This window comes from Callionymus lyra, chromosome 9 (assembly GCF_982586985.1).
Source record: "Callionymus lyra chromosome 9, fCalLyr1.hap1.1, whole genome shotgun sequence".
Lineage (NCBI taxonomy): Eukaryota > Metazoa > Chordata > Actinopteri > Syngnathiformes > Callionymidae > Callionymus > Callionymus lyra.
Window position 1 is genome coordinate 17,882,349 of NC_141826.1, and position 144,179 is coordinate 18,026,527.

The following is a 144,179-nucleotide window of genomic DNA, read 5'->3' on the forward strand; positions in this document are numbered from 1 at the left end:
ATCTCGTTCCCGTTCTATCTTGTTCTCGTTCTATCTCGTTCTCGTTCTATCTCGTTCTCGTTCTATCTCGTTCTCGTTCCCGTTCTATCTCGGTCTCATTCCCGGTCTCGTTCTATCTCGTTCCCGTTTTATCTCGTTCCCGTTCTCGCTCTATCTCGTTCCCGTTCTCGTTCTATCTCGTGCCGTTCCTGTTCTATCTCGTTCTCGTTCTATCTCGTTGTCGTTCTATCTCGTTCCCGTTCTATGTCGTTCCCGTTTTATCTCGTTCTCGTTCTATCTCGTTGTCGTTCTCGTTCTATCTCGTTCCCGTTCTATCTTGTTCTCGTTCTATCTCGTTCCCGTTCCCGTTCCCTTTCTATCTCGTTCTATCTCGGTCTCATTCCCGGTCTCGTTCTATCTCGTTCTCGTTCTATCTCGTTCCCATTTTATCTCGTTCCCGTTCTCGCTCTATCTCGTTCCCGTTTGCGTTCTATCTCGTGCCGTTCCTGTTCTATCTCGTTCTCGTTCTATCTCGTTCCCGTTTTATCTCGTTCTTGTTCTATCTCGATACTGTTCTATCTCGTTCTCGTTCTATCTCGGTATCGTTATCGTTCTATCTCGTTGTCGTTCTCGTTCTATCTCGTTCTATCTCTGTTGCGGCTTCCAAACACAAACTTTTCGCCGCTGAGAGTATGAGGTTGGGTCCTCAGGTACGTAGATTTATGACGCGCTTTGGTTTCCTTGTGATAACAGATACGCCGAGATCCAGATATGCTTTTGGTGCATTTATTGTTATCCAAACAGCACAGTGTAGCGTGTAGCGTGCAGCGTTTAGCGGTCAACAAAAATTACGGCTACTTCCAACCTTGACTCTCTCTCTCTCTCATCTGCGTCACCTGTGAGTGCCCACCTTTACACACACACCTCCGCACGCACACACGCCTACTCCCATGTGAACCGCCCCCTCTGCAACACACACACACTCAAACACACCGTGCAGCACATCTTCCGCCTGTATGTCTCTTACACACCAGCCCCTAATTATTAGGACTCACATAATAATTCACATTTCAAACACAATAGGAGAAATAATAAATCATATCAATTTCAACGAAAATGCAAAAAATGTCTAATAAATTGCTCAAGTCCATGAAAAATCATTATACCAAATATTCCTTCTTCTGGTCGTCATGACCAATTAGTGCAAAGTCCAGCACAAGTAATAAAGACAAAAACAAAAACAAAACACAAAGTCCATATAGAGGTCAGCAATGTCCTCATGCTGCCTCCTCCTTCTCCAGCAACAAACACACCTTGGATATGGGTCTGTCCAAACAATTTGTTCTCGTCTTAATCCGAATTTGACGCACAAATCCCTTGCAATCCGGAAAAGTTTGCAAGACACGTCCCATAATCCAAGAATTACGAGGTGCAGTACTGTCCATAAGCAAAATTAGATCTCCTGCGACAAGGTTTCTCTGGACTCCAGTCCATCTCTGTCGCTCCTGTAACAGAGGCAGGTACTCCTTTGTCCAGCGCTTCCAGAACAGATCTGATATGTACTGGACTTGTCTCCATCTTCTCTGTGCGTACAGGTCTGCTGCTTGGAACTTTCCAGGTGGTAATGAAGGCTGGTTTTTAAGCAGTAACAGATGGTTTGGCGTCAGTGCTTCCAGGTCGTTGGGATCTGTGGAGGCCTTGGTGATGGGCCTGCTGTTAATAATGGCTTCCACTTCGCAAAGAACTGTGTGGAGTCCCTCCTCATCCAAGCGTTGTACTTTGAGAGTGGAATTCAGGACTTTCCTCACCGATCTAATAAGCCTTTCCCACACTCCTCCATGATGTGATCCGGCAGGGGGGTTGAACGTCCACTTAATGCCCTTTTGGAGTAACACATCATGCACCTGTGCCTGGTTCCACTGCGCAATCGCTGTTTTTAACTCACGTTCTGCACCCACAAAATTTGTCCCATTATCAGAGCGCAGCTCGCGGACCTGTCCTCTTCTGGCTATAAAACGCCTTAGTGCATTTATGAAGGAGTCAGTGTCCAGAGAAGGTGCCACCTCGATGTGAATAGCTCTCAATACAAGACAGGTAAATAGGACACCATACCTCTTCACTATACTCCTCCTGCTCCTCACTTCGATGGGTCCAAAATAATCAACCCCTACACAAGTGAATGGAGGTTCATCAGGTTTGAGTCGGTCTGTGGGCAAGTCTGCCATCTGCTGGCAAACTGGAGTGGCATTAAATCTTCTGCAGATGGTGCACTTGGACAGAACTCTCCTAATGGCAGTACTTGCTCCTGTCATCCAGTATTTCTCCCTGAGCTTGGACAACATGTGGTTGCGGCCGCTGTGTCCTACCTCTTGATGTATATTTCTCAGCAGCAGGGTAGAAATATGAAGGTCTTTTGTCAGAATGACAGGATGCTTAGACTCCAAAGGCAGTGCTGCTTTGCTCAGCCGTCCTCCCACACGCAAGACTCCATCCTCCAGCCTTGGACACAACTTGTACAGGTGACTATTTTTCTTGACATTTTGTCCCTTTTCCAGACACGAGAGTTCCTCAAAAAACTTTCTCTTCTGGCAAAACTGAATTATGGCCAGCTCAGCCTTGTCCATGTCCTCCACTGTAGGAGCACACAGGACAGCTGCACCTTTAAATGTGCACCTTTCCTGCTCCATCATTCTCTGTTGCTGCATGCTCTCTTCACTCTGATTGGCTATTAGCCTTTTTCTCTTCCTGATACAGGACCACAACCATTCTTTGTATTTCAGCCACCACGCCACAGCTTTCTTTAATGGGATCCACGAGGAATAATGATGGATCAGGTAAGTAGTGGGATCCTCTTCAGCTTGTACGGCATTGACAACAGCAGTTTTCTTCACTTCTGGATCGTCCTGGGGGAGATGACTCACAGGCTCAGGGTTCACAGGCCATTCGGTTTCAGGTTGGCAAAGAAATGGCGGTCCTGTTAACCAGAGTCTGTCCTTCAGAAATGCCTCCACTTTGAGCCCTCTAGATGCTGCATCTGCTGGATTTGAGGCTGTATCCACGTACCTCCACTGAGCGGGGTGAGATGATTTCAGGATCGCCGAAACACGATTGGCAACAAACACCTTAAATCTGGAGCTTTCGTTGTTAATGTATTTCAGCACAGAAGCACTATCAGTCCAGAACACAGATTCCTGAAGACTCATGTGTAGTTCTTTCTTCCACAGGACATCCATGCGACTGGCCATTGTTGCAGCAATCAGTTCCATTCTTGGAATTGTAACTGTCTTCAGTGGGGCAACACGAGCCTTTCCCATAATGAAAGCACTGTGCATTTGGAGGTGCTCATTCTGTAACAGCAAGTAAGTGACTGTACCATAGCCTTCCTCGGAAGCGTCACAGAAATGGTGTAGTTGCGCAGTATTAACATCCCCAAACTTCAGAGGTTTTAGACATCTGGGCAGCTCAAAGTCGTCCAGTAGGTGGAGCCCTTGCATCCATTTAAGCCACTCTTTGGAGACAGTCTCTGGTATGGGATCATCCCAACCAACTCCCCTTCTGCACAAATCCCTCAAGAACCTTTTTGCTGTCAGAACAAGGGGACTTAACATGCCCAGAGGGTCATAAATGGAGCTTACAGTAGAAAGGATGCCTCTGCGGTTGAGTGGTCTGTCCTTCCATACAATTTTGAATTTAAAGGTGTCTGACTTGATACACCACTCTACACCAAGCACTCTTTCAATGGGTACAAACTCCCGGTCCAGGTCCAACTGCTCCATGCCTTTAGCTCTGCGGGGCTCTGGGATGGTCTTGAGCACTTCAGATCTGTTACTGTGCCACTTGGTCAAACAGAATCCCCCTTTAGCGCACAGAGACATGAGCTCATGACAGAGGGTCAGTGCTTCCTCCTCTGTTGCAACTGCCACCAAACAATCATCCACATAAAAGCAGTGCTGCAGCTTGTCCACTGTCTCCTCCTTATGCTCATGTCCAAAATCCTCTGCACATTTCTTGAGGGCAAAGTTGGCGCAGCTAGGGGAGGATGTAGCTCCGAAAAGATGTACCTTCATCCTGTATTCACATGGTGCTTGGTTCAAGTCTCCTTGTGACCACCAGAGGAATCGCAGTAGATCAGTATCATCTGGGGGCACTTGCACCTGGTGAAACATAGCTTCTATGTCAGCCATGATGACGACAGGTTCCCTCCTGAACCTGGTCACAACTCCAATCAGTGAGCTGGTTAGATCGGGCCCTTGCAACAGCTCTTCATTTAGAGATTGTCCTTTGTAACTGGCACCACAATCAAAAACAACTCTGAGTTTTCTTTTTGTCGGGTGGTAGACACCATGGTGCGGTATGTACCAGACCCTGCCATCACTTCTTTCCAGCTCTGCATCAGGAACCCTTTCAGCATAGCCTTTACCAAGCAGATCATTAATAAAGGTGTTATACTCCTTGTAAAACACTGGATCCCTCTGGAGCCTCCTCTTCAGATGGTTTTGACGCTGTTCCACCACTTTCCTGTTATTTGGCATGCAGACGTTTGAATTTTTCAAAGGCAGGGCAACCTGGTAATGCCCATTGACCCGTTTGGCTGACTTTGTGACCATGTCCATGAACCTCAGGTCTTCCCTGGACAGACCCACTTGTTCCTCCACAGCAGATTCTGGAAAGTCCATTTTAAATTGCTGTTGCCACAGTTCATCCAAATTTACAATGGACACACGGTTCACCGTTACTGGCTGGTCACAGTAATTGGCCTCTCCACCGTTTCCTGTCAGTGGTCCATTTACCGTCCAGCCCAGCACCGTCCTTATAGCGTAGGGTCCATTGTGCTCACTGCGGATGACTTCCAGCGGTTCCATGGCTCGTGGAACATTCGTTCCAATCAGCAACTCAATTCCAGCCTCAATCTGTGGTAAGGAGATGTGTCTTAAATATGGCCACCTTGTCAGATCCTTATTTGTAGGTATGTTTGCTTTGTGGACTGGCATTGACAACTGAGTGTACGCTTTTGGCAACTCAATGAAGCTGTCATCTTCAAGTGCTGCCACCTCCAGCTCTGGCACAATGTAGCTACTGACCACCTTCTCCTGCCCCATGGTCCTGAGAAGAATGTTGGCTCTCTTCCCAGACAAATTGAGCTTCTGCTTCAGACTCTCAGTACAGAACACTGCAGTACTTCCCGGGTCCAAAAAGGCGTATGTGAGAATGACTTTATTGCCCTTCTTCGCCTTCACTTGGATCGGCACGATAGGAAGCTTGCAATCTGTCTCACCAGCCCCTGTAAGCCCACTGGAAACCAAAGTGTCATCCACTGTAACCTGGATGCTTCTCTCAGCCGGTTCTGCTGTTGCCACACTATCCTTATGGAGCACAGTTGGATGTCTTAGGCCACACTTCGAGCAGGAAATCTTCCTTTGGCAATTTTTGCTTATGTGTCCTATACACAGGCAGCGAAAACAAGCACCATTTTCCTTCAGGAAGTCAATTTTCTCCTTGTGTGCCATTTTTTCCAACCGAGCACACACATCCAATGTGTGTCCTCCAGTGCAGCAGGGACAGATCTTCCTTGCTGGTGGTTTTATGTTTGTAGCTTTATTCACAGGTTGAGCTGTTCTCTCCACATGATTCACTGTGGTAGCGAAGCTGGTTCCTCTGATGCTGGTGCGAGGGGGTGGTTTGTGCTTCATTTGTTTAGTTGTCATAACAGTGTCCTGAATGTTTCCAAACACAGGGTCTGTCAAGATTTTTACTTGTTTTTCAACAAAATTGGTAATGTCCACAAACCTTGCTCTCCTATTGTACCTTTCCTGCAGGTCACATGCGTCGCACCTCCAGCGGTCTCGGAGTTTGTACGGCAGTTTTTTGATGATTTCCACCATGTTTGTGGGTGTGTCCAGATCATTTAAATACTGCACATCCTCCAAAGCGTTGCAGCATCCACGCAGAAAGAGGCCGTACTCCTGAAGGGCTTTCCCATCTTCTGTTTTAATAGTGGGCCATGACAAAGCTCTCTCCATGTATGCGGCTGCCACCTTTTGCTCATTGCCATAGTGTTCTTTCAATAGAGCCTTCGCCTTCACATATCCTCTGCTCGACTCCATGTGCTGACAGCTCCTCACTAGTCCCTTTGCATGCCCTTTGGTGTATTGTTCAAGGAAGTAGAGTCTGTCACAGTTGTTACTGGTGTTTTGCTCAACTCCATTTTTAAATGCTTTAATAAACGAATGGTATTTGAGTGGGTTACCATCGAAAATGGGAATTTCCCTTTTTGGGAGTGCTGAGAGGCATTGTTGTTGCATCAAGAGTGTTGAAATTTCATTTTGTTTTCTCATTATGTTCAGCACACTGTCGTTTTGTGATGCATCAGTTTGTGTGACATTAGTCACAGGATCTTCAGGAATTGTAAGATAACGTTGGAGCATGTAAGAAGGATCTGGGAGATGTTTTATGTCAGGTAAGTGAGTGACTTTAGGCGTCACAACTGTCTGTGTGGTTTCAATTGCATTGGGTTTTAGTTGTTGTTTTGAGCATGTCTTTTCATAGTATGAGTTCATCCCGTCTGAAACCTTTGACTTTGATTTACTGCCGACACTGCTTTGTGATTTTATAACACTTAGTTTTGCCATTTCCTCAGCGATTTCATTCTCCAGTAAAAGCTGTTCTCTTCTTTTGCGTAACTTTAACTCCTCTTCATCCAATGCATGTTTTTCCTTTAATGCCTTTTGTCTTGTTGCCAAAATTGCAAGATTTGTTTCCGTTTTAAAGCGAGCAGATGAGCGTGAAGCTAAAGATGAGGAATGATGTGAGCGCGATTTCTTGGTTGCATTTGAGATGCTGTCACAGGGCTGTAGTTCATCCTGAGGATCTTGTTCAGTGGTAACAGGTACTGGAGGGTCAGCAACAGACAAATTCTTGCTTTTTTCGACAGGAATTTGTACTGCATAATTTATTTCCTTTGTTGGTTGCTCAGAAGTATTTGTATGTAGTGGTAATTCATTTGAGTTTTCATGCGGATTTTCCTTTATCCATTTTTCCACACGTTCCTTGAATGCATCACTGTAATCCATAATGCTAGAAAACCACTCTTTTTGTTTTTTATGTTCATCATCGGGAAGAAGTTGCAATACTTCGTTGTGCAGGTCAGTGGCCTTTTTACACAGTGCATTCAAGTTATTCAGTTGTGATGGGATTTCAGTTACATTTTCTTTCGATTTCATGTGCGCTTTAATTTGCGGAATAAGCTCTTTGATTTTATTAACGGCACTTTTGCGCTCATTCTGCAACAGTTCGATTTTATTTTCCATAGCTTTGGCCGTCAGTTTAATTTCCCTCTTTTCACGTTCCATGTTTGAACATTCAGCATCGGCGTTTATTTGACTCATTTCCGTTGGATTGTATTTTTGTATGTAGCAAAACAATCATATTTCATTCAAGAGCGTATTCAAATCCATCCATAGCATTTCAATTCTTTGACAGAGCAGATTCGATCCAAGAATTTCAACATCAGCCGCCACATTCCACAAAGTCCCGACATCACAATCCAATAAAGCACAGAGAATATGCGCCACCATCAATGCGCCAATGCAACCAGCGTAACATCCATTTAATACATTGTCCTCACTTGACACAATGCATTCCAGTTGAAGCGGATTCCTTAATCCACAAACATTAACAGGTTCAGGCCTACCTGTTCCCAGGTGAATGGATGGCGTGGTGTGGCACTTATCTGTGGCAACTTTGTTCTCAGGCTAGTCGGTGCGTGACGACTTGGTTCTTTGATGCGGCTTGATGATTTTCATTCTACGCCTTTTTTGTTGACAAATGTTGCGGCTTCCAAACACAAACTTTTCGCCGCTGAGAGTATGAGGTTGGGTCCTCAGGTACGTAGATTTATGACGCGCTTTGGTTTCCTTGTGATAACAGATACGCCGAGATCCAGATATGCTTTTGGTGCATTTATTGTTATCCAAACAGCACAGTGTAGCGTGTAGCGTGCAGCGTTTAGCGGTCAACAAAAATTACGGCTACTTCCAACCTTGACTCTCTCTCTCTCTCATCTGCGTCACCTGTGAGTGCCCACCTTTACACACACACCTCCGCACGCACACACGCCTACTCCCATGTGAACCGCCCCCTCTGCAACACACACACACTCAAACACACCGTGCAGCACATCTTCCGCCTGTATGTCTCTTACAATCTCGTTCCCGTTCTATCTTGTTCTCGTTCTATCTCGTTCCCGTTCTCGTTCTATCTCGTTCTCGGTCTATCTCGGTCCCATTCTATCTCGTTCCCGTTCTATGTCGTTCTCGTTCTATCTCGTTCTCAGTCTATCTCGGTCTCGTTCTATCTCGTTCCCGTTCTATCTAGTTCTCGTTCTATCTCGTTCCCGTTCTCGTTCTATCTCGTTCTCGGTCTCGTTCTATCTCGTTCCCGTTCTATCTTGTTCTCGTTCTATCTCGTTCCCGTTCTCGTTCTATCTCGTTCTCGGTCTATCTCGGTCCCATTCTATCTCGTTCCCGTTCTATGTCGTTTTCATTCTATCTCGTTCTCGGCCTATCTCGGTCTCGTTCTATCTCGTTCCCGTTCTATCTCGTTCTCGGTCTATCTAGTTCTCGTTCTATCTCGTTCCCGTTCACGTTCTATCTCGTTCTCGGTCTCGTTCTATCTCGTTCCCGTTCTATCTTGTTCTCGTTCTATCTCGTTCCCGTTCTCGTTCTATCTCGTTCTCGGTCTATCTCGGTCCCATTCTATCTCGTTCCCGTTCTATGTCGTTTTCATTCTATCTCGTTCTCAGTCTATCTCGGTCTCGTTCTATCTCGTTCCCGTTCTATCTTGTTCTCGTTCTATCTCGTTCCCGTTCTCGTTCTATCTCGTTCTCGGTCTATCTCGGTCCCATTCTATCTCGTTCCCGTTCTATGTCGTTTTCATTCTATCTCGTTCTCAGTCTATCTCGGTCTCGTTCTATCTCGTTCCCGTTCTATCTCGTTCTCGGTCTATCTCGGTCTCGTTCTATCTCGTTCCCCTTCTATCTCGTTCTCGTTCTATCTCGTTCCCGTTCTTGTTCTATCTCGTTCTCGGTCTCGTTCTATCTCGTTCCCGTTCTATGTCGTTCTCGTTCTATCTCGTTCTATATCGTTCTGGTTATATCTCGTTCTCGCTCTATCTCGTTCTCGTTTTATCTCGTTCCCGTTCTATCTCGTTCCCATTCTCGTTCTATCTCGTTCTCGTTCTATCTCGTTTTATAACGTTGTATTAAATAAAAAATAATACAATCAGTTAATTCAATTATTTACATTTTTTTACTGTAAAGTAGATAAAAATCATTTTAATTTGATAGCTTAGGTCTGTGTGTGTGTACGTGCGTATGTGTGCGTGTGTGTCTAGATGTGTGCGTGTTTGTGTGTGCGCTGGTGGTATTGTATATACAGTAAAACATAATTTGTGTCTCAGTCCATGTTGTGTTTACAATTACAAGTCTGTGTAACCTTTGCAAATGTTTGTCGTGTGCGTCCAGACGTGCTGTCATCATTGTGTGTGTTTATAGTCTAGGTTGTCACAAGTGTGCGTGCAGCTCGCAATAGTTTGAGCAGTTTTATTGGCCAGTGTGTGCCTCTGTGTTGTCATCATTGTATTTGTGTAGTTGCGGGTCATTTTTGTGTGTCTGGCTGCAGATTTGCACAATTATAATTGTGTGTGTCACTAATCGTCAGATGTAAAGGGTGAGTCTTTTGACGTGTGGTTGTTGTTTGGTTGTGTGCTTGTGTATGTATGTTGTGTTGTCAAGTTGTGTTTGCCAGCAGGATCTTGTGTGAATGTGTGTTAGTCTGTGGACCCTCCAGAGTGAGTGTGTGGTTGTCAACTCCTCCCTTAATCTGACACACACTTGTGTTTTATTTCACGTTCAAGTCAACAACTCCCCCCTCTGAGGTGCTGATCTTCATCTTCACCACTGGGTGGCGACACTGAGAGAGAATGTTCTTGACAGTTCGGTTCCAGTGAAACATTTTTTCTCTATTTTCTCTTGATATGTTTTGAGGTCACAGAGTTTTCTATATTTTCTATTTTCACTTCAAACAAACAAAAAAAATACGATTTTGAGACTATATTTCAATAAAAAACAACCTCCAAACTATTTTCACAATCATAAAAAAAGACTCCAAACCTATTTTCACTTAAAAAAAACAACAAAAAAAACGACTAAGAAAAAACGATTTTCATTTCAAAGGTTTTTTGTTGGGACTTTTTTTTTATTGAAGCAACTTTTATTTTATTAAATACATTTTTAACAAAGAATTTGAACTATTTGGATCATGAAAGTCTGTTTAAGTCTCCTCTAAACGATTTATGTGAGAAGAAACACACACAGCAGAGGGATGAGTTCACTGAGAGGGAGTGAGACAAATAATTGGCGATAATGTAATGAAGTTTGGAACGAGTTGTCGATTGTTTTTGACCCAGAAAGTGAATATATTTAGAGTCTCGAAGGCTCTGAAAACACGCAGCTGCACACATGAGTTCACTGAGAGGGAGTGAGACAAAGAGAGGGCGATGTTAGAATGAAGTTTGGGACGAATTGGCGATCGTTTATTGAGGTAAATTAATTTGGAAGTGTAGGAGGCTACACACCTGAAGACACACACACATCTGCGGGGATGAGTTCAATGAGAGGGAGTGAGACAAATTATTGGCGATATTGGATAGAGTTTGGAGAAAGTTGCAGATATTTAACTGAGCCAGAAAGTTATTATATTTAGAGGTCTAGAGAGAAGCTACACACCTGAGCTACACAGGCAGCTGTGGAAATTAGTTCACTGAGAGGGAGTGAGAACAAGGCAATGTTGGAACACAGTTTGGAACAAGTTGAATTGTTGTTTTTTTTAGCTTGAAAGTGAAATGACGTATAAGTCAACACCTGAAGAAACACAAGCTACTAAAATCACACACAAATACTTTTAAATGTATACACAAAACTCACACATATAACACCAACACAACAGAAACCTGCTTCGACTCACAGAAATAAACACAGAAATCAAACAATTGAATTCAACTAAATATACTGCGTACAAAGAAACAGTGGATTTCCATCAGTCGCCGTCAGAGACTCGTACCGAAAACTCTTGTGAAAAGGTTCTCGGCTCCAGGAGCTTCTCTCCGGCCTCCCGTGCTCCAGGGCCACATGTGTTTCAGGTTGTGGACTCATCAGAGGAGGAATGTTGGTCCAAATAAACTCCCCGCCCGACACCACAGACCTTCATGTTGCCGCCAAGCTGAGCAAACACCCGCGTCGTGTTTGTTTGTCACACGGCGGCGGCGACGTCGGAAAGTTGTTACGCAACAGCGAGGAAACCTCCGTCTACACCTGAGCCGCGACTACACACTCGGCTACACAACTGAGGAATAATCGTCATAGACTCTGATCTAATGTTGTGTATATGTTTGTCATGATTGTTGTGACTGCTCTGATTGTGCGTATTGTCGTTCATTATTGTGTGTATTTGACTTATAAACATGTTGTTTGTGTGTTTCTTCAAGTGTGTAGCCGCTTTCTCACTCAATAAACACAAAAATCTCACTTCCTCTCAGAAAGTCTCACTTCCTCTCAGTGAACTCATCACTTTTCATCATCATCATCATTGTTTGTTTGTTTTTTAGCAGATTTTTGTACATGGTTGTGTCATTGAATGTGTGTTTGTTTGTGTGTCATGCCCAAACACAGATGATGCATATCCAACATTTGTGTTTAATTTATTCACTTTCCTGTGATGTTTTTACAAAACTTTATCGACAATTCTCATTTACATGACGCTCCTAGTTTAGTTTCCACAAGCCTCGGATGTTTCTCACCTCGTGGTCCATTTGCATCACTTATTCAAACGCTGGCCGACCTCAGTAACGATGACATCATCGCGGATGAGATTCACGGTCACGCTATATGGCTCGTGACCGTGAGCGACATCAAAGATGCGGATCAGCGCCTCCAAGTTGTCACAAGAGATGACGACTCAAGAGATGATACATCCAACTGAGACTCATGGCAGATCTTCTTAGTTTAAAAAGTGTTATTTCTGTGCAACAAACCAAGTCGACTCAGGAAATCGACGCATTAGTCGTCAACAAAATATGTGTAAGAATATCACTTAAAATACATAACTAAATTACACAAGTTTATTCAATGATAAATGAAAGAACAAACGTAATTTAACATAGTTTATTTAAAAACGTTGTAATTTATAGCATGATTATTAAATTATAACTAAAATTTATAATTTAGCCTTCAATTAAATTATAATTAATTGCAGGTTCAACTCTCTATATTTCGATCAAAACGGTTAAACTTAACGACATTATTTAGTCCAACATTTACATATGTTATCATTATTATTGTTACAAAGATAAATGTATTTTTTCCTTTTATAGCAATTATCATTTAAATATAAACGTAAAAAAGTAATAAACTTACGTTTACGTCAATAAACATATCAAGTACGTAAGAAGACTATGACGTCAGAGTGTGTAGGAAAACGCGTCCTCTAGTGGTGGACAGTGGTTACTGCAGCGGCGGATAATGGGCTGAACTCTCCTCCAGATGTGGGAGGTTCTGGTTGTGGGTCGAGCCTCTGTTGACAGTAGTAAACACACACACACACACACTATCACACACACACACTCCTGCTACTGTCAATTCTCTTCGCTCCATCCCCGCGGTTCTCTTCCTCTCGCGTCCCCGACCAACACGCGCTCCTCACCCGCAGCATCTGCCGCCAACACCCGCTGACGCTTGGAGATACTTTTCTCATCTTTTTTTTTTGGAAATCGTGGACTGAAAAAAAAAGTTCTGTCGGAAACATGAGTTCGAACGCGACGGAGCGCATGGGTCTCTCGGAGTACCAGACCAAAGTGTTGGAGAAGAACTTCAAGCCATCCGGGTGCATGGATGAGACGACCCTGATCCTCATCGCCGCGGAGTGCGGGCTCTCGGTGGAGGAGACGCAGGTCAGTCCTTTTTTCTTTTTCTTTTTTTTATCTTTATCACATTTGAATCATTTTAAATCTAATCTTGGTCTTTTTGTGTCATTTTTTTCTGAAATATTTTTAGGTTTTATTAAGCATCTGAAAAAAAAACAGAAAAAAAACTTTCTATTACAACTTAAATTGTCATATACTATCCAAAAATTAACCTTTTTCAAGAAACATCTTAAGACTTTTTTATTTGTTCAGGCTTTCCCTTGATTTTCTGGAACTCCGATCATTTTTATCTTGACCTTTAAAGTATATACTTTATTGAATATTGTTTTGATTGTTTAAGCGCTTTGTGACCCTGGTCTGGGAAAGCGCTATATAAATAAAAATAACTTACTTACTTTTAAAAAATATTTCTTGCTTACATTTAATCAATTTAAAAATAAATGTAAAAATTAATATTGTACTTTAGGGAGTCAGTTGCGTTAACTCACGATGCTAATATTTTCACTGCTACGTAAATGGTAGCACTTGCGCTAATGCTACAAACTTTATCGGAAATTTTCCATATGTTTGCACAAAGCAAAGAAAGACGTTTCCCAGTAACTTTTATGCATATCAACTTTAAAGCTGGATTTTGCTAGCTTTGGGGATGTAACCAAAATTGCTCAGATATATGTTTGCTATGCTGCTAATGGGTTAGCTAGATAGTAGCATCATGCTAATGGGTGTTCAGGAATTGCAACGATCAACATGACACCTCAGTAATAATGAGACATTTTTAAAAGTATCTGTTAAAGTTTCAGATATTGAAAAAAAGTTTTGTACTTTTGAATTGTGTTAGCGCTAGTTCTGTAAAGCTAATTGTGATGCATGAACTCTGATCATAATGTTTAGAGTAAAGCCTTTGCCCTTTTGGCTCAGCTCATTTCTCATCCTCCGACATGACTGGCAGATCTCAGCTCTCAAAGAACCCATGTGACCCTTCCTCGGAACCACTTCGAAACCCACAAACGCCTCAAACGTTAGCGAGAAATACGAGCAAACAAATGGTCATAATGGTTTGTTTGACTAGTGATTGATGTAACTTCATTCTTAGAAGAAAAAACTACCAAGAATCACATTAATTAGCATCTTTTATTTACAATTGGTTGATTAATTATTCAGTGCAGAACACACATATTCTCCGACGCGACCTTGCTAACACTCCTCCATGCTAACACTCCTCCACGCTAAGACTCCTCCACGCTAACACTCCTCCACGCTAACACTCCTCCATGCTAACACTCCCTCACTATCTCCGCCTTAAATGGAGCAGATGTGAAGCATCAGAGTCGCATTCCGTTCACCTTCAACTCCCGTGGAATTTCTTCAGAGCGCAGCTGAAGGAGAAACATACAAAAGACATTGAATAAACTTAAATCAAAATCACAGTTTTTTTTTGTTTTAAATCCAGGTATTCGCGACTGACCTGGCAACCTAAACAACAACAACCTAAACCACCTGAAGTGACTTTAGGTTTTCCTAAAAAAAACCGACATTTGTACTGTTCGGTTTTGAAACATGAATTTGAAGTTAGCTTCTGTTGTACGGTTAGCTTCGATTGGTAGCATCGTGAATTTTCAAAACCTTTTACTGAAGTATCCAAAAAATAATTCAAAAAAAGAAAAAATTTCACAGCAGCTAGCCTTACCGTAAAATCTGCCATATTCATCGTAAGCTAACTTTTTGTTCCTTGTTGTCACCATTTAAAAATAAAAATAAGAGCTACAATGTAAAAAGTTGAATACAGTGAAGTGAAACAAAGTTTTATAATTACAAAATGAGTGAATTTGTTGTAAAAATATTAGAATCAATAAATACAATTTGTATTTTTAAATTTCTTCTATGCAAATATCTGTAGATTTTACAATACATTTACTAGCATTAGCACTAATGCTACATTGGAAATATTAGCTTTATGCGCTAGCGCAAAACACAAACTAAATCTAAGATGATTAAAATCACGTTAAAACTGGAGCACATACACATTTGAGCGCGAAGAGTACGTTTTTTAGGGGGAAAATTCCAGATAAATTGATGTCCACCAAAAACAGACTATGCTAGCATTACGGATATGAATACCTATCTAGGTAAAAAACATACATCTTTCCTTTCAGCATCATTGTTTACCAACGTGACCAGAGACCGGTCCCGGTCCAGGGTGAGGTCCAGTCCTGGTCTTTCATCAACGCTTCATTTCCTCTCCAAAACAAAGATCTTGTTAGAGGAGGCGTCACTCCCTCCGCCAACAATATTTACTCAGGCGGCGTTCCTGAACTTTGTTTTCCACGCCAGGTTACGTAACATTCCGCCCGGGATTACACAGGAAGTGTTTTGTTCAGGAGGGGATTAATAATCTCGCCGCTTTTCTTTTTTTGTTGCACGACATTTGGGCTCGTCACTGTGGCGCTGTAGCCGTTACCATGGTTACCAGGCCAGAAATCCTACACTGGCTGAGGCCTGTTTAGGTTAAAGTCAATATTACTTATGTTTATTATTATTATTGACTGTATTGTAAGTAAGTAAGTAAGTAAGTAAGTAATATTTATTTATATAGCGCTTTTCGAGACCAGGGTCACAAAGCGCTTAAACAATCAAAACAAAACTCGAAAAAAGTACATACTTGTAGGTAAATATAGTTAAATTTACGAATATATGTTGGATTTTAACCATTACTTATAGTTTTCCACACATTATTTTAAGTATAATTATTAAATAGAGTAAAAAAAATGGTAATAATGATTTGCTTTATTGACATATAAGCAGACAGTATATATTTTTGTGGTTGTTTTGGAGTCTCATAAATAAAAAGTAACTCACATTAGTATCCGTTTAAACCAGTTTAACTTCTGATTTGTTGACTTTTAAGAATATTTTCTGGATCGTCCTCGACTTGTAACTGGACTTCATCCTCAATATTCCGCTCGACATCTGTTTTCAGTCCTAGCGTAGGAAGTCGGCCCAGAAAACGCGTCAAGCGAGTTTTTCTCGCCGCGCCAGGATTCTTCTGGACGCAGTCGCGCGATGATGTCACGGGTTATTCCGGTTCCTACGACGACCGGAGGGAAAAACACTGACGCTTGCAGGTCGAGGGCGAGTTATTGAGGGTGACGGGAGGAACCAGAACCCAAGGTCCAATCCCGGGCAAGAGTCCATCAAAGCCTCGAGAGAGTTGACTAGATGCGTGTCAAGTGATGACTAAAAGCAATGAGTTGGAACCAGCAGGTCCAGTTGAACCACTTAAATGTCTTTTGTGTTGTAAACTGTAGAAACGTAACACAAACGCCTATGAGATTATTATTGGTTCGCATTTTAAATCCACAAGAATATGAAAATAATTGGAAAAAACTATCAAGTTAAACCGAAATTTAGAAAGAAATATGCAAAGAAAACATTGAAGGAAGATGAGTTTAACAAAATCTCTTCAAATATTTTTGTAAAATGTCTGTGAAATCATTTTACTTAAGAAGTAAGCTTACTCTTCACACTTAAATTATAACATGCTATCCAAAATTAACCTTGTTTAATTTGCTTTAAATAGTTTCTTAATTTGTCCTAATATCATAAAAAGAAATCAAGTTTTTATTTAGTTTATTTGCTAATGCTAATGCTAATATTTGCAACGTAAACAGTAGCATTAGTGCTAATTCTGGAAAGCTAATTGAAGAATTTCCGGATATTTGCACAGATTAAATAAACATGTTAAAAATACAACATTTTATTTAGCGACCCTCATATTTTTACTGCAATGATTCATTCATTTTTTGTTATATTATTGTTATTATTTTTTATAATGTATTACAACTACTTTTTTTATTATATAAATTATATTGCATATTTATTATTAGACAGAAATTCAGGTTGGGGGGGATTAAATAATATAATTAAATTAAATTATACTTACAATAATATTAATAAATGGAATAATCAATTGCATTTTGTAATGTCTTCCTTCTTTCTGTTCTTTTTTTCTTTGTTTTGTCGACCAATTAATTTCAATGAATAAATCATTTTGGATTTCAAATAATAATGAAAAAATCTTTTAAATCTGTTTAAATGAACTATTCCAAGATGAAAGATTCAAAATTAAGACATTTTGACATATAGTTTTGTTATATTAAAGGAATATATTTAAGGTATTTCAAATATTAAAAACATGGATCTGCTGCTTCAGTAGAGAATGAAGCTCGGTCACCTGAGCTTGTTTACTCTTCCTTCCAACAAAACAACTTCCCTTCCCAGGAGGTTCTGATGTCGACCCGCTTGCTCTCCTGTTTCACATCTCGGTCTCACCCCGGGCCTGTCTCACCCTCTTCATTGTCTCCCCCCCGCAGAAGTGGTTCGCGCTCCGGATGGCGCAGTGGCGTCAGGACGAGGGACTTCCTGCTGAGCGACGCTCCGTGCTGGACTGAGACTTCCTGACCCGACCCTTCCTCCTCTCCGTCATCTCTTCTCGTGTCTATAAAGTTATTTTAAGGCCTGTAATGTGAAGCTGTTTATTTGTCGACATATCGCCTTGTTTACATAATAAAGTGAAGTAAGTCTGAATCTCCGTCTCATAGTGATGATGTCATCAGTCCACCTCCGGTCAGCAGGTGTCACATGACTCTCCAAATAGTAAGTAAGTAAGTAAGTAATATTTATTTATAGAGCGCTTTTCCATCTAAGACTCTACAAATAAATGTGGAGATTTTTCAATCTGGTCTGCATTAAGACAATTCTACTTTTTATATATTAAACAAAAATATTTTAAAAGGAAGGACGAGAGGAGCTACGGTTTTTCCAAACCTCAAAATTATGGAAGCAATACATTTTCCATACAACAATTAAAAAGTCAAATAAGTTAATTGTATTTACTTGTTTTATTTCTAAAATAATTTTAATATGTGTGTCAATAAGTTATATTTTTTCTCCTCATAATTGCTGACAAATACTTTTATTATATTTATTTATATAAATATATTTAAATATTTAAAAAAGGTGAAAATTATGATCAAATTATTCAGGAAATAAAGTGAATGGAGGTTAATTTAATTTTAATTATTGTTAGAATCGCAACTAAAGTTGAATATTCTTTTAATATGTATAATATGTTTTTTAGACGGAAATGTAAAATAAAAATACACATCCAAGATCAAAACTTTTCAAACAACAAATGCTTCAAGTGGGAGGAGGCCCAGGGTAGAGCCAGGAGGAGGAAGGATGTTTGTTCTACTTTTACATCTACATCTACATCTACATCTACATCTCGTGAACAAGTCGTCCAACCAGTCGTTCCACTGAGCGTCAAGTCTGATGTTTTTCTGCTGCTGCTGCTTTTATTGGCTTCTGTGAAGCTGCACAGACACACAAACACCTCCCGTGTGCCGGAGGGAAGTTTTTTCATCTCTTCTCTGACACAGACTCCACAGAACCAGACCTTTTTTTAACCGACTTACTGTATATTTTTGACTTCACAGGAAATGACATCATCAATTCATGTCATTCAGATTTCCCTTGAATTACAGTGAATCACATCCTAGCAGGTCACACACACATGCACATACAAACTCACACACACATACTTTACAGACACACACACATACATACTTTATAGACACACACACACACACACATACATACTTTATAGACACACACACACAAAGACAGACACACTACTTACTTACACATCTACAAGCACACACACCTACAGACACACCTAGAGACTTACACACACCTACAGGCACACACACAGACAAACACCTACAGACACACAAACACGCTTATAGGCACACACACACACACAAGTACAGACACACACAAGCCTACAGACACACACATTCTTACAGACTTTTTTATTTTAGGCAAAATGAACGACCAACTGTTGCCCAAAAATATTCCAAATCAAATCAAATATTGTATTTTTTATGGTAATAAATACTAAATACTTAACAAAAAACACCAACTCTGGAGTTTAGACAATTAAACTAGAGGAAAATGATTATGGAGAAACTAATATCAATTCAATAAGAAAATATTTTTTAACTTAAATCATTTTTTTTCCCAGGTGTATTAAAAAGAGATAAAAAATAAATATTAAAATAGTAGAATTTGTAATAAAATGAAAGAATAAAAACCACATTGATCAAAACTTAAATCTAAAATCTTAACTTAATCTGACAATATTTGACGACCATCACTGGAGTTTGTGTTGGTCGGGGTCAGAGGTCAGAAGACTTCCAGTCGTGTGTGTGTGTGTGTTTCTGGCTGACGAGTGTGTGTGGGCAGCATTTGAATGAAGTCTTGTTTTTGTGGGACGCCATGACGACCAGGCGAGGCAGCTAAGAATCCCGGGTTCTGTTTCCAGCGTGGACGCTGGTCATGTGACTTCCTCTGTCAACCGTTTTTTTCTCACACCGGACTGTTGGAAGGTTTCCGATGATGTCATGGTTCAGGTTGAGCAACATCATGAGTTACACAACAAGTCGACTATGGGCTGCGAGTGTGAGGTGGCCGGGGTGTGGACCGCGACATTCCGAGGAACACAAAGTATTTTCCCTTTAATTGTTTTTTAGTTTTGTTTCTGAATTGTGTTGTTGTTGTTGTTGTAGCACTTTTTGTCTGGACGGTTGCTGCGGAAGCTGCAGAGTGTGTAGCAGCAGTTTGAAACCACAGCAGCATCAGGTGACGACTTTGTGCTGCAGGGAAACGACGACAACGGGCGTCGACACACACTTGGTAGCCGGCGAGAAACGTGGTGTGGGAAGCACGTGTCGGACGTGCGAAGGAACATGTGAAGCAGTCAGCAGACGCACACACACACACATCAACACGATATAAATAGTCTTGTTGAAAATGTAGCTTGTTAGCTTCAATGTCATGCTAATGGCTACATTACAAGAAACTAATGGATATTTAATTTTGAAATGAGGAGAGAAATATTATATCATGTCCATAAATATAGACATGATAGAACTTAGGAGAGTGTATTGGCAAGAATATGACGATAAGTATCACGATACAGGGTCAACGATACGATATATTGTGATACTGTAGTAACGAGGATATAGTTGTAGTATTGTCGAGTACTTGACTCTGGTGTTGCAGAATTTACAGACCACATGACTCTTGACGAAGTCGTGACTGCTTTCATTTGTTTTGAAACCAAAATATGCCCCAAGACTGTATCCTCTCGTCCTCAGTCATCGCCCAGGATACCACAGAAATCCGTTGTTGCTTTAGCTACGGAGGACGTAATGACTGCTGCCATCTAGCGACCGTAAATGTAATAGCAACACAAAATGAACATCGTGAATATTTGCGTGTTAATTGTAGATAAAATTATTTTATTTTATTAAAAAAATATGATAAATATAGGTCATAAAAATCAAAAAGTAAATCAATACAGTCCTTTTAAATATTGATTTTGAATTAAAATGGTGCGATATTTAAGTGTATTGATATTTTCTTACACAACTAATAACTCGTGAACTCTTTAAGTTCTTTATTATATTACGTTTATCCAGAAGACCAGGGTTCACGCGTGAGACGCAAACCTTGTGACTACAGATGGAGTCGCTCAGGCATTTGACAAGGTTTAACCAAAGTAAGTTTAACTCTTTCAACTGCCATGTTTGGATGCTCTTATTTTGAAATATCAGCTGCAAAAACTCTAATATAGCTTGTGGCTACGTTGGTTTATCAATTTCCCCGCAAAAAAAGGATTGACTCACGAGCTCAGGGCCAGTCACGCCGGGTCCAGTCCGAGTGTCGAGGAGGGATGTAGTCTTTGCAGAGCTGCTTGGGCGTCGCCAGGAATCGTACCCGAGGACTCGCGTGCGCTCTCTTGGCCGAGTCGGAAACCTGTCGACGACACGTTCGGCGTCAGAAGGTGGATTTCCCAGGCTGCAGTGGTCAGTAGCTATGGCACCAAAAGTCTCCTCACTCTCCAGATGGGCTCCTCGGGTCGACCCAGCTCGCAGCAGATGTCGCTCTTCTTCAGTCGAGGCAGCGAGAGGCGAAGGAGTCGCTGAGACGCTTCGGCGCTTTTGGACGCAGAGGAAACAAACGATCGAGAACTCTGAAAGAAAAACAAAAGTTCAACTACAATTACGGATTAAATTATGTTATTAAAATGAAATGATTGTCTTTAATTTACTTTGTTGATTTCTTGACTATTATTGATCACATAATTCCAACGTTAAATACATTGATACGCAAAATCAACCATGTCTTTTTATGCTTATGTTTCTTTTTTTTCTATACGTTTAAAAGTGGTAGATTTTCCAAGTTTAGTAATTATAATTATATGACATCAGTTAAATTATGGGAATTGGTGGATTTCACGTGCACTTTTTTCACCAAAAAATTGTATGGTTTAGTTTTTTTTATTCTGATTAAAAATTATTAAATTAAACAATTTTTACTCAATAAATATGTTGTTTTTTTATCCGTAAGATTGTTATCTTTAACAATAACAATATAGCTTTATATATTATATTAATTTATAATGATTTAATTCAAAAAAATGTACCCAATAAACATGTTTTTTTAATCAATAAAATATAATATGTTATATATTTATGTGTATTTATTACCTTACAGGAATAACATTATACCCTCATAATTATTATTATTATTTTTTTATTATAATACTTTATTTTCCTATTTATGTACAGGTATTTATACTTTTATTCAATACATCATCATTTTTTTTTTGCATTATTTCTTGTTTCATCACAAGATACTATTTTATTTGTTTATTTTAAATTTGAATTCAAATAAATCTGAACACGTTTCTAAAACTATTGTTCAGGTTTTCCCGACCTGTCTGTTCGCCCGGAAGTCCGGGTGGTTCTGTTTGGGCCTGGAGAGCTGGACCAGTCTGGGGGAGACGGGGGCGCTCCTGGTTCTGGGGTCCACGTGCCAGATGGGACAGCGTGTCTCGCAGAGAGACGTGTGAAGAGACCTGAGCGACGACAAACACGGAAAGGCTGAAGATGTTTTTCTGTGCAGACGCACAAAGTTGTGTCTCGGAGGAAGCGTCGAGACAAAGAGCTCGACTGTCTGCGGCAGCAACAGACGGAGACGTTAGTGTTGGACTCCAGCCTTCGCATGCCGAGCAGTTTGATTTGTGTCTCACGCTTCGGACTCGCATCGAATTCCTTCACATATTTCTCGAGTCAAGACGCACGACGAGCTGCTGAAGCGACTCCAACTAAAAGCAACTTCTACTTCACATACACACCAGTTATTTAGAACACAATAAACTGAACCCTACATTATTTTAAGGCATTTAAGGTCAATTAATTAATTTTACAATTTGTTTATTAATTATTTTTTTTTCTTTGATCAAGTCACTTTGTTGTGTTAGAATTTAACGTCTTCTTTAGATTTTCTCTTTATTATCGTTTTTCCCGATTTATTTTGTATCATAATAATAGTTCCATGAATCTACGGATATTTTTTATTCAATGAATTATCCGTTTTTGCTTTAAGACATACATCTTAACTAGTTAAATATCCTGTATATATGTTTTATTTTAATTTTTATAACATTTTATCCCATAGGGTTTTTTCCCCCCTTATTTTCTTTTAAATATTATAATATTTCTTTTGTTGTTGTTTAACTACTGATATTTTTATTCGATTATCCCATTTTTTTTTTATAGTGAATACATTTGTCACATTATTTCTTGTTCCATCACGACATATTATTAATTTACATTTATTGATCCCAATTTGAATTTCCCGTTTATTTCTATAGTTTATAATTATCATCAATTTATTTAATTTTTTTTAAATATAAAAAAAAAAATAATACCTTTCGTTGTTGTTTTTTCTATTATAATAATTGTTTTATTTATATGTTATTTATCTACAGATATTCTTTATTCAAGTAATCATCACAAATTTGTTATAGCACGTACATCGTTCACGTTATTTCTTGTTCCATCACAACAAATGATTAATTTAGTATAAAAATAATACATTAAAAATAAATAAAAATTGTATTTTATAGCAGAACAATTTTGTTTTATTAGCCTCATTTTTTATATTTTAATACTCGTTTTAATTCCTGTTCATTTTAAAATTGTGTTATTATTTATGAATTTTGACTTTAACATTTCAAATGCATGTCAAATTATTTTAACATTTGCTTATTGTTATTTTTCCCCAACATTTATTTAAGAAGAAATATTCTGAAATATATTCACATCACTGGACACAAGACCAAGGCCTCTCTGACTGCAGTGGACACGGTGGAGGAGGCAAATGGACTGAACAACTTTTTCAACAGGGTTGAGCAGGTCACCTCACCCTCACTGCTGCCCGCCTCAGGACCTGCCCCACCTTCTTGTGCCCCCCCCCCAGCTCCACACAACCACTTCCCAGCTTCACCTCACTCCAGGTACAGGATGTACTTCGGAGGATTCGTCCAGGGAAGGCTGCTGGTCCTGATAAGGTGTCTGCCTGACTGCTAAAGACCTCCGCTGCTGAACTAGCTGAGCCACTCCAGCATGTCTTCAACCTCAGTCTACGGCTGGGGAAAGTACCAACTCTGTGGAAGACTTCCTGTATCGTTCCAGTCCCTAAAAAGATCAGACCGAGCGAGCTGAACGATTACAGACCGGTGGCACTGACTTCGCAGCTGATGAAGACACTGGAGCGGCTGGTCCTCAAACATCTCAGGCCACAAGTCCAGCACGCGCAAGACCCCCTGCAGTTTGCCTACCAGCCAGCAGTTGGTGTGGAAGATGCCATCCTTCACCTCCTGCATCGGACCTACTCCCACTTGGATAAAGGAAGCGGTTCAGTGAGAATCCTGTTCCTGGACTTTTCTAGTGCCTTCAACACTATCCAACCCACTCTGCTGCAGGACAAACTGACACGGATGCATGTGGACCCTGGTCTGGTCTCCTGGATTAAGGACTATCTTACTGATCGACCACAGTACGTCAGGCTGAAGGACATCAAGTCTGACACTGTGGTGTGCAGTACAGGAGCACCTCAGGGGACAGTACTGGCCCCTCTCCTCTTCACCATCTACACTTCAGACTTTTGCTACAACTCAGAGCCGAGTCTCGTCCAGAAGTATGCTGACGACACTGCTATGTTGGATGCATCAGGGACAACAGCGAAGACGAGTATAGGAGTCTGATGAGTGACTTTGTGGACTGGAGTGAGAGGAACCACTTGCAGCTGAACACCTCAAAGACCAAGGAGCTGGTCTTGGACTTCGGGAGGTCCAGGACAAAGCCACGTCCAGGGTCCATCAGAGGTGACGAGGTGGAGATAGTTGACAACTATAAGTACCTCGGTGTGTGGATGGACAGTAAACTGGACTGGTCCTGCAACACAGACCATGTATATAAGAACGTTCAGAGTAGACTGTACTTTCTGAGGAGGCTTCGATCATTTAACATCTGCAAGAAGCTCCTCTGCATGTTCTACCAGTCTGTGGTGGCCAGTGTCCTGTTCTATGCTGTGGTGTGTTGGGGTGGAAATGTGTCCAAGAGGAGTGTCAACAGGTTGGACAGGTTGATCAGGAGGGCTGGCTCTGTGGTTGGAATGAAGCTGGACTCACTGGTGACAGTTGCTGAGAGGAGATCATTGAACAAACTACTGTCCATCATGGATGATCAGTCATCAGTGAGCAGAGAAGCAGATGAAGCACGAATGCTCCTACCCAGGTGCAAAACAAATAGACTCAGGGACTCATTCATCCCTCGGGCTATTAAATTGTACAATTCTGAGTTCGGGGCAGGAGTGGAGTGAGAGTATCTGGATGTTCTGTTCTACGTTAGTCTTTGTATCCTTTGTCTTTGTTGTTTTTCTTTGACCTATGTTCTTTGTCTTTATCTTTATACTTAGATTGTGTCATCTTGTTCTTCTCTTTATGTTCTTCTTCTTATTTTATTTTTTATGTATTATTTTTTATTGTTTATGAAAATTGCTGGCTATTGGTAAAAAACAATTTCCCGAAGGAGACCTCCTGAGGGATCAATAAAGTTTTACCTTATATTTTTTATTTATACATTTGTGTTGTACTTATAGTTAAATGCATTAATACATACAAGTAAAACACAAAAGATGATAAATGATATCATAAAAATGTACATTTTAAATCCCTCAGGACACAGAACTGACTCTCAGTGTTTCAGGCTCTAAAAACTTCTACCTCACTTCCTTGGAGCTTCGGGTTCTTGCTGTCGACAAGCGAACAATGAGTTCATGTTGAGACGCAGCAGAGGAAGGATGCCGGCTCTTCCTGAAGAACCTCTCCTCGCCCTCCTCATCCTCCTCATCCTCCTCTTCCTCCCCCTCCTCGTCCTCCTCTCTGCAGGGAAGTGAGAACCATTAGCACGTCCGTTACAAGTGTGTGAGAAGAATGTCTGCAGGTGGACGAGAATAAACGAGTGAGTGAGAAGTTTTCAGAGTCAAACTCCTGCAACGGAAACTTCCAAACGAGGTCGAGAAACTCTGCCAAAAACGATTTAGTCTAATTTTTCGAACTTGAGTCACAAGTTTTCTTTTAATTGGTTTTTGTCCAGTGAGGGAGATTTTTTTTCTCAATCTAATCACAAATAAGGGGATTAAATACTTTTTGTACAAATTGAAATTTTGTTCTTTTTTTCCCTTAAAAATTCTCTTGATTCCCTGAAATTGTTATACGTTTTCTGAACGTCTAAACATTTTATTTGATCATTTTCACCAAACTATTGTTCTATTTTGCTTTGACATTTGAATTAACACTATTTATTTTATTTTCCCCAAAAAGCAATTATATTGCAATTTAAATAGTTTTTTTAGGGTTAACTTTTTTTAATGTTAATTTTATTTTCTCCAACTTTTCCTCAACTTTCTTTTTGTCTCTGGTTGAGTTTGATTTCCTTCCTCCAACATTTTTTTCATTTGTGTAATTTTTTTTATTTTTTCTCTATACAAACTAGAATTAATCTACTTTTTTCACCTTATTTTTCTAAATTATCTTAATTCAATTATCATTTTACAAAAACACATACATAGATATTTAAAGTTAATTTCTATTTACCAAGTTTAAGAAATTCCAATAAAAAAACAAACACATTTTTTTTATAAGTTTCAATGTAAATGTTCTTCTTCTCTCTCAGTTTTATCAAGTGTTACTTTTTTCTTTTAGTGAGTAAAAAAATGTGTCAGTTACTAATCATTTAATGTAAATAATTCACTTTTTTTTCCTGTTAAATAGATGTTTTTCTCCTTAAGGAAAATATTATTTTGATTGACTCTTATTTGGATGGCTTTAAATATTACTCTCCAACTTTTTCGTTTCACATTAAACTCTTCACTTAAGTCTGTCTTATCTCAAAGTGAGAAGTTTTGAAAAACAATGATTTTTGTGCTGAAGCTTCTTCTCTTGTTGTTGATGTTTTCCCCGTCAATAAACGAGTCTGACACATCAGTGTATTTGGCTTTAACGCTGACTGATGCTGACGTCTCCGATCACATCTAAAAAGCTCTTGGCTCTCGTCCTCGACTCCACTCTCGCTGCCTCCCAGACCTCATTAACTAACAGGACCAGGACTCACAGCCTCATCCATGATGCACGAGCCTCTCACCTGCGGCGCCCCCAGCGGTGGCGAGCCAGCTGCCGGGTCCGGGCGCTGGGCACGGCTCGGAGCGCGGCGCCGGACACGGGCCAGATCGGATCGCTGGCGGACAGAAGGAGAGGTTTTTTTTTTTCTTTAAAGCCAATCATCAGATGTTTAGAGCTCATGTTTCCAGCGCCTGAACTGTTCAACCTCCACATCTGGAGTTCATCATCGCAGAGCTGAAGGAAGGAAACAGTGAGCGCCGAGGATTTTGAGTTTGTTTTATTTAAACTTTTTGAGGTTATTGTTACCTCCCCTCGAGGAGATAATAATAATAAGTGAGATAGTAATAATAGCTACATTTATTTATATTTTAAACAGTATCAATTATTATATATTTATATTCAAATGTCATTGTTATTATAGTTGTTTCATGTTTGTATTTTATTTTAGTAAAGTGTGTGTCACATGAAATAGGTCTTTTTTGTGTCGCAACTAAAGTTCTGGCCGCTAGATGGCAGCAGTCATAACGTCCTCCGCAGCTAAGGGTACATTGAAATCCCGGCGATCGCTGAGGACGAGAGGATACAGTCGACTCCAGCAGCAGCATCTTAAAGCTTATGTTTGGACATATTTTGGTTTCAAAACAAATGAAAGCAGTTACAACTTCGTCAAGAGTCATGTGGTCTGTAAATTCTGCAAGTACTGGAAAATACTACACATATATACTTGTTACTACAGTATCACTATATATCATATGGTTGCATTGCAGATTCTTGCCAATTCCAACCCCTAATGAGTATTTTTACTTTATTATTTGTAGTTATTACGTGTTATTATCTTGCGTACATCACCGGGCCTCAGTAACGACTCACGTTCATTGAAAAGTGGAAGAAGATGGAGAGAAAATCTTTTATTCTGCATCATTTCCTGCAGCGTTGACTAAGAGCCAAAGAGCTCTGAGTGTTTCCGTGTGCAGCTCTTTTATTTTTTTTATATCGTATAAACTCTGGATCCAGTCCAGGCTTTCAGCTTCTTATTCTCTTTGCTTGAAATTATGTTTTAAAAAAAACCATTTACTGTATTTAACCATTTAAGAATTACAATTGAGTAAAGGTCACCTGCAAACATGAATAATCTATTTGACACATTTACAAGAACAAACTTTTAAAACATTAACTTGTTGACAAGTCTGTGTCCAGGAGTTTTTTAACTGAAACTAATCATTCTTTTTGGTGATTTTCAATGAGACAAAATAAGTTTATCCTACATTAACTCTTGTGTTGTCTGTGAGTCAAGGTGACCCGAAGTCACAGAGGACGTTCACCTTGACCCAGAGATAAAACAAGGGATACCACAAACACATTTGTTTTCGGGCCCTCGGGTCAGCTTGACCCAGAGACAACTCAAGGGACACCTCAAATACTTTGTTTTCAGGCCCTCAGGTCACCTTGACCATGAGATAACACAAGGGATACGAAAAAAGACATTTGTTTTCGGGCCCTCAGGTCACTTTGACCTTGAGATAACACAAGGGATACCTCGAACGCATTTGTTTTCGGGCCTTCGGGTCCACTTAACCCTGAGACAACACAAGGGATACCAAAAAAAAAAGTTTTTCTGGCCTCCGGGTCCCCTTGACCTTGAGATAACACAAGGGATACCTTGAACCCATTTGTTTTCGGGCCTTCGGGTCACCTTGACCCTGAGATAACACAAGGGATACCTCGAACACATTTATTTTCAGGCCCTCAGGTCACCTTGACCATGAGATAACACAAGGGATACTAAAAATATATTTGTTTTCAGGCCTCCGGGTCACCTTGACCATGAGATAACACAAGGGATACTAAAGATATATTTGTTTTCAGGCCTCCGGGTCACCTTGACCCAGAGAAAACTCAAGGGTTAAAGCACATAAATAAGTTGTCCAAAAGTTAAATGCTTTCACGTCAGTTTCTACTTTCCTTCAACGTATGTTTCAAACTAAGAAGCTACTGTTACTCAACAGTACAAAGACTTCTCAGAACCCTGAACCGAAGCCATCGGTGCCGACAGACACTCTCTCTACACAAGTGGACTTAAGTCCAAATCCAGCGCTTGTACTCGGGGCTGAGGAGGGATATTGAAGGAAAGCAGCAGTCGCTCACCAGGGAGTCGTGGCCCAGACCGCCTTTGAGGTTTTGTGCCGAGCCAGCTCCAGGATTCTGCCGGGAGAAGAAATAAAACACGCACGGATTAGATTCTAAAACCGCAAAATTAAAATGCATTAAAAAAAACAACGTCTTCCAGACTTTTCTTTTCCCTCCTCGTCTCACGGCTTCTAGAATCCAGGTCGCTCACGGAGCTGGTCTGGAGTCTGCGGTGACACCTGGAGCGCTTTCTATTCTAGAGCTTAGAACTCTGCGGAGCCGCTCACATCCAGAAGAATTGTCGTGTTTAAAATCAACTTTTACGTTTGTTTAAACAAGGAAATACTGCAAAACATACTTTTAAAAAAGTTATTTTAAAATCTCTTAATGTCACATTGAGTATTTAAGTCAATGAAGCTGTAACTTATTAAGTGAAAATAATACTTTCACCTCATTTTAAAACATTCTTTTTTACAAACAATGACGTCTCTTTAGTCTTTTAATAACAGATTACTAAGTAATAAAATATAGACTTAAGAACTATAAACCAATTTCAAATAATTTGACTTACATTAAATATAATACTGATATTAATATTACATTAAATACATACATTCTAATAATAATAAAAACCAAAAAATGTAATATTTCTCTTGATGACTCCCAGAATTCTTGTGCTATGTATCGCCCTCTTCTACTGCGATTGCTGCAGATGCACCACAGTGCCACCTGCAGGCCTGTCAAGTGTACTACAATTTCTTTTCCATGTTGATTTTTTATCAAACTTTTTCAGTCAATTTTGGAAGATTTGCGTCTTCAGTGGATTCATGGAATTAAAATGACTTCTGCTTTAAACACGAAACATGACTTTTTACTATTAATTTCAATTTCCACATCAAATTTAAAATCTTGCAGGCAGCAAACATGACTGTCACTGATGTATTGTTTTTATTTTATGTTGATATTGTTGATGGATCTGAATCACATTCACAAATTTCTTCTTTCCGTTGATTTAAATGTTTGTTTTTTTTAGTCAAATTAATTTTAAAGCTTAAAATAAGGTATTGATGTCATCAGATGACAGCAGCCAAGTGAGTGACTGGAGTTTGACAAATGTCATGAAAAACATCAGTTAATAATATTAACAAACATTAAGCTTTTAATTGTCTTTTCTTCAAATTCTAATAACATGTATTTAACCCTTTTAGGATTTAAATTCTGTAAAGGCAACCTGGATTCATTTTTACTGTAGAATGGTTAGAAATATTTAAAAAACAAATTGAGTTTCTACCAGTTATTTACTCCCCAACATGCGGTTAGGGGACCGGTCAAGGTCCGTAAGGTATTGGTGACCGGACAGAAAGAAAAACAATCTGCATTATTGATTATTACTGTCTGAAATGTGTGAAAGTTAGCTTGTGGCTCTTGACACTAAAATACATTTGCTTAAGTTACGTTTATTAAAAAACAACAACGTGTAAACTAGTGAAAATCTGTCAATAAAAACATTCTCTTTACGATGAACTTTTACTGTTTTTTATCATAATATGATGTGAAATGTCGGCAACAAAAGTCATAACATTAATGACTACAACAAAATAGAATCTATATGGGGAAAAAAAAAGAAATATATATATATATATATATATATATAGCTATATACAAATGCTTTTATTGTCATCAGAACAGACAGGACAGGAGTAATAATGAACAATAAAAGACAAGATCTGTCTTAATTAAGCTTTTAATTGTCTTTTCTTCAAATTCTAATAACATGTATTTAACCCTTTTAGGATTTAAATTCTGTAAAGGCAACCTGGATTCATTTTTACTGTAGAATGGTTAGAAATATTTAAAAAACAAATTGAGTTTCTACCAGTTATTTACTCCCCAACATGCGGTTAGGGGACCGGTCAAGGTCCGTAAGGTATTGGTTACCGGACAGAAAGAAAAACAATCTGCATTATTGATTATTACTGTCTGAAATGTGTGAAAGTTAGCTTGTGGCTCTTGACACTAAAATACATTTGCTTAAGTTACGTTTATTAAAAAACAACAACGTGTAAACTAGTGAAAATCTGTCAATAAAAACATTCTCTATACGATGAACTTTTACTGTTTTTTATCATAATATGATGTAAAATGTCGGCAACAAAAGTCATAACATTAATGACTACAACAAAATAGAATCTATATGGGGAAAAAAAAGAAATATATATATATATATATATATATATATATATATATAGCTATATATAAATGCTTTTATTGTCATCAGAACAGACAGGACAGGAGTAATAATGTACAATAAAAGACAAGATCTGTCTTAATGTCTGATTTGTTAAAAGAAAATGAATCGCAAACATTATCAAATGACGACATATATTAAATTTAACTCACCTCTTCGAAGGTTCAAATCTGGCCTGATCTCCTGTAACAGAACAAAGAAAAAATGTCAAGTGTAGAAAGACAATAAAAGCAGTGAAGGCTCAACTCACCGTGTCTCGATGACATCTCGCCCGACGGACCGTGACACCTGCATGTGTCGACCCGCTGACACGGACACCTGAAATCATCCCGTTGCCAAGGAGCTGAGAGTCCGTAGCAACCAACCCCCGAGGAGGCCCCGAAACCCTAGTCCTCTGGTCGGATTGAAGATTTCCGGATGTTGAGGGGAAAGCGATACTCACCAGGACCTGGTTTTGGGAACCGGACGCTGAATATTGATGAGCATTGATGGAGTGAGACCGGATTAAAGCCTGAATATGTGTCAACTGGAGTAAATACACACAAAAAAAGTATTTATCTTGACTTGAAAATAGATTGTGTCGCAAAAAAACATGATCGTATCAGACTACATGATGCAGTAAATATAACATTAATAGCACAAATCAAACAGATTATATCAGTAAACGAATATATACCATACTAATGAATTCATAATAATGAAATACAAATACACATTTACAGAAAAAACAATATAATTTAATTAGAATTAGGGCATTTTTAAAAGTTAACATGTAAATAACATTAACATAATGATTATTATTCGTCACGGAGGTCAAATGAAACTTTATTTAAGATTAATAAGCACAATTTAAGAACTTTACTAATGAACTGATCGCTTCTGTATCGACACCTCTTGCGAAACAGCGCTTCCTAGTGGACGAAAACGCGAATAGCATCCGTTTCCTTCCCGATGAAATGAAACTACCGTGAAGAACTGTCAAATAATTTAAAGAGGAAAAAATAAAATAAAAGGAAACATATTTAATATGTCAAATACAATCAGTTCAGATAGCTATTTGGAATAAATGTATTACATTTTTATTATTTTTAAATGTATTTCATCAAATGAAACCACAACATGAAGTTGGAACCGTCAGATCTTTTAACGCACACTTAATTTATATGAAGCTTCTTTTCGCAAACTCTGACATTTTTTATTTTTCTTTAACTCTTGCCAAAATTCAAGATTTTATGAGAACTGTCAACTTGAGGATAAATATTTGATCAAAATTCAACCAGTTTCGTTTAAACAAAAGACGAACGATGATAAAATTATTAGAAACGTTTATTTGTGTGAAAAATGTCCTGAAAAAAACAGTTTGTCGCTGCAAAACTTGATTTTTAGCTTAAAAGAAAGAACTATCTTCTATTACTCTTTGAATAACAACAGAAATGGACTCTTAATCACAAGGCTAACACAAAAAACATAACTTCCCTTTGGTAACAACAACATTCCTGAAGTAATTCGAGTACCAAGTGGTCGACGGACAAACAAAAGAAAAGTTAAAAACACTCGTTACAAAAATAGGTGGAGATTTTTCCAAACAATGAAGGGTTTTTGCTCAGTGTCAGGGGAACATACACGACCTGTAACCTGCCGCCCTCTAGTGGCAGACAGAGGCTATAAAATACTTTTTTAATTTTAATAAGTCGTTACTGTTTTCTTGGAAATATTAAAATAATATTTCTTTCAAAAATATATATTTACTTGACCACATGATAAGCTACATTTCAACATTATTGTGCTCTTAAAGCTCCAACACCTTTCAGGTAAAGTTCCAGGAACAGTTTCTGGTAAACATTTGAGCCTCACTCGGTGACTAGAAAAACATCTTTGGTAAAAATTTAGTATAAAAGTCCTGAAGGCATTTGGACCCGACGTTCCCCGAAGGAACACCTGACGGGGATGTTAAGACGTTAAGACTTTAGTGGGTCACTTCACTTTCTGTCACAGAACATCTCCATGATCAGCTCTCTGGCGTCCTGGACCCCCGAGCTGAGTTCTGCAGCACCTTTCTTCAGGTGAGTCCCGATGAGGAACAGTTTCCGCTCCCCGACCTCGGACAGGGACAGAGCCTCGTGAAGGTCTGTGATGCCGCAGGCGCCAGGGAGGTCCTGGAAGGTGAAAAACCAGGATAAGAAATATGTCTAACCACCCCAATATCAATGTAACAAGGGTGTGAATTGACAAGTATCTGTTGATACTTATCACAATACAGGTGCAACGATACGATATATTGTGAAACTGTAGTAACAAAGATATATGTGTAGTATTGTCGAGTACTTGACTCTGGTGTTGCAGAATTTACAGACCACATGACTCTTGACAAAGTCATAACTGTTTTTTTTTAAACCAAAAAACGTCCAAACAATCAGCTTTAAAAGCTGCTGGAGTCGACTGTATCCTCTCATCCTCAGTCATCTCACAGGATACATTGTTCCTTTAGCTGCGGAGGATGTAACATCTGCTGCCATCTAGCGGTGGGAAGTTTAAATGTATAAATATGAGCAAACGCTGTGAATATTTGCATGAATTGCGTAAAAAAAAATCAAAATAATAATATATTATTTTATTTCATACAAACCTAATAGAAATACAATGAATAGAAGAACTATAAAAACAATAAAATATGATTTGAAAGTAAAAATAAATAAATATATGGAATCAGTGATGTTGAACATCGACAAAGTATCTTGAAAAAAAGGCGATATTTAAGTGTATCAATATTTTTTTACAGTAATAAACTTGACTGCACAAGAAATCATTTTACCTTCTAGATGTTTGAAAACATTCCTAAATATCAACATTTTTTAACACAATATAATGACATTAAGGTTCTTTTAAACAGCCTGGAGTTCTAACTGTAGAGCGTCTGCTGAGACGCTGATTGGCTGCTTTCCCCGCCCCCTATTCTTCCTTCTATGTAAACAGTTTGGAAATATGTCAGTGCCAGACGCTGTCGACACAAGTGTGTCACCATGGACGCACAACTACGAGTCTGTTTCCTATTTGGAAGTCCCTGAAACACAGAGCCCACCCCGATACATTTTCACAATGGTGACATTTATTCCATCAATCTGGCCACTATTTCTTGACACTTAAACTTAAATAGAATTATGACTCGATGTATGGAAATATATCAGTGTCATCAGAATATCGAATTATTGAATTTAGACATATATAATTATTATATATTATTTTGAATAGTTTAATTTGTTTTTATTGAATAATTTAATTAAAAAATGTTCTGTATTAAATAGTTGAATTTTCTATTTGGAATAAATTAATTAAAAATTTGAAAATCATCAACATTAATCGATTTCTTTTTTATGCTATTATACCAACATTTTAAAATGAATTTTAAAGGCAAAATAATCGAAAGTATCGAATTTAGAAACAAATTACTAATATTATTATAAGTTATTTGTAAAGAAAATCCTTCGTGTCAGCACTATAACACAAACATTTTTATATTGAATTTAAGGGTAAGAAATTAAAAAATATTGAAAAAGGAAAAAAAATGTTTTATATTATTAGACTAGGAATCTACTGTATGTGTGAAAGAAAAATTCATGTTGGCACTATAATATCAAAATGATATTGGATTTAAAAGGCTACAAATTAAAAAGAACATTTAAATATAACATTTGTTGTTGAATTATTAGACTGGGAATATAAATGTATGTGTGAGAAAATCAATTCACGTTGATTACTATTGATTACGATTATAGGACTATTATAATGCTATAAATAAAAAATATTGAATTTAGAATTGATTGATTTTTTAATTGGAATTACAATCAAACAGATGAGTCCATTTTTAAATAATAACTAATTTGAAAATATTTGATTTGTAAAAAAAACCCCCAATTAAACCTTTCAATATGAAAATATTTCAAGTGTGTTGGAAAAAGTGTGTTGGACAGCATCAAGTGTGAGTCGTCACTCTCACCTGCTTGTTGGCGAGCACCATGAGAGGCAGACGAGCGTCGTTCGCCATCAGCTCGTGGAGGTGATGCTTGGCGACGGAGAAGCGCTGAGAGTCGGAGGAATCCACCACAAACACCAGCAACAAAGCGTTGCTCATGTAGCGAGGCCAGTACTGACGCAGCTCCTCGGCGCCCCCGACTGAGTGACAATGATTGACAGCGTCAGTCACTGAAGCCGATTCGTCCGTTTGACTTTCTTACTCACTCTCAAAGAACTGCATGCTCAGATCGTCTCTGTTGACGGACACGGCGTTGAATCCCTGGGTGGGCGTCACGTCCACCTCCAGACAGCCCGTGGACAGACACTGCAGCAGACTGGTCTTTCCCGATCCATCCAGACCCAGAACCAGAACCTGGGTCCCCTTAGACTCAGCAGGAGCAGACTTTTGGAAGAAATGTTTTTTTTTTTAATAAGCAAATAATCTGTAGTCATTAGAACTGTGGTGGACAATTAAAATATCCTTAGGCGCCATGGTTTCTACAGTGGCTGTTGGTAGGGGCCACTAAGAAAAAGTAAAGGAGCGAAAAGTATGAAATCAACCATAATATGCTTAAATTATTATGAAAACACACACACATATATATATATATATATTCACACATTTTAAATTTATGTTTTAAAGTCCCTACATTTATTTTTATATTCCCTTAAACATTTTTTAGGGTTAATAAATACTCTCAGAAATTAAAAAAAGAGGACAAAAGTCATAAAACAAAAACTCTTTAGTCCTATTAGGGACTAGGTATTCTGAAAATAGAAGAAAAATGTTTCGTTACAATCTTTGTATCACTATTTGCTTCTTATTACATACTGATAAGTATAAGAACGTATGCAGGCTAAAAGAAGGTATAAATAAAGAATTAAATATCAGGGGGACATTTAAATAAAATAAAATAAATTCTAAAAAAGGCTTCAGTCCTAATTTGATTTCATGATTTGATTGAATCCATGTTATTTAAAAAAAAAAAAAAAATTCAAATGTATATTTCACATATTTGAGAAAGAAAAAGTGTTATTACGGCATAAAATAAATGGTGTAATATTTAACTTTATATAGATGTCATTGTTAAAAATGTTAAGATCTTCAACCAGTTATATGAAGAGTTGAACAAGCACTCTACAAATATAAATTACTTACTTTCTTACTTACTAGTTATACAACTGTTGGATAACAATCAGAAACGTTTCTAAATGGTTAGTTTAATAGTATTATTTTTTACCTCATACGGGCCACATTTTGTTTAACATAAATGAAGAAAAAAACCCTATATAGTTTGGTATAAAAGTGTATCTAATTAATTTAATTAATTAATAAGAAAACTCATGTCACTGTTGTCAACACAACGCAATATTTTAAATGGCGAGCACAGAATCAAAATAATTAAATAAATATGACTAAAATAACATCAGATTAACCAAAATTAAATACGAGACAATGTTGGCATAATTAATTAATATTAATCATCAATAGTCTCAAACTAAATCGTGCAAGTTTGAGTCATTTTAATGGTTAGATTTCCAAACTCCTAAATCCACGACACACATGTACCAAGTGTCTGCCCGGCAGGTGAGTCGCTGGTGCCCGCAGATGAACACTCTTACCTGGGGAACTTTCAAGGGCGCCGCCGCGACAGTTGGAACCGCTTCCTCCGCCAGAAACACGGATTCGTCTTCCTCGTAGTCACTGTCATCATCGTCGTCTTCTACCAGAGGAGTTTCTTCTCTTCTCTCAGCGACAACATCTCCAACAACCTGCTGCTGCTCTGGAGGACTTCTTCCTCGTCCCTGGTCCTCCTCGGCGGAAGAAAAGTAGGTCCAGGCGGCGTAAGCGAGACCTCCTGCCACGGCGAGAGACGCGGTGACCGCAGCGGCTCCTTTCAGTCGAGACATGGTTCGGTGAGAAATAAAAACTCGCTTCTGTTTCTTTACAACATTTTAACTCGGCTCTCCTGGTGCTCGGCAACAAGTGGATCACGACACCGGACGTTCAAGGGGGAACTTCCGGTCCGGACGATTGTGGATGTAAGAACTCGGGATAACCAGTAGGTGGCGACAAATCATAAATAGGAAATGCTCATCACATTTTATTTACGTTACAGCTTGTGGTTAGTATAATTAAATACTTTTAAACACTATTTGGAATTTCAGGGATCATTTTGCATTTAATTTATTTTTTACATAAAATATAAAGGCTTTTTGTCCAATAAAAAAACATTTTTTTAGATCCCAGCGTACTGAATTTGAGAAATTCCCTGAACAAAATTAACTTTTTTTCATGCACGTTCCTTAGTAGCGCTTTCAGTCATAAAGTAAAACGTTGGACAAACAATACTCATTGAATTTACACTTTCCCATGTTACCCTAAGCAAACACTTATTTTCCCCCCAAGTTGCTTACCAGATATTTTGAGATTTTAAACAAACATAATATTTTACTATCGTGTGTTTACATTTTTAAGACTAAGAAAATAAATTCATGACGTTTATATGCCAATTATGGCCTTATTTTCATGAATTTAACGCCCAATAGTACTTTTTAAGGATCCGCAGGACACCTTTTTCTATATTATTAGATTAATAATTTAGCCCAGTTTGTTTCTGAGACCTGGCAATGACAGCAGCACATCAACAAGATTAAACACGATCTTTATCAAGCTAGTTCTATTTTCATATTTAATTAATTTAAAATTCCTTTTGTAAATAAAATTAATATATATAGTTTGTGTTTTGCTCTTCAATTGGTTTACAGATTTATTTATTTTTTTAGAGTAAACTTGACTGAAATGACGATCTTGTGTCAAGAGCCAATTTCTTTTTTTTAATTTCAGTGTAAATGGCTTTAAATCCGTTTTTCCGAAACAAAACATGTTTGAGACAGTAATAGTCAATAGAGAAGAAAATATATATTTTTAATTAACAAATGGACCTGTGCCATGACCGCTGTCCTACAGAAGGTCGTCTTGTCAAAACCAAACTACTTTGTCTGGATGAAACACTTTATTAGGTTTGCATTCACATAAAAGAAAGTATAACAAGGAAACTTCTGTTTTTCTTCATTTGTTCCAGGCTCTCCTCAGCCCTCTGCTCTTCTCTAGCTCTTCGTCCGGAGCACACAGGAGCCACTTATGTCTTGGATTCTTCTCCGGCTTGATGTCCAAAACCTGCTTGGTGCGGACTTGCAGCGACTGCGGTCTCGGCCTCCTCGGTTTGGATATAGGCTCGAAGCCCGAGTCGTGGTCCACCAACTCCACCTTGCGGTGTCTCCTGGATTTGGTGGTTTCTGATGAGTTGGTGTAGCTCTTCTGCTTGATGGAGGACAGGAGCTGGGCCCGGCTGCTGCAGGGCTCCTCCACCTCTTCACTTTTGACCTTTTTTGTGAAGGTCTTCAGCTGCCAGTTGACAAAATCCGACATGCGTCTTTGCAGCTCGTCGGCAAAGTTCGGATTTGTCACGGTAGCCTGCTGGTTCACCGCCGCGATGTTCTTCTTCATCTCTTCGTAGTGAGCCTGGACGTTGCCGATCTCCTCCATCCGCTCGGATGTCAGTAGCTCCTGGACCGCGGTGGTCCGACCAATCATCTCCTCACACATGGCCTTCTTGGGTTTTCTCGACTTGCAGAAGTTCAGCGGCTGAGGCATGGCCGTGAAACTTATGGCCTTCTCCGACAACAGCTTGTGAAAGATGTAGACCACGTCATGGTGCCCCGCGATCTCAGAGTCCTCGATGAACTTCTTCACCACAGCCATGTCCTTCAACGCCAGCCGGACGGGGACGGTAGAAATGGCCGGTTGCGTCTTGTAGAAGCCGTACATCAGGTACAAACCTCCCGCTCGGATCTGGAAGCTGTACGGCGGCAGGAAGTACCTCATGGCAGTAGCCATGGCCAGCACGGAGAACGTCTTAGACTCCAACATGTTGGTGAGTCCGATGAAGAGGTCAGAGAAGTTCATCTTCCTCCAGATGGCGGAGAAATCTCCAAACCGGACGGACTCGCTCTGCTGGAACTGCCCCAGAAATTCCTCCACGTCTTCAGTCAGAGAGTCTTCGAAGCAATCCGACGGAATGATATTCAGGGATTGCATCTTTTTAACGTCAAACCCTGATTTTATTATGGAAACAAAGGAAAGAATACACAATTATCCAAAGTTATTTCAAAATTGTGAGACACAAATATATATTTTTAAGATGGTCTTAAACTATTTAATATTTAAAGATAACTTTGATATTATCTCTTTATCTTAAGCTTCTGTGTAAAAATCAACAACATTGATGCTACCTTTAAATAGGTTCAACATTAAATCATAACAATCATTATTAGCTTAAAAGTGTTTTCACTCATGCTACACTTGAAACGAAATGCATATGACAAAAAACACAATTAAACACAATAAAAAAGAAGATTATAACTTCAATGGTGCTGCAAAAACATTAGTTTGGCTACACACGACATACATTTCTAAATATATACTTATTTAAAACTAAATATAAACATCAAATGTAAGAAGTGTGCGTACCTCAGTGGAACTTGTCAAGGTTTGGTTAGTTGTGTAATTTAAAGCATTTATTAAAGTGTATATCCCCGAGTTTTATTTATCCTTATTCTCTAGCACACTTTTACTTTTCTTGATAAAACACAACATAAATAAAACAAAGACATACCATTATATTAACATATACATTATGGAGAATCATTTAATTTACATTGTTTTGTACAGAGAAATAAATTAAAAAAAGGAACATTTGCTCAAGTTTATAAACAGACTAAACTAAAACTAGCATCCGGTCTTCTTGACACTAGCTAGACGTTTAGCATCGAGGCTAAAAGTAGCTTCGATGCTAACATTAATAAACTTTTGCAAAACATCAATTCAATTCAACTCACCTGGAGATTTGAAGCAGGTATTTTGAGTTCGTTGGATCCACCTTTTGTGTGTCAGTCGCCTGGCTTTGTTTGTAAGTTACTAAAAGTTAATTTCAAAATAGTTTCAGACGCAGGTGTGTTAATTGAAAACGCATTTTAAACGTCAAATTGTTCATTTAGTAGGTAGTAAATTGTATTTAAATACTGTTCGAACATTGTGAAAACATTTTAATTAAACTAAAACGGTTTAAGGAGATTTATTTTGACGAAAAACGAGGCATGTCTACTTACCTTTCAGGTGCGTCAGATACACGAGGGTGAGATGAACACGTGACCGAGTTTGTAAACCATTGTAAAGGCGGAATTCTTTTTTAAATAAAATGCAATTTCTGAACGTTAAACATCTTAGTAAAATTATGTAGTCCTAAAATCAGTAGACTAAAAATATTTAAAATTAAGTTTCGCAACAAGAATGTAAAATATTTGACCTGGATAAAATATTTAATACATTACAAAGCCTAAAGGAATTACTTTATTCAATCATGTATCAAGAATGCAGGAAAAAAAAGACACCAAAACTACAGATGAATTCTGTTGATTTTAATTCCAAATAAAACACAGGGAGTTGGAAATAAATACTGAAAATGTATTTGAAAAACAAAAAATATTTTTGCAAAAGCAATTGTGAGCTTAAAATTCAATTTAAAAACGTAACCCCAAAAAAAAAGGAAATTAGAAATGAAATGGGCATACTAAGACATGAATGGATATAAAAATCTGCGTTTAATTCATCAGAGACACATGATTGCTGAGGACAATAGTTCATTTAAAAAAAGAAATTGAGGACACAAGAGCTTTTGCAAAACAACTTGAGAGAATGGCTGACGAGGTCTTGACGTGTTGAATTAAGACACATGACGAGTCGTATCTTGAGTATTTTGGTAACGAACATAAGGTTTGGATCCCTGTGATCTTTATCTTTAGACTACCACCCTCCTTTCCCGCCCTTCTTCTTCTTCTGTGGTGCCTTCTTGCGAGTGGCCCCTGACGACGCCGGCTTCTGTTGTCGCGGCGGCGCCACGCTGCTGGACGAGGCGGACGCTGCACCGGTGGCCGAACCTGGTCTTGGGGAAGTCGGAGGACTTGTGGCCGTCTTGCTGGCGTCCCTGGAACAGAGAGGATCATGGTCATTTAGCTTTCATCGGCCAGAAAGTCTAGATAATAGAGAAAATCTAGATACACCGATATATATCGCGATATTATTCCCCACAATACAGTTTATATATTCAAAAGCACTGTTTCGATTTTCAACAAAGTGTGTATGAAGTTAAATATTTTTTATTTAAAATTCACATTAAATATTCACTAATTATATGTTGCATTAAACTTCCAGCCACTAGATGGCAGCGGTCATTATATCCTCCTCAGCTAAAGAAACAATGAAATCCCATGAGATCCTGGCGATGACTGGGGACAAGAGGATACAGTCGAGTCCAGCAGCTTTTAAAGACGACGTTTGGACATATTTTGGTTTAAATTAAAGCAGTTATGACTTTGTCAAAAGTAAGTAAGCAATATTTGTATAGTGCTTTTCTAGACCAGGGTCAAGTACTCGACAACATTTCAAATATATTCTTGTTACTACAGTATCACAATATATCGTGACACGTATAGTAACAGCAGATTCTTGCTAATACACACTTCTATAACTGCAAAAGGACACTAATGTTTTATGACTCACAGCTCGGCTGAAGCTCCGGCTGTCGCTCCCTGGGTTCCTTTTCCGATCTGGTCCTTCTTCTTCCCCTTCTTCTTGCCTCTGTAATACGTGCGCTCCTTCATGGGCCACCACCTCTCCGGGTCAGGGGTCGCTTTCGGGTCGCAGTTCTTCGGTAGTTTACCTGCAGAGGAATCAAAGAAAGGATCAGTGGCTGTTCAGTCGGAGTGATCCATCAAGACATCGAGTACCTTTCTTCTTCTTCCTCTTCTTCTTGATCTCAGCTTGTCTGTGGAAGGAAAGGTTTGTCAGTGAATCTGGAGGTTGAATTGTTGGAAGTGTCCACTTCCTTACCCAGATTCTTTGGGGAGGATTTCCCCGGGCAGCTTCGATGCCTTCTTCCTAACGTAGGTGGCGCCATGAGAGTTTTCTAGCTCGTCCACGTTGATGTTCAGAGACATGGCGTCGGGTGAGGGGAGGTGCTTGCTCAGGCTGGAGATGGGAGGTCAGGATTCATGTCGGATATGTCATTAACACAGCCCAACAAATAAGGCCACGTATAAAAAGAATCTTAATTAACCTTTTTTTTTAACCTACAGTGAGGAGCTAATATGACCATTTTTCTTTCCGTTTCTCTTTGAAATAACTCAAAAACGAACGCACAAACTTGCAATATCAAAGTAAAAAAGGGCATCTCGTGGGAAGCCTGTGGTTATATGTTATAAAAGTATATTTTCAGTTTTTACTTTTAATCCCACAACAAACTTTTTTGTCAAAACTTTACATTTACATTAAAAATCATTGTAATTTATATTTTCCAATGAAAAAATTGAATAGTATAAATATTTTTTATATGTAGGATTTTCTGTGGCCATGTCCCCCAATCGCGCACTTCTGCACTTATAATGTAGTGCGCAATGAGCACACTAATGGTGAGAAAATTGAGTGTGGATCGATGGATGCGTTAAAAAGTAATAGAAGAAGCAGTCGAGTCGTTTCCGGTAAGTGTGCAGCAGCAGTGTTTGATTTAAGACAGTAGTATCCGTCGAAAACTTACGCACTGGCCAAGTACGTGCACCCTCTTAATTGTTACTATACACCAGTGCACTTGGAGAAGTGAGCGATGCATCTTAAATTGTATTTCTTTTGCATTTTACTTTTACTCAGGTTTACTTTAGACCAAGTTTTTGTGTTGAAAGGATACGACTTTGCTTTATTCGTGTCGACCAGAGAGTATGCAGAGATGAGCTGTGCCAGCGTGTGGACGTCCTTCGGGTTCCGTCTGTTCAAACGGAAGAAAGGTTAGTACCGTCCTAGATTCAGATAAACTGATCCTTTTGTTTTTTAAATGCAATTTCTCTGATGCATTTGATAATCGTGTAAACGTTATAAATCATAAATGTTGTCGAAAAACTCACTTCCACAGTTGCTCCAGGTCAGTGATGGCCTCTTTCTTTCGGCCGTGGCGCAGCTTGAAGTTAGCAGCCTCTCGTACCAGAGAGAAGTGAGCAGCAGAGTTGGGCTGCGGAGGAGAAGAAGAAGAAGAGATTCTTACAAATCAATCAATATATCAAGTCTCATCATCAACCGAGAACAAACCTTTATGGACTGGCAGTGATCGATCGCTTGTTTGAAGACATCGATGGCGCCGTCGATGTCTTCTTCGTGAGAGTACATCGTTACTAGAGCCGAGATCTGTGAGAGGAAGAATGTGATGTTATCAGGCCCAAATTCATAGAAAAAAAATAGTTATTTCAGGTCTGGACTCACCATTCCAGACTTGTGCTTGAATTCCTCGATGGACCTCAGAACATCACAGGCTTTAGTCACATGACCTGAAAACACAATAAAAATTCACATCAAGAAGATTCTTCAGCACGTGATAGAAGACGCTCGTACCTTGGACCAAATACAGTTGTGCCATTGTCATTTTGATACCCGACGCACTCTCTGGATGTTTTTCTGCAAATTGCTGAGGAGGAAGAAGAAAACCCTCTGATTATAATGAGGATCATACGAGTACTACAAATTGACTTTCATGAGTGCCTGAAGATGTACCTGGAGCAGATCGATGGCCTTTCCGTGCTGCTTCTCCCTGCATAGCTGAGCCACCTGGATCAGAACAGGTCTTGGGTGACCGGGGTTCTGAGACTGAAGACTTGTTGAAAGTTTCCTGCACTGGTCGGCCTAGAAGAAGCATAAAAAAAAAAGTTATAAGTTCAAATATTTCAACAATTGTACTCGATTCTCCAGTAGTTGTACCTGGTTAGTGTACATGGCGAGCAGAGCTTTGTTGAAGTCCATCGCCTGGAGCTGCTTCTTTGTCAGTTTGTGCTCAACACCCTCTGCAGTTGTCAGCTTCACCTTCTTCTTAGAGTCAAAGACGTTTTGGTCCTGAAGGTTTCAAGAGGAGACGACTTAAGGGAACATATTTTACATGATTGGCAAAGACCTCCTTCACCACTTGATCGAAAACAATTAATTTGGAGAGACAAAGCCAAAATAAAAAGCATTATGCTAAATAACATTTAAACCATTGTTTTCAAGACAATGTTTTTGATCTCAGCTTTTTAAGAGAGTTAAGCCAAATCATGAACGTGTCCTGGGGCATCCTACCAGTCAAACACATCACATCAGGGCTTTCCAGTGAAACCTCACAAGACATCCCAGCTCTTATCAATGTGTAACAGTAGTGGTTCTTCTTAGAAGCTCTCATGGATGACATAGCTTTTCCACAAGATCTAATATTTTTGCATTTCAATCGTTGTTTCTGACAATAAAATTTTGCTTTTTTCTTCTCACAATTTGTACAGAATGTCTTAAAACTATATGGAACACGACTTTACATTTCTTCAGATCTCCTCGGCTCACCTTGTTGATTGTGATGATGTTATTCGCTGTCACTGCCAGCAGCCCAACATCTGATGGCCTGAAACAACATACAAATGGACAGGTTAGAGTAGAACTATATCAGGTAAACAGCACTTTAAGATAAGAAAATATCTATATTCTCTTAAATAGACGAATCATCTTACTTGAGCTTGATGACCTGGTTGTAAAGCTGCAGCGCCTCATCCGTGCGCCCCTGTAGCTGCATGACGTACGCCATCTGAGAGTGGATGACCGCCAACTCGGACTCGATGTCCTCGTCGGTGATGTCCTGTGAACAAACACCGGTGATGAGATGACGTTAATCCAAGAGTTCATTATTGCAATCACAAGATGATGGATAGAACGTATGAACACTTACTGTGTCCTCTGCAAGCGACGCTCTACAGAGATCTGAAAAAATTAAAATAAATCAATAGAGTAAACCGTGAAACCAGCCAAATAGTGAGGGCAGCAGGGGGGTGTACTGACCTTCTGCTTTTCTGAGCTTATCAAGAGCCTCCTTGAGTTTTCCTTGACCAATGAGAGAGCATGCAGCATTGTAACACAGCTCGTACGTCAAGTCAGGGATACCCAGATCTTCCTGCAGGAAAGCAACAAACATAAATCAGGGAAAACTGTTAAGACGGTAGACCTCCTGAATAGATAAAGAACCAAAAACATATTTGTTAAAGTTTTGTTGTATTAGACGAGACATTACCTGTGGTTTTTTATCCCATTGACTGATTGCAGCCACCACAGCAGCAAGGTTCGTCTTCCTCTCCTCTTCATACTCGTCCTGAGAGTTCCTGATGAGATCTGTGTAGACGTTCTTACACTCCTCATAGCGCTCCAGTCTGTAGAGCTGAGAGGACACACGCATGTCGTGAACAACTAATATTGAGAGATGATGACATTTTAATTAATAACATTCGTTCACGCAAGTCATCGATGAACATTGAAGCCACATTAGCCACGGAAGGGACGAAAATACAAATGCTATGTAAATAAGCTTCTTCTTACCACTTGAGCGTAGAGTTCCTTCAGTTTGTCCGTCTGCTCTCCTGCACCTTCGATGGTCTTCAGGGAACTTTCTACCCTGTTCAGCCGGTATTCGCAGTAGGCTTTCTCAAACACAACCTCACTGTTGAAGACGAATATTCACTTTAACAATTTGTTAATTCATTAAAATTGTGTATACATGTGAGAAAATGTAGAGTAGAGTGTGTCATGAAAGACTTGTTGTCAAATTGATGTTCAGATATAGAGCTGTAGAAGGTTTAAAGACCATCAGATCTACATTATACTACTATCCTTAATTCCAACTTATGATCTAAATAAGAAGTCTGCATTTATTCAATGTCACAGTGTGAACATTTACCTGCCGAGAACCTTTGAGTGCGTGTTCATGACATTCAAAGCCTCTTTGAAAGATCCATTCTGGAGAAGGCAAACTATTTTACATTGTAAGGCTGTCACATCGTCCTTGGTTTCATGCAAAACTGAAAAGAAAGAAGACAAATAAGAACAAATGTATCGCAATTGCACTTGTATCGCAACATATTAAACCGATTTTCTAACTAAACATTCAGGTATATACAATATTCTATTTGATCTTAGACGGCCATTTAAGCAGAATTATGTTTAATATCTTCATCAATGCATTGACTTTATTGATCTGAAGGTGGGAGATTGCAGAAGCATGTTATTAAACGGTTATATAACTTTGACCATTAGGAAAACAACATTGCAGTTTAATCAACGTACAATCTTGAATAGTCTGAGACAGAGCTGAACGTTTAATTGATCCTGGTTTTAAAAAAAAGCGAACCATTCGTCTAACATGATGATGGCAGCATAGATGAATGAAAGAACCTCCAGTGTTTTCAACATGTTGACATCGGTTTGTACAGTTGAATTGAGACGTGAGCTGCTGGTGTTTTTGTGTGTGTTGGCTACTCCAACGTCTATTAACTTGTACAATCACACAATCAAAACTGATAAATTAAAATATATGATTTTGTATCACTTAGAGATAAGAGTATTTACAGTGAATATATAATATTAGTATACAACTGTAATTAAAGTAACTAAATAAACCTTCTCCGTTTATTTCAATGTATGCTTAATTTATATTCATCTTAAAAAGTGTTTAAAAAGTTTATAACTTTATCGTAACAATAACAAAGAAAAACATTTCACTGTAAAGTATATTATTTATTGTACTAGAGAAAAATGCATGAAAAGGACGAAACCAATCGCAATATTGATAAAAAATAATCACAATTATTTGTCAATAATCAATCATTTTTCAGCCCTAGTCTGAGGGGGATTATTGAATTTTGCTTTTAACAATCATGCTCCAGTTTGAATAAAGCCTATACGTCAATTGCAGTATATAAGATTAGATGTACATCAATGAAACAAGCCATTCGTTTCGTCTGTTCATAATCCAAACATTCATTGTAGCCATCTTATTTAAGAGAAACCTTGTTGTTGCATCTATTTTGACAATAACGATGAATTAGTTAACAACATTGCACCTTATGGATTATAGTAAAGGTTAACATTTCTTCAATTTATCTTTTTATCAAAAGTGATTTAATTCATAAAAAAAACATTTTAATAAACTACACGAGGCGAATGTTTTGAAAGTAAAAAACAAACCATAACAATGATCTAATTTTAAAATACTATGGAGTGGAGTCTCTGCATATAAGGACACGTCACAAATCACAGTGGACAACATAGTCTTTCTTCTCGTCTTGTCCCGAACAAATATTATTCTAAATATAACGATACAAAACGAAGTAGGCGAGAATACTTTCTTTATAAGCTAGATATATTAAAAGGTAATCCACATTCTGCTTAGTAGTGCAGTTAACTTAGCCACATGCTAACAGCTGGTCATGCAGTTAGCCTCGCTTAGCAACGTTGATCGGCTAGAAAAAGCCATTTTTAGAAATTAAAAACACGAACTACTGGCTCGGTTGAACGTGCGACTGAAGGACACAGCTTCTTACTTTTCGACAGGGCTTTCAAGGCTCTGGTATAGTCGCCATTCTGTCCACACCGGTTCACTTCGGTCCACAGCGAAGCCACGGAGACTCCGCCGCTCGCCATCTTTACTGACTGAGTTGGCGAGCGGAAGCGGAAATTGAACAACTACCGGGTAAACATTAAATGCTTTAATAATAACGATAATAAAAACATATTATGATGATGGAAAACATAAAAATGAATGGTTAAACACTAGATTTGATGTTCTTTTAAAAAAATATTGTGTATAGTAGATTATATTTATTATCGTATTGAATTGAGACGCAGCCACGATGATGCGTTCATGAGCTGACAGCTCATAAGCTCTACTTTACTCTATTTTTTTTAATTCGTTGTTTTTTTTGAAAATGAAAACTCAAAATCGAAATTATCTCGTTTAATGTAGAAATGAATTTCATCCCAATTTATAGTGGACATTATTGAGGTCGTTTTCGTGACGTGTTTTACGAATTCCCACACTCGCGGCGGTAAGTGAACGCAGCAGATCAGGCAGTCGCAGTGGAAGCTCGCGCGCTGTTGTCATCCACCCGGGCTGCGTGTGTGTGTCGAGCTTCTTGTTTAGCAGAAATGGCCGGTATTAAGGGTGAGCAAAAATAATACTTTATGATATTAAACAATGTCTGTTTAGCCTGTATAACCTGCGAGCGACGAAGAAACACGTTTAGGCGGCGCTCAGTTATTTGTATAACGGTAAACGAGATGGTGAAAGTAGTCGACGGGCCAATGCAGCGTTAGCTAGTCTTAAAACGGCTCAAATTATTATTTTTTTCAAATAATCTCATTAAAATGTGAAGAAATGTGAAAATGTGGTGATCCACATCATATAAGCACATTTTAATAACAACGTAATAACGCGAAATAAAGCTAGTTACCTGCGTCCGAACACAATGTATAGGATGCTAAGCTACATTTGCCGGTTGAGATTTTAACAGCTAATGGTTTATAAAACTAATCTCTTCACATCTGAATGTTTTTTTTTTATCTGAGATCTCCACACGTGGAATCAGCTGATTCAGCACATGATACCTCGAGGACCACGGTCACGCTGTTGTAGATGGAGGTGTTTGAGACTCTGATCCTCATCATTTTGTGTCTTTTTTGCAGCTCTGATCAGTTTGTCCTTTGGTGGGGCCATCGGCCTCATGTTCCTCATGCTGGGATGTGCCCTGCCTGTCTATGAGTGAGTACCATCTGCCGGCAGGATGCTGGTCCCTGTCATAGCAACCGACTGATCAATCTCTGAGGTGAAACCTCCAGGAAATGACTGTTGTTGTGTTGGTCAGAAGAAAAAAAAAGGGTTCTGACTCTGGCTGTATGAGATGATGTGGATACAATAACACATAGTTTACGATGATTTGCGACAGAATTGAGTTACTAAGATCACCATTGTTTAACCTACACTGACTTTGAGATCAACATCATGAGTACTGGTGAAGAGCTGAGCCATAAGACTCTACTTCGACGGATGCATTTCAACTGGGGTCGCTACGAGAATCTGATGATACGATTCAGGGGCAGCAAAAAGATATAAATACATTGTGATACTATAGTAACAAGGATATATTGGAAGTATTTCAAGAGTACTTGACTGTTGCAGAATTTTACCACATGACTCTTGACGAAGTCTTAACTGTTTTCATTGGTTTGGAAACCAAAATAGGTCCAGATATCAACTTTTAAAAAGCAACCGGAGTCGACTGTATCCTCTTGTCCTCAGTCATTGCTGGGATCTTGCAGGATTTCATCGTTACTTTAGCTGCGGAGGACGTGATGACTGTCGCTATCTAGCGCACCAAAGTTTAATTGCAACACAAAAATTAATAAGCGTTGTGAATATTTGCATTTTGATTGTAAAATAAAAAAACAACTCATTTTATTTAATACACTCTTTATTGAATGATAAACGATAAAAAATGATAATACAAATAACGATACAGGGACAACGAAACATTATATTGCGATACTGTAGGAACAAGGATATATTGTGTTTAATTTAAATGATTTATTTTGCTGGAAAATGTGCTTAACATCAGATTAGTTAGTTCAAATAACATTATTTGTATTAGACAAGAGAATAAATACAAGCTAAATCAATTGATCATTATAGGTTAATTGATAATAAAAAAATCTCTACAATTTTGAGGAATATCGATTAAAATGTAATTGATCGATATTTTCTTACACCCCTACAAAATACTTCCCTTTAAATTGATACGTTTTTCTTTATCTCTCTTCAGCAAATACTGGCCTTTGTTCCTCCTCTTCTTCTACATCCTCTCTCCGATCCCGTACTGCATCTCTAAGCGAGTGGTGGACGACACCGACTCGGCCAGCAACGCCTGCAAAGAGCTGGCCATCTTCCTCACGACGGGCATCGTCATCTCAGCCTTCGGCCTGCCCATCGTCTTCGCCAGAGCAGAAGTCGTAAGTCTCGTCACCGACTATGGCTTCTTTAGCTTGACATTGAATATATTTTATCAAGTACAACAACTTAAACAAGAATTGTTGTATCTTGGTTCTTTATACTGTAGTTATTTGAGTAATAATTGTATAGAATAATAATTATTCATGAACTTTATATAATAGCATGGAAGTGATTAGGGCTTCACGATATATTGAAAAACTATCAATATCGTGATATTGGCACACGCGATATGCCTATTAAAAACATGTGCGATAATTTATATTTTTTTATTGTATAAATCAAGCATTTCTTAAATGTGTACTTCGACTAATCAGTGTCACGTTCTGTAAAGTTGTCAATTTGTACTTCTATGTCTCGTTGTTCTTTACGACTCGGTCTACATGTGAGCTCTGCGGCGCAGCTTGCTGGACTCGGTTGCTATGGCAACGCGTCTTGAAGGCGCGCGGCTGAGTATATACACGGAAGTAAGACTAACTTATGAGCGCTACTAACACGCTCTGATCTAGTCACTTAATCACTTTTAACCTCCTTTGCTAAAGCAACATATTGTAAGTACTTTTCATCTCGTCTCAGTTGTTTTCAGCGTTCTTATAAGATCAACTTCCGAACAAGTGTAAACCTGTATGTCGTAGGCGTATGCTAATGAGCTAAGTTGTTAGCGTCAGGTTATTTTTAGACTGTTATTTTCAAGGAGGTTGATTTACTATTGATTTGGTGATATCGCGACGTGCCGGCGGCTCCTTTCTGAGCAGTTTCGCGGGAAACTGATGCAGGTCCTGCGAAACTGAGCGTTATAAGTGAAATTTTTCTTCGATCATGTCGGCATAGAAGCGCAAAAATAAACTAAAGGGAAATATCGTATTGTTTTCCCTTATCTAAACCCCTGGACCTCCACTACAGTACTTGCGGCTGCGTGCGGCTACATTTTTAGGTGAAATAAAAAAACATCACATTAATATCGATATTGCAATACAAGACACCGATATTGGATATCGCACTTATTTCCAACATCGTGCAGCCATATTTCACATGTCATACATGGGTAAATAAGATGGAAAGTGACTCTAACACACAATATTAAAGTATGTCAGTTTGAAGAAGTAGTATTTTGTTTGTGAAACAACCAATGGACCCAAATGACATTTTATGACCTGATAAATTGTACAATTTCATGTTTATAATGAGTGCTGTAGCACTTGCAAGATGCCTCAACCTGCATTATTAATGTGTCGACAGATCGCCTGGGGGGCGTGCGCGCTCGTGCTCACGGGCAACATAGTCATCTTCGCGACCATCCTGGGCTTCTTCATGGTCTTCGGATCCAACGACGACTTCAGTTGGCAGCAGTGGTAAACCCGCAGGAGCAGGGGGGGAGCGGGAGGGGGGGGGGTGAGCGGTTTTTACGATGAGCGTTACTATGACTCTCGCTATAACTGTTTGGTTCTTGTTGTAGTAATTTATATGACGACCGTCCATCACACCGACCAGTGCAATACTTTTTGTTCTCTCTTTTTTTTTTTTAAAGCTGGAGACTGGATGGAAACGCTGACTTTTAGTTTGGTTTTATTTTGAGTTTCTCGATCGAGCTGGACGAAAACCAGCTCTTAGTTACAAGTCCGACCTCAAAAGTTACAAGTCAGATTTTCCTCCGCCGGAGTCTTTTAAATGGTTTCACAGCCGGACTATGGCACGGGTCGACATTTGTCTGCTTTCCTTAAGATCATTTGAAATCGGTTCAACAATAATACCAACAGTTTTGTTACATTGTTGTAACTTTATATTGTTTTTATCAGGAACAAGCTGCGCGGTTCAGATTTGAGACAAACATTCTAAAAATAAAGCAAACCATGCGTAGAGATGAACAATAATTGAAGTAATAATGGATATTTTTCTACTAATTAAGAGTAACAACCTCAAAACATACCAAATATAACTAATCCGCTGCTTTTGATGCCTAAACCTGTTCAGGATTTTATGTTCCTTAACTGACAAGTTACTGTATTTCATATAATTTATAACTAGAGAAACAAACGTTAATGTTGGCGATAAATTAATCGTTTTTCTCCGAGAAAAAAATACTTTCACAACCTTGACGTACTTCAACGAAGACGCTTCATTAGTTCTTCAAGTTTCTAATCTTAGAAAATGATTCTTGGTGCACATCTATTCAAGGTTTTACGGCCCCTGATGCGGCTTTTTTAAAAACTGAAATAGTTCCACACAAATCCAACTCTTATGGCACATTGCGGGGTTTATAACTGATCTGGTTTAATGTCTTTGTTTGTGTTGGAGTGTTTAATTAATTGGCAGCGATCTGGGCGTGAAGGGGATATTTTTTAATGATGTAGCAAAAAGTGTTTCCAGGAAAAATCCTGTCCTACTTTTCAATGTGTTTGATTTCCCTCGTGACACAGTTTGGCTGCGAATCGACTTAAAAGACAGTCATTGTCGAACGTGTTACTTTTGTTATTCACGTCCAGTCGACCACACGGATATTTGACTCTCGGTCACATGAGTTTTAGTCGTTACTTCCCCTCAAAGATCCAGTTGGAATTCCTTAAATCTATCCCCGCCCCCCCCGGGCCCTGACCTCGCCACTCTCTCCTCAGCCCGGTCGGGTCACAGAAGTCGGCGCAGGATTTACTCTCCAGTCTGAGCTACTTATCGCGAGGTCGCTCTGTGACTTAAACCCTTCGGCGTGATTCCTCCAGAGCGAGTCTGCCTTTCTACAAGCACATTTATACTTTTGCCGCACACCAGCAGACGCCGGCTTGAGTTCACGTTCTGTCCTACACTGTTTCTCGAAAGGTTCGGTGATCGGGTGTCCCGGTCGTCGACTGTAGGGGGAGACACTGAGCTACTGAGATGCTGCTGCTGCACACGTTTGATTTGTAGATCATGTTGTTTTTAACTGACAGATGACATTTTTTCACACTGTTACACGCTCTCTGGAAGAGGAAGAATTTGACTGATTGTTGTGTGAATGTTGAAGGTCAGGTTGAGATCTTTCACAACCTAAATGAAGGACATTTTAACTTCTAAAAGAACTTCTGAATTGATTCAGGATGAAATACTATAGAAGTAAATCTGTGGCATCAGAATATTTGAATTGTTGAATTTCTTTTTTAAAAGCTTCTTTTTTTTTTTAATAATACAATTTAATAATTTCCACATTGGAAGGTTAACTTTGTTAGTTTAAAAGTGTAATTCAGTAATTTGAGTATTAGTTTTCTTTTAACTTTAAAACATAAAACATTCTTTTTTCAAAATGAATGCATTTGTTTCACACAGATAATGTAATAATATTATTCCAATAATTAAAAAACGTATGTTTAAAAATGTTTTTTGAATTAACATACAACATTTTTAGATTGCATTTAAAAAGCTACGAATAATAAACATTGAGTTTAGAAACGTCACTTCCAAATTCCAACTGTTAAAAGAAAAAAAAACCTTTCATTTTAAAAACATTACAATTTCTACATTATTAAATATTATTAAATAGTCATCAAACTAAATATAAAAATGTAACCTTTCAATATAGAAATTATTGAATTGAATTGTTAAAAAGGTTTAAATGTTTTTTTTAAAAGCATGAAATTAAGGAAAACAACGCTAATTCAACCATGAAACATTCTGATGTCACTGATATACTTCCATATAATAGTTTTCCATTTACTCATTACTATTATTGTAAGGGGGGACTTCCTGTTTAAAGAGCGGGGCTTTGGAAAAAAAACGAATAACTTGAACAATTAAAACACATTTAATAGATGTTGCTCTATTGACAAGTAAACAAAAAACATCATCTTTCCAACGGATCAATTAAGTTCTATCTACCTAAAACTAAATCAACATTTTGTCAACCCTAAAAACCTTTCTGGAGGGTGAAGTGTAAAACTCCAAAAGAGGTGAGTCTCTATAAATAATACTCGAGAGGTTAACATGGCTTCAGGCTAGTATTTAAAGATTAAACAAAGTATTTCAAGTTGTCTCTTAGCTCTCTCTGACATTCTGACAGAATCATCCTGTTCTTTAAGCCTCTCTTCTCTGTGTACTGTAACTGTGAGTCTGTGAAGAGAATCCTAACCGGGACCGTCTCCTTCCAGAGAGCACATTCAGAGGAAGCGTTGAGTTTATTGAGAGCAGCAGAGTCGACAGCGCCTCCGTTTTTAAACTACTGACACGATTCCTCGAAGCCGACGAGCGTCTGCGAGCAGGGAACACTTGAGCCACCGTAGTTCTCAAACCTCTGACCGGAGACTCCAGAGGATGTTGTGTATTTATTTATTTGCATTGTTTCTGAAATGTCATTTTTCTATTTTGTTCAGTATTTTCTTCTGTTCAGGCTGAAGTCAGCACGGTGTATTTACTTTATTTTTCAATAAATGCCATTTTCAAACATCCTCTTTTTTTTTGTACTTATTTAAAAACACAATCAAACACGTTATGAAGGTGTCTTGACTTCTACTTCTTGCGTGAAATCTCAACCCGAGTCGTGTTTGAATGTGAAGAGAAATTAAACGACATGATGTGCAAGAAGAATTTTAATTATGGAGTGTTTTCACAAGTCGTAACGTATCGTGACCACGCCTTATATTCAACTGAGAGCAGTTAGAGAATTGGAAATATTCAAAAATGTTTAAACTGCTTTTAACCAGTCCAAACTTGTTTATGTTTTAGATTTTTTACATGCATAAAAAAATTTTTTGTCCGTTTTGTCCGAATATATCGCTGTGAGAATTAGTTTATTAACGGCGGGTTTGTTTCCATCTGCTGGACGTTAGTGGTATTGCACTTGTATTTAAATTCTAGGTTCAACGTCATCAAAATAAAATACATTTAGTATTTATGCATCTCTTGGAGACTCTTTGGATTGTTTATTATGTTCTTTGAAAGCTATTAGACATGTTAAAACATCACTGTATTTACCTGAGCTTTGTTTTACGACCTAGTATGTCTATTAACTCTGGTGCCTGATGGAACTTGTCGACTTGCTGATGATTTACAAACATTTTTTTTTAATTCAATTTGGTTGTTTTAAGTATTTCTAAACAAAAAAGAAAACATTTTGCTGTTGATTAATTCATTATTTAAAAGTGTCTTCATTAAACATGTTTTCCTAAATAAAGTGACACGAAAGAGGTGGTCATAATCTTTTGGCTCATCCATGTTAACAGTAAATAATTCAAGCGAGACATTTGTGTTTTAGTTTCTCTTCAGAGCCGCACGACTCTGATCCGAGCCCCTGACAGCAGCACGCCTCGTCGTGTTGTGGAAACATGAGATTAAAGTCTAAACTCGCCCTCTCGACTTCACTTGTCTCTCCGACCCGAGAGGGAGAAGGTTTTTTTTTCAAAGAACCGACATCGTCCTGACATGATCGAACATGAGGAGGTTCTTCAGCGCGCAGAGAGACCAGGACTACGGTCAGATTCAGTACCTGACGGCCCAGTGCGCCCGACTGGCTCACGACAAAGGTGAGTTCTGTTCTTCAGTCTCAAGACTTCAGGATATCATTGACGTTTTTAAGTTGACTTTGTTTCAAATGTTGGTTTAAATACATGTGATAATTCAACCTTCATTTATGATTTTTCTACCCCAATTAAGTATCAATAATTGGATTTATTTCTTACTCTTAAAAATAAATAACATTTTATCTGAGATGAAAGATGCTCATTTATAAAAGAAAACCATATTAAAAAAAACAATATAACATTTAAAAACAAAACTTAATCATAATAAAATATATCTATATATACACTATAAACACCATAAATAAGCAAATAGAGCTAGATGCATTAATTTAATATCTTTCTTTTTTTAAACAAATTATAATTAAAAGCATACATGTAATTGTGTGCCATCAAACATGTATTTTATAAATAAGAATACTGTAAAATAATGTCAATGTTGCTTCAATAAAGTAAAATCAGGTTTAATTTGTATTCTATATTGCTATTTCCTGTGATTGAATATACTTTATTGACGTTTTTGGGTCGTTTCAAATTCCCAGAAAAACAATTTTCACTGAATTAAAACTATTAAATGTATTAAAATATGTATTATATTCATGGTCAATTCAATGACCTAACATTTCAACTACACTGAATACACAACTAAATAAAAAAGACTTGTTAAAATGTAAACTTTTAATGTAAAGATTGTAAACAATTTTGTTAAAGTTCAGAATTATTATTAGTATTTTTAAATTAATTTATAAATTTAGCATACCTTAAAGAAAATAAGATGAAAGGATTAAAAGCCACCGTGCGCTATAATTCCGTTTTAAGTGAGATTTAAAATTGAAATTGTTTTATAAACTACAACGTGAAGTTAGTTGAAATAACTGCACTGCTACTTATGGCCGGCAGGTGGTGCTCTATCTGTCAACGTTATTGCGGGATCTGAGTTGATTTCAAGGTCACTCTTGTCTGTAGCTCCAGGTCCGCAGGGGTCAGTACTAGTCTTTCAGAAATGTGTTAATCCTGACCTCTGAACTGGATTTGTGTGTGTGTGTGTGTGTGTGTGACGTCATCCTGCAGCGACGCAGGAGCGAGAGATCCTGATGTGCAGAGAGAGCGAGCGCGCGCTGCAGATCAACGTGCAGATGTTGGCAGCTCAGCTCTTCCAGCAGGAGCAGGTGAACAAGGAGCTGCAGGTGAACCAGGGTCGCCTCGTGTGCAGGATTCACCGGCAGCAGGTCATCTTGTTCTTCTTCTACACTTCCTGTCAGAAATGAGTGTCAAGGAAGTTCATGAACATGTCAAATGTATTCGTTAAGAAATTATTATTATTATTTTTAAATTATTATCCTATATATTAAAACCAGACATTTAAATTTTAAACCAAAACTTTCAACTGATTCTTTGAAATTATTTTATTTAATTCATGAAAAAATGTATTAAAATATAATTAATAAAACACAACAACACAACTAATAAGACAACAACAAAATAGGTATATATATATATATATATATATATATATATATATTTCCCAGCAATGGGTGAATAAAATAATCATCACAAAAACATAATTGAAAGAATAATGAAACAAAGAACATGATACATAAAACAAAATAAAAAAATAAAGTGAGTGCAAATTATATAAGAAAAATGTATTTAACATGTATGAGGACAATACAAAAATTAAATATATATGAAAAAAACAACCTAGAATTAATATATACTTTTTAATTTACATAAAAAATATGTACATGTATTTACCTTTTATTTTATTTTGTGTATGTATTTGCAAAAAAGAAGTTCCATGTGTGACTAATCTTTCAGTATCATGTTCAGCTTGATAAACATTCATGTGTGTCACAGATTAAAGAAAAAATCTAATGATTTAAGATGTACTTTTAACCATTTAACCATTATTTAAAACCCTTTCTCTATCCTGCAGGACCTGGTGGCGGAGCTGCAGCAGCGTCTGGTCTCTGTGGCGAAGGAGAACTCCCACGACATGGAGCTTCTCCTGCAGGTCAGATCCGAGCTCCTCAGTCTCCAGAGCTCTGAGGTGAAGCTGGAGGACCTGGTGGAGGAGCTGCACACTGAGGCCCACGGCAGAGCGGAGCTGGCACACAGCCTCCTGGCGGAGCTGCAGGAGGAGGCCCTGTGCTGGGCTTCTAAGACCGAGGACCTGGAGGCGGAGCTCCGCAGGTGGGCTCTCGCTCAGAGAGGGTGATGATGAGGGAGTGATGCTTCTAAATGATCTACTCCACGAACAGAAAGACGTCACAGCTGGACGAGCTCCAGGTGATCAACATGAATCTGACGGAGGAGCTGGAGGAGTTAAGAGGCTCTCATGAGAGGCAGGTGAGACCTTCACCGTCAAAGTCATCTGAAGAACAGACCGAATTAAAATGTCCCGCAGATTTAAAATATTGAAGAAAAATGCAAAACTGTAAAATTTTAATACGAAAAAAAGAAAGACCTTATTTTTAGAAAAGTGAATAGTTCATGAAAATTGATTTAAAATTAATAAAGAAATAAGGATGCAGATTTAATAACAAGAACAAAATATTATATTCAATAAACGGAAATATTTAACTCATGGATTTAAAGTTGTATAACAGGTCGATTTTTTTCTTTACTATAACAAATTCCTTTAACCCCCCCAAAAAAATATTAGATAAAAAAGTAGCCTCAATAAATTAAAATAAATAAATAGAAAAAAAATGCTTCTATAAAAACAAAAGAGCTTTTTTTAAATTGAAGTAAAAATCGTTTTAAAATCTGTTTTTTAATTATTGAAATGGAAAAAATGTGGAGGTTTCACGCGAAAGAAGGGTGCTTCCCTATTGGACCGGCATGTTTGAGTGCCAAGTTTCTACAACTTACAATGTCTTGACAAAAAAATACAATCTTTTATTGAATTAAATCATTAAGGCCCATAGGCCAGAACCCAAAAAGTTAACTTCAATCAACCATAAGACAGTGGAAGAAAAAGGTGTTGATTTTTTTATTATTATTTATAATGTTTCTTATTGAAGCAACATTTTAATTTAAAGCATTTTTATTGAAACTTGGAAGCAACTTTTTTTCTTTGTTCGAAGTCACACTTTTTAATGTAATAATAATGTATCAAATCGACCTCCATAAAGGTGAAGATTCACGTTTAAATCTCCAATTTACTAACTGCAGTTACACTACTGTCCAGCAGGTGTCGGTGTTGCTCCCCGCTCCTGAGCTTCACAATAAAGATTTAACTGTCAAATCAAAACTTCTTCACTGCGTTTGTTTGTGCTGACATCAGCTTCAGTATCAGTCCGTGTCAGCTCCTCTCCTCGCCGGCGGGTCTTTACTTTACAAGAATCCCCTGAAAACTCCCCAACAGTCCAGCGGCTCAACTTTCTCAGCCTCAAGATCTGGTTTACAAGTCCAGGACAGAGGGAGTCGTCCAAGTGTGCCAGTGAAAAGTAGGACGACATGACTCAGAAGCTCCTGTTGAGAATAATTCTGATTTAATCACACTTTAGGTGACTAAAAGACAACAAATACTAATTAAAGTTTTGTGAAGGTTAACATTATTTCACCCAAAAGAAGCAATAAATGAATACATAAAATACAAAATAATAGTGAAAATGTAAGATTCTAATTAACTGAAAATGTAATAAAAATAATTGAAATACATTAGTGAAAACAAACCATGTTAATGAAAAATGTGATTCAGAAATCATTTTTTTTAATTATTGCGTTTTTTTGTGTGCTTGAGGTTCGGACGCTGCAGCAGGAAAACCAGGTGAGTCTGAAGAAGCTGCAGGAGACGGTCGAGCAGTTCGAGTGGCTCTGTGAGCAGCAGCGCGTCTGGATCTGCTGCATCAAGAGGTGAGAAATTTCAGTGAAGAGTTTTAAGGATCAGGGAAATGTGAGTTCTTCTACTAGATCGGGTCAAAATTCTGGCTGCAGAGCTTTGTATCAACTGCAGGCGAGACAACTCCTTCTTGTTTAGACAAGAAAATAAACTCTTAAAATACTCTAAACGAGAAGACATAAACATGGATTACAAGCTCCAGATCATGTTGTGACAACATTTTCCTAAGTTAAGAGATTTTTCTCAGTTAAAGGAAACAGTTTCTGGTCAGTTTTCTGCAGTGTTGAACTAGAGACATGTCTTTATCAAATACAACACCCAGGTTTCTCAGGCTCAGTTTGACAGACTGACCTAAGTCTCCCAAGTACTGACTCAACCGTGGAACTTTATCATCAGGAGCAATAACCAGTTTCAGTTTTGTCCACATTTAGCTGCAAAGCGTTTTCATGTAAATACAGTCCATAAAGTATCTTATATATATATATATATATATATATATATATATATATATATATATATATATATATATATATATATATAGATACAAACATATATTTTTGGGGGCGGAAAAATGGATTCAGTATCTAATGCTGGAGTCGGCTGTATCCTCTTGTCCTCAGTCATCACCAGGATCTCTTTGGATGTCATTGTTTTGAATTTGAAGTAACATATAAAAATAACCGTTTGTTACGTATACATGCAAAACATAATACATACAGATGTACAAAAATGACATGAAATTGTAAAATGTCTTTCAGGTTCAAAAAGCATCTGTTGGAAGAGAGAGACTCTCTGTTACAACAAGTCAACAGGTTAAAAGAGCAAAAGAATTCAGACGATGCTGACGTTCGCTGCCGTCGATGCAGGAGTCAGAGGTGAGACGACTGAAGAATATTTTTGACAGCTTTTTATTTGTGATCTTAACTCCCGCAGCGGCACGACAGATTCAACTTTTTTATTGTAAAGGTTTCAGGTGACGTGAGTGTCCTCTAGGGGTCTCCCTCGCTGGGTGAAGTTTGCGTACGAGTCGGGTTTAACCTTCGTCACAAGACTTCCAAGTTTCTTTTCTGCTTTCAAATTAAAGACTGAATTCTGACAAAGTTGTCCTTCAGCGACTGGTATGAAGGTGGTGACGTCAACATCTTCGAACAGTTATGGAAGCGTTCGCTCACCACATCTGATAAAAACAAGGGATTAAAGATCTATCACGTCAACGCCATGTGAGGTCTCTGAACCCTGGAGGAGCTTCAACCTCAGAATGGGAGGGAAAACGTGGCACACTGTCAGAGGTATTAGAGATACCTGTCGGCTGTTCTCTGGGAAAGTAAGGAGGACTTTTTATTTGGAGCAGGATGAAGTGAGTCTGACCCGAGCCGATACAAAAGACTTGTACGAACCTACAGGCTGAGATTAAAAATGCTGCCAGTGTCACTTGAACCACAGCCAGAGTGTTCCTTTAAAAAACCACATCCGGACCGGGCACCCGAGTCTGTCTGTCTACTGTTTTGATTGCAAAGCCATTCTGCCATCAAACAGAACCACAAAGACTCCCTCCAGGAAGTTCTCTCAAAATCCCGACAGGACCACAGACACCTCATCCTTTCTGCATGGAGAAGGTGTCGGACGCATCGCCCCGGCTCGGCGTGTCATTCTCTGAAGAAGGATTGACAGAAAGAACACGAGAGACTCCTGAAGGGCGCCAACAGGGACTGACTGATACATTCTGGGCACTGGATTCACATCAGGCCTCTTTGTCTGTCTGGTGGCTTCCTCCCAAGCCGACCGGGTCGTCTTCCAAAGAAAAAAAAAAGAACTATATAGATGACGAATAATGACTGGGGGACGCTCGTTGCCAACAGCGTCTGCGTTTCGTTCCCTGCACCTTCTCGCAGGCTTTGCGGTGCATTTCTCAGGATAATTATTCTGATTGATCGCAGACGATGCCGGGTCTATTTTCTCTCTCTTCCGATCCTGAGAGAGCAAAGAGAGGACGGCAAATCAGTCGGATCATCATGGACAGAGAGGAAACTGTAACTGTATATGTGGGCAACGTGGTCGAGATATGGGTTCTTAGTCGGATGGTCGTCATTGGATCCTCAGTTTGCGCTGCATTGGACCTGAAACCATCAGTCGTCGAACCTATGCTGCTATAACACTTGACTAAGCCCCTCAGTACAATCTGTTTCCCTCGTGCCTACATCATTAACTGGCATTCTCCCGGGAGGGTTAAGAAAATGGAAGAAGGCTCCTTGCTTCTGACTATACCACTAGCCCAGGTTTTTGATATGAGAAGCTATACTGAGGAGGACCCTACTGGTGTCCCAGTAGTGTTGGGAAGCTCCTTGGTAACAGACATATAAAATGGTTCCACTACATAGTTTCAGCCTTACCTGACTCGACTAGACTTATCCAGAAACTGTTTCCTTCAACTGAGAAAAATTCTCAAAACTTGAGTTTGTCTTCTACAAAACTCGACAGTGAGAATTCTGACAAGCTCTAATAGGAGAACTCATATTTCCCCGATCCTTAAAACTCTTCACTGCCAGTTTCTTTCAGGATCAATTTTAAAATTCTGGTTCATAGTTTCAGATCTATTTATGGTCAGGCTCCTCCTTACATCACTGATCTGATCGAGCCTGACCATTAAACTCCACCGATGACTCTTTAGTGACGCCATGCCCTGGATAAAGGTCTTTAATACACGGTTCTTGTTTGTGTCTGGATTGCTAGTTCCTTTATCCAGCCAAGGACAGTATAATTTTTACCTGAAATGTATTATCATGGGGAAACGATAAAGTTGGCTTGTCGGGAGAAAGATTCCTAACAAAAGTTTTATGGTTTATCTGTGACTGTGGGAATGTGTTGGTTTTCTCCCAGAAAGTGTTGAAGGTTTCTGGGGAGAGAGAAGTCTGGGCTCCTTTATTTTAGAGACTCGACTTTGAATAGTTGAAGATGAAAAATGGTTGTTCAGAAAATGGGAAACAGTGATTAAAATAATGTGGATTCTTTCACATCAATCTGCAGGAATCCCTTTCTGAAACCTCCAGATGCCACAAAGTCTCTGGTAACTGGGACCGCAACAGAATCCCTGCCATCGGCACCTCATCTTCCCCCCTCTCCGGGTGACCCTCTCCCAATATGAGAACAATTACCTCGGGTTTCATCTCTGGCTCATTGAACTGTTTTTTGTCATGGCCCGATGGAAACTCAAAAAATACTTCCTCCTTTTTTTTATTTTTGGAAAACGGCTTCATCGTTCTTCGAAATTAGATTTCTGCTGGAAGGCTTTTGGATTTCCAGTTCAGTTCCGTGACACCAGATCCCAGCAGAGCCCACAAGTTCCCAGTTGAAACCGCAGTTATGGTCGACCAATTAGTGGCGATGATCATGTAAACATGAGCGCTTGAACACAGAAGCTCGGAGGATACTGCAATTAGCCATTACGTTATGACCAAAATGTTGGCATTGTGAAGGTCCCCAAGTTACAGTGTCCGGTCTCCCAGCTTGAAGGGAAACATGAAGACAAAGAGGTGTAGAAAGATGGTCTACTAAGACATGGGATGCTTTTAATTTGGAGTTGGACGAAGTTTTCCTCCTTGAAGTCAGTTTGTAAACCATGAGTATGTGAGCTAAAAACGTTGGCCGGATTTCCCAAGATTTGTTAAGAAGCTCCCAAGTGCTACAACCTTCTTAGGAACGCTCTTAAGAACGCTGTGAAAGAAGGAAGTCTGTGGAAGCGATGGACCCAAACGCGGAATTAGGTAGAAAGTTTCTAGGAAGTCTAAAATATAACCAAGAATGATCCAAATGGATAAAATCCTTGTTAGCGACGAGATGCAACGACTCCTTCAAGAAACCTAAGACCTATATATTTGTGCAGGCTTTTTATTAACTATATTGGGACTACTATGTTTTTTAAGGTGTTGTTTTGACCTTTTAAAGTTTTTAAATTTGGATGTATTTTAACTGTATATTGTTCTTTGTGACCCTGGTCTGTAAAAGGCGCTTTACAAATTTAAGTTACTTACTTATCAAGTCGTGTCAGGGACATTTCTATCCTGCACTTTCCCAAATTATAAAAAAAAAAGCTCAATCTTTAAGCACAAATGTTATATTTACCAAACTATCTTTAACACGAAGTATTAAATTAGTTCAAGACCAGTTTAACTGTTATTTAAACTCTCTGTGTAATAGTTGAAATCCACAATCTCTGTTTCTTATTTTATCTTAAACCCTGACGTCTTTATAGGTCAACAGATCAACCTGAACTTTAATCCACTTTGATTTTGAGCCAACCATCCGGTGGGCCACTTGAAATGACTTGTACCGGCCAGATTTAGCCCCCGAGCCAGTCTTAATGCTATTTTCAGTCAGTGTTTTTTTTTTTTTTACAAGTTTTTCTTGTTGTTTCCAGAGTCCTAGCAACAGCAACCAAAAGCCTCCTTGAGACATCAGCGCCTCCTCTAAGTCCAGCTCTTCTTCGGCGTCAGGCGTCACAAACGTGGAACCTCGGGCTGAACCGGGCTTGTTCTGATCCGGCCCAGTGACGAGTCTCACGCTGCTGTGTTGTGTCGCCCGGTGACGCACGTGTTCTCCGGGGCTTGTTATCATCGGCGAAAACAAAAGAAAGCACCTGAGAGTCGGCGTCTGTTGATGAATGTGAACAAACAAATGTGTCACTTAGTCATGACGACGTCAAGCGCTGAGTCAGCGAAACCAGAGTCTAGTTTTAAACACCTCGAGCGACTCCAGCTGTGGATGATGAAAGAATGATGGAGTCCATTCATTTCATTTGATTATGTTCTTAACACAACATTTGTTGGGGTTTGAAGCCGCACTCTAGTTTCCTCCCACAGAAACACCCAGAGGTAAATTAATTACAGTTACATAAGCTGGAGTCCTTTCCAGGGCATCCCTGTCACTCACCCCGAGTGTCTTGGGTAGATTCCTTCACCTCAAGGGCCTGAATTAAATGTAATTTTTGTGATTTTTTATGTAATTCAACAAAAATGACAGTATTTAAAAGCTGAAGAGCAACTTGGAATCCTCTGTCTTTTGATGACGGTTAAACCCGGTCGACAATCTGAGCGACTCGTACGCAAACTTTATACTTTTTCATCCATTTTTTCGCAGCAGAGAGACCCCTAGAGGACCTTAACGTCACTTCAACCCTTAAGAATAAAATGGATGCTGAAGTTAGGATCACAAATATAAAAGCTATAAAACATACTTCACTCTGAGCCATGTTTTCTTTTTATGTAACTTTTTGTTGTCATTGTTAATTTATATATTTTTTACAAATGTTATTACACGGTTTTTACATTGTATAACACACATATCATGTAAATAAGCAAAAAAGAACAAAATAGTAATTTAAAAAAAAGGATAAAAGTAATTGAGTCAGAACCAGAACCCGCTCCTGAAACCTTCTCTGGTTCTTCCTCTATGTTGTTTTCCAGGTCCTAACACCTCGACTGCCTTCTCACAGTCGTCCATGAGGGAAGTTATTTATTTTAAGTATATATATATATATTTTGCTGAGCCCACAACTCAAATATCTTCTTCTAAAAGAGTTTACACTCCTCTAAACTGTATGTTTTTCGTGTTTTTTGTATAGTTTATGTGCTTCCCTTTGTTTTAAACGTGACATGGTAAAACTTATTTTTTATTTTACAAAAATAAAGGTTTTATTAGGTGACGTCACTCACGCTCATTTCAGGAGCCAAGGTCTCAAGCATTTTGATGTAATTTATTTTGTGTTTTTTTTCGCTCCACTCTGAGTCCCTCATGGACGACTGAGCTCACTCTGGACACGTTTATTTGACCGAGAACCATGGTGTCCGACTCAGAGGTGCTCCTGAAAAAGTTTAAAACCTCGTAAAAAGTTGTCGGAAACTTCATCTTCTTACTTGTAAATAAAGGACAAAGAGAATTGTCTTGCTTTATTCAAGAAAATCCTGGTCGCAGTGTTTACTTCTCCTGCCTGAGTTTTTGATTTGTGATGAGAAGATGTTTCCACTCTGTCCGAGGCAGGAAGAAAAAAAAAAGGGAAACTACTCGGTCACATTTGGTTATAAAACAGAACGGGAATGACGCGGTTTTTCTCTGTGTTTGGACGCGAACGTAAATGTTTACCGGCGCTGTGAGTAAACACACACCAGCGTGAGGTGTTGAGGTTTAGCTAAAGGTCGTATAGACGGCGGCACGTGAGCCGCGAGATGACATCACATTTTTTGGAGAAATCCTCCTCGTAAACAGCGTCGAGGCGGACAAGCTGAGGGAGGGGAAGGTCACGGCGCTGACTTGGCTCGGAGACCCCGGGCGAGGGCCCGAGCCAGAGGACTCTGTGAGAAATTAATAAAAGGGATTAAAGCCGGGCCCGGAGTGGTGTGTCATCGCTCGCCCGGGTTCTGACCTCACCCCAGGAAGCCCTGCTGATGAACGAGCTGATCGTGAAGTCAACGACAAGCAGATCAATTTAATGTGTTTTAATATCACGCCTGGAGCAGGGGTTGAGAGCTTCACCGGTCAGCTTGGAAATTGAGTCAAACATGTCTTCAAGAGGATTAAAACTGATTCAATTCAATTACTTTTAAATAGATTTTATTTTGTTTTTTTATATAATGTATCAAGGAAATTCTCACACTTAATTTATATTTATTAAAACAAATTAAAAGATTAAAGTCAAATAATGTAAAAATCACAGTCATACTTCCTGTTGAAGACAGGAATCATATATTTTAAGTTATTTATTTTATTATATATATATATGTATATATATATATATACTAAAATATTTGACACTCCTCCTCTAAACTGTATGTTTTTCAAAATAAAAGTCAAATCTTAAGTCCGTCCCTTTGCTTTAAACGTGACATGGTAAAACTTATTTTTTATTTTACAAAAAAAACATGTTTTATTGGGTGACATCACTTAGGCTCATTTCAGGAGCCAAGGTCTCAAGCATTTTGATCTAATTTGTTTTGTGTTTTTTGGTAGTAGGATAGTGTATAGAAGTAGATCAGTGCCTTTATATATACTTTTTTTTATGGAAATGTTGTTGTTTTTAAGAAATGTATTCTTGATTTTTAAAAAACAAAAGGTAATATTAGCAAATTGAAAGGATGGATTTGTTTTTATTGAATAATTGAATTTAATTATTTGTACATTTAACGGTTCAAATTGGTTTGTTTTTTTCAGAATTGAATTACAAAATGTTTTCTAAAAATGATTTTTGAATTTGTTTCTTCCACATACAGTTTGCAATAATCCAAAAAATACATCTTATGACTCCAATTTGTTTTTATTTTTGGAATATTAAATTCAATATACAGTTGTTTATTAGTACTTCCATCATAGTGGTTAATTGAACACATCTTTGCTAGCTTACCTAGTGGCTAACAGTGTTAGCCTAAGTTACGCATCCGTTGAATGAGAACGCAAGTACGAATGAAACAAAAACATATAATTTAATACATCATATTAAGACTTGTTATGACATTAAAACATTGGATTTATTTCTCAAATGATGTTGATATAGTCTCGATTTCTGCAACAATCACTTTCGCAAATGGTTCTCTGCTGACATGATGAGTCATCAGTTTATTATTTTAACCTTCTGGCTTCATTGGATCAGTCCAGGCTACAGACTTCTGAGACGCCGACACATTCGTCTGCGAGTTATGATTTGATGGTGAATGGAGCTCCAGCTTTTGGATTTTCACTCTTTACAAGGTGAAAAACAGCCCGGAGGCTCCCGGGCGTCTCATCTGGAGCGCTTTCCCGGGTCTGGGAGGAGAACAGTGGGTTCCTCTGGGAACACTAAAAAGACAAAGTAACTATTTGCAATATCAAAGTACTAAAAAAACCCATCCTCCGCTCCAAATATATTCCTCAGATTTCCTTCCTGAGCGTCCAAAAGAGACGTCATGTGTGAGTGGGAGATAGGGAGAGAGCAGCGACGTCTCGGCCAAAAAAACAAAAGCCAGTTTGGAGATCCACCTCTACTCTGAGCTCATGTTACGGCTGTCAAAAGAACCCGGGAGTCTGCCAGGAGTTCTCGCGCCAGACGGCGAGGTTTTTTTTTCACGAAAAAAAAAACAACTACCCCCGAAACGCTCGTGTGTTACTGGTGAACGAACGAACAAATTCAATTTGGAGTCTCTGGCGACTTCATCAAAGCGAGACAACGTCTTTGGAAATGGACGTTTTGGCGGATGGGAATGTTTGGTATCGCAGGAGGACCGGGGGCCCAGATCGGATCGCAGAAGTCGTCCAGACGTTGAAGCGCTGTGTCATGTGCAGTCGAGCGGAGACGCGGTGATGGACGAGTGTGATTTGTGGGGGAGTGATCGGGGTAACCCAGAATAATCACGCTCACAGAATTAGTCGTGGGAGTTGAAATTATGCTTGACTTCGGGAAAAAACCTTCTTTTAGTGGTTTTTAAATTTGATTTAAGTCAAACTTTTGTTGATAGTCAAATGGAATAATGAGTCTGTGTTTTGCACGTCCATCATGATTTGGAGTCGGGGAAGCTTTTCAGGCGTAGCGGTGCTGAGTCGGTAGATATTTCCTGTTTAAAAATTAAGACGGGCCCTGAAATCTGAGGGAGTCCAGGGACTCATCTGAGCAGACGCGAGTCACTCAGATTCAGACAGGGTTTAACCTCTGCACAGACGTTTGGTGAACTCTTGAATTCATGAATGAACCACATGCTAATTTGGTTAAACCTGGTCAAGTTTATGAGCAACTCCTGCCTCTGCAGACCGACACAATCCAAATCTTTACAATAGCTCAGATTCAAAGTGAGACCATGAAGAATGGATTTCCGGATCGTAAACCGGTCATGTGACCAGGTATGTCTCTTACTTTGATGTGCAATTGCGAGAAAAAGAGTTTACCTTTAAAAAAGGAGAAATATTTGAGAGTTTCTTTTCTTCTATTCATGTGTTTGATTTTTCACAAATCGTTCCAAAAATGTTTCATCACATTCAATGGGAATTTAAACGTAAGGAGCCGTCAAGACAAAAGAAAGAAGCGACGAATAAAAGCTTTGATATGATGGGAAAAATAATAAATTAAATAATTTAATTAAAAGGAAATTATAAACTAAAACTGTTAATATTGGTTTTGTTTTCTCAGAATTAAATTACAAAATTTGAACGTTTTCTAAATTATTTTTGAAGTATTATTATTATTATTTCTTTTGCAACAATCCAAAAATACATTTGCTTAATCCAATATATATATATATATATATATATTTTTTTAAAGAAGCAATGAAAAAAGGCTTTAATATGTTGGAGGTAAATAATAATAAATGAAATAATTAAACTAAAAGGAAATTATTATACGAGCAAACTATGCAATTTTTGGCAAATTATGTTTTTTTTTCATTAATATTATTTAAAGATTCTTAAGGAAAATAAACAAACAACATTTTATTTGTAATAACAACAAATGATAAATGCCATGGCATCAAAAAAACAAAGCAAAATAAGCTAAAATTTAAGCAAAATTTAATTTTAAATAGATTTCATTTTGAATTATAATTACATATAATAATAAATAATAAAAACTATTCCCCAAAAATGTACGAATAAATAAAAGAAAACAAAACAAATCCTTGAACAAAGACCCCGAGCCACACTTGTCCTTTGAGAAGGAAGTAAGAGTGACTTCCTGTAATCCAAGTTACTTGACTAAGGATCAAGTCTGACTCATGAATTTGACTCGTCCTGGGTGACTTGCTCAGATATTTGACCAGGTTTAACTTAGTCGTCAAAGTTGAAAATATGCTTGCACTGTGAAAATAAAAGTACCCGAGACACTCCCTAAGAACCACCTGCACTTCCCAGAGTGCACCTCTGATCCATAAAACACACGCAGACAAAATATCCTTTTGTCAAAATACGTCTCAATCTCCGGCTCCATGTTAAACATTTCATTGAAAAATAAAAAGTATCCCTCGGAGGCCCGAAACGAAAGCACTTTATGGATTTGAACCCCGGGTTCAGTTCGAGGTGAACGCTGCGGTTAATACACGCTGGGAGAAAAATCTCAAGCTAGGAAATGAATGTGGACAATGGGGAAGCTGTTGTAACTGACGGAGCTGCGGGAAGGTACGTCTTCGCTCGGCGGGGACGGAGATGTTGACACGACCGTGACCCCTAGGTGGCATCTGGCGGCGGAGGCTTCGTGCTCAGCAGTCCCGGGGGCGAATAAAAGGTCGAGTGTTACGGCCAAGCGAGCGTCCAGGTGAGGCGACCGAAGAAGTCTGTCTGGACGACAGATGTTGGGGAAAACGCTCTCTCCGCTCCGGCGTGTTTGCGTTGGCTTGACGGGGTGACGGATATTATAGTGGCCACATTTCACTGTTATTACACTGTCAATATCAATAGAAGCCTCGCTGGATTTTGATAAATTGCCGGAGAGTTTTTCCAGGATGACCTGCTGACCAGATGGATGCGGCGGCTCCTCAGCCAGCGCTGACCTCATTCCGATAGAGCTGTTGGAGACGTTCGAAGGTTATAAATCGAGAAAAAAAAAAGCGAGCGTCACTCAACGCAGGAATCAAATCACATCCGCGCCGTGAGGATGGAACCTTGTTTTTTTCGGCGTCCCAGCTGCCAGGGCGCGTCCGTTGTGGGGATGAAGTCAGTGTGTGGACGTCTTGCTAATCTATGAGGAAGAAACGTGTTGATGCCTTTTTTTTCTCTTGTGAGCTTACACAACTCACTTCCTGTTGTTTCACTAGCACGGAAGACACTCGCACTCACATGTCTCGAGTTAAGGTAAGGTAAGGTAAGGTAAAACTTAATGACTCACTTCGGTCTTTTGAGTCAATGGTGATGATAATACAAAATATCATGAATCGAAAACAGGTGAATTAATAATGATGATTTTTGACTCTGAATTGACTCTCTTACCTGTTAGCATCAAGCTAGGTAAACACATCTTACTTCCTGTTTCGGAATCAATCTGTGTGAAGAGATTTGATTCAAATCAATTAAAAAAGTCCATACCTCTTTAGTCCACCAATCAAAAGCATTTCTCTATTGAGTCACTTGCTGTTGTAGGCTTAGATTTTTTTTCAGTTAAACCTGGTCAAAAGCATGAGCGTTTCATACCCACATGAACTCCCATTGCATGACTCATTTCCCTCTTGGCACTAAACTCACAAAGAGTCACTCACACCGTGTGAACCCGTGAGTCAGTTGAGTCTTTACTTCAAGCCGTACGATTCACTAGAATAAAGGTTTTTAGTTGCGACAAACATTACAGACAATTAATGAGTTTGATTCCTAAATGAGTGGTTTTCAATTACCTTTTACTTTTCTTGAAATAGTAAAAAAAAGCTTTGCCAAAGTCTGAAGTGTATCAATTGCAGAAATACTAAACCTTCAGTCGCAGATTAGCCGTATTAGCTTCTTCGCAGTGACGTAATTCATCGTTGTATTGTATGTGACTAGCGTAAAAGTGCACAAAGCTTTGGAACAATCTTCCTCTCTCTTTGCGCTTGATGGATCTACTGACTCCTTTAAGAAACATCTTAAGACGTTTTATTTGTTCAGGCTTTTCCTTGATTTTCTGGAACTCCTGTGTTGTTCTCAGTTTTATCTTGACCTTTAAAGTATATACTTTATTGAATATTGTTTTGATTGTTTAAGTGCTTTGTGACCCTGGTCTGGAAAAGCGCTATACAAATAAAAATTACTTACTTACAAAATAAAAGTAGCATGAATAAATACCAGAATTTTTAATACATTTTCAACAGCACAAAAATGTTTATTTTACAAACGATTTGCAGAGTAAAGCCATTTTTCCCTAATTAAAGTCACTCCGGTTTCCTCCCACAGTCCAAAAACATACAGGTGGCACGTGCCAGGGTCACATGACCAGTTACAAACTTCTCCTAGAAATCCAGTGACCTTTGCCGTACACCAGGGGTGTCAAACTGGTCCAGAAAGGGGCCGAGACGGTGCAGGTTTTTGTTCCAACCACTCAAGCACACATGAGTTAACCAATCAGGTGTCGGCTTAAACAAGCAACACCTGACTGACAATCAATTGATTACTGTATCCAGACGCCTGATTGGTTCAACTATATGTGCCTGAATGGTTGGATCCAAAACCTGCACCGTTTCGGCCCTTTTCTGGACCAGTTTGACACCTGTGCCGTACATTATAACTCTGAACTATCGTAAACAATTTGGATTTGCTCTCTCGCTTTTCTTCAAAACTGTCAGGCAAGAGTTGCTCAAAAACTTGACCAGGTTTAACTAACATAAAAAATAGGTCTAAATACAGGTTCAGAAACGACCCCTGGTGATGATGGTTCAGGTCTTTTATCCTTACTAATGCATCCCTGGTGTCCTTAAACGTAGTTGCCGAAACAATATGACCACCGCAGAAGCTCCTGGTGCAGGGTCATGGCCGGACACAAAGATGGAATGTAGGATGGCACTCTTCCCAAAATGTACTTGTAAAAGCAGCAGGTTAACAGTTGTTGGCACGACTCCGTACACAAGGTGCACCAGGTTGTAAACATTTCCTCCTCGGCTGCTGCGCTCACATCTGGGATCTATTTTGACCTGGAACACTTTTGTGTGCCAGCGCTAAGCTGTTTTTCTCTCACCCCTCCCCCCGACTTTTGAACATTTTCCACTCAATTCATATCTCTCTGTTCTTCTGCATGTGTGTGTGTGTGTGTGTGTGTGTGTGTGTGTGTGTGTGTGTGTTAGTGCTCGATGAGGAAACTTTGCTTCACTGAATGAATAGACATTGACAGCTGCCATCAGTTCACGAGTCGAAGTATCAACATGATTTCAGCTCAGATTTAGTCTGAAAATATCCATATGAACATATCAATTTACAAACTGTTTAAGGTATTTTAGCTATATTTCTTACATGAAAATTATGAATTCTAGTAAACAGATTTTTTTTATCAACAAACATGGGACACTTACATCGTTTCAAAAAGTTACAATGGCATGTCATCGTTTTTTTTTTCTCCAAAAATGTGGCTTTATTATTGTGAAAATCGGTAAAAGTTGTTATTTTCCCATAATCTCTCTTGTTATAGATACGACTGCATCTAAAAATGTTTTTGTCAGATATACATGTTTTTATTTATAGTAACTTTAAAGTAAATTTCGAAAATCATAAAATAAGCTAAAAAATCTCAAATGAAAGCATTTCAAATTTAGCAGATTGAAACACACCGAACTCCCCAAAATAAACCCAATGCAATGAGTTTAACATACATAGAAGTGTTACAGGAATATTCTTTTAAACAACTTATAATAGAATGATTATTATTATTTAATGTAGATGAAGATGAATTACGTTTTTGTGAAATTAAACGGTAATTAAAACTGTTCTTCCAGCGGCCATTGGAGGTCGCTGTTGCACCAAACTTCACTCTCTGGCGACAGTCTTTTCTCAAATGTGTCTTCAATTATAGAGAAGCTGGAATGTCAGCTGAGTTCTAGATAACCTCCGCGCTGTTTTCTGCAGACATTTTTTTTGGGAGATCCACATAAAACACGTCTGCATGGCAGTCACGTGACCGTGAACGCAACACAGACAGGTACTTGGGTCACTGGTGACGTCACTCTGGACTGGTTTCTCTAATGAGCTTCTAACGAGGAATTCACTTCCTGCTGAGCAGAGAAGTTTCTCACCATCACTGATACTTGTATGTGTGTGTGTGTGTCTGTGTGTTTGTGTGTGTGTGTGAGAGAGTTGTGAGTCAGTTTATGATGTGAGGACTGATGTCAGAAGAGAGATGATGATGATGATGATGATGAGATTATCTGGAGATTAAAATGTGTAAAAATCTTGGAATTTATTGTGCAGCTAAAACACACAAGTACACACTCATTTGTGATGGAACACACACACACACACACACACACACACACACACACACACACACACACACACACACACACACACACACACACACACACACACACACACACACACACACACACACACACACACACACACTTATAGTGCGGAGAAACACAGTCACAAACGTTCTAGGCTCATTTGTGAAGACAAGCACACAAACATGTGTGCGCAACGACACACACTTCAAGTTCATTTATAATGAGACAAACACAGGCACACACACACACGTGTGCACTCCGGATATGTGTGTGATGAAACACATTACAGTCAACGCATGAACAGTCAAGGACACACACACACACACACACACAGATTGAAATTGCATGATGGGAAACATACAGTCAAGGAGACTCAAATTCCTTGTGATGAGAAACACACTTTTTTGCACACAAATACACAAAACCACTGCGATGTTGCATAAGGGGTCTCATGCACACACACACACAACCTCGTCTGCATCGTGACCATTTGGCGCTTAAGAATTGAAACTTTTCTTTTCATGAATCCGAAACGACAAATCTTATTAAAAACAAAAAGAAAACTAAAACTATTTTCCCAGAATTCCAAACTTTCCTATCTTGGAAGCAAGGCGTGCAGGACAGGACACTCGGAGCAGAAACATCTCCTGATGTTTGCAATTATGTGAATCCTGCAGGATTAGCGAGTCTGCGGTTGGTTTAGGTTCTCTGCCGGGATTTGAACCGGCGATTCATTTGCTTGTTAACAAGCCTTGCAGAACCATTTCAATATTTATTTGTGCGAAGAGTCGAACCCAAACAAGACACTCGCGTGTGCCTCAGAGTGAGTCACTCAAGTGGCTCGTGTTAATGACTCACTTCGGTCTTTTGAGTCGCTGAGTCTGATATGAACTATAGACTCATGAATCAAAACCAGGTTAATTAATAAAACGTTTATTTTTAATGGACTTTCTCATCTGTTAGCATCAAGCTAAGTATTAACAACTCACTTCCTGTTTCAGAATCCATCTGCGTGAAGAGATCTGATTCATCTCAATTCAAGTTTTCCGTGTTACTTCCTCTTAAATCCACCAATCATACGCATTTATTATTGAGTCATGTGATTTGGAAAAGTATATAAAGGTAGATGTCACTCTCTGTAGTAGACTAAGGGTGTGTCCCAAATCGGGAACTTCTGCACTTAATATTTTGAGTGCACAAGTATGTTTCGATGAGCAGTGTGTGAAAATTTAGTGCACAATTTGCACACTCAAATGGTCAGAAAATTGAGTGTTGATCGATGGACACTTTCCACCCTCTACGGCCGCCATCTTAGTGTCGTAGATGACGCTAAGCGGAAGCTACGTCACTCGCGACAGGTCTTTGGAGCAGATACCGGTGTAAATATCTTGAGAAAACAATCATTTTTTACCACAAAAACAACACAACAACATTAATAACACAATAAAACACAACTTAATAACTTGTTTCGATTGGTGAAAAGTCTTGTCGAATGTCGGTGATAAAGTTCCAACGGTCGGTTTCGATCAGCGTTAAAAAGTAGTAGAAGAAGAAGCTGTGTGTGAAGTGTGTAGCGGCAGTATTTGATTTGAGACAGTACTACCTCGTCGAAATTTAAGAACTACGCAAGTAAGTGCACTGTCTTAAAGTGTACCATAAAGTAGAGCACTTAGAGAATTGCGCAATTTGAGACACTGCATAAGAGTCTTTGTAGCGTCAAAGGATGTTTCTCTTTGCGTCATGTTATTTTCAGTTAAACCTGGTCAAATGCCTGAGCGACTCATACCCAGATTAACTCACATTGCATCACTCATTACCCTCTTGAACCTAAAGTCATAAATATTCAAACTGTGTGAACCCATGAGTCAGTTGAGTCTTTCCTTCAAGTCATATGATTGACTAGAATACATTGATCAACAAGTTGTGAATCTTCTTAGTTTGCGACAACATAGAAATTTAACGCGTTGGATTCCAAAATTAATCATTGAGTCATTCATGATGGTTTTCCTTTTTTTCCCAAAAACTTTTCTTGATGTAGTTAAAAGTATATCAAAAGTCTGACGTGTATCCATCGCAGAAATACTCGGTCGCCTACGCAGCTTAGCCGCATTAGCTTCTCCGCGGTGACATAGGTCGTCGTCGTGTGACAAATACATTTTTTCAGGAATTAAATGTAACTCCACAGATATTTTCTTAAGCTTCCAAAACGAATTTTGTCTTCAGGGGAAAAGTGATTTAGAATGTTAAGAGGACCGTGTGAGTCAGCGTCAAAATCCAGGTTTTTTACTTTGGTGTCAGGTGACTTTGTGTCCCATAGATATGTGTCTGTGTGTGTGTGTGTGTGTGTGTGTGTGTGTGTGTGTGAGTGTGTGTTGTCTAAATCCTTCCCCACTTGCTCCTCGACGTCGCTGCCAGGCAAAGACCAGGGTGACATGAGAATTGAACCATCTGCGTCTCTGGCAACAGTAACTTGCTCCAGCTGTCTGGGAATGGAGAAGACGATCCGGACGTTCCGCCGCCGGCGACCGCAGACGAGAGTGGGATGGAGGGGAGAGCGGCGGGAGACGACGCCCGGGTTGGACTGCGCTTTCACCGCGCTAGCAGACTTCACGCCGCAGAGAAGCCCCGAGCTCCCATGATGCTTTGTGTCTGCCAGCAGGAACTCAAAACTGCAGTTGTGCGAAAATTTCCGCTTCAATACGGCTGTTGCACTTGAAAGTAGAAGAAAATCTCTTTAAAATGCTAGATAAAATAATCCAAGTAGGTAGCTAAATGCTATTTAGCTTGTGGTAGCATGAATTAGAAATTTGCTAAATGCTACTACGGCTATCCAAACAACTTTTAACTTTTTATTTTGCTCTTTTGCACTTATTGTCTACAGATTACGCCTCACAGGTTTGACCAACAATGAGACACTTAAGTAAAAAACCAACAAAACAAAAAAGTTAAAGAAAAACCGATGTTTGTTGTAAAAAGAAATATAGTCGACGCTGAGGTGGTCGGGTCCGCACCGCTCCTTTAAATCACCTCCGAACCAACTCCAAGTGTGTCAGGACGCGGAGAAAGATCAACACTCAGAAAGACATACTTCGGTCTGAGGAATTTTTATTTGTATTTTCCCGAATATTCCCACATTTGCTGCTCGACCGCCGTTGAGTCTCGTCTGGCCATAAAACAGAGGAAGTCGGGCGTTTCGAGGGTTCACCATCCATCACTTCTCGCTTTCTTTGTAGGGATTTTTCAGGACGTAAAACACCAAAATATATTTTTCATCAACAACTTCGACGAGTTGCAGACAGAAATGATCTCAGGTCGGCAAGGGCACTGTGTTTCTTGAAACATCTGTAGCATCAGACGCTCAAGTTGAAAACATTTATGGTTACGAATGAAAAGAGGGAAAAATATATCGACAAGAAGAAGAAAGAAAGGAAAAACTCCCAATGGATGCTTTAAAATATCTGGTGGACCATAGACCGACCAGTTATTTGTTTAGCTTCTCTTGATTTGCCATGTTTTCATGGCAATCCTATTGTAAATGCAAGGGTTTTGAATGCTTTTAATTTGTAATTTATCATTTTATTTTGAAAACCTTTAACCAGATGTTGTACCGTTTTGATCCGTGTGTTCACTGACGTAAGGATGAGTCTGACCATGAATAGCTCTGAAACTAAGAACCATAATTTTAAAATTGATCCTGAAAGAAAGTGGCAGCCATCGAGGATCGAGGAAATGTGAGTTCTTTTACTAGAGCAGCTCAGAATTCTCGCTGCAGTTTTGTGCTGTTTATTATTTCTTAAATTCAGTTCTACAGTGTCAAAAAACATCAGTGAAACACTGGTGGCTCTTTTCGATCAATCAGCGGCATACCTATTCAGACAAAAAAAGACTAGTTCATTTTTCACTCCTTTTCAGTTGTCATCATCTTCGTCCAAAAAGACACTTAAAACATCCAAATACCTTCACACTGCTCGTCTATGACGTCCCTCTTGGATTGAAGCCTCGACATTAGACATTTTTCAGGGAAATAATTCTTCTGTATTTCAATGTTGTTTGTGTTTCAGTGCAGAGACACTGGGAGCTGAGAGACTGATAACTTTTGCTACAAAATAGACTTGATATTTAGACTTGGACTGTAAGTTTTTCGGAAAATATTCCAAACATTTTTGCCTGAAACTCTAAAAAGAAATTGATTGAAATAAATCCCATCCCTCAAGTTGACACGACGGTGAGTAGAAACAACTTCTTATAGTGTCAGAACACGATCTGGGAAATCAGGGATCCATTTGCACATATGCGTTGCATAAAGAAAACCCTGAATGGATTTAAATAGACAATGCAATGTCTCATACTGTCTCTAAGCATCAATTTCCCGAAAGCTCAAGAGTCAAACGAATCATCAAATACACGATCCATACGATCTATTGGTTGAAATCCAAATAACTTTTAAAGTGTTTCAGGGAAAGGTTATGATTGGCCAATATTTCACCTTAGAAAAAAACCTGCCAGAGCTTGTGTCGAGTATCGTGATGGAACAGTGAACGTGGGTGTGAATTGAGTCCTGTTTTTTTTTTTTACAATAGTACAAAGACACACTTTATCCCTTATCGGGGTCGCGGGGAGACTGGGGCCTATCCCAGTGTCTTAGGGCGAGAGGCAGGGGACACAAAGACAGACAACCATTCACACACACTTTCATACCTATGGACAATTTCCCAAGTTCTCAATCAACCTCTGTATGTTTTTGGAATGTGGGAGGAAACCGGAGTGCCCGGAGTAAACCCACGCAACACATCATCTTTTATAAAATCGATGCTGAGATTAAAGGAGACATTACATTGTTGTCTATATAAATTATGTTGCGTCTTTGAAAGCGTATACAACGGATCGTTGATTTAGCAGATCATGTAACAGTCTGTTTTTCTGTCTGAAACAGGTTGCAATAAAAACATGTCAAATCGAGACAGGCCATTGCACATGCTTCCACGGTTGAGTGCCCAAAAAAGATAGATTTCCCTTTGGAAGGCATAATAGGAAATGATCATAAACAGGTCATGTGACCAGGGAAATAGGGAAAAAACTTTATCTTTCAGGGTTGTTTTGTTGCTAGGAACCAATGGCCACTAGGACCAAAGTGTCTCAACGAATCTGGTTTGTAAGCGCAGTCTTAGATAAACAGCATCACATGTGGTCTCACAAATATAAAGTTTACTAATGACTCATTCTTAGTAATTAACCCTATCAAGTAAGATCAACTCCTAAATCACCTTTAATCCAAACAAACTGATCCATAATGTCCACCCATCCAGGAGGAACGGGCGTTACCATAGCATCAGCGAAACAACAGATGCTAACGGTGATTAGCTACGAGGCCAGGTCCAGGACTTGTCAATCCGCGCCGGGATCAGCGCTCGGGTCAGCGCGCTGATTAGCAGGTTTGAGTTCCTCGCAGGTTTTCGGTGTTAAGGAAAGCTGGAGCGGGATCAGAGAATGCGCTGGACCGGAGTTGACGCGTGGAGATAGAAGGCGTCGGGCCTGGAAGAGATTCCGGGGAATGTTGTCGGAATGGAGTTTTGAGAGGTGACGTCAGCGTCAGAAGGCTTTGTTCCTCTGTCGGTTTGAGATGCTAAAGATGCTAACCATTATCAACCTCTGTGGAGCGCGGAGAGGAGTTTCAGTCCAAGGGGAACTCGACTAAAATGATGTCGATCCATCTGATTGGAGTAACGTTGGTGAAAAATTTCCCCGACTCTAATGACTTTGACGTCCCTGATTATTTCTAGAGAAGCTTTAACTGTTGACCGATGACCCTCCGATGATGAGACCGGCGACGCAACCTGTGGTGAAAACCTCTCCTTGGGTTTCTGAGTGGAAAAAGTGGACTTGAATTCCACCCGAGGAGGTGGCGATCTGCGGAGGGGAAAACTTCCATCAGGGTGGCCACTTTTTATTTTCACACTTTTTTTTCCACTAGAGACAACGTGTGAAACCAGCGGAGCACTTTCCAGCTCTTTTACAAGTCCTGGAATGGCAAAACGTCAGCGCCATTATCGGATAAATTGCCGCACGGAAGGTTCCAGGCTCAGCTAGGACACGACGGCGAAACAATAGTTGTCTTTCATCGACTCCATCAGTGAGGGGTAGCAACCTCTGAAGCTCGGCCAGATGATGTTTTATGGATTCATCTTCAGATCTGGAATCAAACGACTTTTGTGGTGTTTGGAAACTTTTTCCTGGAGTGTGCAGTCGGCCGACACGTGTGGGTTGCACGACGTCAGCTCTGGTGGACTCAAGGAACGCGTCGTGGCAGCTGGGAGTTCTGAATTAAGACAGTAAATCCGTAGCCATGTCAAAAGTTTGGTCCTCGATCTCCTCCTTTCTGTCCGTCTCAGACAGAAACGCAAGCTGTTACCAAGCAACTGCTCTCCACTCTTGTTGACAAATGGCGTCACAGGTGGGATTTTAAGGGGGACTCGGTTAGAATCTTTACTTATTGTCCCAGAAAACCTGCAGGAGATGGAGTGAGTGAAGTCTGGAACTTTGTTACTTTACTGCAACCTTGTGAAAGAAAATAAAAAAAGAGGAAAACAAATCTCCTTTCATCTATTTCAGACTTAAAGTAATAGTTCACCCAAAACTCATTTTCTACTCACCCTCATGTTGACTAAGGGTTGGGATTATTTTAAGAGTAAGAGTTTTTTTTTTTAGAGTTAAAGACAAAAATGTTGGTCGTCGTCTTCATCTTAAAAACATCCAAATACCTTCATACTGCTCGTCTGTAACGTCTTGTATTGAAGCCTCGACATTAGTAATTGTTCTGAAAAAACTAAAACAAGTCCATACTTTAAGCTTGTTTATATCAGAAGTTTAACAAACGGGAAGTACTGGTAAATATCGCAAGCGCTTCCAGGCCCTCTGACTGTATTCATGTATTCAAAAATATATTATTGTAATAACTCTTAATAAAACGTTCTTTAAGTTTTTGTTTTTCAAAATTTATTTTCCCTTTTGGGAAAATTCCTTGCCCCTCAAAATAAATGGAGAAAATATTGACATCATATCTAAAAGAAAAAAGTTATTTCAGTTTAGTTTCTTTTACACGAAAGGTTTATAAATATGTTTTGCTATAGTAAGGTTCATTTTATGTGGATATTTCTTTCTTTACTCTTCTTACTTGCTTTGTTTTTTAAAGTTTTTCTTTAAGATATTTTAGCTCTTCGCTCCTCTCTTCTGGATTGACGGCCCCTCATAACAGTAACAGTACATAATAGAAAGGAAATTTCATCGCGAAACAAAAGATGCCACGTCTTCTCCCGGGACTGATTAAACACAAGGCTCGATTATTCCAAATGTTTGCTGAACATCATTCCTGCATGAATTTGAAATGAGTTTTTCCTCTTCGGGAAGCTCGAGCGACTCCATCTACTCAAAATCATCCAAAACCAAATTACAGTTTATTCCGACAACATCAGAATATTTGACAAAAACTGATCTCAGCTGAGTTTAAAGTTTCTGGACGGCGTGAGCCTGAGTGGAGATCGGGGCTAAGAAGCGTCTTCATTAATTGCGGGTCTGTTTTGTTCGCTGGAGAGATAAAAAAAAAACATGAAATGAAACCAACTTCAAAACGTCTGTAACCGGAGCACAAACAAGTCGCGCCGGGCTGCGAGGAGAGATGAAAATATTAGCGAGCAATTACAGTTCAACCTCCGGGAACCTGGAGAAACAAGACTGCGAACGTCTTACCGTCAGAGAGCGGAAAAAAAAACAGCGCGAGGAAATAATCACTCAGTTTTGCTGCCGTAAACAGTCGAGAGTAGAAAAGAATCCATTAGTGACAGACAGAGAAGCTTCCACTGATGTCTGGCTCAGGTTATTTTTAGTGTTACCTCGTCATTATCAGTGTTTTTTTTTCATTTTGTTTCCTCAAAGAGTCAAGAAATAACAAAAGTGACGGGATAAATGTAGAATTTAACTGAATCATTGTCGGGCCAAAACAAAGTTGTTCCGTCGCTGTTATAGTCTTCGTGTGTGATTAAAATGGTCTACCATGAAAAAATCTGAAATGTTTTGCTCAAAAGTGATTCAAGGTGTTTAGATACATTACAGGAAATGTGCACAACAGATTATGCTTTTTTTATGCTACTGCCTGCGCTAAAAATTTATAAAAATATTCAGAATAACAATTACAACTGCAATAAAACAAATCATAGTGACCATTTTTCCAATATTCAAATACATGTTGAAGGCTTATAATCCTTCCTGTCATTAACATTTTCCATATTCTCACACAGTTCATACGTTCAACAACTATTGTTTCGCGTAATTTTAACAATTTTAACATTTTTCACCACTTAACAAAATAAAAAAAATGACAGCTCCTCTGATCTTGCTGCCTCCCCACCCTCGCCTATAACAATGTTTTCCTCCTTTTTTGTATAAACTGACTAAAGGTTCATTTATTTGGTATTGGTTAAGTACAGGGTTTTACCCAGGTCAGTGAATGTGTCAGTAGTTTGAGTGACTGACTCATTAGTTGAGTAGGACGTAGGGGAGAAATATGTTTGTAAACATGCAGTACTGTATGCAAAAAGAATACAAGTCAGACCACGATATTGCCAGGAACTTTTGTATATAAATTAAATAAATGTATCCAAAGGCTACTTTCTGTTTCACCAATAAAACAAACCTGTTGTTATGATTTACTTTTATTGTGGTTTTCATTTGTTTGGTGGCTTCCTCTTTTCTCCTCTCTCCCCTGGGGCTTGACTGACGGCACGAGGCTGGAGCTGATCAAGTGTGCCGGACCAAAGTTCCCCAACGTTGGTAATTGGCTGCAAATTCTCTTCTCGTGTTTCTTCCCTCGTCCTTGGATTGTGGATATTGGACTTTGCATCTTGCCTGAGTATTTAAGTTGTTTTTTGAGACTGTTTTTGACCTTTGTTTTGTTTTCAGAATCCATTCCCTGTTTTTTTCCCCGTCTTCTGTTTATTCCCTTTATTGGTGGATGATTTGGTTTTGGACTTTTCTTATGAGATTTTGGACTCTGGTATTTATGTTTTGAGATTTGGACTCTTGTGTCTGAACTTTGTTATTTAATTGTACTCTAGTTTTACCTGTTTTGCACTTTACTTGAGACTCTCACTCGTGTTTTTTTTTCCAGTTGTTTCTTTGTTGCAAACTGTAATCTGTAAACAGACTCAAAAACTTTCTGTTTACATCGTTTCCTGCTAATATGTCCCAACAGAATATTACACTTCAGGAACCTTTATTGAGTTTAAGTCTAGTCCAAAAGGAGTCTTCTCAGGAGAACTCAAACCTGGGGCCAAATACTACAAACTTCGTTTACATTCTGCATTTTTTGAGTAAAGCGCTTTTTTCCTGAGTTTGTAGTTTTGAACGCACACCAATTATAATAGATTTAAAACGTGTCAAAAGAAATTAAATGAAAAATACTCCAAGATGAAAACCTAAAGTTCTGGGACGTCTGTGATGTTTTAAAAAAAACTATTCTTTCATATATCACGTAGAGCAATTTCACAATACAAAATCAGATTGAGTTAAATGTCTGTTTTAATAAAAGTAATACTACAAACTATACTGCAAGGAGAGAGCTATTATGGTTTCTGAATTCTCTGGCAATGGGAGTGAGCAGAAGACGTAGCTAGTAACAAAACCGTCTGGAATTACTAATACGTAACAATCTATGAGAAATGGATGTTGTACAGGTAACTTAGGATTGGTACTCGGTCAGTGGCAGGGTAACGGGAGAAACAAACCAACGTCCAGAAGCGAAACACTTGCGGTGAAACTTTGGCAGCTTGAAGTCCACTGATGGAAGTTTGGGGTTCCTCTCATCCATTGTGCCAAGTCAGCATTCGGATTAACTGACCAAAATGGCCAAAGAATCAAATAAAATGATAATATTTCATCCGAGCTCTGAAAACAAAAGTCCAGAAGTGGCGGTTAATGAGGCCGAACGTTGATAAATGCAGTAATTCTTCTCGTTAGTTTGATAAACAGTCTTGTTTCATGCGTTGCCAGCGTACACCAATTATCCCTGTAATATCTGGGACCTGCTTCTCTCCGACAGAACAGACTCACGATCCCTGATTACACTTTCTCTCCCCAGTCGATGACATTATTCGGCAGTTCGGTCTCGTTCTCTCGACAGAATTGAACCATTCTCCACATTTATTTAGTTAAACTGACCCCTGCGGTGCAGAATCAAGGTCCTGTTATCCCTCCATTCCTCCCAGAACTTCCTGCAATAATACACACTCGGAGGGTCTTTCCTGTTAGAAGTCCAGCAGCTCTGGATTCTGGAATTATCTCCATTTGCCATCAGGTTCTGATGGTTGTGTGGTCTGCCGTTTCGCGCTTCGCGCTGCTCCGTGACGGTGACGTTTGTGAGTCCAGCCGGTTCCAAGCCTCGGCCAGACAAAAGCAGACGCAAGTCGGCCGAACCGAGAGAACCAGGGTCAACAAACAGAGCGAAACACGCACGGCGAAGGCAAAATAAGCAAGACGGTGTTTCGCGTCGGGACCAGCCTTGGAGGTAATCCCAAGCTGCCGTCAAGGAAATTGATTGGTCAAGAAAAACAGGTCGGCGGCGGCCAAGGCATTCGGCGGATGGTTTGTTTAAGGCTTTAAGCCGACAGTTAGACAATTAGATCTGTGTGTTTCTTACCGCTGGTACGAAACCCGAGTCCTATGTCGCAGCCACAAGAGATAATCAAAGAGCTACACAAACGTGTGTCGGGTTTTTTCTGGTCCTACTGTTCCTACTTCCCAGCAACCGTCCTCGTTTTGACATTAGCACCTGCAACAGCTTTCCCAAGTCCTCATTTGGATTGTCAAATCGGGATGGACGCCAGCGTAAACTCAGTATTTATTTTCTTCTTAAGTCTAACTTTAAAGTTATGTCGATTTAACATGTGTATTTGCAAAATAATGGTAACAAATGTGTTAGAGGTATCCCTTGTGCAGCCTCTGGGTCAAGGTGAACGACCTCAAACACATTTGTTTTCAGGCCTTGACCCAGAGATAACACAAGGGTTCGACAATGATGAGTAGTAAAAGAAACCCCGAGTTGTTCAAACCCAACCAGAGTGGTACCTCCCTAAAGAGAACCAGTGGTACCTCTAGGGTTTTCTAAGGCTCGCCTTAAAGGGACCCTAATTTAAAACGGTACATACTTTTAGTGTGCGAAAACCAAAGTGCCTCCTTTGCGTCGAGTGACATCTGGAATGTTTTCATCGACTTTATTAGGAGTTTAAAAACTCCTGCTGATTCCGAAGTGCATGGATGCCAACAAACTCAGAAGCCACAGTGAAGGTCAGGTCTTCATGTGAAGTCTTAACACGAGAACCCAGCTGGTTCGCATCATTGCCTTTTGTGGCCGCTGGTACTTCCAATACCTCAACATGCCTCCCAAAATCCACCATTAAACACTTCAAACTCATCCAATATGCAACTATTAGAGTCCTAACAGAAACCAAGAGATTAGACCGCGGGGCTCGGATTTCATTTGGAGTTTTCGCACCAACGAAAACATTGTGCTGTAGATTCGGTCACCCCTCAGGAATATGAGAAGCTACACCCAAAATGTTGGTGTTGTGTTGGGAGGCGTATCCTCTGGGTGTTCTGTTCATGGGGGACCAGAAAGAAGGCAGGATTTGGTGTTCCAGTCAAGGGGGGCACAAGCTAGATACCTCCTGTGTGGATGGAATGCTTTTGTTTGTGTGTTAGCAACATAATAACTCAATAAAGGAAGAACATATTTTATTTAAAATCTCTAGTATGCAGTGTGTTGTGCTAGTTAGAGTTCTGGAATGTGCTGCCACCTGCTGCGCCATCGAGCACTTTGCGACCAAGGGTATCTCAAAAGTACTTTGAAAAAGGGTTGCCTCCTCACCGCGTCTTATTGTTCCAAAAGAGGAACCCCGACCAAGTACAGAGGGCTCTACATTAACGCAAAAATCAAAAAAGTGCAGACAAACTCACCCGGGCTATCGTTTGCCGACCTGCTGCTTAACCTCCCAGCGTCGACGCCGACCTACGACCCCGTCGTTGCGAGCCTCGGCGACTCCAGACAAATAACCCGAGGCTCGTCGTCTTTGAACCTCGCAGCTCCCCGGCTCTCCGGGGTTAACTCCCCGCTCCCTGCCTCACAGTGATCTATAGTTTCACGGCTTGTCGTTTTTATCGTGCCCTCTGACCCCTGCGGTCACTCCGGGGTGAGTCAGCCCCACCGCAGGAACCCACCCGCAGCAACAACAGTGTCATTTCCCCCACCGAAGCGCTTATGGGCCGCGCACACCCCATAAAGCGCTCGCTGAAATCAAAGTCATGTGAGAAGTTAGTCATTATTTGGCAATTTTTGGGCCACACTGGGCCGGACGGTTGAGGTCACATGACTCTGTTGGTCCCCGTCAGGCAAGCGTCACTCAGCTGGGCTTCTTTTATGGCATGTGATGAGGAGTTCTTACTAATGTCACCGCCGGACGACTTTAAGAGGCTCCATATGTCGATGTGCTGAAACCTAGTTCGAGTCCGTGGAGCGATCTTGGCAGCTGGAATCCTCGCTAGAGCCATGAACACACGGATGACTTGTGTGGACGCCGTACCTGCACTGTCTGCACTCTGGCCTCCGGTCATTTATATTATTTATTGGCTTCCTCGATTCGGCCCGTCTGCATATAAGCGGGATCGGTTCCCAAAAACAATTCCAGCGCGTTTTTTGGAAAATGTGATCTTACATGTGTTGTACATGAATGGTCTTTGTTTCGTCAGACTCGGCTCGGAGACCGTCGTTGACGTGTCGCTTTAATTGAGGGATTTAATGCTCGACTTCGGCGGCGACTTTGAGTTTTAAACAACCTCATCTGTTACTAAATCAAACCCTAGGAACAGGCGGGAAAACATCAACAGTACTTGAGTCACAGAGTCCCGTAAATCAAGCTGCAACAGTCCAGTGTTTATTCAGACTCGTGGGACGCTACGATCCCTGGACTCGCTCACATGCGTGGGTCTCAACTGCGAGTCGGAGGAACTTGAGTCACAGGGACTCGTTTAAATCTGCATAATTACAACGACTGGTCGACTCTTTTCCACAGTTTTATTTATTCATTTTTTGGTTATTTTGTTTTTTTGTGGTCTAGGTTTTTTCTGACGTTTTTTTTTCTTCTGTTTTTGCTTTCATTGTTTAATTTGATTGATTTGTATTTTTCTTTGGAAGTTTTGCTTTTACCAACATTATTTTTTAGGCCCGTTTTGTTTCTTTTTCAAATTAAATGGATTTAATTTTTTCCTTTGAAAAAATCCATTTTTTTCCTGGACTTTTTTTATTCTTTAAAATTGTTATTTTTTTTAGATTTTTTTTTAGTTATTTTTGTATTTATCGCATGTTCTTTTTCTTTTTTTTCTTCTCTTATTTTTACAACACACATTTTATTTTTTAACAAATACCTATTGCCTTTGAATTAATTTATTGTCCTGCCATCTACATAAATCCAATCTTGAAAGTATCAGTAAATTCAGAAACTTGGGCAACAGAGCCAATCAAAGACAATAGTTTCCACCTTTAATACACTTTAACTCACTTTGAATCATCTCTAAAAAAAGAGCCGATGTGTCTCCGGAGTCAAAGGTCATCCAACCCTTCCTAACTGACTATAACTCGCTCTAACTCACAGTAAACCACAAGAGTAAAATGTAGTTTTGAGTGAAGGAATCAAACTTGTTTCTGCCGGGCCGGAATAATTCACTCGTCAGCCGTGTATTTGTTATTACACGCCATTTGTCATATTTATGTTAAGTCGATGCTGCCGACAGATGTTTGGCTCCGTCCGTCGTTCACGTTCGGATTTACTGTCCAATATCTGCCGCTCTTTCCAGTCGGAGAGAGCAAGCCTGCGATCTGGAGCGATGTCCGTCAAGTAGAATGACATCATCAAGAGGATATTCACCATTGGTGGAGGGAATTCTGTGAAAGTAGAAATTAAATCATTTTAAAAACTTAATATGAAATGTAGCAAAATGAAAATAAATAACATTATTTTTTAATTAATGTCTGAAAAAAAAGCAATCAAAACAGCTTTTTCTACACATATATTTACATTCATATTTTTGTGCTTTAGTTTTATAAAACTTTTGTAAGCTCCTAAAGACAACTAACCGTACTTGTTTACAAACTCTGAAACAAAATACTTTTCTGAAAAAACAACAACAAACAATTCTCTCGAACAAATTTACAATATTCTGAAAAAAAACAACAATTTTTTGAGAGTAAATTACAATATTTTGAAACAAATGTACAACCCTTGAGGCAAAAATTCAATTTTCTGTAAAGAAACAACAATTTTCTGTAACAAATTAACCATATTCTGTAAGAAAATAACAACATTTTGAAAGTAAATTACAACATTTTAAAACAAATGTACAACCTATTAAGAAAAAATACAATTGTCTGAAAAAAATTAATTAAATTTACTAAATTCTGTAAGACAATTACAAAATGTTGAAAGTAAATTACAATATTCTAAAACAAATGTACAAACCCTGAAGCAAAAATGAAAATTTCTGAAAAACACAATAATTTTCTGTAACAAATTAACAATATTATGAAAGAAAACTACAGTATTTTAAAAGTATATTACAAAATTCTGAAACAAATGTACAAGCCCTGAAGCAAAAATACAATGTTATGAAAAAACAAACATTTTTTGGGAACAAATTAACAATATTCTTAAAGAAACACAACAATGAAAATATTCTGTAACAAAATTAGGATTTTCTCAAAAAGAAAAAATCTAATTTTGTTTCAGTAAATGTTTTATTTTGCTCCAGAAATTGTATGTTTGTTTCATAATATTGCAAATGTGTTTTGAACTTTTGGGCCACCGTACAGAAGTTCTGACCTAATAATTCACTTGGGTAAAGTACAGATACTAAAACTGCACTTGATGACCGTAACAAGGTACTTGTACTTTTTTTTACGCTCACGCTGACACTTGAGTGGATCCATGGCAGGAATCCTGAAGCTACGCAACCACTGAAATATTTACAAATGTGCCTGCAGGGATGTGAGGCTAATAAAGTCCGTTATCTGCACATCTCCGTGTTGAAGACGTGATGTATGTAGTGCAGCGGTAGCCCCGGTTTATGGACACGTCAACGTCCAGTAAACATTTCCAAACCACTGTGATCCTGACGCTCATAAATACAAGACGAGGAGGCTCCGATCCGAGAGTCCCGGCTCCCCTGCTCTCCATCATCGCTCGGGTCGGATTATCTCTCTTGGCTCGTGTCCCTGAGATTTTCAGTTTTTTTTTTTCGGTGGGAAACGTTTTTTAATAAATAGCAGTTAGCTTATCAGAGTCCCGAGGCGCTGCGGTCTTTTCGATCAATCCCCGACCGAACACATCTGGAGCCGGAGGGTGCCGGGGCTCCCGTGGGGGTCCCCGGGAGAGGGGAAAGACGAGACCCTGACCACATCTGTGAGTCCGGGAGCCACTCAAGGCCGCTTCCGCCTCACTTCCTGTCGGCGGCGGATTATTACGTGGCTGATAATGACATGTAAAAAATAATAGCCGCTCTGATGATGAAAACACTTGACCTCTGACCTCACGAGGGGAGGGGGGGGGGGGGGATTCACATCCGAACAAAGGGGGGAAGGTGCTTCCGAATCAAGGCGTCTCGTTGTGTGGGCCGGTCGCTGTGTTTTGAAGATGCTGTGGTCAAGTCAATCCGTCCCATATGGAGGCAGGAGTGAAGTTTGAGGATCTTTTTGTGAATCACGGAGTTAAGTGGAGACATTCTCAGGGTTCACGCTCGACGTCGCCTATAAAAGCGAACCACACTCCACCAGAAAAACTTTCCTTTGTCCTCCGACAAAGAAGGGTTTTTTTTAGCTACGAATGCACATCGCGTTGTGTGGCCTTAAATGTGTTACATGTTTGAAATGTTGTTTCGAGTTCAAGGTCACACGAGGTCAGGAAGCCTCTGTTTTTAAAGCATAAAACAACATTTTAAATAAGCAGTTTTAGTAATGTCTATATTGAAAGGGGGATTTTTTTTTCAGGGCCTGATACAAATGTGTTTGTGGTATCCCTTGTGTTGTCTCTGGGTCAAGGTCAGCGACCTCCCTGGCTTCCATAAATACGTATGCAGTGGTGGAGGTTGTCCATTTTGACCCAGAGACAACACAAGGGATACCGTAAAACATTTTTTTTCAGGCCTCCGGGTCACCTTGACCCTAATATAAATACAAGGGTTAAATATATGTTTTCACACTTTTTTTCCAACACATTTTGATATTCAAATTCCAATAATTTAATAATAATTTTCTAAATTCAATATTTTTATTTAAATTCAGTAGAAATATGTTGGTATAATCGTACCACCAGACAATACAATCATCAAGCAAACGTCAAGGTTTGTCACCAGGCGTCATCAATCCCGGAAGTCTCCACCTCCAAGGGACTCTTTGAGTAAACATAGCGGAAGGGATTACAGCTGACTGGAGGAGTGAAGCCATTATTACCTCATGATGGAGTCCACTCTCGTAACCTCTTGTTCGCCCAGATTTCAGATGAACTTTATAAAGTAATATAAGTTCAAAACATGGTCAAGATAAGATAAGATGACTTGAATAATAAAAGAAACATGCATTTATAAAAAAAATAATCTGCTAAATTCACATGCTCATGATAAAATACGTTCAATGTACTACACACGTCTAGAAAAACTTAGAATAAAACAAAGTTGACTTGATTTTCTGGAACTCCGGTGCTGTGTCTCAAATCGCATACTACTCTTAGTATGCATCAGTTTAGTGTACAAACTAACTTGTACGCAAATTCTCCACAGATAGTATGTCTCAAATCAAACACTGCTGCTACACACTAACCGGAAATCACATGACAGCTTCTTCTTTTACTTCTATTTAATGATGTTTCAACCAGCTGTTTGAACGCTATCGCCACCTGCTGGCAGCACGTATTGCAACTTTGGAAAAAGAAATAAATAAAAAATATGAGAATCTAAATAATCGCGAGATATTTAAGCTGGTATCAGCAGCGAAGACGTTTTTATCCTCCTACTGCTGCGGAAAATGCACCTGTAAGTATATGAATATATATGCAATTATATATGACGTAACTTCCGTTTAAAACGTCACTAAGATGGCGGCCGTTTAGTGTGGTTAGTGTCCATCGAACCATGCTCAGTTTTGTGGGCGTGTTAGTACGCCAATTTAGTGTGCATGGCGCACTAAATTTCGCATACTAAGAATTGAGACTAACGCACTAAAAATACTAACTTTTAGTACGCTAGTATGCGATTTGAGACAGCACTGTTGTGTTATCAGTTTTATCTTGATCTTTAAAATATATACTTTATTGAATATTGTTTTGATTGTTTAAGCGCTTTGTGACCCTGGTCTAGAAAAGCGCTATACAAATAAGAATTACTTACTTACTTACATACATTTTTTTAAATGATCAATATACTAATCAAAGGCTGGAGCGATAAAGAGGATCCTCTGGGATCGTGAACTCGATGACCTCGGGACAAAGCCATCGTAACTCCGGGGCTACAAAGAAAGGTTCTCCAGCTCAGTCGTGTCGTTCGTCTCTAAGAAGCTGCTGACACTGAAACTCCTGCCAAGAGCCTCAAATCCTTTTTCTTCAACCCTGAGAGGAGGAGGAAGAAAGAAAAGAAGCCTGCGCGGCAAATGTAACAGGATGACGTCTCCCTTTGGAAATATTGGCCTTTTAGGATTACAGGAAGTTTTCAGGATGTCCTCCTGCCTGTAGTGCTGCATGATTAAGTCCCTGCTAAATATCCGACGCGACGTTTATTCCATCTCACTTAGCAACACGGCGAGCAGCTGGGACTGCTTTGCTCCAAGTCTTTTTTTTCCTCTGTTTTTTTTTGTTTTTTTTCCTTCGCTGAGAAAATCGATCGGGAGTTTGTGGCGACGATGACGGAAGAGTTGAAGCCGAGTTCTGCTCCGGAGTCGGTTTGAAGGAGAGTTCAATGAGGCGTGAGCTATTATCCTGGTGGAAGTCGCCGCGTTCACACTTGGACGTCATCGCTGCCCTGGAGGAAAGTGTGTGTGTGTCTGTGTGTAGGTGTGTCTGTGTGTCTGTGTGTGTGTGTGTCTGTGTGTGTGTCTGTGTAGGTGTGTGTGTGTCTGTGTGTGTGTCTGTGTAGGTGTGTGTGTAGGTGTGTGTGTCTGTGTAGGTGTGTCTGTGTGTCTGTGTGTGTGTGTGTCTGTGTAGGTGTGTGTGTGTCTGTGTGTGTGTAGGTGTGTGTGTCTGTGTGTGTGTCTGTGTGTGTGTCTGTGTAGGTGTGTGTGTCTGTGTAGGTGTGTGTGTCTGTGTAGGTGTGTGTGTGTCTGTGTGTGTGTCTGTGTAGGTGTGTGTGTCTGTGTAGGTGTGTGTGTGTCTGTGTGTGTGTCTGTGTAGATGTGTGTGTCTGTGTAGGTGTGTCTGTGTCTGTCTGTGTGTGTGTGTGTGTAGGTGTGTGTGTGTGTGTGTAGGTGTGTGTGTGTCTGTGTGTGTCATCCAACTATTGAAGAAAACTATGAGGGAAAAAAATGTTTGTTAGTAGTAAAGATATTAACCAGATGAGTCACAATTCAAGACGTAGAGTCAGCCAAATTACACTCAGAGTAGAACATGATCAAACTCACGGCTGACAAAAAAGTAAAATAAGTAGTTTATGTCAAAAAGCAGAGGCAAAAAAAACCAAATCTATAGCAAAAAATTGTGAAAATAATTACTTTGTTGACAAAAATGACTTAAGGAGAGAAGATAAATTGAACGTTTTTCAAGCTAGAGGAAATTAAAAAGTGACTTTTAGAGTAAAATCAATAGAAGAAGTCTTTTGTATACAAAATAAAAAAATCTAAAGAAAAATTAATTAACAAAAATGGTGTGTTTGAAGGGAATAAAGATAATAATGGGTAGCTACGTAATTCAGTTAAATTTATACAAACTTAAAACTTAAATTAAACTTCTGGCCACTAGATGGCAGCGGTTGTTACGTCCTCCGCAGCCAAAGGAACAATGAAATCCTGTGAGATCCCGGGAATGACTGAGGATGAGAGGATACAGTCGACTCCAGCGATGTTTGGACATATTTTGGTTTGAAAACAAACAAAAGCAGTTCTGACCTTGTCCAGAGTCATGTGGTCTGTAAATTGTGTGCTTGAAGGAAATAAAGATAATAGTGCGTAGTTACATGATTTAATTTAGTTTAGAAGAAAAAAAGTTTGGATTTTTATCAAATAAATTAGTAAATAATTTAACAATTTTGAAAGTAAAAATTAACACAAAAAAAACAAGGGAAAAATACAATCCATAGAAAATGTGTGGGTTAACCCTTTAATGGTCCAAAAGAAAGGATTATTAAGAAAAAAAACTATAAGAAACAAGAATTTTGGAAACAAGAATTCAGAAAAACTAAACAAAATAATTGTAAAAAACAACTAAAAAAAGCAGTTTGTGTTATAATTTATCAACAGAGGCTTTAACCTTAAACAAAATCACAAAAATGACAAAAAATGTTTCCATAAAAAATTAAAAATACCAGGAAAAAATAATTTAAACATAAAAATGGTAAAGCTTAAAACAAAAGATAATTAAAGAGAATGTAGTACAAACAGTAACTGAAAAATATTTAGGAAAAATCCATTTAGGAAAAAATAAGAAAATATAGTCATTAAAAAATAATTAATTGGTGTGAGGCTAACTTTTCTTTCATGCATAATCTCCAAACAACTAAATCACTATTCAGGGTTCCTCACATAAAAAAGGGCAAAGACACTTGTACAACAATAAGTGAATGACATCATTTCCTCCAGTAGCCATTACCACACATTTTAGAAATACATTTTTATACCGAACACACTCTTGAAACGATTCCTGTAAACACTCAGAGAAGCGTATATTTTGTTTTCAACAGTTCAAGCGTCGTAAGAAGACGGGGGTTGTCGGTGCGATGACGCTCCGGTTCGATCAATCATAACATTATGAATCGCTTAAGAATCCAAACACATGCAGCTGGAAATCATTAGCGTCTAATCTTCCTGCTCAACGTCAGAAACTCTCCCGACGTCCTCGGCCGTGAAGCGCGGAGTCGTTCGGCCAAGACTCCAAAACGAGAGCATGAGGACTTTGAGATGTAAGACGCGGGGATCTACGCAATGTTTCCCGGCACGCCGCCTGGCGAAAAGGTGGCCTTTAAAGCGAGGCCAGCGCTCGTCACGGCGGCGGCCAGATTCGGCGGCGTGTGCTCTGGCATGTGTTCCGCTTCAAATCCGGGGACGTATCGACGCTAATTCAAACGGCGTGGGCTTCGGATCAGTCGCCGGGAAGCCGCAGTCATCGGCGCAATCACCGCGTCGCTGCTGGAACATGAGCTCACGGCGAACACGACGACACCGGAGACCGGATCCAAGTCACATGGACGTCTGTACGAGTCTCTGGGACCGACATTACCCCTGCCAAGGAGGTCACCAACACATTGAGGTGTGAGAAAATATCGATTACGTTACATCAATATTTATTTCACGATACTGTTTCGAGATATGGCAGCAGTCATTACGTACTACGCAGCAACAATGAAAGACTGAGGTGATGACTGAGGACGAGAGGATACAGTGACTCCAGCAACTTTTAAAGTTGATGTTTGGACATATTTTGGTTTCAAAACAAATGAAAGCAGTTACGACATCGTCAAGAGGGTTGGTATTTCATATTTAATCTTTATCATAGTTCTTTTATGGTTTATTAAAACACTTCTTTTTTTAAATTTACAATTTGCAGAAATTAAACTTCAGGCTGATGCAGTAATTACGTCCTCCACAGATTAATGAAGAATTAAATGCTGTGGGTGGTGACTGAGGACGAGAGGAGACAGTAGACTCCACAAGCTTTTACAGCTGATGTTTTGGATATTTTCAACAGCAGAGTGAAATACTCAGACAATACTACAAAAATATCCTCGTTCTAATAGTATCACAATGTATTCAAATACGTTGTATTGTTGCCGCTTTATCGTGATACGCATCATATCGATTATTCTTTTCAACAATATCGATATTCAACAGCACTGTATAGATTTTATTTTCACCACCATTCGTTTATGGTTTACATTTCATAAAAGTATGTATAACAAAAAAAAAAAGGATTTTAAATATATATAGCGTTTGTTCATTATTTTGTTGCAATTAAACTTCTGGCCACTAGATGGCAGCATTTGTTACGTCCTCCCCAGCCAAAGGAACAATGAAATCCCATGAGATCCTGAAATGACTGAGGACGAGAGGATACAGTGAATCCAGCAGCTTTTAAAGCTGATGTTTGTACATATTTTGGTTTCAAAACAAATGAAAGCAGTTACGACTGCCTCAAGGTTGGTATTTCATATTTAATCTTTATCATAGTTCTTTTATGGTTTATATTAAAAAAATATATATATATTTTTTATTTACAGTTACCATGCAAATATTTACAGCAATTAAAATTATGGCTGATAGATGCAGTAATTACGTCCTCCACAGATTAATAAAGAATGAAATGCTCTGGGGGATGACTGAGGACGAGAGGATGCAGTCAACTTCAGCAGCTTTTAAAGCTGATGTTTGGACATATTTTGGTTTCAAAACAAATGAAATCAGTTACGACTTCGTCAAGGGTCATGTGGTCTGTAAATTCTGCAACACCAGAGTCAAGTACTTGACAATACTACAAATATGTCCTTGTTACTACAGTATTGTAATATATCGTATTGTTGCCCTTGTATCGTGATACGTATTGTACCACCAGATTATTGCCATTACACACCTCTCTACATGTCACTGACACTCACACAACAGTCATTTTTTGTATTCATTTTTTCAAGGAAACATTCTGGAGCTCAGTCATCAGAGACTCAGAGTAGATCTGGTTTCCTAGTTGTTTCTTTTAAGTGGGTTTCCATTTTCTTTTTATAGGTTTTCCATGAACATCAAGTACGTCTGAGGTTTGGAACCAGCACCTGATCAGAGGTCACTTCAATCCGGCAGAGGAATGTCCTTGGGTTCTAGAATTCCAGTTTCCCGGTAGACATTTCAGATACCCGGAATAAAAACATGTGTGGCTCTCAGATGAGGTCAGCAGCATCAGAACCGAGCTCCAGCTGAGGGCAATAAATTGAACAGAACCGACTGGGAAAGGAAACGATTCATCCCAGAACCGAGTCTTCCTGCTCCTTCACCGACACTTGTGTTTCATGTCTGAGCCGGCGCTGATTGCATTAGCAGGCCCGTGGATCAGAGTGGACCGGGTTCTGATGAAGAGGAGGAAGAGATGCTGATGCTAGTGTGTTTCCCCTCTGGGGATGAATAAAGCTTTTCTATTCTGAGCCGAAAACAGACTCACAGAATACACAAAACTGTATGTTGGAAAAAAAACCCTTAAATTTTAACGCGAGTTTGGGTCTAAAAAAATAAAATAAAATAAAAAATAACAAAAAAATATATGTCAGGAAAGAAAGAACAAATAAATAATAACGATATAGTTAAATAAATATCTGAGTGTTATCAAAAAATATATAAATATATATTTTGTTAAAAAATATTAAAGATATTGGGGATATTTTTCGAAAAATATATATTTTTGATTTAATTCAATCATATTAATATAAACAGCTTATTTAATAAAAGAAAAAAACAACAACATTGCAAAAAAGGGTTTAAAAATATTAAATTAAAATAATTTATTCTGATCATTTCAGGGCAGAAACAACAGTTTGACCTCATTAAATTGCTGCAAAATAAAAGTAATTAACAAACATAAAAATGTATATTATAAAACTAATAAAAGTAAAGCAGAAAAAATGGTGACTTTGATTTCTAATAAAACAAATTAAAGAAAATATTACAAAAAAAAATTGAAAAATAAATCCTTTAAAATAACTACACGTGGAAATATTATATATAAAACAACATGAATTTGGTCTAATCTTAAAAAAAATAAATGTGACCATTAAAGGATTTAAAACTAGATTTTTTAAAGAGAAAAACAACGTGTAAATAGTCCCAGTTACACAAGTGTTTTGTTAAAAAAGTGTTGTGACAAATGTAATTGGTAAACAAAATAGTTTTAAAATGATACAATATTTAAGGGAGAAAAAACATGACAAAAATTGTATTCAGAAGAAAAAAAGGGAAAAAAGTTGTTTACTTGTTTTGTTTCCTTGTTAAACAACTCAAAACATCATCACACCAGTGAGCAAAAACTGATACGATGACTCGCTGGGTCAAAGGTCATTATCACGAATTGACTGGAAACATCCTGTTGGTCTGCATGTAGTTTGAGTGTGTGTGTGTGTGTGTGTGTGTGGGGGGGGGGGGGGGGGTTCTGTGGTCGCAGTAACAGCCGGAGAGGAAGTCACGCAGCGACTAATAGCTGGACTGGATCTCATTGAAGACGTAATGAGCTGAAGATCGGCGGTCGGACTTCGAGCGGATGCGACGACCACAACTTCATTACAGCGACTCCTGACGGGAGATCAGAGGAGCCGCGGCACGGATGAGCTAATGGCTTCTGAAAAACATGACCTCACTCTCCTGATTCTTTTCAGTGTCGTCATCTTGTTCTAGAGTCGGGGTGGGGGGAGTGTTGTCGGCACGCTCCGGGAATCTTGGAAATGATGGTTATCACCTCACGCGAGGATCCTCTTCGTATTCTTTTGGTCGACCAATCGGAGGCCCGAGTCGGTCCGGGATTGTTGTTGAACATTTTTTTAATCAGTTCACGATGAACTCGAACTTTCGGTCCAATCACACGAGTCGACAGAGAAAGTGACTCGGATGTTTGAACCCGTGACTCGTTCTCTCGCACGTCAATTAAGAGTCCGGTTCACTCGGGTGTGATGTTCGCTCCCCTCGTGGGCGGAAACCTTGTCCACCGTCCAGGAGTCAGTTTCACTCTAATCGGCTCCAGGTCGCTCGAATATTTTCCTCCTAGTTAAACCAGTCGAGATGTGTTTTCAGCTGCAGAGAATCCAGAGCGTTGGCAGGAGGAGCTGAAAACACAGTGATCTGAGGTCTGAGGCACGACTCCTGAAGCAGCAGCTGCTGAGTCATGCCAGGCGCTGTGCTCTACTCCACGTCTCTCACGTTTCATAGGGAAATTAAAACACAATAAAAACTAAAATAAAATCTGTTTAAAAGAAAAAAAAAGAAAAAAAAAAGGAAACAGGACTATTACAAATATTTTAGCAAAGACATTTTAATGAATTATTTGCTCTACTCCACTTCTTACACTTCATAGGGTAATATAATAAAATAAAAATTATGTATTTAAAATAAATTAAATTAAATTCAACAAAACATTTTGAAAATATAACTTCACTAAAGTAAAACAACCCAACATTTGATTAATTTTTGCTCTACTCAAAGTCTCACATATTACATGGGGAAATATACTAATAATAATGAAAAAATCGTGATTTAAAATCAGTAAACAAAAAGGTTAAATTAAAACGTTATTAATATTTTCAGTAAAGTACAAGAGTAAGTAAGTATGTAAGTAATATTTATTTATATAGCGCTTTTCCAGACCAGGGTCACAAAGCGCTTAAACAATCAAAACAATACTCAAAAAAGTACATACTTTAAAGATCAAGATAATACTGAGAACAACACAGGAGTTCGAGAAATTCAAGGAAAAGCCTGAACAAATAGAAACGTCTTAAGATGTTTCTTAAAGGAGTCAGTAGATCCATCAAGCGCAAAGAGAGAGGAAGATCGTTCCAAAGCTTAGGAGCAACAGCCTGAAAAGATTTCTCTCCTCTGGTCCTGAGTCGTGTGCGTGGAACCATCAGTAGATTCTGATCCACAGACCTCAGAGCCCGAGCTGGGGTGTAAGGCTGGATCAGATCAGTGATGTAAGGAGGAGCCTGACCATGAATAGATCTGAAAGTAAGAACCAGAATTTTAAAGATGATCCTGAAAGAAACTGGAAGGCAGTGAAGAGTTTTAAGGACCGGAGAAATGTGAGTTCTTCTACTAGAGCGGGTCAGAATTCTCGCTGCAGAGTTCTGAATCAACTGCAGGCGAGACAGATCCTTCTTGTTAAGACATGAAAACAAACTGTTACAATAGTCCAGACGAGAAGAAACAAACGCATGGATTACAAGCTCCAGATCATGTTCCGACAACATTTTCCTAAGTTTAGAGATTTTTCTCAGTTGAAGGAAACAGTTTCTGGTCAGTTTTCTGCAGTGTTGAACAAGAGACATGTCAATATTTTAATTAATTATTTGCTCTAATCCAGGTCTCTCACATTTCACATTTTTGAAATATTTTTTATTCGTTCAAAAAAAAAAAAAATCTTCAAAAAAGGAAAACAAAACTTTATAAAGTATTTTCAAAACAATATTTAAATGAATTATTAGCTCTACTCCAGGTATTCACATTTAATGGGGAAATACAATAATAATAACAATAATAACAAAAAGAATCTTATTTAAAATAAAATAAAAAAATGAACCCAAACTAAACAAAACATTCAATATTTTAGAAAAGTACAAAAAAAAACAGATAAATGAATTATTTGCTCTATTCCCCAGCTTTGATGTTTCAAGGGAAAATATATATAAAAAAATAATTTGAAATCAATTTAAAAAAAGCAACAAAAAAAGAAAACTAAATAAAAAAAATATTTTCAGTAAATGTAATTTGTCTGTCATTTTGACCATATACTACCATATAAAATCATAAAAAGTATACAAAATTTGTAAAAATCTATTCTAGTACATACATCAAGTTAGATAAAATGAAATTAGCTTTAGCAACATAGCATGCTAATTGTTTCAAATTGTTGCAGCAAAACAAATTTGTTCAGGTCATTAAAAAAATGATTGCGGTTGTTGTAAATCAAATTGTGACTCAAAGTTGCAATTATAAAAAAAACGTTTTCAGATAAAAGTTATCGTCAACAATTAAAGTCAGTGATACGTTTCAACACATCAAACTGAGCACGATCGTCTGTTCTTAATTTCTAACCATTGAGCAACGAAAACGACTCCAGAATCTTTATTAAAGAGCGAGCGAGACATTAAATCTTTGCAGACTCAGCGTCATTTGTGAAAGTTGACGGCAGAAGAAAAATCAGTCTTCGCGCTCACACCTGGTAACCATCAACACCAAACGGCTAATTACGGCAGAAACGCAGCAGCCGGAGGCGTCTTCACTTGATCCAGCTGAGCAAAACATTTTCATAAAGGATTATCAGATCACGATCTCGACACGGAGAGAACCTCGTCCAAGCTCACGTCAGTTATCCGACGCTACGACTCGTGTCTCTGGGGCTCGGAACATCCCACCTCTGGCGCTGAATCAAACGTGACCCTCCGAGGTGGACTTGGACCCGCAGAGATCAGAGCTGCTCTCTTCTCCTCCTGCTGGTTCTGGACGCGCTGGAGACGAAACGCTGACGTTATGATTGCAAATTGGCCGAGAGATTTTGTTCCGAAAAAAGAGAACAAAAGTTTACAAAAACTCCAGTGCTTACTTAAGGCTGGTTCCCTGTCACTTTGGTAAAACAAGTTCACTCGGTTGCTAATCCGTCCAAAAAGCTGGCTACGCCCCCGAATTCTATTCTTGCCCTTTGGCCCATCCAGTGTGACGCAGCAAACCTTGCCAGTGATGACGCAAGGCCGAGTGGCACCCAGATCAGGGCCAATGCATACCTAAGGCAATGTTCACTTACTTTCTGCAACCCCTGTCCAGCCACAGACACCCTTCCCTGTGAGCCACATCTAAAGTTTAACCTGTAAGGACCACCCTTTCTATACCAACCCCTAAATTCACCATCATCACCCCGTGGTTACCCGCACAATACCACCCACATCCTACCCTGCCAGTAACAGCAGAAGGATTATCCTGCCCCTATCCACCATGGTTACCCCTGAAACACCCTAACACCTGCCAACACCCATCAAGCATGCACCAACCAACCCCTCTTTCTGTTGCCCCAAAAGCCACCCAGCTACAGCAGATGAGTAGCCATGAATGGCGATTTTCCACTACACATTTCCAGCCATACTCGGCTCGCCACTTCCTTGTTGTGTTGGGTTTCCACCAGCCCTGCTGCCTAGTTGTGGTGGGCATGGCCATCATAACATAGCGCTGCGAAACTTGGACCGAGACGGTGTTCTTAGCAGACACAAAAAGGTCCGGACCTCATCCACGGAACAACTTTTCCAATCAACACTTGTTTCTTTTTCTTCAGTGACGTCAGTCCCGGAACAATCAGTGGTTGGCCATTGGTTGACGTGACTTTTAAGTGCTGGCTCAGGTCGTGTGGAGCAGGTTCTAAAAATAGTATCTGTTTCGAAGTACCATGCTGGTGGAAACACAACACAAACCAAGGTAGTCAAGTCAGGTGTAGCGATAGCCAGTAAAAAAAAGGGCCACAAGATGCCATTGGCAACAACAAGTACCGTATTTTCCGCACTTTTAGTCGCACCAGATTATAAGGCGCACCTTCAATGAATTTCTTATTTTAGAACTGTTTTCACAAATGGGGCGCACCGGATTATAAGGCGCATATAATAAAAGATACAGTCAAATGTTTGACTGGGGTTGCGTTATGCATACATAAAGCTGTGCTAAAGGGAATGTCAACAAGATAAAGTCAAACTTTATTAAGCGTTCTGACAACTCCGTTCACTCCCATCGTAACGATGTTCAAATGTTTTTGAAAAGGCTTCAAGCTGCAGTGGCTTCGAGCAGACAAATGTTGAGCGAGCAGCAGTGAAGTTGAGCGCGTGTATGACAGCTAGAGCGCGCGTGTATGACATGTTGAATGCGTTTTTATGACTGGTTGAGCGCAGCAGAGTGATTTTGAGTGTACAACAACCAAGACACACTCGTTCAAAACAGTGGCAGTAGTCTTACTCCATAGACATCCGCCATGATGTGATGTGCTTCGTTAATCCCACCCCGTGATGACGCAATGACGTAATTCCGCCCACAAAAGTCACCCACCAGGTAATGTTCATAAATAAGGCGTTTTTTGAGAAATGTAAAGGCTTTTAAGTGCGCCTTATAGTGCGGAAAATACGGTAAGAGACCTGACCTTTGTGAGGGTTACAAAACTCAAGGGCGAGTATTGACCCATTTTGAGATTCAACCATCGTCATTGTGTAAAAATATAGTCCTTTTAAATTAAAAAAATGAATATTGAGACAATCACCATAAATCAACCTCTAAACCTCACCACCATCATCATCTTCTAATGACACCATCAGGAACTCAAATTTGTCCCAAAACCAGACTGTCGATGCCAGACTGGACCGTCCACTTAAAGAGCTTTTCACATCCTCAATGTTTTCGAGCCCCGCCAGGCGAGACGGTGTCAGATCCTGTCCACAGCTGTGCGACCCCGCTCTGGTTTCACTCATTCATATCCAGCATGCACCGCAGAGCAGCTCTGGATTTTGACTTGTTGGGTTGCGAGAGCCGAACTATCACGAAAAGACTGCAGCTATTGTCTTCAGGGGCCGATAGGAGTGCCAGCTCTTACACAAACATGAGTTTTATGAATTCGACGGCGCCATGATGGAGCTTTCAAAGCCAGCATAGACCAAAACATGATCAACGCAGTGTATGTTTTATGTTTGACTAAGGAGGGATTTTCTTGAGTGGAAAGGAAAGTTGGGGTCTTTGGCGTCAGCTCAAAGCTTTTGCTCTAAATTTGCTCCAGAAATCGGGGATCTACTTGAATCTGGAGCTCTGGACTGGAATGATCCTGCACAACGCCTGCGAATCTAAATGTTCTTTCAGAGAGTAGCATCGCTCTGTGGTTCTGGTCAACGGACTAGTTTGGGCGAGTCCAACCTTCGCATGAATAGACGCTCCCTAAGAAGCAGTGTGTCAAAAAGAGTTCCCCCACACCCTTTAATGACTTCATGTTAGTAAGTAAGTAAGTCATTTATATTTAGAGCGCTTTTCCAGACCAGGGTCACAAAGCGCTTAAACAATCAAAAAAAATACTCAAAAAATATATACTTAGAACAGGGGTGGGCAATACGTCGATAGCTCCCGCCTCTTCCACTGAACGCACGGCAAAGTTCATATGAATCGAGAATAAAAAGAGCAAAACGTGCGACAGTCATTTTACGCAATTCAGAAAAACGATATAGAATTATAAGCTTGTTTTTTTTTATGATATATCGAACAAAATAATGCGCGTTTGATCGCTTCAGGTCTTCTCTACGAGAGTCACAGAAACATGACGTGAGTTCCATCAAAGTTAAGCTGCAGGTTCCAATGAAAGCGCGAATATAATAAGAATACGCTGAAACACGTCAAACAGTTACATGTGAGCCACAAATTCTAATGACGTCAGAGACGATCAGACAAAGCGATGATGATGTGATGTTACTGATGAACAGTTTTATTCTCGTTAAACTTCGTCTGAAGATGTTTTCAAATTTAAATAATCCACTTGTGATATTCATATCAGACATGTTTAAAATTAACAAATATAAACTGTTTGGATTCATGTTTTCATTTGTTTTTGTTTTTTCATGATCACAAAAATGGAGAAATTTAAGTCTTGTCCTTCATTTAAATATGATCGGCATATTGAAATGGAGGCATGGAAAGGGATGAACCCGTCTGAATTCTTTGTTGATTTTGATGAACAAAGGAAAAGGGCTTGAAATCGTGTCAAGCACAGATTCTTACACATGAATATTTTTTGTGCATCATTTGGATTCGAATGAATGACCATTTTTAGTAGGAAATCAATGCAATTCTTAGTACATACGAGTCTGAACTTGTCTGCTGTGGAGGATGAGATTTAACACAGGCTGACACTTAAGACCAGGTCTCATGGACATTTTTGGAAGTTACTCTCAGAGGAAAAGTATCTTCTTATGATGAAATATCCTCCTAACGGACTGAACTATTTGAATCTAGTTATTTATGTAAGTCAGTATTTCTATGAAGATGATTAAATCCACACATCCTTCCATCATGACTGATTATCAGTCCATTCACTTCATTCAGTGCAAGTCATCTGAGTAAAGTATGTTCTTACTTACGTTGAGCAAATTTGATGAAAGTAGATCTTTTGAACTTGACAATTATAAAAGTAGCTCGCGAACCGAAAAAGTGTGAGCACCCCTGACTTAGAAGATCAAGATAAGACACTGAGAAAAACACAGGTGTCCCAGTAAATCAGGGAAAAGCCTGCAAGCATCCAGTGAAGAGTTTTAAGGATCGGAGAAATGTGAGTTCTTCTACTAGAGCAGCTCAGAATTCTCGCTGCAGCGTTTTATATCAACTGCAGGCGAGACAACTCTTTCTTATTAAGACATGAAAACATGAAAATGTGTGTTTCTAAGAAGAACAGACCTGTCCAGGTTCTAAATCAGGGGTTGGCAATCCGGTCTTCAGAGGGCCGGGTGGTGCAGGCGTTTGACGTAGAACAACTAATTACGCTCATAAGACACCTATGTATTAAGAAGTTCGTAGATCTTCTACTAAATATGTCTGGAAGCTGAAATCCAAAAGATGACGCAGCACAAAAATATTCAGTTTTATGAATCTATGCGCGGCATCGTACATCCTTATCAACCTAGAATCAATCAGACTCGTTGGTCCCTTTCCATGCCATCTTTTACATATGCAAATCATCATCATATCAATCATCATATTTAGATGAGCCAAAGTCCGTGATTTTTCTCCTCGCGATCAGAACAAACTAATGAAAACATGAATGTAAACTAGTTTAACCGTTTATATATTCGTTCATTTATACATTTCTGACATGGACCACATACTTATACACATATTAAATAATGCAGACGAGCTACGGTTTAAATGTTTTTATTTTATATACACAGTTATTAACGCAAATACTTTATTTACAGACGATCAGGGGCTTATTTGAAACGTCTCAAAATGAGTCTAACAAGAATAAAAGTGCTGAGTACTGACGATGAAGATGATCTGATCGTCTCAGTTTCATATAAATGTGTGACACTTTGTGTACAAATGAACAAATAATGTGACAATATATTTATACGGGTACGTTTTTCAAAGAGATCTTTGACGTGAAAAGGTTGCTAAGTACTTTTTTTGTGCATAAAACCCCTTAGTACACCAGGCCCCTGATTAGTTTGTCCTGTTGAACAGAGAAACCTGTATCTACTGCAGCCCTTCATGGAACTAAGAGCCTGTACCAGGGATGGGTCCTTGGCCCCTTCGGCCTTTAGATCCGGAGTATCTCAGTCCTGGGGACTGGAGTCGAGTTTTCCCCGTGAACAAGTGAAATACACCTGCAAATGTTCACAACTCCGAAAAACATCTGTATTTAGTCCGAGTCGACAGAAGTCTACACAGTTTGATTAAACCCGGTTTGATTAGGATAATATTTACTCCAGGGGAGCCAAAGACAATACCGCTCTGGCATCAGGGTCTCGTATTTGCTTTTCCCATCAGGATCAGAGTGGCGGCGGTTGGCACAACTGGTTTTTAAATCCCGACAGATACCGAGTTCCTGCAGGAAGTTTTGGCAGGAGACGTGAATTCCTTCCACTGATTACAGTGAAAACACGCAACAAAGCTACGATGACGTGAGAAGAGTCGTTTCTAAACGGCCGACTGTTTGACCTGAATCTCACTCGTCTGGTTTTTAATGTGCCAAGTCAGCGCTCCGGCTCAATCCACATCTTTGGTTCCCGCCCGCTGTGGTGGGGGCAGCAAAGTCAGGGTGAAGACTCGGACCTCACACTGGTCCTGGACTTAGTATGTCAACTGTTAGCATGACCTGGATCTGCTTAATATGTTCCTGTAGTGGCTCAGCAAAGTTGTAACCCATGAGTCATAATAATGCAACTCCACTGATTCACTTTTTAGAACAGCTTAAGGACAACTTACTGAAATTTTGTTGGTAGTAAAATTGTCATCTATTGTTATACTTAGGTCCACCAGGGGCTCCCCTGATATTGATAATTAAAATCAGTATTGAATTTGTTTTTATATGGAAATATTATTATTTTTTAATAATTTTAATCATTTCTGAATGAAAGTATATATTTGTTTTATTGAAAAATTAACTTCAATAATCTCTATATGGAAATATTGAATTTTTATTTATTTAATAATAAATTAAATATTTTTTATATGGAAATATTGAATTTATTTCTATTGAATTAATTATTTCCAATAATTTCTATATGGAAATAATTAATGTATTTCTATTAAATAATTAAATTCGATAATTTATATATTTATATAATATTTAATTTAATTGTATTAATTAAAAAATTTATTTTTCCTTTTAATAATTTAAAACAAAATTGAAAAAATTATATTTGAAGATGAATTAAAGATCATTTTTGAGATTGAAGATTTTTATTTTAAAACATTAAAAATACATTTTCCAAATATTATACATTTTCTTTATAGCCTTTTAAATTCAAATAAACATGATTTATAAATATGAATTATTATTTATAAAACAACCAAATCTATCCTATCAATATAGAAATGATTGAATTGAATTATTAAAACAAATAATACAAAATAAATAAATCATCTTTTAAAAACATTAAGAAAGTCAACACATCTGAGCAACTCTTTGAGGAGAGTCTCTTATATACCTTACCGGGTTTAACTACCTCCAAAATATAATTATAATGAAAAATGGTTAGTTTTGTTAGTAAATAACCAAGCATGTCCACAAAAAAATGTCAACTATTACAATAGAATTAAGCCAATAAAGATGGTTCTAGACGTATGACTCAAAAGATGACTCATTCACGTAGAAAAGTCTCAATTTTAAGATCTTGTAAAGAGGTTTGTTCTCTTAAAGTCTGTGCTGACGTCTGACTTAAGGCTGGTCAGATTAAAACTAGGAGGAAATGAAAAGCTTCTGAACTTGTGGTCGAGAAAGGAAATGAACAATCGAGATACCTCCACGTTTTCGCTCAGAGTTTTTGGCGGAAGAACCCGCTTCTCCGGCCCGGGATTTATGAGCCGCCATTATCAGATCCTACCCGAAGAACTCTTGTTTGTGACGCGAGGACTCAGATCCGCGGCTGCTGTTGAGACAGCAATAACATTATGACCACCTACAAATAAATAATCCAGATAGTAATTGTAACCAGAAAAAGCAGGAGAGAGGAAGAGGGGCCCGGGATGAGGAAAGCTTTCCTGGCTTTAAACCTCGAAAAAAAAAAAAAATCTGTTTCTTCTATTCCTGTCAGCCACGACTGCTCATAAAAACTCTCCTCAGTGTTTCTGCTGGTGGTTTGTGGCTCTCCGTGGGTTCAATTAATGGTCAGAGCTGCTCCGCATTTGTTCTCGCCGGCCGCAGAATTCCACCCGCAGCCCTTTGAAACTAATCAAGTCTTCCTGCTGCAGCTCGAACTCCGGCCGCATCTCCTGCACTGATGAGCTGCAGCAAAACAAACTCTGACGCTCACGCGACTCAGTCTTTACTGACGGAGCTCCAGGTGCACGAAAACATCATCAGGTGTGTTCGGATTCTACACAAATTCAATTAAGTACGGAAACATTGGTTGTTTTGCAAACTCTGCATGTTTAAATAAATTAAGAAAATTATTAACTTTTGCCTTTTAGCCTTTTTTTCCTCCTTTAATATTCAATTTAAATTTATTTTAACATTAAAATGTTCTGTAAAAAATAAGGATACCTCTTCATTAAAGACAAGTGGTCATAATGTTATAGGTAGTATAGAAATGATCTGACGATACGATGAGAATTAAAATGCAGGGGCAACGATATTAAGTAAGTAAGTCATTTTTATTTGTATAGCGCTTTTCCAGACCAGGGTCACAAAGCGCTTAAACAATATTCAATAAAGTATATACTTTAAAGGTCAAGATAAAACTGATAACACAACAGGAGTTCCAGAAAATCAAGGAAAAGCCTGAACAAATAAAAACGTCTTAAGATGTTTCTTAAAGGAGTCAGTAGATTCCATCAAGCGCAAAGAGAGAGGAAGATCGTTCCAAAGCATTATATAGTGATACTGTAGTAACTAGGATATATGTGTAGTATTGCCCGAGTACTTGACTCTGGTGTTGCAGTATTTACAGACCACATGACTCTTGACGAAGTCTTAAGTACTTTCATTTGTTTTGAAACCAAAATATGCCCAAACATCAGCTTTAAAAAGTAGTGGAGTCGACTGCATCCTCTCGTCCTCAGTCATCGCCGGGATCTCGCAGGATTTCATGCTCCCTCTAACTGCGGAGGACGTAATAATTGCTGCCATCTAGTGTCCAGAAGTTTAATTGCCACAACAACAAAAAAAACAAATGTGTATATTTGTCAATTTTATACACATGTTATTGAAGTTAAACCATGAAGAATTATAATGAAAACCAAAATATGATTTGAAAACGCATAAAAAAATTGTTTTAAATATCATTACGGTGCTGTTGAATATCGATAAAGTAACGTAAGAAAAAAATATATTGGGAAATTTAAGTGTAATTATATTTTTTCTAAAGCCTTATAAGAATTTGTTTGTGCAAAGGTATAGATAGATGATACAAATGTCGAAAACATCTTTTAGATCAAAACATAAATAAGTAAAAAGGTACTAAATCAATAAATAAACAAGTTAAAAAATGCCAAAACCAAGCATGAAGCAAGGCAGGCCGGACCAATTTTCCAGACCGACTTCCCAGAATCCACCCTTCTGACACCTGAGGGACATTTTACCAGGAAGAAGAAGTATAGCTATAGGCCTCATTTGGAGAAAGTTCTGTCCCTCAGAGTTTTCAGTGGTCGTATTGGGTTCATGAGAACCAGGTTGGCTCGAGTCCTCACCTCCTCGTCAAGGTTACTTCCTGGCTAAACCATGTCAAGGTCAATTCCAGGCGACGGCAACTGGAGAAACAGCAGTGGGGGGGGGGGGGTTAGTGCCAAATGGACCCTGTTTTTGGGGATCTGGGGATCACATGTCGAGCGAAGATGACAGCTAACGACAACACATGAGCTGCCGGATTCCTGCAACCTCAGTCTTCTCTTCCACCTTCACGTCGTCACCTCTGCGCCGTCACATGATTTCAAAGAGTTTCTGTCTGACGCAAGAGAAGCTAAAAACTGATCAACATTACGTCAAACACACAAAGTTACTAAAATTATTTAAAATAATCTTGCTTTATTTGAAAGAAAATTCCTTTTTTTATTCATATCTTTAAATATTGGTATAAGAAAACGTTTTATTACGCAGCACAATAATTTGTTGTGGTTGGAGTTACTCATTTGATTTCTATTTGTTTTTAAACCAAAATATGTCCAAACATCAGCTTTAAAAAGTAGTGGAGTCGACTGCATCCTCTCGTCCTCAGTCATTGCTGGGATCTCGCAGGATTTCATGCTTCCTCTAACTGCAGAGGACATAATGACTGCTGCCACCTAGTGTCAGAAGTTTAATTGCCACACAAAAATGAACAAAAGTGTATATTTGTCAATTTTATACACATGTTATTGAAGTTAAACCATGAAGAATTATAATGAAAACCCCTAAAAAAAAAAATTATTACGGTGCTGTTGAATATCAATAAATCGAGAATATAAAAATGAAATAGATATCATACCATAAAAGGGCATATTCATAAATAATAACTAAAATAAAATACAGTTAATTTAATGAAACAATATTCATGATCCGGACAGCGATACCTTTAAATAAAGATATATAGACATTAATAAATAAAATAATAACATTTTAAACTTGTATTTATTACAATGCTCAGCGACCACATGGTTCTATTTATGTGGCTCTTCAGTAGAAACCACAAAAGTAGAAATGTTTATGACAGCTTATGTAAGGAGGAGTCTGACCATGAGTAGATTTGAAAGTAAGAACCAGAATTTTGAAGTAGTTCCTGAAAGAAACTGGCAGCCAGTGAAGATATTTAAGGATCGGGGAGATGCGAGTTCTTCTACTAGAGCGGGTCAGAATTCTAGCTGCAGAGTTTTGTATCAAGCGCTCTACAAATATAAATTACTTGCTTACTTACTTTTAATATTTTCTTCTTTTTGATTATTTTCCAAAGTAAAAAAAAAATTTTTTTTTTCTCTTGTACCCCTTTTATTAGGGGTACAAGTTGTGTATCTCCATTTGTTCCCCACAAAACATTCCAAATACATTTTACTTAAAGTAGACTGTAATGTTTTTTCTTGAACTTTTGGGTAAATATATTTAAAAGAACATCTCAAGTTCTTTCTTTCAAAATAAAAAATATATAATATTTATCTTTATTATTCAATTTGTTCCCTCATTTATTCCGTTTTTCCACATAAATTGTATTTTTCTTTCTTCCATTTTTGGTGAAAGTCAACATTAAATTTGCATTATTTACATCCAAAAAGGTACACCAATATTCAAAGTAATTTTTATGCCCAAGTCTGATGATGAAGTTGGACGACGTCCCAGAAGTTCACACTCAAGACGTATTTTTCGTGAGTACGCAGCGACACTGGACCAGGGGCCTGAGCCCGGAGCCATCATCGGCGGAGGTCTGCAGGCCTGACGCCGCCTGACAGCTCATGGCTGCGGCTCAGCTGCTGTCGTTTATTAAGAAAAAAAAAAAGAGAAGGTCTCGGCTTTCAGGCGGCGGAGTCTGGCAGGTGGAGCTCGGGGGTTCATCTCACGGTAGCCGAGCGACCACGCTGGGTTTCCACCGGGTCACTTCCACGTCTCCGGTGTCCCGTTACAGCCCATAATTAGATTACCCGTGTTGTGTGAAAAGAAGGAGGACGTGGTTTAGGAGGTCATCTGTGATTTCTTTCTTCACCACCACCAACCACCACCACGTCTCACCGAGGTATAATGGCACCACCTTCAAGGTCACCGGCACTTCCCAGTGCAAACACCGGCCGCGATGATTGGTCTCCGTGACCCTCCACGTCCATCTGAGACTCGGCTCGCAGCTCAAGGTTTCCCCGCAGAAATGAAAACGATTACACACGCGCTGTGGCGTCTCCGTGACCTCACCCCTGCGCCTCGATCGCTTCCAGCTGTCGCTCTGGGAATATTTTCTCAACCTGAGTCGCTTCGCATCGACCTCACGCTTGATTAGCCAGGACTCTGGAGGAGACGATGGTGAGGCGTCTGGACTCAACAATCAGAGAGTGTGAGAGACTTGGTCGCCCCAATAAAAAAATCAAAGAAATGAAAACAGTAATTTTTTGTATAGTATGAAATGGAAAAAAAAAGTTGTGAACAAAAAAATACATAAATTAAACCTTTTTTACAGGGTTTATAAAGACAATATTCATGTGTTTATTTATGTGTATTCATATTTTGATCGTTTAAATGAAATAAAAATGCATAATAACGTTAATATTTCAGAGATAGACCTTCTTAGGTCCCTTTTGTTTCGTTAAATGTATTTTATTTCCCATTCATTACACTTTTTCCTTTGAAAAGATCTTTCTTTTTTGATTATTTTTTACTTTTGTTTTATTTTATTATCTATATTCTTCTTTTTTTCCGGAAATATTTGCCATTATTTTCTGTCCAGTCTTTGATTTAAACTTTTATTACATGAATACATGGAGTTTTTCTTTATATTATGAATAAATATTTTATTCACATTCATGTGACTAAAAAATGCTTTCATTTATTGATTTGTTTAAATCTTAAAAAAATGTTTATTTAAAAAAAAATAGAATATAATCAAACAAAAGATCATCAAAATGACATATTTTTAAAGGAAAACGTCTGATAAATGGAAAATAAAATGTTCTTTTATGTCAAACAAACAAAAAGGTTCTTAGAAAACCTTTTTTTTACTTATGTTTTAAAAAACATTAAAAAGAAATGTATATCTTTCTACATGCAAAACAGTTCAAATAAAATAAATAATTGTATTAACACAATAATCTAACTTTAACACAAGTATAAGTTCTTCAATCTTAATACCACTTCCTGTCAAAGCATAAAAGTCGAGCTTCATGACAGACACATCTGGGGACCATCAGACCCGACGGAACAACTATCTGCTGCTGTTCACTTACCCAGAGGCCTTTGCAGCCGGTTCCCCTCCCCCCCTCGCTCCCCTGAACGTTTTTTCGCCCGGAGCGTGTTTGTTCAGACGACTTCCTAATGGCGTGTTCGCCAGACGGAGCGAGACCCCGACACCCATGTGGGTGCACTTGGCTGGCAGGTGTGTGTGATTGACAGGTCTATTCTAATGCTAAGACTTTCATAACTGAGTGAAGCTACAGTTTAAATGGCTGCGAACACGTTAACGCTGTGGCTCAGTAAACACTCGGAACTTGTGTTCTTGTACCACTCGTTTGTCTCACTCCCTCTCAGTGAAATCAGCACTACAGCTGCATGTGATTAGCAGATGTTTCCTGCATGATGGTATGTATCATTGGTCACCCAAGTTAAAAAGAATAAATACAAATAAACAAATAAATAAATCACCCAAGTTGGTGCTTAACCTTTGAACAAAGTAGCTTTACTCCTTCTTCCTTGTAAAATCATGTTATTTTATCAAACTATGAGTTTAATCCTTGTGTTATCTCAGGGTCAAGTTGACCCGAAAGGCCCAAAAACAAGACTTTTGGTATCCCTTGTGTTGTCTCCGGGTCAAAGTGACCCAGAGGCCCGAAAATAATTGTGTTTGTGGAATCCCTTGTGTGGTCTCTGGTTCACTTTGACCAAGAGGCCCGAAAATAAATGTGTTTGAGGTATCCCTTGGGTTGTCTCTGGGTCTAAGTAACCCAGAGGCCCGAAGACCAATGTGTTTGAGGTATCCCTTTACAAATGATTATTACTTACCTACTTACCTCATGGTCAAGGTCACCAAGAGGCCCGTAAATAAATGTGTTTGAGGTATCCCTTGCGTTGTCTCTGGGTCAAGGTGACCCAGAAGCCCGAAAATAATTGTGTTTGAGGTATCCCTTGTGTCATCTCAGGGTCAAGTTCACCAAGAGGCCCGAAAATAAAGTAATTTGAGGTATCCCTTGGGTTGTCTCTGGGTCAAAGTGACCCAGAAGCCCGAAAATAATTGTGTTTGAGGCATCCCTTGTGTCATCTCAGGTTCAAGTTCACCAAGAGGCCCGAAAATAATGTAATTTGAGGTATCCCTTGGGTTGTCTCTGGGTCTAAGTAACCCAGAGGCCCGGAGACCAATGTGTTTGAGGTATCCCTTTACAAATGATTATTACTTACCTACTTACCTCATGGTCAAGTTCACCAAGAGGCCCGAAAATAAAGTAATTTGAGGTATCCCTTGGGTTGTCTCTGGGTCTAAGTAACCCAGAGGCCCGAAGACAAATGTGTTTGAGGTATCCCTTTACAAATGATTATTACTTACCTACTTACCTCATGGTCAAGGTCACCAAGAGGCCCGAAAACAAAGTAGCTTTACTCCTTCTTCCTTGTAAAATCATGTTATTTCATCCAAATATGAGTTTAATCCTTGCATTATCTCAGGGTCAACTCGACCAAGAGGCCCGGAAATAAAGTAGTTTGAGGTATCCCTTGTGTTGTCTCTGGTTTAAAGTGACCCAGAGGCCCGAAAACAAACGTGTTTGAGGTATGCCTTGTGTTATCTCAGGGTCAAGGTCACCAAGAGGCCCGGAAATAAATGTGTTTAAGGTATCCCTTGTGTTGTCTCTAAGTCAAGGTGATACCATAAGCACATTTGTTTCTGGGCCTTTGGGTAACCTTGAACCCGAGATAACACAAAGGTTAATGAAGGCGTGTCACAAGGCGACGTAAAGACAAACATAATCTGCACAAAAAACGAGTGAAAGTTGTTGGAATGACCTGCAGCGAAGTGTCGGGCTCCTCGCCTCGCTGAGACTGACCAGCGACTCGTAGAAAAGCGAGCAAATATGCACATTTGATGGAACTTTTGGCAACGGAACCGTTTCTTAATCACTTGTGATTAGCGAGAGCAACGCGGAGTGTGACGAGTGCGAGCGCCCGAGACAGTGACACAGACCAGGACGCCCGACCGGACCTCACATGACGAGCAGATTGATTTCACATTCTTGTTTGGTTATGGCTTCGCGGAGAACTTTTGTGGCAGCACATGTTGTCTTTTCCGTTGATTCGAGCGATTAAAAACATGTTTACCGCGATGCTCATGTCAACTGGCGTGTTGAGGATCACGTCTGATAACACGCATGATCAAGACGACTTGTGGGATTAATCCTTCAAGGGCGTAAACACTCTCCGCCGTCCGACTCTGGACGTGACACTTTTGATTAATCGCAGGAATTCTCGCAGTTGCTCCGCAGAACGCCGACCTCAGGCGAGAACTAGATTTCTTTTGGAACCTTTCACCTAAAATATTGCAGAGGAAATTGCTCGGCAGACCCGGGATCAGCGTCCAAGACCAATTTGACCCCGTTAGCCAGAAGATGACGTTACGGCTTTTTTTTTGTCGGCGGAGGGGAAAAAAATAAAATAAAATAAAAAAATGTTCCGTCGCTGGAATATTGAGGTTAAAACGGAGCCCGGTTTTTATATCGCACAACTTCGCCTCGTAAAATAAATCCACCCCATCGTGACATCGCTGCTGTCGGTGACTTCAGTGTCGAATCAAAAGTTCTTCGACAAATTGGGAATTAATCGTTTATGGGGTAAAAGTGGGGATTATTTAGAGCTCCCTCTCTCCTGGGTTGAAAGTTTCGTTTTACGTCTACAATCCTCCAGATCAAAACCATAGTTTTCAGTCTTTGGTTCTGGTTCAAAATGGAATCTGAGCATTTATGACAACAGCGTTAAATTTTACAACATTAAAAAAAAAAGATCAGCACTAAACAAAAGCAAAGATAGAAGATTATCTTGTGTGTGTGTGTCTGTTCGGTACTTCTGGTTTTGGCTGTTCCCGAAGGCCGAATGGATCTTCCAGCTGAAGGAAACCAGACTGACAAGTGGCAGCTTTTCTCATTTCAGAAGGAGCCACTTGTTCCAGAGCAGGTGCCAGACTGTCGAGTCCCTCGACGCTGTACTGGCCAGAGAAAGTTCAGAAGATAAAGGCTGAAGACGTTATGTGAATTAAAATAGAAAAGCTTCTCACAGTAGTTTAAGTCTGGAATTATCTTTGTTCCCTTGTGGAATGTTGTGAGCATTTAAGGTTTTGTTTTTTTTTGGCAATTTCTTTTTACGTTCAGCCACTGTACAATTTTCTACCTTTTTTTCATGAATCAAAAAAAACAACAAAAATGTAACTGTAAAGATAAAATAATAACATTATATTAATGGTACTTTACAACACAGAATATAATTGAAACAAACATCTTATTAACTTTTTAACCAAAAAAAACTAAAAATTAAACCTTTTTTTCCAAAGGATTTATGAATTTATGATTTTTTTTAAATAATATATCAAGAACTTGAAATATGTATTCAAATTGTAATAGTTGGAATTAAATACTCATGGGAAATTTATTTTAGAAATACATAAAACATATTTTTTTTAAAGTAAAAAAAATGGCCATCATCAATGCAACATAACGTGGGATGAATTGAAAATAAAATTATTTCATATCAAATAAAACAAACTGAGCCTTAGAAATATATATATTTACATTTTTAAATTTACAAAAACAAATAATACAACATTAAAAAAAAAAAGAAAACAATATTTTTGACTTTTTATTGAACCTGTTGGATTAGAAATAAACTTAACGTTGTCAACACTTGGACTGAGCTTTATTTTGAAGTCGGCCCTCCGCAGGAAGGGAACACGCCTCTCGTTAATTTCGAGTGACAGCTAAAATATCTCAAAAGTGCCGGAGCATTAAACTGGGAAAACATTTTAGTTGCAGATATTCGAGCTAAACCAAACACCGCCCGAGCGTCGGAGCCGACGTGATGTATGAACAGGAAACTCTGAGTGACGTTTTCGCAAGATTTTGGCGTGAGCGGAAAATTCGAAACGCATTAATTTGTTAATTTTCTCGGAGAAGAAATGTTGGCAGAAGATCGAGTGGAGAAACTTTCAGGTGCTTTTTTTTTTGTAGCTCGGAGGATTAAACTCGGGGGGGATATTTCGATACAGTAGGGGGTGCTAACGAGTGAAACAAATGTTAACAGTCACAGTTGTTAATTTAATATTCTTAGTTTGCTGAGCCGGGATATTCTGTTCGCCACTTAAACCCGGCAGCAGATCGACTCCTCGGGTCCGACTGGATCAAGTCCAAGACGTGGAAAATTGATGTTTTCCAAGCAGTTGACACATAATGAGACTCGTTAGTCCCGCCGGCTTCGCTCGCGTCCAGCTGAATGTCTCCATTCACCGCCAGACTCCGGAGTGTTACAGACGTAAAGTGGTTTCTTCCCATTGTTGTTAGTTGTAAACGGGACCAGAGGGGGCGTCGTCCCCGCGAGGCTGCGGCTTCTGCCCACGCCAGCGAGGGATTATGGGAGATAATGGAGCACTTGTGAGTCCCACAGCACTGTTTCTGTTTTCCATCCGTCTCCATGAATCTAATAAAATGATTTGTGCGCCGAGAGATGCGATCTGAAGATATAGCCGTGAGAAGAAACTCTTGTAATATGCACTCTATCGCTTCACATTCGTTTACTGCACTTTTGCCATAAAGAATCAATTCATCGCCATTAAAAATGTGATGCAGTTTTCTCTCATTTCAATGGTCATCCTTTGATTTCAAATTTTACTATGGGCTGGTGGTCCACCGCACAGAAAGCAAAAATATATATGATTTATTTATTGATTATTATTGTCTGACAGGTTTTTATTTTGAAAAAAGATGGCATTTTCTCTCAAGTAAAATTAGCCTGTGTCTCTAGACAAATAAGGTAAGGTAAAACTTTATTGTTTTTTACCAATAGCCAGCAATTTTTCATAAACAATAAAAAATAATACATAAAAAATAAAATAAGAATAACTTGATGGAGTCTACTGACTCCTTTAAGAAACATCTCAAGACGTTTCTATTTGTTCAGGCTTTTCCTTGATTTTCTGGAACTCCTGTGTTGTTCTCAGTATTATCTTGATCTTTAAAGTATATACTTTTTTGAGTATTGTTTTGATTGTTAAAGCGCTTTGTGACCCTGGTCTGGAAAAGCGCTATATAAATAAAAATTACTTACTTAAAATATAAAGAGGAAGAACAAGATGACACAATCTAAGTCTAAAGATAAAGACAAAGAACATAGGTCAAAGAAAAACAACAAAGACAAAGGATACAAAGACTAACATAGAACAGAACATTCAGATACTTTCACTCCACTCCTGCCCCCGAACTCAGAATTGTAAGTAAGTAAGTAAGTAATATTTATTTATATAGCGCTTTTCGAGACCAGGGTCACAAAGCGCTTAAACAATCAAAACAATACTCAAAAAAAAGTACATACTTTAAAGATCAAGATAATACTGAGAAGAACACAGGAGTTCGAGAAATTCAAGGAAAAGCCTGAACAAATAGAAACGTCTTAAGATGTTTCTTAAAGGAGTCAGTAGATCCATCAAGCGCAAAGAGAGAGGAAGATCGTTCCAAAGCTTAGGAGCAACAGCCTGAAAAGAGTTCTCTCCTCTGGTCCTGAGCCGTGTGCGTGGAACCATAAGTAGATTCTGATCCACAGACCTCAGAGCCCGAGCTGGGGTGTAAGGCTGGATCAGATCAGTAATGTAAGGAGGAGCCTGACCATGAATAGCTCTGAAAGTAAGAACCAGAATTTTAAAGTTGATCCTGAAAGAAACCGGAAGCCAGTGAAGAGTTTTAAGGACCGGAGAGATGTGAGTTCTCCTACTTGAGCGGGTCAGAATTCTCGCTGCAGAGATTTGAGTCAACTGCAGACGAGACAGCTCCTTCTTGTTAAGAATTGTTAATTGTACAATTTAATAGCCCGAGGGATGAATGAGTCCCTGAGTCTATTTGTTTTGCACCTGGGTAGGAGCATTCGTGCACTCATTCTGCTTCTCTGTTCACTGATGACAGTGTTCAGAGGATGACTGTCATCATCCATGATGGACAGTAGTTTGTTCAATGATCTCCTCTCAGCAACTGTCACCAGTGAGTCCAGCTTCATGCCAACCACAGAGCCAGCCCTCCTGATCAACCTGTCCAACCTGTTGACACTCCTCTTGGACACATTTCCACTCCAATAAAGATGCTCATTTCAGTCAAGTTTACTCAGAAAATAAACCTGTACATATGTTTTCAGATGAAGGTCGGTTCGTGAATACAATGTCCGAATTAAACCGGTCCACGGTGCAAGACAAAGTTGGCGACCTCTGCTATAGACGACCTTTCAGGGATTTCTTTCTTTCCGACAATGAACAAAAGATTTTCTCCAAGGCAAAAAAAATTGTAAAGAATTCATTAAAAAAAGTGCAATAATCCACACACATAGATCCTTATCGAGTTTAAACTAAATTGTGTTTGATTTCAAATAGAGACAAAGTGTATTGCATATCCATTTATAATGTGACAAATGTTTTTGCTGATGCCACAGTGGAAGCACAACGGTACCTGGAAGAATAGAATATCGGCAGTACTGAGAATCCTCTCCGAGAGTTTTTTCAAAAGCTGGAGAGATTGTCTCCAAGAAAAGAAACTGGCTAAGTCCTGCCACTGCTGAGAAATTGTTTTTAAACAACTACAAATTAAGTCACAAGCACAATTGATATTTGGAAAACAAATGTCTCATGTCCTAATGGATTATACACCACTGTTAGCATTATCCACATATTAATCAAAACAGAATAGATAGATAGATGAATGAATGAAACATACAATATTAATTTTATTTCTGTTTATGGCAGTGATTATTTCCATGCACAAAACGGCCTCACAAGCAGTTTAAATGTGAATAAAGGTTTTGACCAGCAGGATGTTTGTGAGCACACGAGGCCTCAAGAAATTAACCTTTTCTCAAACCAGTTGGATGGAAAGGTTCGAGGCTTCATCACTAACTGTAACAAACATCACGGAACTTAAGCACTAGGATACAGAGCAAAGAGACGAAAAAACCCACAAGAAATCACGAGTAATCCAGAGACATGGACAAGTGACACGACTACAAACCAGCGCAGGAAGACCTCTTCTGCTCAGGACTCAGGTGGTTGAAATAAGGGGTCTTGATTACTGATGAGGTCCAGCCGTGTGCCATTAGTAGACATTGGGGGTGGGAGTGTTCTGATTGAAACTAAAAATGTTTGGCAGAAATGAAAGTGACCTCAGTGAGCGTACACACATACATATATACACATATATATATAGTGGATGATTCACCACACTTGAGAAGCCACTTAGCGTCCTGCTGCGTCCAAGTGCTGTTTTTCAAATCAGACGGGTAAACCGAGCCCCGCTCCTGCAGACCCTCATCAGTCAAGCGACTTGTTTTGACCCGGACATCTTAGACTTTCACACAGGGAAAGGGTCAGCGGGACGGGAAACGCCGTGACGGGTTCGAAAACTCCAGCGACTGACACGTCACTGCTGGTCAGGATGGATTGCCTGGACAGAGGTGAGCGCTAATGATGTTAGCGCAGAGGGCAGCGGCCACACATCCATCACCTCGGAGGTGTCGGGATTATTATTGATTCCCGCTGTAATCTGTCTCACATGTGTTCTGGAACTCCTTTGCGATAATCCGCATAGATACTGTAGCATGTTATCAAACTTATTTCCTGATGTGAAAAGTGGATATTATGTATATTTCTGGAAAAGTTATCGTGAGAGAGCCGTCATAAACGGACATTTGTGTTTTTAACTTTTGCTCGTTTTCTTGTTTTATGCCTTTTTTATTTTACTTCACCGCTTTAATGACTCTGTTTTTCCAGCGTTATAGTAACTCGACCACAGCTGGCTGCTTTCTATACAAGGTCTCTCACAGATGACACATCCCGAACTGGAGCTACGGCGATGTCCGCCAAAAAGTTGAAGGCGAAAAAGGGAGTCCAAATATAGTCATGAGTCTCTGTGGTCAGCGACCGCAGGTACCAGCCCAGATCGACAACTAAATTGAAAGCGTTTTAATATCGAGTGCAAATCTTGAAAGTTGGAGGCGAAATGTTCCGACAGTTGTTAGTACAGATGGATAAAAGATCACCATCCCCTGAGGCTACTCGCGCCCCTTAATATATTCAACGCTGCATGCAACTGTCAAAATTGGTTGAGTGTCAAAGGACTTTTTTTTTCAAGTTTCCAAGGAGAGCTAAACAAATACAGTTACACGCCTGGTTTCAGAGGGAGAACTCAGATCTCTGGCTCTCCTAGGGGATTCTGGGGGCAGTTCTGGGACAACTGAGAGACACAAGCGAAGGAGGGCCTACGACATCAGCGTACAACAGGCAACCTGGATTCAGGGATGAATGTTTTATCACTTCAGAGGTAGAGAGGTGGAGATATTTGTTTTCCATTCTGTCCCGTCGGTCAAAGGGTTGTGACCACAAGTGGAGTAGGACTGGTTAACCGAGAGCTTTACCCTCCGGTTCTTTCCTAACCGCGAGTGACAAGCTCCTGGAGGGAGAGCACCAGTCTGTTCCCGACTGTTTCCATCAAAAAAGTTGACTTGGCACCTCATTCCACAAGAAGCCTTTTTCGGATCAGAATGTCTCTTTCTCAGGTTCACACAGAGAGTTACAGCAGTAAAAGTTATTTGGCCTGGTGAACACCGGCTATTACGTATTAAACTTGGACTCCTCTACTTTGGTGAAGGACAACAATAAGATCTCAAAGCCTCTCAATTTAAAAAATATCTCATCATCTAAGCCTCTCTGGTAACGAGAGAACAATGGTCACATAATTGCCATTGTGATCTACAAATTCAATGGTTAACCACTGGGAGGAACCATCTGAACCTCACACCACCAAGAAATTAATACAGCTTTCCTCTTAGCAGTCCTTAAACCTCTTCTTGGGGATCCAACTCACCCAGATCCCAGTAGGGTTTTCCATCTTTTTGTCAGACTGAGCAAACCGGTCCAAATGATCATCAAATTATCGAGGTGAGGCCAAAAACCATTGTTATCAGGTGCTTGTTCAGAAAGATGCGGCAGGAAGATAGACTTAAGCAAGATTGTTGATAAAGATAAAGAAGCTATCAAGGCCGTCCAGAGAGATGGGAGTACCTGGAAAGGACCACAGACAAGCAGTCAAAAAACCTCTACAAGGGGGAGTCAATGGCGGTGAGGGAAAAGGAATAACTATACCTCGGTTTTTAGTAGGTAAGTGGGACCCTGAGTATCAGCGAGCCTTCCATAATAACCCAATGGATTACTCAAAAGAGTCTCTCGATCTATTCCTACATGGAAAAAGCTGATTGTCTTGAGACCATCAACGTCCAATCATAGCTGCATTCTGGCGTAGAAGGTCCACAGAACACTGATGACCCTTGGATGATCCTGCTTACAGAAGAATGGTCACATGATAGCCGCCGTGATCTGCAGGGTCTCTTGAGGGATTCAATGGTAAACCACTGGGAGGAACTGTCCGGACCTTGTGGCACCAGGAACACTGGCAGCAGCCATCACTCAAGACGACCACTCTTCATCCCCCCCGCCCCAACTCCCTCCACACACTTTAATGATGAGCAATTGTCTGTGAGTGGAGAAGTCAACAAGACGTTAACCCCTGTAAGACCCACAGCGGTTTTACTGCCAGCTGGAGAGTTCAAGTCGCTGCTGGTGCGAGGCTCGTCAACACCAGTTCTACAGACTCGACACTCCCGACTGACATAAACACGTTTTCATTAAGCCGGGGGAACATCAGGCTTCTGTTTTCTGACGACGGTCAACCAGGACCAGATGCCTTTAAACGACGGTCCTGTCATCGAATACATTCTGGAGTTCCTTCTGACGAAACCCTTCGCTCTGGTTTATTGTTTCCTTGCCAAGGATGTGGTTTTTATAGCTAACGTTCAGAGATTCTTCAATGATAACCGAGTGTTCACCATTGTATAGAGAATTGAAGAGTCGGACGAAAGAATGTGGGGATCATAGATCAAAACTCCAGACTATCAAATGCATAAACAGGAAGTGATGTCAGCTTGGCGGAACTCCAGTTCAGGGGTCCCCAACCTTTTTTGAACCACGGACCGGTTTAAAGTCAGAAAAGATTTACAACTTCCTTTACAGCATACCCGTAACATCACGCCAAAAACATAACAGAAAGTAACATCCACTCTGTCGTTATCATGCTCTTCCGCATGTTTTCTGGTCGCTATGGTAACGTGTAAACATACCTTCAAAAATAAAATGATACAGGTAAAATACCGATGCACCATGAAACGAGTATAAAGTGCATGTTTTACTCACCATAACACCGCTAACTCGCTAACGTGACCTAGATGCGTGGAGAGAATTCGGTTACTTTTCAAAATAATCACGATATTTCTTTTTAAAAGCAGAGATTATACAAATGTGTTATCCTTTCTCTGCGGCCCGGTACCTACACGACCCACAGACCGTTAGACCTGGTGGTTGGGGGCCCCTGCTGTAGTTAATGGTTCTTGAATTTGACAGCAAATGTTTATATCAAATTGCTAACATTTATTTACGCTCATTATTAGGATGATGTAAAGGCTCATTTGCAGGTCAGTGACTCGCCAGTAAAGACTCGAACAGGTAGCTTGATGCTAGTCCGTCATGCTAGCAAGACAGTTGGAGTCAGCGGAAAAGCAGAATCATGACTCATACAAATGTCAGTCGCCCTGTTTACAAAGTTTAACTAACAGAACAGAAAAATCTTAAATACACACTTATAGTGAAATTCAGAAACAGGAAGTGATGCTTTGTGTGGCTTAAATTATTTAAAAGTCATAACCATTCTGACTCAACTATACTACCTGAATCATTTGATAGATTTGTAAACTCTTGTATCTGCACTTATGAGCCGTTGATTCATGTTCCAAAAGGGTGAGTGCGTGGATCACTTAAACTTATGACCAGGTTTAACTTGTTCAACATTCTGGAAAAAAAAGGTTGCTGTATTGGTTAGATGATAGAAAATGGGGACACTCTGAAAAGCTCCCTAGTCCATCACAAATATAAGCACATTCGGGGAGTGCCTGACAGAAACAAGAAGACTCTACTACAGCTTTGAGTCCCCTCAACAAAGTTTAATTCTCTTTATTATGAATCGTAAACTCGTCTTTGTTTTCTTGGACTACGATCTTCATCTGTAAATGACTCCCAGGTGGCGACTCCGCCCCGGCTACCCAAAGTGGGGGGATTTACAACTAGATTACGAGTCTCCCCTTTGACCCCAGAGGCCAGCCGTTTTATTTTGAAGGCGCGAGCCACGCTCAGACCAGAACAATGGTTTATTCTCCTGCGCCAGCGCCGCATTACGAGGCCTGTGGCTTGGCAGTGAACCGCGCCTCCGATTTCAACCACATGTACTGAGCTGGAGTCAAACGCTCTGGCTCGGTCGGACGGGACAAAGGGAAGACAAAAACCCACCATGTAAGGTGGACGAGGGGGACATGAATCCAGGAAGGTGTGATTGAAGGAACTTGACAAAGATGTTGTAGCATCCCGAGTTCAATGGGCTCTCACGGGATAGGGTTGACCCCGCCCTCACCCCTAGAGCTGGCAGCTGAACCCTCCCTGGTGTTCACACACTGACAGTTGTGCTTCACCGACGGCGCTCATCCTGCAGCTACAGAGGCGAGCCGTCATGTCGCTGACGCTCGGGCTGTCATACGATACCCTTCGAAAAGAACAGGCTGGAAATTTTCTCACATCATGTTGACGAAGATTTGCTCGGTTGAATGACAGCGAACCCAAACTCAGCGCTGGCTCGGTTAAGATGTCTCGGAAATGCAGTCACAAGTGATTTGAATGTTGAATAAAACTGCAAGTGTGACATGTTTTATATACATTGGAAAATAGAGAAAATGATTTTTTACTTTTCTTTTTCATCAAATAATGTAGCTTTTGTAGATGATCTTTTGGCAATGTCTTAATACTTCTTCTGTCAATTTGATATATTTATTATTATCATGAATCCCTTTTTAATAGTTTATTTTCGCTAAAAAATTGCTTTTTTTAAAGGGCAACTTTCATTACTTTCGTGGATTCAACTTTTGTGAAAGTTTTTTCGTTCCAACGAGTTTTGCTGTATTTTTAAAGGTTATTTGAAATATATTTATATATTTTTCTTTTGAAACCACTGTCAAGTTCTACTTTCTCTCTGCGACTTTTGTAAAGGAAAATATTAATTTTTGTCATCTTTTTCTTGCAGTTAATGACTTTATAATCATGTTATGAGTCAGATTGGCTCGGATTTAAGGGCAAAGTCAAGATTAGAAGTTTCCAAAAACACTCTTGAATCTAAAAACAAAGCAGAAAGTAGAGATTTTTTTCAGAATTTATTTCTAAAAGTTAAGCTACCAAAATGGATTTAAACTATGAAATTACATACAACTAAGACAAACGTATGGTTTCGTAATTTTGACATCTATTTAAAAAGAAAATACTTACTTCTGTAGCTCTGCGTTTTCCTGGTTTTAGCCGCCATTGTACTCTGGTCTTGACACGCAAGGCATTCTGGGATACCATTACTACCAAGGGAAGTGCTGGAGGAGCTCAAAAAGCGAGAAAGCTACCGTCCTTAATCTCGCTCCTCACTCCTCAACCTTTAAGAATTGGGAACGAGTTTGAGGAATGAGGAGATTAATGGGACGGACCCCAACTACCCCAAAATGAAAAGTGTGGAACAAGAACTGAAAGAAATCTGAAAAAATGAATCCATGAATCAGGCAAGTTCATTCAGGAAATACCAGCTCTGTGTTGCATTGATTTTTCCCTATTGTAAAATTCTTCATGGTCTCCGTCAAGCTACAGATTGGATTTAAAAAACCCTCACATGTGGCTCTTTACATGACAATTATTTCAAAAGTCCGATCCAGCCGGCATGACATTTTCATAAATGCACGCCATTGGATTCTGGAGTTCCGTGACTTTTCCAGCTTCTCTTGACCTCACAAACACTTTTATTTTGGTTCGGTCGTTGACAGCTGTAACGACCCGAGCGTGGAGGGATCCAAGAAAGATAATTAGAACAAATGTTTGCAGAAATCGCAGCAAGACAACGTCCCTGCTCTGGGAGTTGCTGGGTCAGAACATTTCTGCGGTAACCCAAGTGCACTCTGGGACAACAGAGACTGACTTTTAAGGTAATAGGAGGCACATTAGGTCCTGGCCGCGGATGCAGAGCTGTTTATAACAGTGAGGACAGCGCCCGTAGGCGGCGGAGAGCTATTACACCATAGATAAACGGCGGTCCTAAAGCGACCTGACACCCCAGCAGATGTTCCCAAATCCCAGCAGACCCTGTTTCCACTTTGACGTCGTTTAGCCGCCGCTCTGCTCAGAAAACCTAGTTCTTCTCTCTGGTGTTAATCCAAGCGCTGTTTCCTCACATCGCAATTATCCACAACCATCTCAAATTGAGGTTGAAGACGAACCCTCGGCAGATCCACGCGAGGTTCCATCTTTTTTTTCCTCGGCGACACTTTCCTGGAAATGACTCACGACCGTTTGAAGTCGGGCGGGAGTTATTTGGATGAAACTTGTCAGAAAAGACAAGACGGTTCGCAGAGTTCACGAGGGGTGTTGTTCCTTTTTCCTCCCTGAGATTTGTTCGGACGAGATAAAGCCGGAGTCACATCTGTTTTGACTGGCGCCGAATCAAATGTCATTTGCAGAAGAGATAAAATAAACTTGCGGCTCTGGAGTACGAGTCCAAACATTCCAGGGAAAGATGAGAAGATAAGCAGATTCATGTCAACACAACCAGATACACACAAATACAGCAACCCGGTTGCAACTGGAAACAAAAACTTGATATTTAAACTGAACCAGTCATTTCTGTTTAACGACGAGTCATCATCTTTCTTTGAATAATTTAGAGTCGACCTTCATGATCTTTTTTGAGTCTTGTTTTTTCTGATGGTCAAGTTAATGGTTTAAACATTTTTATGGGTTTCTTTGTGAGAGAAAAGTTAATTTCCACACACACCTTTCTTTCCCTATATTAGAGGAAACTTTCCTTTTTAAGTTTCAATTGACCTTAGCCTTTTTTTTCAAGGTAAAAGTTATTTTTTTTCCAATTAATTTTGCTGAATGTCACTTACTTTTCTATTTGTAACCAATATTAAAATCTACTGCGTTTGTTTTGTAAAGGAAATTATAAATGTTTGGCAGCTTCTTCATCTTGATGATTTTGGATTCAAGGGCATTGGCAAGTTTTAGTCTCCTTAAAGATTAAAAAAAAAAAGTTTGGCTTCCATAAATACATATGCAGTGGTGGAGGTCGTTCATCTTGACTCAGAGACAACACAAGGGATACCACAAACATTTGTTTTCAGGCCTTCGGGTCACCTTGACCCTGAGGTAACACAAGGGTTAACTAGTTTTGCTGAATGTCACCTTTTTTTCTATTTGAATAAACGCATTTAATCATCGTCAAGTTCTACTTTCCCTACATGCACTTCTTGTAAGGGAAAATATGTATTTTTCTTTTTTCCAACAATGACTTTTTTTCCAGTCATGTGATAAGTCCAACTGTCTTGGATTCAAGAGCTATTAAAAGATTCCTAAAAGCTTCTAAAATGTTAAAAAACAAAGAATAAAGTCCCAATAAACTATCCAAAAAATAGCCAAACGAGAAGTAAAAGTTAAACAAAAAGTGATTTAAAAAAGGCAAAATCATACATAAAGATCGTCTGGGTCAGCATTAGGAAGTAAAATATTGTTAATCTGAAGTTTTATTTCATGATAAAATCTAAACTACAAAGTGTGATGTCAGCAGTCACACAAAGTTGTATAAAAAGTGTAGTAAAAGCCGCTACATAAGCAATGATTTAAAGTTCAGACACCTTCCGTACCTACAGCGTCGCACCTCCCTCCAGTCCCTCCTGACCTCTGTTGACATGTAATTTAAAGCTGCAGAAATTGGCCACAGTTTCACACGCTGAGTAAATCTGCAGGCCTCCTGACAGACCACACCTGAGTTATTTAGTATTCCGCCTGGAGGTTCATAAAAGGCGTGATACAGTACGACTCTGTGAGGCGGAATAGTCGCTCGGAACGTTGACCTTCGAGACGAGGGGGCACCGACGGGCTGAATTAGGGGAGCATTCTAGAACCCCGTACCCCTCCCTCCTCCTCCCAATCATCTGAATTATGTTCCTTGACTTGCCAGGAGCCTAATGGCAAGGCAGCACAGCTTGAGTTCCTGTTTAAGGCCTGGACGGAGCAAAAACTAACAAGAGCCGTATTTACATTTCCTTCCCAGCCAGAGTGCTTCTCCATGTGGCTCAAACACCAGTGACCCCAGTTTGAATAAATGTAGCAGCTGGCAAAATTTAGGATAAAAAAAAAAAAAATCCTCTTGAACCCCTCAGGGGCTCTTGGGCAAGGCATGGTGGTGTAAGACCATTAGGAAAATGCTGGAGTAAATGAGCAGCTGCTGCCAGGGATCAGCAGGTTTTCGACCCGTCTCTCAGTGCCGGACCCCCACCAGTGTAAACACTCGCCACCGCAATTGTGAATTTGTTGAGCGTTTGACAAAAACATTGAGGGGGTCAAACGAGAGTTTTGTTTGGTAAATATAATTTTCGATTAGATTCCAACGAGACCCAGGGTCAGCTGGACGACTTTGATACATCAAGTCTTTATGTTAGGAAGTGGTTTGATACTCTTGACTTGAAGTCTTCTCGACATTCTTGAGTATCTGTTCGTAAGTGAGTTTGGGATGTTTAAAAACGATGTATTTACATGTTTAGTTAATGTTAAAGTGTTTTGCACCAACAAAAATTAGTTTCTGGCAACAAGTTTCAGTCGACATTCGTCATAACGCCCCAAAAAAATGGTTAGACGAATCTAACCTTTGACATAAATCTCGACCAATCAGACCCCAGAATTCCCCCCTAATGGGGTCTTGAAACTAGTGGTGGTATGTTTGCAGTGTATTGGTAATAATTATTTAAACATCGAGTTAACTTAAATCATTTAACCAGCTAATCGAAGAAAAAACAGGTCCCAGCAAATCACGACAGCAACAGTGGCAAAGGAAAAAACTGCCTCTGAGGCAGAAATCTAGAACAGAACCAGACTCTTTGAGAACGTGACACAGATTTAAACTTATGTGATGGTTGGTCTATGTAGGAGCTGTGATCGAGACCTGATGGCAGTAAGCATGATGAAGAAATTAATGGAGAGAAAGTCCCAACTGAGTGAAAGAGTTGTGAGAAGAAAACACAATAAGTCTTCCTGATTGAACTTTGGCTTAACTTAATTTGTCTAAAAGGAAGCAGGGGTCTGATTTTGATGTTGTCATTTCATTCTTTGAAGCGTAATACATCCACTTGCAGCTGAACACCTCAAAGACCAAGGAGCTGGTCTTGGACTTCGGGAGGTCCAGGACAAAGCCACGTCCAGTGTCCATCAGAGGCGACGAGGTGGAGATAGTTGACAACTATAAGTACCTCGGTGTGTGGCTGGACAGTAAACTGGTCCTGCAACACAGACCATGTATATAAGAAAGTTCAGAGTAGACTCTACTTTCTGAGGAGGCTTCGATCATTTAATATCTGCAGGAAGCTCCTCTGCATGTTCTACCAGTCTGTGGTGGCCAGTGTCATGTTCTATGCTGTGGTGTGTTGGGGTGGAAATGTGTCCAAGAGGAGTGTCAACAGGTTGGACAGGTTGATCAGGAGGGCTGGCTCTGTGGTTGGAATGAAGCTGGACTCACTGGTGACAGTTGCTGAGAGGAGATCATTGAACAAACTACTGTCCATCATGGATGATGACAGTCATCCTCTGAACACTGTCATCAGTGAGCAGAGAAGCAGAATGAGAGCACGAATGCTCCTACCCAGGTGCAAAACAAATAGACTCAGGGACTCATTCATCCCTCGGGCTATTAAGTTGTACAATTCTGAGTTTGGGGGCAGGAGTGGAGTGAAAGTATCTGGATGTTCTGTTCTATGTTTGTCTTTGTATCCTTTGTCTTTGTTGTTTTTCTTTGACCTATGTTCTTTGTCTTTATCTTTATACTTAGAGTGTGTCATCTTGTTCTTCCTCTTATGTTCTTTTCTTATCATTTTTTTTTTTATGTATTATTTTTTTTTTATTGTTTATGAAAAAAATGCTGGCTACTGGAAAAAAAACAAAAACAATTTACCTTACCAACCAATTTACCAACCTTACCTTACCTTACATCCCAATTGTATCTGTCTATAGAGTTCTTAATGTGTCCTTTATTGTTGTTAAACTTTCCCTTTTATCAGATTTACTTGTTTTTGTTAAGGATGTTTTCTTATTGTAGCTTGCTGAGAGTTTCAACTGCACTCAAGTCTTCCTCTCAGTTTTCTTCCGGTATGATGTGTTTTTAAAAACAGCTGATCTGTTGGAGACACTTTCAAAGTAGAGTTCCAAGAGTTACCAAGAAAAAAAAAAAAACTTCAGGAAGAATGGGAGCAGGAGACGGAACTAGCAAAAGAAAATATCCGCCATAACACATAACAGCAGAAGAAATAATCATGTCCTGGGAGAAAAGCATCACAGCAGAAACCAGTAAATACAGAAGATGGATCAAGGAGGCCATAGAAATAAGAAGGGGGACAACACACCTGAGATACCAGGGAGTGAGGATTATAATCTGGCACCCATTGCTGCAGGAGACGTGGTTCTGAGGTGGCGATTGTTTGACGAGCTGCAGCTGCCGTGAGAGAAACAAGCGCCTGTGGAACTCATGAAGCAGAAAAGACATAGAAAACAAGATCCTTAATAAAATCGTGAGACAAGACATGACACAGTTTCTGATAATACGAAACCTTTAAAAATTCCTTTCCTTCAACATCAGTTTTACTCTCAGTAATCTATCTCATCCATCATCTCCGTTCCTTATCTCAAACACCGTCATCTTTAAAAGGTCACCGATTAAAATGAACGTTTATCTACTTTGATTATGAGAAAAGTGTCCTGCGGGTCACATAAAATGACTTGGCGGGATGGATTTGGCCTCGAATCGTGACCACACATGCTTTCGGGGGAAAAAAAAGCAATAACCCTTAAAGCCTCAGAGAGCATTTTGATTTTACATTACAGTGACACAATATGACAATGTATGTGCGTCTGCACAGCTGGAGGTTGAACAGATTCGTTTTTTAACGTGAATATCATACGTTGAAAATAAACTTTTAACCATGTTTCTACGTCGACAACTGACAAGGTATTTAATACTCATGATGGACGCGGTTCGACGCGTTTTGTTAATCATTTAATTGGTATTTCATAGCAGTGGATTTGTTATAACAATTAAAAAACATGGAAGGAGAAATATTACGATTTAAATATAACAATTGTATTTCAAAGCGACTTATGGACCCAAAAGTTCCCCGTAGATACATATTTAAAACAGCAAAGCACTTTGAAACATTAAAAAAACAAAAAAAACACATGAAAACATTTAAACAAATTCAAAGGCATTAAAACATAAAAAGCAGCAGCAATGAAAAGTGATTAAAATGGCAGAAAAATGGTGGAGAAAATGAAATCATCTGCATATAAGTACAATTTCAGGAGCTCAATTAGCAGTTAGCTGTTAGCAAACCATGCTTTGCAACACTACAGTAAGGCAAAAATATTTTATGATTTTAAAAATAAAATAAAAAACCTTTTTATATTTATCAATGAGAATTACTTTTCACCAATGTCCTCAGGACTTTAAAACAGGGTTGCTCAAAGTTTTCTGTACGGCAGATCGATTTAAAGTCATGGGTCGACGTTCAGATAGAAAATAGGAAAAATACAACAGCATGACCTGCTAAAAAACTACAATAATACATGAAAAAAAACATCTCTCCATATTGCTGAATCAGCAAGAGCTCTGGACGATGGTGTTGTGTATGAGTGTGTCTCTTTTGGAAACTTTGTGCCAACGTGTGAGTTTGTGTTTCAGCATTATTCATATGGAATAAAAACAAAAACTCTAGTTTCTAGAGTTAATGTTTTTATTCTTGTCCACCAGTCAAGAGTCACACGCTAATGTTATTTCACAGAACATCTGTTTTCTTTTTCTAAATGAAATTATAGGCAGTAATAATAAATAGAACATCTTTTTTTTTTCTTCCCGTGCGGCCGGATAACAACGTCTCACGGACTGGTACCGGTCCCCGGTCCCTCTTTGGTTTGTTATTCCCTCCATGATGGGGGTTATGTGTCACGCTGTCTTTTCGCTCAAAGGCACACTCGTTCAATAACATCCTGCTCTACCGAAACACCTGAGCCGCCCTCGCTCCATATTTAGTCCCGGGTTTCATTAGGGGGGCTTTACACAAACTCACCACACATGGCAAAGTGTCGACGGAGGAGGAATAACCTCGGATGCTCCGGTTTCACATTCCTCCACCACTTGTTCTGAACCCGGCAGCAGAAGGTCTGAGCGAAGCCCGGTCGGCGATGACAAAATGTCCATAAATACAGCGGGGGGCTAATGAGGAGGTTTAGGCCGCGGAGCCTGAGGGAGCAGAGCGACGTGCAAACAGACTCGCCGTAATTACTCCCCCGATGATCCTCCAATAATAACAAAAGTTGGTGAGCGCAGCAGGTTTCTGGAGGAGCAGATTAAGTGTCATCGCCGCTCGTTTATTTGCAACTTTATGATTCAACATGACAATCATTTATGGAGTGATGCAACGCTGCCATTTTATTGGTCGGTAGAAAACGGCGAGCGGATTTTTTTAAAGGCCTCGACAGGTGATTACAATTTTGACGAGATTTTCCCTCGAACTGAGATGCATGTCGACGCTTCTTGTTCCTCCTCTTAGATCACGGACCAACATTTAGATTAAAACAGTAAAAAATAAATCATATGAAGTTTGTGACTCACTAGTTTACAGGACTATCTTTTGAGTATACAGACAGACAGATGTATGGATGGATGGATGGATGGATGGATGTATAGACGGTTGGATGGATGGATGGATGGATGGATAGATGGATGGATAGATGGATGGATGGATGGATGGATAGGGTTTCCAGTTTACATCTTAAATAAGAAGAAGGACAAAGTGCAAGGGACGACAAAGTGAAAATATAAAAAACATAGATTAAATTAAACAACACAAAGAAAAAGGAGACAAAGATTAACATATAATAGATAAACTTGATTAAATCGATCCTTGTGTCACAGGCTAATGTTTCTTGAGAGAAAATACCATGTTTTTTTCATAACAAAACACCTTTCAGACAGAAATAATCAATAAAACTGAAATTATCTATATATTTATATATATTTATATATTTTGACTTTTGAATGTGTGGCCCGTTAACAAATGTAAGTAAGTAAGTAATTATTATTTATATAGCGCTTTTCCAGACCAGGGTCACAAAGCGCTTAAACAATCAAAACAATATTCAATAAAGTATATACTTTAAAGATCAAGATAAAACTGATAACACAACAGGAGTTCCAGAAAATCAAAAGCCTGAACAAATAAAATAAAATCGTCAAATGTTTCAAGTTCTTTCGAGTCTAAATTGACGTTTTTTTTGTAAAAACATTGACTTTAATTCTTGTGTATTTTCACGCAAAATAGATGAGAATGATGATTTAAAAAAATGAATAATTTAGTTTATTACTGATGATGTCATAAAGCTTAAATCGACTATTTTTATTAGACAGTGGATTTCGACTCTTTCTAGTGACAGAACAATTTAATTTGAATTGAATTTAATGCCTTTTTGGTGATTATACAACAGCACAAAGAAATAGTAGCGTTTACCAGCATCAGCACAAAAAAAAGTCAGTATAAAACACACCTGGGCAAAGTGTGGCCTTACAATTTGTGTTAATTATTGTTTTAAATCAAAATAAATGTAGAAAATAATGACATAATATTCAAAAGGAAAGGGTTATTTTAGGTTATTTTTTTTTACACTAAAGGTTTAAAAATATGTTTTGACATAGTAAGGTTTATATTATGTTGATATTTCTTTCTTTACTATCCTTATTTGGTTTGTTTTCTGAAGTTTTTCTATCATATTTTAGCTCCTCTCTTCTGGATTGACGGCCCACCCCTGGTGTAGACGGTGTAAAAAAGAAAAGAAAAAGTAAAAATAAAGTTCACATTACAGAGATCTTAATCAAATATGTGTGATGGACATGTGCATTACCGTTTAAATAGAACAATATTTTAAGCATTAAATATTGCACATTTATACGGTCTATGCCAAATGTATCCAGTTTTCATTCGACCCGTGGCCTTTGTTTACAAACTTTATTAATAAGACAAAAAGTTGTGAAAATAAAAAATCTAAAAACTAAAGGTAACCTGCTAATGCTCATTACTGTACTGAGAACTTTTTTCTGTTGGTAAAAAAGTTATTTTGTGTATTGATCTGGTGTAAGATATAGACGCTTCATGACAATCTCTTTAAAGCTCCGTCATCCAGGAGAGACTCGGATAAGCTCCTACAAGAGAAGCATTAAGTTGGCCCCTGGTGGTGCGAGGAAGCCCCGGGGCAGACCCAGTGCAAACTTGCAAAAAAGAAGTGTATAGCAGGAAGGAAACCAACTGTACAGTGAATACTCAAGTGTAATATATTAAATATCACGGGTTCGTTTAAATAATTGCCTCTGCATTTTTATTTTCTTCTGACACCCGCCTGCCAGCTGCCGCCTTAACGACCTCCACTTACTTTTAATTAGGAAACACTGCCATGAAAAAAAAAAAAACCCAAATTGCATTTAAGCCAGAGTGTTGGTGGGCCGACGGTTGGAATCTGCCGAGTCGTGTTTATGTTTTCGCTCCCAACGTCGGGATAATTGTTCTGATAAAACGTCACGGAAACCAGGGACCGGGCAGCAGCTCGAGGTCACTTGAGTGATCAGGATCTGGATCTGCATCATGTTTTTTAACGAGATTTTCAACAAAAACGAACTGTTTATTCGCCTGTAAAATGAATTATAATGCAAATGGTAAAAAGACAATTTTTGGAGGGCTGTAAATATACAAAACACAATGTAGAATCACACTTATTCAAAAATAGTCTATTTTAGAAACAAGAAATCTTAACAAAGGGGAAAAATTAAAGCAACCAAACAGATAAATATTAAGTCCTAAAAACTCCCAAAGGAAATGTGTTAACATGTATCTTGAGGTGAACTAGTGTTAATAAAAAGTGTTGAAATTGCTGTGGTGAGATATTTTAACTCAACCATTAGTGCAGTGATGTGATGAAGATAAAGTCTCTTAACTGTTGCCAAATATGACAACAATCTCAACACGGACAGAGACCAGTGTCGGGAAAGTTCACTTGAACTAGTTCAATTTATAGTTCATAATTTAGCAGTGGTTAGCGCCTGAAGGTTGCTGGTTCACTTCCAGGTCAGGAGGGAGACAACTTGTGACCTTTCTGTGTGGAGTTTGTATGTTCTCCTCCGAGTTGCATTGGTTTACTCCGGGCACTCCGGTTTCCTCCCACATTACAAAACATACAGAGGTTAATTGAGAACTTTGGGAAATTTCCCGTAAGTATGAGTGTGTGTGTGACTGGCGTCCTGTCCAGGGTGTCCCTCACCTCTCGGCCGAAGAAACTGGAATAGACTCCGGAGTCTAAGGGATTTATTATTATTAAACATTTTTATGTTTCTACCAGCTATTGGTTTTCTACAATTTTGGCAATAATTTAATGTGATTTTTATCACGATTTAGTTTGTAGATTATCACTGAAGGCATCAAAACTATCTATCAACACACGTTGAATTATGTACTCAACAAATTGATCGTAACAAATGAAAACATGTCTTGGTTTCTTCAAAGTAATCGCTCTTTTTTCTAATTACTTTTTTTCAACTTCACGGGTGTGTCTTGTCTGGGTTACTTTGAGGAATTTCTCCACTTTTTAATGGAGTTTTGTTGTTCAGTAGTCACACAGCCGACAGCCTTATTGGACTGAACTGTCAGAATTCTTATTACGCCCAAAACCAATCAGCTAAATAAGAAGAAATGAGTGAACATCATTACTTTAAGAAACAACCGGAAAATTGCAAAAACTTTTATTTGCCTTGTACTGAATACAAACAGAAAAAGTAAAGGTTTTTATCTGTTTTTAAATTAAAAATATTCATCAGAATTCATCGTCATATAAAAATCAGAAAACATTTATACTCAGTATTGTACAAACAACACAGGAATCTGATGAGATGTTGTGGAAAACAGTGTAGAAGAGAACGGATTCACTAAAAAACCAAAGAGCTGTTCGTGATCCAGACGTCCAATTTTTAACCATAATCCTTCAGGCTCAACAAACAACCCTGTTCTAGTGACGGTACAAGTTACCAAAAATATTCCTGTTGTGCTCAATTCCCTTGTTTGTTCTTGGCCTGATGAAAATCAGGACGTCTTTCCCAGCCTAGAATATTCACTCTAGACTCTAACGATTCCATCCTGACGGCTGAACCGACTTGTGGTCTTCAGTAACCAGGGATCCGACGTGGATCCGCTCGACTTGAACGGAACTGGCAGCTCCAGCTGATAAATCAAAGCTGGAAGTCTCAGATCGCGTTTCCACAGAAGTCACCGAACGACATCGAGATGGATTGAAAACACGTCCTTCAATCATATTCCTGCCGCGGCTGACTTTTACTACAATAAACCCTCAGTTAGACTTCGCAGACCTCACGCTGGAAATCCCCCTAAATCCTCTCTGGTCTGATTGGATCAGGTCGGTTTTCTTGTGGCTCGCTGGCTGTAAAAACACTTTCTCGGCTGATTTTCTGCTGATGAGAGACGGAGAGTCGTTTATCGGGGGATGTTTTGTTTCGCTTGGATCAGGTCATCACGGGGGGTGGGGGGGGGGTTCCAGTTCCAGGTCGTGTGACTCATCAAATTGCTTGTTGTGGTTGCGTTTATTGCTAGCGCTCGCTACGTGAGAGCGTCAGGATAACGGCGCATTGTTCCGAGTCTGACCACCGTCGAGTCTTTCTAGGCAGCACGGAATGGAACAGTTGTTCCTGGTCTTACTGTTGGATGAACGTGATTTATTTTTTAAGTTTCAGGAGCTGTTTCAGGTGCTCATGCAAAACAACTGAAAACAATGTAGCACTCACGCTAGGCCAGTTTAGAACTGGGTTGATTCCCCACAATCAGCATGGAAATAATTCTTTGGGCAATTCATCTTAAGACATTATTATTTGTGCAGGATTTTCCCTGATGTGGGTGATTTGAGCATCAATTATTTAGATCTTGAAGACTATTAAATCCAATAAACTAAAATCAAATCACGTCATCATAAAATACAAACTCTTCTTGGGTATTGAGGACTTTAATAAAACCTTTGTTTTACTTAAAGGGCACCTAATGTAAAAACCCAACTCTCCTGATTTATTATTATTTATTATTAAAATGTTGAAGTCGTCTCCTTCAAAATGCCGTAGGTCATTCATTATGATGATGCTCCGTTTTTAAGTTATTACTTAATAAAGTTCTCCCCTGTCTCAAACGAGATTACGGTTTAAATTATACATCACTCTGGTGGCGGTGTCCTCCCCTAGAAGCCCTAAATCAGTTAAGTACCTGAATGTTAATTGTGAAACAGAATAAATATTTATGTAAACATGGTGAGAGTTACTTCTGCCTTTAGGTGTTTTTGTAATGTGTAAATTAAGCAGCAAACCTTATTTTTATTATTCGTTTTTAATGTACAAAACGGGAGTTTTAGGGCTGAGTTTGAAATTTACGTGAGTCCTTGAATGCAACTCGTGTTTTTGTGACCAATCAGAGCAGAGTAGGCGTGGTTGCTTGGACGAGATTCATGCTGTGTCTTAAATCGCATACTTCTCTTAGTATACTAGAAGTTAGTATGCATCAGGATAGTGTACATACTAACTAGTACGCAAATTCTCAACAGATAGTATGTCTCAAATCAAACACTGCTGCTACACACTAACAGGAAATGACACGATAGCTTCTTCTTCAACTACTATTTAACGACGGTTTCAACCAGCTGTTTGAATGCTATCGCCACCTGCTGGCAGCACGTTTTGCAATTTTGGAAAAAGAAATAAAGAAAAAATATAAGAATCGAAATATTCGCGAGATATTTAAGGTGGTATCAGCACTGAAGACGTCTCATCCTTCTACTGCTGCTGAAAATACACCTGTAAGTATATATATATATATATATATATATATATGAAGTAACTTCCGTTTAAAACGTCATTAAGATGGCGGCCGTTTAGGGTGGTTAGTGTCCCTCGAACCATACTCAGTTTTGTGGGCGTTTTAGTGACAATTTAGTTTGCATGGCGCACTAAATTTGGCATACTAAGAATTGAGATGCACTAACTAACTGAAAATACTAACTTTGAGTACGCTAGTATGCGATTTGAGACACAGCATTAGTCTGAGCTGAGGAGGCGCATTTTAAGTGGGCGGGGCTTAAGCGTATTTTCTAATACAAATATCTTGATTAAATGAGAGTTTTGTGCAAAAAGAAACTGATGACTATAATAGAGATCCTAGATCAATTTAAGAGACACTTAAATCAGCACATTAAGTGCCCTTTTAATTCTAATCTTTAAGCAGTAAATTTGATGTAACATTAATTGTTAGATTGATAAATAAAACCGAATAACCTCCAGTGAAACAAACAACAGGCACACATACTGTCAATCATTCATCATTTTAATGGTCAATATGGTCTGCGGTTTTCATTTCCAAAACTCCGATGATGTCACACGTCGGCACAAGTGCCCGCGGCGATAACTCCTGACGACGGAATCTCGCCGCGCACCAGCCCAGAGCCAAGAGAAACAGGTAGCAGAGATGAAACTGTTCAGTTAATTTTCTTGGACTTGATCGTATTTTTCCCGAAGATTCCCCGAGGACGCGTTAAATCAACGAAGCTGTCAGCAGATGTGACTGACGCCGGTGGTTGGATGTTTACCAGAGGACCTGGCAGGCGTTGACGGCAGTCAGAGATAAAGTGACGGCAGAAGTGTTTATGGAATATCGGGGTAACTGTTTACCAGATGATCATGTCTCCCACGACAGGTGCTGGTAACAGATTAATATTCCAGAATTAATCAATCGTCGAGTGAGTTTTTCACAAGTATAGCACAAGACTTTCCATCCATCTCTGAACCTTCGCTCCAGTGATCCCTGTGAGAGATTAACCACATATTTAGTTCACTTGTAGTTTAAAGTTCCTGTCACGTCAACTTTGGCTATGAAGTTTTGTATATTTGCAGATGTCAGCGACCACTAGGTGGCGCCCTGGACTGGGGAATGTCTCCTGCAAGTTGCTACTTTGGGTCGATTTAATTTAACATCAAATATTTAAGCCAGATGACTCACTGAGTCGAATCCTTGCGACTCAATAGGCAAGACTCATTGAGTGAATGCAGAGACGTGACTCATCTTGTTTGAAGTAAGATGTTTTTTCAGGCTGTTGAAGTGATAGAACTCTGACGTCAACAGTTTTGGAATTAACCCATGAGTCACAAATCTGCTTCAACTGACTCAGAATCGATTCCGCCCAGTTGGTTCTTATCTCAAACTTGATCTACAAGAGAAAAACTAGCCGACAATCCTCAGAAGAGTCCTGAAGTACAACGTTGACTTGATGAATCACGAGTGTGTCATTGGACATCGGCAGGAAGTAGTTCTAACTCGTATATTTAACAACAGAAAATTAATGATTTCAAGTGAGTTTTTTGAGTCAGGAACAGTAGATCCTTTCAAAGACTCAAGGGAGTTGACAGGGTTAGATCTTCCCAACATAGTGAACAAAAAGAATAAAAGTAACCCTTGAGTTTCATGTTCAAATGACTCAAAATCCAAACAAATCTTCTATTATTGTTTTACAGTGACCACTAAAATCTCTTATGGAGGAAAATGTGGACTCATGGTCTTACATATATACGAATGTAACTCTGATTCATAATAGATGAGTCACTCACAACTGAGTTGTCGACTCAGCAAATTATTTCATAACCGAGTTTGGACTCGGAGTGGCAGGGATGGCGGAGTCGGTTCGAGGAACAGTCCAAACAGCAGCGTCTACTCTTGTGACTCTCTTGGCTCCGTCAGCAGTCGAATTAAGTTTTTGCTGTTTGCGGGTCCTTGTTTATAGTGAGTCATCCATCAATGTCGCATTTAATGGCATCGCGGTCATAAAAGGGTTATTGTCCTTCGGATTCCTTCCGAAACTTTTTTTGGACTCCGTCCCTCGGCTTTGTGTTCCTCGGCCAGCGAGCCCAAACAATCGCTTGTCAAACATGAGGTTGAGAGCCGGAGTCCTTTTCGAGTCCTGTCGCCGCGGCGATGATGACAGAGTGAAGAAGACGCCGTGGAGGCACGTGATGGGAAACCCTGTGACTTTGGGTGATTGATGATGTCACGATAGGGTTAATTACGAGGTCGACTCGACCGAATGGAAAGTGTTTCTTTTGGGTTTTCTCCGACTTTTCCCTCCGAGCAGCTACTGAGCTCCCACAGCACTTGATGTATGTCGGCGTCGACCTCCGGGGAGAAATTCCCAGTTAAATCTGCTTCAAGAACGAGCAGCGTAGAGATGGATTCATGTTCCTCACAGAGGCGAGCAGAGTTTATTTGGGACTTACTACATTCCCGAGTCCAGAACTATGCAGTGTAGAGTCTTAGTAATGCTTCTGGACTTCCTTGTTTACCAGGTCTGTTTCCGACTTCCAAATTCAACAAGTCTATTTTGGACTTTCTATCGCATAAGTTCTATTTTTGAATGCACATTACAGAGTCTCTCACGGAATTTGGCTTGGTCCCAGTTACCATGTCAATTTGTACCTCATTTTTTACAAAATCAATTTCTCTTTTTCCGACATTTGCAAAATCTGATTGGGACTGACTAGTTTACCAAGCCAATTTTAAGATATCACTTTTCTGAATCTCCTCAAAGTAACCATTTGGACATCCTTTTCTTCTTAAGTCTCTAACAGGGTTGGTCTAAGTTACCTAATCTAATTTGGCCTCACTAGTCTAAAATAAACTTCCCTGACAAGTCTGTTTGTGACTCCCTTGGTTAGCATGTTTAATTAAGATTACCTAGTTTACCAAGTATTTCACATGGCAATTTGGGTCTCTGTATGCAAGAGCTTTGAAAATTGTGGCCCCGGGGCCATACGCAGACCTTTGAGTGTATATCGACCTAATGAGGTCAAAGGAAAACTCAGTATCAATTTCCTGATTTACTCACATGTTTCAAATGTTGAAATCTTAAGTCGTAAGTCTCTCATCATGACCATGTTTAGAACATATTACTTCTAAGTTCTAAGTTCATAAGTTCTTCCCCGTCTGAAATCTGGGCGAACGAGAGGTTACGAGAGCGGAGTCCATTATGACGTAATAATGGCTTCACTCCTCCTCCACCCAGCTGTAATCACGCCCGCTTTGTTTATACAATGAGTCCCTTGGAGGTGGAGACTTCCTGGATTGCTGGTGCTCGGTGACAATCTTTGATGTTTGACTGATCACAGCAGAGTGGGTGTGGTTATGTTAAAGAAGATTTCATCTCCAGAAAAAAACGTTTTCACTGAGCGGGGCATTTTCTAATGTAAATATTTCAATGAAAATAAAGTTTTGTACAAACAAACACACACTGATGAGTCAAACATCTCTTTAAGACACACTTAAATCAACACAATAGTTGAACTTTAATTAGAATTTATTATTATTATTATCCATTACTAGTCAACTTTAATATGACCGTTTTGTCATTTTTCAAAGTTTTTGTCACTCGTTGATTTAAGTCAATATTAAAAAATATATTCGGAAAAAAAATGCTTGTATATTAGATTAAAAAGGAAGTTATTTTAAATACAATAATATTATACATTTTGCATATTTAGCTTGATGGCCCCTGGCCACTGTTCAAAATGTGGCCCCTGAAGAAATTTAATTGCCAACCCCTCTCCAATGCCGAATTTGACTTCATAGTTTACAAAGCGATTTCTTGTTTTAATGCTTTTGGTTTAAGTGTTAATCTTTCTGGAACTCACTTTTGAGTTACAATGCATTATTAAAACCTAATTGGTAACTTAACTTGTTAACCGCGCAACCAGAAATCTTGTAATGAATTAAACAACCATCCAGTTGAATCATCAAATATATCAAGTTGCTCTTCAAACTCTCCGTTGTATGTTATACAGTATAAAATCGGTTAAAAAACCATCAATATATTTCTTAACTGTAGCCATTAGACTAGCCATGCTAGCAAGCTAAATGCTAACCTTGTGATTATCTAATTTAAATCTTTGAAATGAGGTTCTTTGGATCAGATAATCATCGAGTGTTATTCTGGCTTCTGTAACCGGACTGGTCGGTTAGTTAAACAAGTGAATGTTCTCACATCTCATCCTCACCTGTTCTCACCTGGCCCGGTCCGAGGCCGAGAGCCGTAAACCTGCAGACGCACTCAGGATTTACGAGGTGAGTGGAAGTGAGAGTGATGAGTTCGACCCGCGCTCGCATGTGTAAGTTACGGCGGGAGCGTTACACAACGCCGTCCGCACCGACGCGGGGCCAATAAAATAAAAAGACGATTTGTCAGCTTCCAGCTCCGCACAGACCTGGATGTTCTCTGAGGAGCTGCAGGAAGGTGTCGGGAACTGAAGCACTTCCTGTTCAGAACCGGTGCCGATTGATGAATGCGATAATGTTCTGGTGTTTGTTCGGGAAGTGGATGATGGACCGACACGCAGCAGCCGGAATCTGAGAGACTTTTTGTTGATCACATGGTCAGGAATGTTTGAAATCCTCTCCAGTGAATAAAACATTACATATAAAATAACTCCTTTATCTCTTGAGACACTCGATATGTTTAAAATTACAATCATCATTGTTTGTCGTCTTTTGTGTCAAATCTCTTATGAAAACTCTTTTTTTCATGCATTACAAATATATTCACGTATATATCTTTAAGTGTTATCATCTAATTTAAAAAATAATCTATAGATGAAGATATTAATTCAAATATTTATATATTCTATGTTGATGAATGAATATTTAACAAATCTACTGAAGTATTAAGCAACACATAACTTAACTTATTCAAAATATGTATCACAATTTGTTCATAACCATATTTAAGGCAGTTTTAATACAATTTATTATTTATAATATATGATATTATAAACTATTTATTAAGAATCAGAAAACTTTTATTGCCAGTATTGTAAACATTTTTTTTATTTGTATTATTATTATGGTAATTACATAACAGAATTAAAATAATGAAACAATTATCCATATAATTAGACTAATAAAAATAATAATCAATTAGTTAATTAATAAATGGCTAAATAAATAATTTAGACATATATTCATTTGTAGCCATGGATCTATTTATTTATGAGTATATCTATTTTAAAAATGTCATAATTTATTCATACACTAAATTAAAGCATATTAACCCCTAAACTGTCCCTGGGTCAGGGTGACCCGAAAGCCTGACAACAAGGTTTGAGGTTTCTTTGTCTCCGGGTCAACTGGACCATGAACTGGTCTGTTTCTGGATAAGATAATTACTAATAACTAGATAACTTCTCCCTTATTATTAGTGTAATAGGCTATTTTTTATTTTTTAGACGCTAGCACCGTTTTAAGTCCATGTTGTAGGGACAATAAAATACTTAAACGTTAATTACGATGCCTAATGCATTTTTCCTTTTAACTATTTTCCGCACTTTACTATCTTAAAAAAATCCCCCGCCAACGCCGGGTATACTTCAGCTAGTATATAGTATATCGTTTTTAATATACATGTATATAATATGTATGTAAACATATTAGATCATTTATTCATTTTAAATGTATTTATTTTAATAGTTTGTGACTCTTGACAGAGACCCACATGTTCTACCCCCTCCCCCCCCTAAAATACCTGGACCATGTGTTACAAATCAAATGGGAACGATGTCTTTCGAGCGGCCATTGCGATAACAATTTAATGAGCGTTGGTGGCAGATGAGGGTGAAATCCAAGAGCGCAAGCGTGCGCCGAGCTTCTCCGCTCGCACGACTCGCGCCTGAAAGAAAAGCTAACGAGCGAACGTTCAAAGCCGCGCGGCTAAACTCTCATTTCACGGCTGTTTCTCGAAAACAGCACCTGGCGCTGCGACGTCGTGTGAATGTGTGCGACGGATTTCTTAAAAAACCTAGATTAGATTTAGTTTCCTCTTTCACTCCACGAGAGTCACCGACGCCCAAACCAGGAATGTGATCGAGAGAGATCGACTCGGAACTCCCTGTCGGATTGAAAAAAAGAAAGGGAAGGTTTTCTCAAGAAAGAAGTCTTTCACCAGGAACGCACCAGCATAAACAATGGGGGCTCGGAAATTATCACACAGTTTAAGTCCGGCTTCGTAGCCAAAACACGAGTCCAGAGTCTTCCTGAAGTGTTTAATATCCTCCGAGTGTGTTGGACGTGATGAAAACCATTAGCACGTCAGGGAAGATCCAAATAAAATAAAACCTTCCAACCTGTTTTCTTTCACATGCTGACGTGGAATTACAGAAAAGCACTTTCACGTTCTTCTCGTGTGTCTAAACCCCCCGAAAAAACGTACTTATCCTGAATAGGTAGGATTTTATCTGGTGCAGGACGGTCAGGTTGTCAGGTCGGGAATCTCACTTTTACTTAAACAAAGAATAGAAGTCAGATCTGGTTTAAAGTCACACATTTTACTTGTATACAAGTGAGAAAAAAGAACAGTTTACATGCGTGTCTGAATCCTTTCTGTAGCACAGAGCTGTTAGTTCGCTGTTATATTTCTGTTGCATTTAAATATCTTGCTCCAAAGGTTTTAACCGAAACACAAACTTAGATTATCTACTGTACTTCAGGCCTGCAATTCAGACCGACATGCACTACTTTAGGATATACTTTAAAATGTAAAAATTCCATTTTACAAAAATAGTAATAGGAAATACTGTTGGTAAAAAAACGAAAAATAAGAAAGTTAAAATCACAAACCTGACATTGTTCAATGTATATGGTTTGTATATGCAGTGACGCTGGTGTCCACTAGAGGGATCCCTGTGGAGCCTGTATTTTTGACTTCCTGATGGAGTGAATGTGACAGGAAGTCAGGTAGACTTGGAACTGTGTCACATGTTTAATCACGTGATTATTTCAACAAAAACTAAAGGAAAGTTTAGACAAAAGATTTTTTTTTTTTTTAATAACGATTCGCAATTTTTGTGACGGGAAAAATCCTTGAAATAAAGCTCTTAATTTAATAATTCCCTTATGCTGAATTTGTTGTATTTATTTTGTAGATAATCATTAAAAAACAAATGAAAAAAACATGTATTTTTATTTTTCTTACTAAACAAGTCGGGCTGTTAAAATGACCTAAAACAATTGTAAATATTTAAACGTTTGTTTCTTCTAAAACGTAACATTCCGCCAAATATTTTCCTCCATTGTGCCTTTATGAGCTGTGATGTCACTTCCTGTGTTGACTGGCCGCTCCAGACTGCTGCTTCCTGCCATTGACTTCAGCTGCGTTGTTTCCACCGGCGCGGACAATATGCTGGCACAAACTCTCCGAACGCCGACGTCACACCTCAGATGTTTTCAGTTCCACTTTTTCTTCACCAGGAAACCCCGAAAAAGTCTGTTTTATTTTGTTGTCATGCGGAGACGACGTCAGAAGGCAAACGCTTCCTGGCCCATCCGGGAAGAGGGAGCTGGGAATGTGACAGAAATTCCTCTTTATCTATGTCAGCAAGTGTCGGGTGTAATTCCGTTTATGTCAGAGAATTGTACCTCAAACTTTTTCAGAAGAAAATACACTTCATGTTATCTCAGGGTCAATGTGACCCGAAGGCATCGGCAACAAATGGCTTTAAGGTATCCCTTGTGTTGTCTCTGGGATAAGGTGAAGCCAGGAAGGTCGTTCCCCTTGACCCAGAGACCAAACGAGGGTTACCACAACCATTTGTTTTCTGGGCTTCGGGTCAGCTTGACCCAGAGACAAAACATGGGATACCACAAGCAGGAAAAGCTAAATAAAAAGAGGGAAAC

At 39.2% G+C, this 144,179-nt stretch overlaps 7 protein-coding genes across 8 annotated transcripts; 3 read left to right on the forward strand and 4 right to left on the reverse strand.

Moving 5' to 3' along the window:
* Positions 1-12,638: 12,638 nt before the first annotated feature.
* On the forward strand, positions 12,639-17,538 carry hopx (HOP homeobox). Its single transcript, XM_087799489.1, has 2 exons — positions 12,639-12,981; positions 17,325-17,538. The coding sequence occupies exons 1-2, from the start codon at positions 12,835-12,837 to the stop codon at positions 17,400-17,402; spliced, it is 225 nt and encodes a 74-aa protein (XP_087655615.1). The 5' UTR covers positions 12,639-12,834; the 3' UTR covers positions 17,403-17,538.
* Positions 17,539-18,842: 1,304 nt separating this feature from the next.
* Positions 18,843-31,189, reverse strand: spmap2l (sperm microtubule associated protein 2 like). The gene is made up of 6 exons (XM_087798645.1): positions 31,174-31,189; positions 31,076-31,106; positions 28,694-28,750; positions 21,796-21,937; positions 20,915-21,049; positions 18,843-20,832 (listed from the first exon to the last, which is right to left on the reverse strand). The coding sequence occupies exons 1-6, from the start codon at positions 31,187-31,189 to the stop codon at positions 20,707-20,709; spliced, it is 507 nt and encodes a 168-aa protein (XP_087654771.1). The 3' UTR covers positions 18,843-20,706.
* A 1,042-nt stretch (positions 31,190-32,231) lies between these two features.
* arl9 (ARF like GTPase 9) lies at positions 32,232-36,932 on the reverse strand. The gene is made up of 4 exons (XM_087798927.1): positions 36,558-36,932; positions 35,160-35,337; positions 34,918-35,093; positions 32,232-33,079 (listed from the first exon to the last, which is right to left on the reverse strand). Exons 1-4 carry the CDS (start codon positions 36,843-36,845, stop codon positions 32,903-32,905), a joined length of 819 nt encoding a protein of 272 aa, XP_087655053.1. The 5' UTR covers positions 36,846-36,932; the 3' UTR covers positions 32,232-32,902.
* Positions 36,933-38,005: 1,073 nt separating this feature from the next.
* Positions 38,006-39,922, reverse strand: snapc1a (small nuclear RNA activating complex, polypeptide 1a). Its single transcript, XM_087799268.1, has 2 exons — positions 39,837-39,922; positions 38,006-39,053 (listed from the first exon to the last, which is right to left on the reverse strand). The coding sequence occupies exon 2, from the start codon at positions 39,034-39,036 to the stop codon at positions 38,008-38,010; it is 1,029 nt and encodes a 342-aa protein (XP_087655394.1). The 5' UTR covers positions 39,037-39,053; positions 39,837-39,922; the 3' UTR covers positions 38,006-38,007.
* A 472-nt stretch (positions 39,923-40,394) lies between these two features.
* srp72 (signal recognition particle 72) lies at positions 40,395-47,533 on the reverse strand. The gene is made up of 19 exons (XM_087799193.1): positions 47,424-47,533; positions 45,782-45,902; positions 45,424-45,544; positions 45,122-45,265; positions 44,893-45,004; positions 44,783-44,814; positions 44,568-44,692; positions 44,404-44,461; positions 43,795-43,926; positions 43,591-43,719; positions 43,432-43,504; positions 43,303-43,367; positions 43,132-43,227; positions 42,951-43,054; positions 42,737-42,814; positions 41,887-42,024; positions 41,784-41,821; positions 41,557-41,716; positions 40,395-40,981 (listed from the first exon to the last, which is right to left on the reverse strand). Exons 1-19 carry the CDS (start codon positions 47,521-47,523, stop codon positions 40,801-40,803), a joined length of 2,007 nt encoding a protein of 668 aa, XP_087655319.1. The 5' UTR covers positions 47,524-47,533; the 3' UTR covers positions 40,395-40,800.
* A 425-nt stretch (positions 47,534-47,958) lies between these two features.
* leprotl1 (leptin receptor overlapping transcript like 1) lies at positions 47,959-54,292 on the forward strand. 2 transcript variants are annotated; one of them, XM_087799306.1, is made up of 5 exons: positions 47,959-48,043; positions 48,565-48,640; positions 49,698-49,884; positions 51,122-51,234; positions 53,995-54,292. In XM_087799306.1, coding segments are annotated over exons 1-5 (393 nt in total). In that variant the 5' UTR covers positions 47,959-48,027; the 3' UTR covers positions 53,996-54,292. The 2 variants fall into 2 exon arrangements, with proteins under 2 accessions (XP_087655432.1, XP_087655431.1); XM_087799305.1 differs by having other exon boundaries at positions 51,122-54,292.
* A 982-nt stretch (positions 54,293-55,274) lies between these two features.
* LOC148072105 (uncharacterized) lies at positions 55,275-63,757 on the forward strand. Its single transcript, XM_087799367.1, has 7 exons — positions 55,275-55,365; positions 56,431-56,588; positions 57,296-57,552; positions 57,621-57,708; positions 59,108-59,220; positions 59,965-60,081; positions 63,621-63,757. The coding sequence occupies exons 1-7, from the start codon at positions 55,275-55,277 to the stop codon at positions 63,751-63,753; spliced, it is 957 nt and encodes a 318-aa protein (XP_087655493.1). The 3' UTR covers positions 63,754-63,757.
* Positions 63,758-144,179: the final 80,422 nt, after the last annotated feature.

Excerpts from the sequence above, each read along its gene's own strand:
- hopx (XM_087799489.1), top strand. The coding sequence starts at position 12,835 with ATGAGTTCGAACGCGACGGAGCGCATGGGTCTCTCGGAGTACCAGACC. Across the intron at positions 12,982-17,324 it reads TCTCGGTGGAGGAGACGCAG|AAGTGGTTCGCGCTCCGGAT; the intron begins GTCAGTCCTTTT and ends TCCCCCCCGCAG.
- spmap2l (XM_087798645.1), bottom strand. Across the intron at positions 21,050-21,795 it reads ACTTCCGGGCGAACAGACAG|AGTTCTCGATCGTTTGTTTC; the intron begins GTCGGGAAAACC and ends TTTTTCTTTCAG. Across the intron at positions 20,833-20,914 it reads CCGAGGAGCCCATCTGGAGA|GTTTCCGACTCGGCCAAGAG; the intron begins GTGAGGAGACTT and ends TGTCGTCGACAG.
- arl9 (XM_087798927.1), bottom strand. The coding sequence starts at position 36,845 with ATGTCTCGACTGAAAGGAGCCGCTGCGGTCACCGCGTCTCTCGCCGTG. Across the intron at positions 35,338-36,557 it reads CGCCCTTGAAAGTTCCCCAG|TCTGCTCCTGCTGAGTCTAA; the intron begins GTAAGAGTGTTC and ends TTCTTCCAAAAG. Across the intron at positions 35,094-35,159 it reads GAGCATGCAGTTCTTTGAGA|TCGGGGGCGCCGAGGAGCTG; the intron begins GTGAGTAAGAAA and ends ATTGTCACTCAG.
- snapc1a (XM_087799268.1), bottom strand. The coding sequence starts at position 39,036 with ATGCAATCCCTGAATATCATTCCGTCGGATTGCTTCGAAGACTCTCTG.
- srp72 (XM_087799193.1), bottom strand. The coding sequence starts at position 47,523 with ATGGCGAGCGGCGGAGTCTCCGTGGCTTCGCTGTGGACCGAAGTGAAC. Across the intron at positions 43,927-44,403 it reads ACATCATCACAATCAACAAG|GACCAAAACGTCTTTGACTC; the intron begins GTGAGCCGAGGA and ends TGAAACCTTCAG. Across the intron at positions 42,815-42,950 it reads GACCTGGAGCAACTGTGGAA|ACGGAACCCGAAGGACGTCC; the intron begins GTGAGTTTTTCG and ends CCGTTTGAACAG.
- leprotl1 (XM_087799305.1), top strand. Across the intron at positions 48,641-49,697 it reads TGTGCCCTGCCTGTCTATGA|CAAATACTGGCCTTTGTTCC; the intron begins GTGAGTACCATC and ends ATCTCTCTTCAG. Across the intron at positions 49,885-51,121 it reads TCTTCGCCAGAGCAGAAGTC|ATCGCCTGGGGGGCGTGCGC; the intron begins GTAAGTCTCGTC and ends ATGTGTCGACAG.
- LOC148072105 (XM_087799367.1), top strand. The coding sequence starts at position 55,275 with ATGAGGAGGTTCTTCAGCGCGCAGAGAGACCAGGACTACGGTCAGATT. Across the intron at positions 56,589-57,295 it reads GCAGGATTCACCGGCAGCAG|GACCTGGTGGCGGAGCTGCA; the intron begins GTCATCTTGTTC and ends TCTATCCTGCAG. Across the intron at positions 60,082-63,620 it reads CGTCGATGCAGGAGTCAGAG|AGTCCTAGCAACAGCAACCA; the intron begins GTGAGACGACTG and ends TGTTGTTTCCAG.